Source organism: Phocoena sinus, chromosome 5 (genome assembly GCF_008692025.1).
Source record: "Phocoena sinus isolate mPhoSin1 chromosome 5, mPhoSin1.pri, whole genome shotgun sequence".
NCBI lineage: Eukaryota > Metazoa > Chordata > Mammalia > Artiodactyla > Phocoenidae > Phocoena > Phocoena sinus.
In genome coordinates this window covers 112,900,754-113,044,932 of record NC_045767.1, presented here as the reverse complement: position 1 = coordinate 113,044,932, position 144,179 = coordinate 112,900,754, and the positions used below count along the sequence as shown (strand labels likewise).

General features: G+C 40.1%; 1 protein-coding gene and 1 non-coding gene across 5 annotated transcripts; one reads left to right on the top strand and one right to left on the bottom strand.

Annotated features, from left to right (window-relative positions):
* The first annotated feature begins 69,961 nt into the window (after positions 1-69,961).
* On the top strand, positions 69,962-132,969 carry EDNRA (endothelin receptor type A). Of its 4 annotated transcripts, none has more exons than XM_032633349.1 (8): positions 69,962-70,072; positions 76,234-76,723; positions 104,731-104,858; positions 118,377-118,575; positions 122,798-122,950; positions 127,270-127,403; positions 128,063-128,171; positions 130,441-132,969. In XM_032633349.1, exons 2-8 carry the CDS (start codon positions 76,304-76,306, stop codon positions 130,579-130,581), a joined length of 1,284 nt encoding a protein of 427 aa, XP_032489240.1. In that variant the 5' UTR covers positions 69,962-70,072; positions 76,234-76,303; the 3' UTR covers positions 130,582-132,969. The 4 variants fall into 4 exon arrangements, with proteins under 4 accessions (XP_032489240.1, XP_032489239.1, XP_032489238.1 ...); XM_032633348.1 differs by lacking the exon at positions 69,962-70,072 and adding an exon at positions 71,880-72,137; XM_032633347.1 differs by lacking the exon at positions 69,962-70,072 and adding an exon at positions 71,880-72,141 and having other exon boundaries at positions 76,238-76,723.
* On the bottom strand, positions 81,897-82,003 carry LOC116754866. Its single transcript, XR_004350195.1, has one exon. It is a non-coding gene; the product is annotated as a U6 spliceosomal RNA (small nuclear RNA).
* Positions 132,970-144,179: the final 11,210 nt, after the last annotated feature.

Sequence of the window (144,179 nt, the reverse complement as noted above, 5' to 3'; positions counted from 1 at the left end):
ATTTTATTTCACCTTCTTCCTTTCTCTCTTTCTTTTTTTTCCTCCCTTTTATTCTGAGCTGTGTGGATGACAGTCTCTTGGTGTTCCAGCCAGGCATCAGGGCTGGGCCTCTGAGTTGGGAGAGCCAATTTCAGGACACTGGTCCACAAGAGACCTCCCAGCTCCATGTAGTATCAAACAGAGAAAATCTCCCAGAGATCTCCATCTCAGTGCCAAGACCCAGCTCCACTCAATGACCAGCAAGCTAGTGCTGGACACCCTATGCCAAACAACTAGCAAGACAGGAACACAACCCCATCCATTAGCAGAGAGGCTGCCTAAGATCATAATAAAGCTACACACACCCCAAAACACATGACCAGACGTGGACCTGCCCACCAGAAAAACAAGATCCAGCCTCATCCACCAGAAAACAGGCACTAGTCCCCTCCACCAGGAAGCCTACACAATCCACTGAACCAACATTGGCCACTGGGTACAGACACCAAAAACAACGGGCACTACTAACCTGCAGCCTGCAAATAGGAGACCCCAAACACAGTAGGTTAAGCAAAGTGAGAAGACAGAGAGACACACAGCAGATGAAGGAGCAAGATAAAAAACCCACCAGACCTAACAAATGAAGAGGAAATAGGCAGTCTACCTGAAAAAGAATTCAGACTAATGATAGTAAAGATGATCCAAAATCTTGGAAACAGAATGGAGAAAATACAAGAAACATTTAACAAGGATGTAGAAGAACTAAAGAGCAAAAAAACATGATGAACAGCACAATAAATGAAATTTAAAATTCTCTAGAAGGAATCAATAGCAGAATAACTGAGGCAGAAGAACAGATAAATGATCTGGAAGATAAAATAGTAGAAATAACTACTGCAGAGCAGAATAAAGAAAAAAAGAGTGAAAATAACTGACAACAGTCTCAGAGACCTCTGGGACAATATTAAAAGCACCAACATTCGAATGATAGGGGTCCCGGAAGAAGAAGAGAAAAAGAAAGGGACTGAGAAAATATTTGAAGAGATTATAGTTGAAAACTTCCCTAATATGAGAAAAGAAATAGTTAATCAAGTCCAGGAAGCACAGAGAGTCCCATACAGGATAAATCCAAGGAGAAACATGACAAGACACATATTAATCAAGCTATCAAAAATTAAATACAAAAAAAATTTAAATCAGCAGGGGAAAAAAAACAAATAACATACAAGGGAATCCCCATAAGGTTAACAGCTGATCTTTCAGCAGAAACTCTGCAAGCCAGAAGGGAGTGGCAGAACATATTTAAACTGTCGAAATGGAAAAAGCTACAAGCAAGATTACTCTACCCAGCAAGGATCTCATTCAGATTCGACGGAGAAATTAAAACCTTTCCAGACAAGCAAAAGCTAAGAGAATTCAGCACCACCAAACAATAAATGCTAAAGGAAGTTCTCTAGGCAGGAAACACTAGAGAACGAAAAGACCTACAATAACAAACCCAAAACAATTAAGAAAATGGTAATAGGTACATACATATCGATAATTACCTTAAATGTAAATAGATTAAATGCTCCAACCAAAAGACACAGACTGGCTGAATGGATACAAAAGCAAGACCCATATATATGCTGTCTACAAGACACCCACTTCAGACCTAGGGACACATATAGACTGAAAGTGAGGGGATGGAAAAAGATATTCTATGCAAATGGAAATCAAAAGAAAGCTGGAGTAGCAATTCTCATATCAGACGAAATAGACTTTAAAATAAAGACTATTTCAAGAGACAAAGAAGGACACTACATAATGATCAAGGGACAAATCAAAGAAGGAGATAAAACAATTGTAAATATTTATGCACCCAACATAGGAGCACCTCAATACATAAGGCAAATACTAACAGGTATAAAAGGGAAAATCGACAGTAACACAATCATAGTAGGGGACTTTAACACCCCACTTTCACCAATGGACAGATCAAACAAAATGAAAATAAATAAGGACACACAAGCTTTAAATGATACATTAAACAAGATGGACTTAATTGATATTTATTGCACATTCTATCCAAAAACAACAGAATACACTTTCTTCTCAAGTGCTCATGGAACATTCTCCAGGATAGACCATATCTTGGGTCACAAATCAAGCCTTGGTAAATTTAAGAAAATTGAAATCGTATCAAGTATCCTTTCTGACCATGCTATGAGACTAGATACCAATTGCAGTAAAATCTGTAAAAAATACAAATACATGGAGGCCAAACAATATACTACTTAATAACCAAGAGATCACTGAGGAAATCAAAAAATACTTAGAAACAAATGACAATGAAAGCACGATGACCCAAAACCTATGGGATGCAGCAAAAGCATTTCTAAGAGGGAAGTTTATAGCAATACAATCCTACCTCAAGAAACAAGAAACATCTCAAATAAACAACCTAAACTTACACCTAAAGCAATAAGAGCAAGAACAAAAAAAACCCAAAGTTAGCAGAAGGAAAGAAATCATAAAGATCAGATCAGAAATAAATGAAAAAGAAATGAAGGAAACAATATCAAACATCAAGAAAACTAAAAGCTGGTTCTTTCACAAGATAAACAAAATTGATAAACCATTAGCCAGACTCATCAAGAAAAAAAGGGAAAAGACTCAAATCAATGGAATTAGAAATGAAAAAGGAGAGGTAACAACGGACACTGCAGAAATACAAAGGATCATGAGAGATTGCTACAAGCAACTATATGCCAATTAAATGGACAACCTGGAAGAAATGGACAAATTCTCAGAAAAGCACAATCTATTGAGACTGAACCAGGAAGAAATAGAAAATATAAACAGACCAATCACAAGCACTGAAATTGAAACTGATTAAAAATCTTCCAACAGGGCTTCCCTGGTGGCGCAGTGGTTGAGAGTCCACCTGCCAATGCACGGGACATGCGTTCATGCCCCGGTCCAGGAAGATCCCACACGCCATGGAGGGGCTGGGCCCGTGAGCCATGGCCGCTGAGCACGTGCGTCCGGAGCCTATGCTCCGCAATGGGAGAGGCCACAACAGTGAGAGGCCTACATACCGCAAAAAAAAAAAAAAAAAAAAAAAAAAAAAAGTCTTCCAACAAACAAAAGCCCAGGATGAGATGGCTTCACAGGCGAATTCTATCAAACATTTAGTGAAGAGCTAACACCTATCCTTCTCAAACTCTTCCAAAATATAGCAGAGGGAGGAACACTCCCAAACTCATTCTACGAGGCCACCATCACACTGATACCAAAACCAGACAAAGATGTCACAAAAAAAGAAACCTCAGGCCAATCTCACTGATGAACATAGATGCAAAAATCCACAACAAAATACTAGCAAACAGAATCCCACAGCACATTAAAAGGATCATACACCGTGATCAAGTGGGGTTATCCCAGGAATGCAAGGATTCTTCAATATACACCAATAAATCGATGGAATACACCAGATTAACAAACTGAAGAATAAAAACCATATGATCATCTCAATAGATGCAGAAAAAGCTTTCAACGAAGTTCAACACCCATTTATGATAAAAACCCTCCAGAAAGTAGGCATAGAGTGAACTTACCTCAACCTATTAAAGGCCATATATGACAAACCCACAGCCAACATCATCCGCAATGGTAAAACACTGAAACCATTTCCACTAAGTTCAGTAACAAGACAAGGTTGCCCACTCTCACCACTCTTATTCAACATAGTTTTGGAAGTTTTAGCCACAGCAATCAGAGAAGAAAAAAAAATAAAAGGAATCCTAATCGGAAAAGAAGAAGTAAAGCCCTCACTGTTTGCAGATGGCATGATACTATACATAGAGAATCCTAAAGATGCTACCAGAAAACTACTAATCAATAAATTTGGTAAAATAGCAGGATACAAAATTAATGCACAGAAATCTCTTGCATTCCTATACACTAATGATGAAAAATCTGAAAGTGAAATTAAGAAAACACTCCCATTTACCATTTCAACAAAAAGAATAATATACCTAGGAATAAACCTACCTAAGGAGACAAAAGACCTGTATGCAGAAAAGTATGAGACACTGATGAAAGAAATTAAAGATGATACAAAAAGACGGAGAGATATACCCTGTTCTTGGATTGGAGGAATCAGCATTGTAAAAATAACTACAGTAGCCAAAGCAATCTACAGATTCAGTGCAATGCCTATCAAACTACCACTGGCATTTTTCACAGAACTAGAAAAAAAATTTCACAATTTGTATGGAAACACAAAAGACCCTGAATAGCCAAAGCAATCTTGAGAAAAAAAAGATGGAGCTGAAGGAATCAGGCTCCCTGACTTCAGACTGTACTACAAAGCTACAGTAATCAAGACAGTACGGTACTGGCACAAAAACAGAAATATAGGTCAATGGAAAAGGATAGAAAGCCCAGAGTAAAACCCATGCACATATGGTCACCGTATCTTTGCTAAAGGAGGCAAGAATATACAATGGAGAAAAGACAGCCTCTTCAATAAGTGGTGCTGGGAATACTGGACAGCTATGTGTAAAAGAATGAAATTAGAACACTCCCTAACACCATACACAAAAATAAACTCAAAATGGATTAAAGACCTACATGTAAGGCCAGACACTATCAAACTCTTAGAGGAAAACATAGGCAGAACACTCTATGACATAAATTACAGCAAGATCCTTTTTGACCCACCTCCTCTAGAATTGCAAATAAAAACAAAAATAAACAAATGGGACCTAATGAAACTTCAAAGCTTTTGCACAGCAAAGGAAACCATAAACAAGATGAAAAGACAGCCCTCAGAATGGGAGAAAATATTTGCAAATGAAGCAACTGACAAGGGTTAATCTCCAAAATTTACAAGCAGCTCATGCAGCTCAATAACAAAAAAAACAAACAACCCAATCCAAAAATGGGCAGAAGACCTAAATAGACATTTCTCCAAAGAAGATATACAGATTGCCAACAAACACATGAAAGAAGGCTCAACTTCATTAATCATGAGAGAAATGCAAATCAAAACTACAATAAGATATCATCTCACACCAGCCAGAATGGCCATCATCAAAAATCTAGAAACAATAAATGCTGGAGAGGGTGTGGAGAAAAGGGAACCCTCTTGCACTCTTGGTGGGAATGTAAATTGATACAGCCCCTATGGAGAACAGTATGGAGGTTCCTTAAAAAACTACAAATAGAACTACCATATGACCCAGCAATCCCTCTACTGGGCATATACCCTGAGAAAACCATAATTCAAAAAGAGTCATGTACCAAAATGTTCATTGCAGCACTATTTACAATAGACAGGACATGGAAGTAACCTAAGTGTCCATCGACAGATGAATGGATAAAGAAGATGTGGCACATATATACAATGGAGTATTACTCAGCCATAAAAAGAAATGAAATTGAGGTATTTGTAGTGAGGTGGATGGACCTAGAGTCTGTCATACAGAGTGAAGTAAGTCAGAAAGAGAAAAACAAATACCGTATGCTAACACATATATATGGAATCTAAGAAAAAAAAATGTCACGAAGAACCTAGGGGTAAGACGGGAATAAAGACACAGACCTACTAGAGAATGGACTTGGGGATAAGGGGAGGGGGAAGGGTAAGCTGGGACAAAGTGATAGAGTGGCATGGACATATATACACAACCAAATGTAAAATAGATAGCTAGTGGGAAGCCGCCGCATAGCACAGGGAGATTAGCTCGGTGATTTGTGACCACCTAGAGGGGTAGGATAGGGATGGTAGGAGGGAGGGAGACGTAAGAGGGAGGAGATATGGGGATATATGTATATGTATAGCTGATTCACTTTGTTATAGAGCAGAAACTGACACACCATTGTAAAGCAATTATACTCTAGTAAAGATGTTAAAAATAATAATAATAATAAAATTAAATTAAAGTTAAAAAATAAAGGTTAAAGACTTCCAAGAAAAATAAGAAATGCTTAAATTCTGGGCTAGAATGAGGCCTAGGTGACTCAAGTGTGGTGGCAATGATGACGATATAGAGCAGTTACATAGTCACAGTAATAAGAATCATGATAACAAGAAATGCCAACTTTTATTGAATATTTACTATTGTTCCAGGCAGTGTATTACACACTTGTTGTGTGTTATCTCTTATAATCCTCTTCACAACCTTCTGAGGTCAATTTGATTATTGTCTGCCGTTTGAATGATAAAGGAACTAAGGCTTTATGAGGTTAAGTAATTTGACAACGATCCAAGGGCTAGGAAATGGAGGAAATGGACAAAACTGCCCTGACCCAGAGACTACCAGCTTAACCACTACACTGCACTGAACAGTGTGTAATTTGATAACTTTCAGGGTATGCTGTCACCGTAATATCTGTACCAACATGACCTCTATGAGATGCTTTTGAGAAGAGTGAAGTGCTCAGAAACCAGCTCTGGTCCCTTCCCACTCCCTCCTTCCTCCCTACATAAACAGCTTGCTCAGGTACCGAGTCATCACTCCTGAAGCAATCCTGACAGTCCCAGAGGCTTTGACTCACCAAGGAGGTTCATATCCAATGTGACTGCCTGCTCCCTGCTCCTCAGGGTAAGCTCTCCTCTAGCTTTTAGCTGAAAGAGCCAGGAATAAGGCCTCTTTTCTTGTCCTACCTCTGCTACTAACTACCTCCTTGGTCTTCATTAAGTCTCTGTTTCTGTGGTTTTACGTGTGTGTGTGTTTTCATGTTCACGTGGAGATATTTCAAGACAAAAAAATTTTATCCAGGCATGAAAATATTTCAGTATTACTAAACCAAATCGACTGAATAATGAAAAATCCTGGGAGTTTAGAGTCACTCCAGGGATCTAACAGTCATCTCACTGCTGAACTTCACCATCTATATTACAAATACTACACAGCCCCTTCTCTGGTGGAATCACTTTCAGAGCTGCGGGCAGGCTAGCAGTACAGCATGCTTCCTTTGGTAAATGTTCCCCTGGCTCTCCATGTGATTCTGTTGAATCCATCCATCAAAAAGCTCTATATCCCCTGTCATAGATGTTGGACATGTCACTCAGGCTGACCAATCTGAAAAATTTATCTTCCTCACATGGCAGCCCAACAAGTGTTCATCTAAGTCCTTTCTGAGGGATTAACACGAATGGCTCTTCTGCACTTTGATCCCGAGCTGTACGAATACTTGTGGCCACCAGGGATATGTTGCCATAGAGTCTAGGGATAAAACAGAGTAGTGATAAGCAATACTGAGAAACAAGAAGAGACAGACAACAGAGACAGTGACAGAAACAGTAACAGACAGAGAGCTGATGAGATGGTTTGGACTCCTGCATCCCACTGTGTCTGAAACCAGACCTACCATTTGAAGTTCCCACTTAAGTAAACCAAAATATTCCCTTGTATATTTGGTTTGTATGGGATTTTCTGTCACTTGCAATGTATAGCCCTAACCAATGCAGTGGACATTAAGATGTCATTGATACCAAAGTCTCCTTCTTAGTTCTTTACATCTGTTTTTAACTGTTGAGAAAATGGGAAAGTATAATAGAGTACCCTTTCTCTTAAAAAAATAGATACAATCATTATTTTTCAAGGACTAGCAGTGCTAAATGAAATTGGAGATACAGAAAAATTATACTAGTATGTTATATAAGTTAAAATAATAAGCTACTTATCTTTGATAAAGGAGGCAAGAATATACAGTGGAGAAAAGACAGCCTCTTCAATAAGTAGTGCTGGGAAAACTGGACAGGTACATGTAAAAGTATGAAATTAGAACACTCCCTAACACCAAAAATAAACTCAAAATGGATTAAAGACCTAAATGTAAGGCCAGACACTATCAAACTCTTATAGGAAAACATAGGCAGAACGCTCTATGACATAAATCACAGCAAGATCTTTTTTGACCCACCTCCTAGAGAAATAGAAATAAAAACAAAATAAACAAATGGGACCTAATGAAACTTCAAAGCTTTTGCACAGCAAAGGAAACCATAAACAAGATGAAAAGACAGCCCTCAGAATGGGAGAAAATATTTGCAAATGAAGCAACTGGCAAAGGATTAATCTCCAAAATTTACAAGCAGCTCATGCAGCTCAATAACAAAAAAACAAACAACCCAATCCAAAAATGGGCAGAAGACCTAAATAGACATTTCTCCAAAGAAGATATACAGATTGCCAACAAACACATGAAAGAAGGCTCAACATCATTAATCATTAGAGAAATGCAAATCAAAACTACAATGAGATATCACCTCACACCAGCCAGAATGGCCATCATCAAAAAATCTAGAAACAATAAATGCTGGAGAGGGTGTGGAGAAAAGGGAACCCTCTTGCACTCTTGGTGGGAATGTAAATTGATACAGCCACTGTGGAGAACAGTATGGAAGTTCCTTAAAAAACTACAAATAGAACTACCATATGACCCAGCAATCCCACTACTGGGCATATACCCTGAGAAAACCATAATTCAAAAAGAGTCATGTACCACAATGTTCACTGCAGCTCTATTTACAATAGCTGGGACATGGAGGCAATCTACGTGTCCATCGAAAGATGAATGGATAAAGAAGATGTGGCACATATATACAATGGAATATTACTCAGCCATAAAAAGAAACAAAACTGAGTTATTTGTAGTGAGGTGGATGGACCTAGAGTCTGTCATACAGAGTGAAGTAAGTCAGAAAGAGAAAAACAAATACCGTATGCTAACACATATATATGGAATCTAAGAAAAAAAAATGTCACGAAGAACCTAGGGGTAAGACGTGAATAAAGACACAGACCTACTAGAACACGGACTTGAGGATATGGGGAGGGAGAAGGGTAAGCTGTGACAAAGTGAGAGAGTGGCATGGACATATATACACTACCAAATGTAAAATAGATAGCTAGTGGGAAACAGCCGCATAGCACAGGGAGATTAGCTCGGTGATTTGTGACCACCTAGAGGGGTGGGATAGGGAAGGTGGGAGGGAGGGAGACACAAGAGGGAAGAGTTATGGGAACATATGTATATGTATAACTGATTCACTTTGTTATAAAGCAGAAACTAACACACCATTGTAAAGCAATTATACTCCAGTAAAGATGTTAAAAAAATAATAATAATAAGCTAAAGTCACTATTCAGAAATAGTGACTGATATTATGTATAAATTAAATGTGCATATTAAAACCACATTTAATCTCTAAAACCCTGTGTGTGTGTGTGTTTGTGTGTGTGTGTGTGTGTGTGTGTGTGTACCTATGAATGACTTCCAACACCTTTCCCCTAAACTCCAGACGCATTTGTCCATCTGCCAACTGGATGTCTCCCCTCTGATGTCACTAGGCATCCAATATCCAACAGAAAACTCTGGATTCCCCCTGCAAAACCTGGTCCTCTTTAGAGTTTTCCTTTTCAATAAAAAAGAATCTTTAATTCACCCAGTGGCTAAGGTGAAAATCTTCAAGTTATTCTTGATTCCTTTCCTTCTTTTTACCTCACATCTAGTCAACCAACAAATTCTGTTGGTTCTACTTCAAAATGTAGCCTGAATCCAACTACTTCTATCTCCACCACTATGACCCTGACCCAGCACACAAGACCCCTCCTGTGGGTTGCTGCCACAGTCTCTCAACTGGGATTCCTGCCTCCACTCCCAGCCCCTTCTAGTCTATTGTTCACACAAACGCCAGAGGTACAACTTTTAAAATATAAATCTGATCATGTCACATCTCTGCTTAGAATCCACGCCCCTGCCATGGCTTCCCATTACACTCAGAAGAAAAGCCAAAGTGTTTATCATGATCTGCATGATTCGGCCCCTTGCAACCTCTGATGTCATCTTTCATGACTGCTTCCTTCATTCTTTCTGCTCGAGATGCACTGGCCTCTTCGCTATCCCTACAATACAGCCAGCATGCACTCACCTCAGTGCCTTTGCACGTCCTATTTCTTCCGTCTAGAATACTCTACCCCTCAGCTCTCCCCATGGCTTGTTTACTCTCTTCATTCAAGTCTTTACTCAAATGTCACCTGATCCAAGAAGCCTTCCCTAGCTGGTCTATCTAAGATGGTCATCCCCTCAGTTTCTCTCTAGCACTTACCCTGCTTTATTTTTCTCTGTAGGTCTTATGCTATGACATTATGTTATTTTTTCATTTCCTACTTGTTCATCGACTGATTGCCTTCTCTAGAGTATAAGCTCCATGAAGTCAGGTACTTTGTTTTACTTACTTCAGTATATCTAGCATCTTGACCAATGCCAAACACAAAGCAAGTGCTAAATATTTGTTGATTAATGAAAGGAGAAACATTTGTAACTTATAAGACAGACAAAAAGTTAATATCACTAACATAGAGTGTCCCGATGAATAAGAATATTATTTCATTCCCACAGAAAAAAAAAAGGGCAGACCCAATGCCCAGATCTTGGTGTTTAAATATTATTTTCCCATAAAAGGAGCCAGAACTTCTTGGAGAAATGGCTGATTCCAAGACTGGAGCACATGAGCTTGTATCATCTTGTAGGACCAGAAAGTAAGAATGTTCAAAAAACAAAGGATGGGGGCACATAAGCCAAGCTGAAAGAGTTCCCAGTGGCAAAGCTAGAAGAATATGAGCAACAAAATTATTAACATGGTATTAAATTATAATCCAAAGTATAAAATAAGTGTACATGATTCCAGGCTGATATATATATATATAGTCATAAATGAATGAATGGAGGGAAAGAAACAAATCTTCCTTACAGAAAAGTTCCAAATAATATATATAGATACTCTCTCTGTTATAGGCTGAATTGTGTCTCCCCAAAATCCATATGTTGAAGGCATAACCTCCAATACCTTAGAATGTAACTGTATTTGGCAACAGGGCCTTTAAAGAGATAATTAAGACAAAACGAGGTCATATGGTGGGCCTTAATCCAATAGGACCAGTGTCCTTGTAAGAAGAGAAGATTACATGTGCTCACCCAAGGAAAACACAGCAAGAAGGCAAGAAGACACCAGACCTGCTGACACCTTGGACTGCTAGTCTCCAGAACTGTGAGGAATAAGTTGCTGTTGTTTAAACCACTCCGTTCCTAGCATTCTGTTATGGCAGCCCTAGCAAATGAATATACCTCCCTTCTCAGAGGTGGCACTTAAACCCTCATCCTCCACCTTGAGAGTGGGCTAAATTTAGTGACTTGCTTCCAAAGAATAGAGTATGGAAAGTGAAAAATAATAACTTCACCATGGAGAAACCTGGCAATCACCACCAGAACACAGTGATCAAGGTTAATATCTCAGTACTAATCAGTACTAAGTCATGGTGACAACATGTGCCCCCTGATAGGATGCGATGGGAAGAATCCTGAGAAAACATCAGACAAACCCAAAGTGAAAGATATTCCACAAAATATCTGACCAGTACTCTCAAAACTGTCAAGGTCATGAAAAACCAAGACTGAAAAACTGCGACACATCAGAGGCAACAAAAGAAACACGAAGATTAAATACAACGTGATACCCTGGACTGGATCCTAGGACAGAAAAAGGACATACGTGGAAAAACTAGTGAAATCTAAATAAAGCCCTCACTTTAGTTGACAGTAATGTACTAATGTTGGTTTCCTGGCTGTGACACATGGACCAAGGTGTGGCAAAATGTTACGTGGGATATGCAGGAACTTTCTGTACTATCTTCGCAACTTTTCTGTAAATCTAAAATTGTTCCAAAATAAACACTTATTTTCCTTTAAATGGACAAGGAAAATGAATAGGCAAATCACTAAAAATAAAGCATATGGTCAAAAATATATGGAAATAATGAATTAAAAATATACAAATAATCAAAGAAGTGTAAATGATAACAATGAGTTTTCACCCATCAGAGTGACAATGATTTTCAAAAGTGATAACACCCAAAGTTCCTTAAAAGTGAGTGGATTATGAGTGACTTTTATTTCCCTCTATATAGTTTTCTGCATTTTCTGCAATGAAAATTTATAATTCTGATTATGGGAAACATATGACTCTTTTTAAACAAAAACTTCAACACTGAAAATATATAATTTGCCAATAGAATCCAATGTCTTTATCAAATACATACTTCAATTCATTTCCTAAGGAAACAAGCAAGTACTCAATATAATAACTAATACTTATTGAACACTTACAATGTTCCAGACACTGAAAAATAGTACATATGCATTCGATCATGTGATGATAATTCTGTGAGGTAGATACTATTATGATCATCTACATTTTAAGGATGAGAAACCTAATTTGTAATCCTTCTAGCAACCAAACTAAGGTATTAATTACAGCAATGACCTGCTCCAAGAGCCATGTCTCCCTGTGTCCATGCCCTGGCATCGTCCCTCCCACAGTGACTCTGGGTTTGGCCATGTCACTGCTTTTGGAGAATGAGATATAAAGCACACATCACAAATAGAGGATTTCCCTCTCTCTGCTTTTGAAATCTTGCCACGCTGTTAAGAAACCCTCACCCGCTGAAGATTTCAAGGTCAGCCAACAGCCAGTACCAACCACCAGACGTGGTGGCGAGGGGAGGCCAGTTGAGACCATCCAGCCACTGCTGAGCTCTCACATGATTTTAGCCACATGAGTGACCCCGGGTGAGAGAAGCAGAAGACCCCCCAAGCTGAGCCCAGCCCCAGTGCTGACCCACAGACTCATGAGCAAATGAAATGGTTGTTTCAAACCACCAAGTTTGGGGCTAATTTGTTCTGCAGAAATAGATAATAACCTTATGAGAGTTTTGTTACATCTAATTTATACATGAGGATTCTTAGGCTTAGTTAAGTAGTTTGTCTAGTAAGTGGCAGAGCCAGGATGCACAGGGATATAGCAATTTTAAGAGCCAGCATTCTTCCACTTTGTGCTGCTTCACTCACCATTCATCATTGTAAAGTTTAAAAACGAGAAATTATAAACAACCGAAAAGTACTTTAAACAATCCAGGGGATTGTTGCGGTAAATTATCATACAGACACAAAAGATGATACAATCAAATACCACCAATGATAGAATAGAATGCAATTATCCTCCTAGCCATCATCTATTGTTGAGATGAGAAGTTAAATAAAAGTTCACTTGGGTGTTACTATGTGTCAGGCATTGTTCTGGGTGTTTTTTACATGCTCTATTTCATTTGCTGTTGATGACAACTGTGTGAATAGACTGTAAATTATTTTCATTGATTATTATTCTCAGTTATTCCCAGTCCCCATTTCCTTACAAATAAGGAAACGAATGCAGAGTAATTAAACAACTTGTTCAAGGTCACATAGCTTATAAGTGGCAAAACTGAGATGCCAACCCAGGGAGTTGAACTTCCAAGGCCAGGTTCCTAACCACACCATGCTGTTGGTTTCTCCCACAATATATTTTTCTGTGAGAAAGATCAGATTACAAAAATGGTACCTGCTTCCATTTTGGTGACAGAAAAGAAAGCGGGGATGGCTGCGGCATGGGTTTATGTCGGCGCAGAAAAGAATATGAAGGGCCTTCTAGGCGTCAGTGTCAATTGCAGTTAGTCCTGAGTGAGTGGATTATAAGTGACTTATTTTCTCCTATATTGTTTTCTGCATTTTCTGATTTTCTGCAGTAAACATTTGTAACTCTGATTATGGGAAACAGACAACTGTATTTAAACAAAAACTTCAACACTGCAATATTTAAAAATAAATTCCCACGTGGCCATGTAAAGAAGTACAAATTGTTTTGTAACTATGCCTGGTGACAGATGTTAACCAGACTTATTTTGGTGAACACTTTGCAACATATACAAATATTGAATCATTGGGCTCTACACCTGAAACTAATATAAAGTTATATACCAATTGTACTCCAGTTAAAGAAAAGAAAAAAGTACAAACTAAAACAATCAACTAAAATCATTCATCAGTTAAAACAATTCATCTCTTTCACCCAATGGGCATCTTTTAAATGTTAATTCTCAGTGCTTGCTAGGGTCCTGGGATGCTATTTTCAGCTACTGCCACTGCCACTGGGAACATTATTGACACAGCCTTCCAGGAATTAAATTTAGCAATATGTATCAAGAAAGAATTCATATCATGTGAAACAGTCGCAAATGAAGTACTATTTATAGTGCAACAAACTGAAAAACACCAAGTCCAACAATAAGAAGATGGTTCAAAAGGTAAGGCAACATCCATCTAATAGGAAAGAATACAACCATTAAAAAATCCTGTTTTCAGGGCTTCTCTGGTGGCTCAGTGGTTGAGAGTCCACCTGACGATGCAGGGGATGCGGGTTTGTTGCCTGGTCCGGGAGCAGCTGGGCCCGTGAGCCATGGCCACTGAGCCTGCGCGTCTGGAGCTTGTGCTCCGCAACGGGAGATGCCACAACAGTGAAAGGCCCGCGTACCGCAAAGAAAAAAAATCCTGTTTTCAGAAAATATTTAATAACATTCATTATCCCATATTACTTTATTTCTCATATTAAAGAGTAGAATATTGGTAAATACCAATATAATTCATATGGAAGTGAATATGTGTGTGTATATGTGTTAACACCTGCCCCCCCCCGCGCCAAAGACCTTTGAAATTAAATACACAAAAATTTAAACCATTATCTCTGAGTAGCGGCATTTTAGATAACTTCAATTTTCTGCTGCATAGTTGTCGAATGCCTAGGATAAGTATGTTGAAATCAATTGATACTAAGAGGCACAGAGGTTACTCACATTCAAGGTCAGGCTGTCGGGGCCAGTTCTTGGTCCGGGCAGCCACTGCACATTTGAATCATGGCACATTGAAGGCCGCCACAGGTGCAAGTGCTGGGAGAAGTTTTGTGGGTATGAGTAGAACCACACTACAGTTAAAGAACCTATATCACTGAAATTCTCAAGGAAAGGAACTCACAAGGAAACCTACAGGTACTTCAGGGGAGTCAGATATATACTGGACCCCCAGTCAGAGCACAGGAGAGTATTTTTAAGCTCCTTCCATGTGTTAAGTCGTTTTGGAATTGGACCTATTAAAGAATATCACCCACAGCACCTGCCACTGATACATGTTTATATGAAACATCTGAAGGCAGAAACTAGCACACCATTGTAAAGCAATTATACTCCAATAAAGATGTTAAAAAAAAAAAATCTGGGGCCAGATCACCCCAAATCATAACATTTCACCTTGAATGTGGCTACAGTAATCAGAATCTTACATTGTGGGTGCTTCTAACCTGCCAGGCCACCTCCTAGGAGGAGAATAGGAGACCTCATCCTTTCTGAGAGACAGCTACCTCTGAGTCAGTGTTGTTATCTCGTCTGTAAAAATACATGAACAACCCAGGATTCAAAATGTCAGACTGCAAACCTCGGGCTAAATTTTAACCTAGGCTTTCAGTCTTCTCCCCATCTGCTCCCTATTAAGATTATGGAAGGAAAGCATTGTACTAATTTTTTTTTTTTCTTTTTTGCGGTATGCAGGTCTCTCACTGTTGTGGCCTCTCCTGTTGCGGAGCACAGGCTCCGGACGTGCAGGCTCAGCGGCCATGGCTCACGGGCCCAGCCGCTCCGTGGCATGTGGGATCTTCCCGGACTGGGGCACGAACCCGTGTCCCCTGCCTCGGCAGGTGGACTGTCAACCACTGCTCCACCAGGGAAGCCCTGTACTAATATTTGCATACAGAGTGTGCTTAACCTAATGGAGTGGATGAAGCCATGGGCCTGATGGCAATTCCTAATTTTGACCCAGATTTACTAAATCTTGACTTGTAATCCAAACTATCATTTGTTAATTTTTAGCCCCACTTTGTTACCAAAAAATAGCTTACAAAGATGCATAAAGTGTAGCAAAATAATATGAATTAGAAATAGGTGAGAAAGAAAAGTGAACACAGGTAGGGACACAAAAAGGTACCAAGATTGAGGCCAAGACAAAATCACAGCACAACATCCTTCTTTGCGCTTGGGCATTCGTTCTTTTATAAAGTTACAGTGGCGTTTTAGAGTTGTGCCAGTAAAACTCGAAGTAAGCATGATTTACTACCTAGTATCTCATTATGTCCAAAAAGACAGGACAGCTTTGGTATAAGTTGCTTTACATGACACCCATCATGGTCAGAAAAGTTTAGTAGTTCAGAATAGTTTTTGGAACCTAACTAATACATTAACATGGCTTGTGGACCAAAAGACCTTGCGGGACTCGTAACAGCAGTTATCTGACTTTTCTATCACACTGGTTGTGGTTACCAGTGCCTACAGGGGATAAAGATTTAATTTAAAATCAAGTAAATGTTAAATTCACCACCTCCAGCCTCAATTATATGCTACAATTTTCACTCCCCAAAATAATGATAGAACAGTACAAACATAGAGCATTCAACATGTATTGTATGTAATGCTATTAATAAGATATAATTGATTTGATAGTAAACAGAAATCCAATGCAGAGGTTGATTTGTACTTTGGAGAGTTCTTTTATCAATGAACTGTTGATACATTGCATAAGATATCACATAGCACAAGTAGGTACTGATTCAGAAGCAATGATTTTTCACTTCAGGAAAGTCCTAAGATTCAAACATGCTACCCACCCCCTACCCCAAGATAGCAAGAAAAAAAGATGTTTGTGAGCAGATGTAGCATCTTGAAAAATCAAAAACATGTGTAGAGAGATTCTAATACTTCCCCTTAAAAGGTCATGCCAGAACCAGGGTTGGACGTGCCTGAACTCCAAAATCGAGTTTGGGAGGCACGTAGAGAGGGTCCTCAGAAGAAGTCACACAAATGATTTGGGTAAAATCTTCACCACGTTCCCCCCACCTCCATCTGTGAACTAAGACTATGTGGTTGGTTTAAATCAGTAATTCTCAAACTTTAATGAGCTCATAAACTGAGGGTCTTGTTAAAATGCAGGTTCTGATTCAGAAGGTCTAGGGTGGGGCTTAAGATTCTGCACTTAACAGAAACCGATAGATGGTGCTGACACTGCTGGTCCGAGGACCTCAATGACAGGAGTAAGGCTATTTATTATATTTTTGTCAATAATTTGATATGTAGAAGGAGACTTGGTTTTAGTTGGTATGATGGTTAATTTTATGTGTCAACTTGACTGGACAAAGGGATGTCCAGAAAGCTAGAAAAACATTACTTTGGGGTGTGTCTGTGGGAATTTTTCCAGAAGTGATTATCATTTGAAGCAGTAGGACCGAGTGAAGATCACCCCTCACCCCTGGCAGGTGGGCATCATCCGATCTGTTGAGGGCTTGGACAGGACAAAAAGGTGGAGGAAGGACAAATTTGCTCTCTCTGCTTATGCTGGGACATCCATATTCTCCTGCCCTTGGACATCAGCCTCTCAATTCCCAGGTTTTTGGACTCAGATTACAGCACTGGCTTTCCTGGTTCTCCAGCTTGCAGACAGCAGATTATGAGACTTCTCAGCCTCCATAACCACATGAGCCAATTCCTATAATAATCTCCTCTTACCTGTATCTATCTCTATCTCTATATCTCCTACTGGTTCTGTTTCTCTGGAGAACCCTAACTAATACACTTGAGTAAAAACAAACTGAGTCTTGTATGTATAACTGACTCACCCTGCTGTACAGCAGAAACTAACACAACATTGTAAATCAACTATACTCCACTTTTAAAAAATTAATAAAAAAAAGACTGGATCTCACAACTTTCCAAGATGTTCTTCCCCAGTTATAATCCTCAAATTTGGCTCAAATAAAATTTTCTAATTCTTTCTTTAAAAAAAAATACTGGAGGGCTTCCCTGGTGGCGCAGTGGTTGAGAGTCCGCCTGCCGATGCAGGGGACTCAGGTTCGTGCCCTGGTCTGGGAAGATCCCACATGCAGCGGAGCGGCTAAGCCCGTGAGCCATGGCCGCTGGGCCTGCGCGTCCGGAGCCTGTGCTCCGCAACGGGAGAGGCCACAACAGTGAGAGGCCCGCGTACCACAAAAAAAAAAAAAAAAATACTGGAAATTGATGTATGAAGACTCAGTTGGATTTGTGCTCTGTAATATGGTAACTTCTAGCCTTGTGTGGCTACTTCATTTTAAATTTAAATGACTTTAAATGACATAAAATTTAAATTTTATTTCCTCAGCCACATTAGCCACATTTTAAGTACTCAACAGCCACATATGGCTAGTGGCTACCATATCAGAGAGCATGGAAGTATATTTCCATTACCATAGAAAGTTCTATCGAACAGTGAGATGGTTCAGTTACCAAACAAAAATTTAAAGAATAAACTATAAAGTTTACTCCACTTTAAAACAAATCAAAAAGTGAAATCTTGAACTATCTAAAATTCCAGCCACCTTTGCTCAGAAAAAAAAGAAAAAAAGGAAGGATAGGTCAGGACAACATGATACCCATTAATAAAAGCAGCTTACATTCTTTCTTCCCAGCAAAGAGCAGTACAGCTCAACCTCAAATGGAACGTGACATTCGTGGGCTAAAAGGGAAAGACGGGTAACAGAGAGCAGCTGAAGCTTAACAGAATAGGCCCCATACTCTGCATGCTTCATTCCAAAGCCATTCTCATTACCCTTAACTTTTATCAGTCTATCTCATGACCTGATGAGGAAACTAATACCAGTGAGAAAAAAAGTCTAGGTATGTGGAGCACCACATTACGTTCAGCTCTCTCTGAAATACTCAACTCTTGACTATTTAATACAAGTAACAACCACCAAAAAAAAAAAAAAAAGACTGTATTAGTCAGGGTTCTCCAGAGAAACAGAACAAATAGGAGATAGATAGATATATAGCGAGCTAGAACTATATATATGAAATTTAAATTTTATATTCTAATATGTATTAAATAATAATTGATTTATTAGTAGAGAGAGGGGATTTCTTTTGAGGAGTTGGTACATGTGATGGTGTGGACTTGCATGTCTGAATCCACAAGGTAGGCCAGCAGGCTAGAACCCCAGGGAGAGTTGATATTGTAGTTTTGAGTCTGCAGGCAGTCTGAAGGCAAAATTCCTTCCTCTGTGGCAAGCCTCAGGCTCTACTCTTAAGACCTTCAACTGATTTGATGAGGCCCACCCACATTATGGCGAAATCTACTTGACTCAAAGGCTATTGATTTAAATGTCCTATGTAAAAAATACCTTCACAGAAATATCTAGATTCATGTTTGACCAAACAACCGGGCACCATAGCCTAGCCAAGTTGACACAGAAAATTAACCAGTACAAGGGCACAGAGGTTATATAAAATCTTTAGCTCAGGGTGCCTAGCATTTGAGGCTTCCCTACCTGCTCCCTTTCTTGCATCTTTTCTCCAACTCAACAGCAACACCAGTGGAAATTGTAATGATAGGGATGCTGTAATCAAGGCAGACTCAGCTCTGGGGGCCACCTGTCACCTGTCCAGTTCAGTTTGTGGACAATCGCAAAGTCGCCATGAGCTTTCAGGTGGGGACACCTGATGTCAGCACTGAGACTGCTCTAGGACAAGGGGAGAATGGAAAGTGTTGGCCTTTCTCTCTTCCCCAAACTCTCCCTCGCCAAAGCGCACCCAAGACACTGAAAATTGAAATTGCATTTTGCTGATTATATGATCACTTGGGAAATCTGGAAAATAAATGTTTGTCAACTGCTCTGAGCATCTCAAAGAACAAGCACTGATGAAAGGATAAAAGGGTTTTCATTAAAAGAGCCTTTCCAGCCTGCTAAACTTGAATTTGTCCCTGGCTTTGGTATATGGAAGAGAAGGGAATTTGCTCATCTTCTAGAAAAAAAATAATTCTTTCAGACCATGGAATTCATGGTCTATGAAAGATATAAGTTTATACTCCCACTACAAAGTTCCTTCTGCCTTTATTCCTAATTTTTTATTCAGAACTGATGAATATATAGACTGCAGTGGTATTATCTGAGAAGAGGAAATTAAGTTATAAATCTATAGAAATCCTTCCTCCTCACAATATTAAATATTGAGGGAGCAGGTTTCTGGACTGATTTCCTTTACCACTTATTTCAAAGTCTAACCATAAACTTTGTGAATCACAGGTTCTAATATCCAACTTGCAATCCAAGTGCAATTTTTTTGCCATGCTTTGGCATAATCCTTGGGGCGTTTTTTTTTTCTAAGCATTTTGGTCAGAGACAGAGCCTCACTTGGAATATTACAAGCCATATTCCTTGCATCTGCTTATTCCACAAGACACCACTAAAATCTATGATTACCAGTTACCCTCAGTTGCTAATGAGAAAAGATTAGCAAAAGCACAATTATCTTAAATCATAAAAGCATCGGTTTGTTTCCACTCCATGCAGACTTTGAAAGATTCCATGGACCAAATGCCACCATAATTGGGTTTCATAGGAAGTATAAGAATTGTATATGATTAAAGGGACTTAGTTTCCAATAGTCAATGTAAATTCACTGAAATGAAACTAGTAGTAAATTCATTCATATGGGGTGGAAAAAAAATAGAATATGCCCATGCTACAACTTGGCCCTCTATCCACCTTTCTATATTCTAGACTTATCTCCTGCTACCTTCACCTACCCTCTAAAATTCATCCTTCCCTTTGAATTAATCCAACCCATTCCCATTTTTAGACCCATCAAAAGTCCTGTCTGCTACGTACTTACCACTCAAATCCCATATCTTCCATAAGCCTTCTAGATCATTTCCCTATCATGTCTCTAATCACTGAGAATTTAATCTCTCCTCCTTTGTACTCTCAGAATGCACTCTCTTTACCCAAATTAGAGCCTTTATCACATTTCAGATTGGGGTTCCTTGTATCTTTCTCATTATTTGTGAGCTCTGACTCAAAAAATTTACTGTGTGTCATTTTTTTCCAACACCTAATGCCCCACGCCCAAATAAATGTTTAAGATGTCATGGGATGGAAAAGGCAATAGCTCCAAAGAAGGACAGTTTCACAAGCCCAGGTTAAGTTGCTAAAACAACTTTTCTGAAGGCTCAGGGATTCCGTAGCATAGCACAAAGTCATTAGCCCATGGGACCCTAAAGACCAGGGAGAAAATGTCCTTAGAAAAATGACATAGAGAAGTAGAAAAGGACAGGGGGTCCAGTGAAGGGGATAATTTAGCAAGAACCAAGGTGTACTCACTCTCCCAGAATTGCCTCAAATTCCTCATTCTTGCAAGAAGAATCTCCTAACTCTGCCACTGAATCTTCCCCAGCCAAGTGCAGCGGTCAACTATGGCTCCCCACCTCCCCCATCACAGACTCTAATAAAAGAATAAATTGAGTTTAAAGCTCTTCTGCACACACTTCCACATTCCATTCTTATGTACCTTGTGAGGATAGTTTTTACTCATTTTATAGATGAAGAAAGAGAATCTCAGAGATTCAGTAATTTTCCTGAGGTTCCATAAGTAGTTTATGGCAGAGCAGGGACTGTAAGTCAGGCCTCCTTTAATCCCTGTTTTAGAATTGGAGGTGCTGTCTACACTCCCACTTTTGTAGAAGTAAGATTTCCAAGCCTTGACTACCACTGAACGTTTGGGGGTTTCAGAGAGGAGAGGAGCAAGCAGCTCCAGCTGTGGAAGCAGGAAAGGCTCAGGCAAGGCAAGAAGGGGGGAGGAGGGAAGAGGGTGAGCCCCGAGATTTGGGTTTATTCTATCAGGGAAGTTCAGATAGTCTGTTGGATCTTTTCCTCTAGAAGCAGAAACTTTGTTCTTTTAAGTTAAGATAAACCCTTTAAAGAGAATCAGTCGGGCTTCCCTGGTGGCGCAGTGGTTGAGAGTCCGCCTGCCGATGCAAGGGACGGAGGTTTGTGCCCCGGTCCGGGAAGATCCCATATGCCGCGGAGCGGCTGGGTCCGTGAGCCATGGCCGCTGAGCCTGCGCGTCCGGAGCCGGAGCCTGTGCTCCGCAATGGGAGAGGCCACAGCAGTGAGAGGCCCGCGTACTGCAAAAAAAAAAAAAAGAGAATCAGTCATCAAAATTATCCAAGTCAAGTTAAAGTAAAGGACTCTGTTCCAGCTGGTGGGCTGGAATGAGAGAGCTCCTGGGACCCGTCCAGGAGTTATTGCTCCAGAGAGGGAGGAAAAGGGACTGTCCACTTCTCAAGAAGAAAGAAAAGGTCAGGGTCCCTTGATCTCTCAAAATATACAATCTTGAGACATTCGATCTTGAGAGAGAGTGCAAGTATCCCCTTGACTAAAGTCCACGACAGTCAGCCACAGGCAGCAGACACTTCTCGTGGACAAGAGCTGCTGACAAGGATGCCAAATTCAATGTTGTGTCATTTCATGGGAATTAGCCCAATACCATGGTTATCTGCTAGTGATAGGCTGGATAGGAAAGGTGTTTCACAATGCAAGGCAAGGTTATTTATCAAAACTTTTTGACTTTGGCATTTGGTATGAAGCCAACATTAACATATACATTAAGCCAACATGGAACAAATGTAAATGATACAGCTGATAACAAGAGAGAAAAAAAGCTAACCAAGATGATGGAAAGAGGTGAAAACTGAGACAGAAAAAAAGCAAGGTTCTATAAATATGAACATCTGCTCATCAAAAAAAGATTTTACTCTTTAACATAGATTGTAAGAGTACTATTTCATAAATTTATTTAAATATAATTCCATTTTGCTTCAGTAGGTTTAAAGTATGCAAAAAGTTTGGCTTTTTAAATAGAAATATTGAAATATAGTATAATCTACTGAGATGGTAGGACTGGGAACACTTTTTAAGTTTAGATAATTCTAATATTGTTTGGAATATGTATGTGTGAATATGTATAAGTGTGTGTGTAATATATATCATTACACCTATATTATATGCATTTTGTATATTATGTGTAATAAAATATAAAAGTATATATATATATACTTTTCTTTAAGAATACTGGCAAAGACTCAGAGATTGTAAGCAGGTTGTGAACTTTGGGTTCACTAGGCTATACAGAAAAATAATTTAGCTAAAGAAACAAATTTGGGGAAGAATAAATGACTACGCTGATAGGGGAATTTTCTCCTGGCTGGTCCAAAAAGATAGCTAAAGGGAAAGATTGAAAGAGGGAACTTGCCCTCACCCACTCGCATACCCACCACCCCCAGATGTCAGCCACTAGGAAGTGAAGCAGAAAAGAGCGTCACCCTTCAACTCAGAAGAGGGGTCTTTGAAAAGCTGGAGGCCATGGCTAATTCAAAGAGCTAAACAGAAAAACCCCTTCCTCCGTTCCTGATCAAGAAGAAGAAACTTAAGACTTGGTTACAGGGTTGCTGTATAGTGTGTGCACATGTGTGTTATACTGCAAAGTTAAATCAAGTTCTAAATGACTGTCAGACAAGTAGAACCTAGAAGCACAGTTTTGACTCTGAAAGAAAAATCCAAGTGGACTGTACTTTACCTGAAGAAGTAAATCCATTATTATTTATGTATTATTACTTCTTGCCTAGTCAAAAGAGGGTGTGGGGATTTGATATAGCTTTTTGTTAAAGTCGGGCATAAACACTGTTGGAATAGAAATTAAAACCAGAAAAGGAGAAAGAAACAAATGTCCTAACCACAAAGGATAATACAGTTACTGTGACTGAACTCCACGCCTGGCCCCAAGCCTCCTGGCAGTCAAGACCAAAAGGAAAACACAGTGATTTATACAATGGCAATGAAAGAAAGCATACAAAGCCTTCAAGGGAGAAAACCTTTGTTTCTGGTAATAAATTTTCCAAAAGGCATTCATCACTAGATTAAACAATAATTGATAACAGTTGAGGTCTCGTGGAAGGAGCCTGCATTTGTATTTCTGAGAGAGTGTTGTTTTTTTTATCTTGGCATAAATGTATAATTCATCTCTTACTTATGAGAGGTTAATATGTCTGTGACTGATGCTACAATTGAATTATTGTAGAAAAATGTATAAGAACGTGGACAATATGTTAAAGTCTTTCCTTCTCTTAGTTTTTTATAAGCAACTTTACCATTTTAATCAAAGCCAGATGCCAGTCCATGGTGACACCTGGTAGAACTGGTTTTCATCTTCAAATCTACTAAGGGATACAAGGAACCATCTCTACCTTCATAAATAAGTGAGCATTCTCCAGAGAATAATAGTTCCAATGGGATTTTAAAATAGCTTAGATATTTTACTATAGTCCAAAGCTTTTTGGAGTACAGGGGGTTTGTTTCCATTTTAATGTCAGAAGTAGAGGAATGGTTTTATTCTTCTTCCTTGGAATGATGGAGAAAAGTGTCTCCATCAAAGCCTAACACTGGCACATGGAAAAGCATTATAGAAAAGATTAAGAAGTGAAAAATAAAGGCTTATAGCAAGAGACAAAACAAGGGAGTGCAGATATCAAGGGAAAGGATGTCAGCTATGAGGGACACAAGAAACATATGCAGGTAGATTTTCAAGGAAAAGGTAAATTTTAGAAATGAAAGTTGCTGAAAATCCTGCTTTAAAAGCAGAACTCAAGAACCAATAGGAAGAAAAACTTACAAAGACTACAGATATTCTGGAGATCCAAGGGGTTACTTAGAGTTTAGGGGCATAATTCTAGAATATATAATAGATCAAGTGTATGTTGTGTAAGAACAGGAATAATTACATCCACATGAGGATTTAAAGCCTGTGACTATTGCTAACGCAGCTTAAGTGGAAACAAAAGGGATAGACAGGATAGGTGATTAGGTGTAGAAATAAGGAAAGAAGAGAGAAAGACAACGTGCAGAGCAGCAGCATAGAAAAGCACATAGAAAGAGCCTGGATTTGGAGTTGGACGCACTTGGATGTGAATCCCCTTTTACCACTCACTGTTCTGTGATAGGGGACAAGTTACAAAACTTCTCCAAGCTTCACGTTCCTCATTCATAAAATAAGGATAACAACAGAGTTATGAGGAGAGGTAAGTGGCATAATACGAACAAATACCTAACACAGTGCCTTCCACAAAGACTACTGAGGCAGGGACTTCACTGGTGGTCCAGTGGTTAAGACTCCATGCTCCCAATGCAGGGGGCCTGGGTTCGATCCCTGGTCAGGCAACTAGATCCCGCATGCCGCGACTAAGACCTAGTGCAGCCAAATAAATAATTTTTAAAAAAAAAAAAAAGACTACTGAGGCATTTACAGGGACTGGGGGTCAAGGAGGACAGAGAAAGAGTTAGAGAAGGAAAAAAGGAAGGAAGGGTGGGGGGAGAGAGGAGGGATGGAGAAGAAAGAGAGGGAGGAAGGAAGAAAAAGGGAAAGGAAGGAAGGGAGGAAGGAAAAGAGGGAGGGAAGGAAAGGAAAAGAAAGAAACAAAGAAAGGGAGAGAAAGAAACAAAAAGACATGGGGACAGGAGGAAGGAAGCAAAGAAAGAAAGGAATCTCTACTTAGGGAGCTCGAAAAGAAATATAGATAGCCAAATAAAACAGCAAAGAAAGCCCCTGCTGTTATATACCATTGGACGTAGTATAATGGAGTAGCCATGCCCCTCAGAAATTATTTAATTCAACTCCAATTTTATAGATAGTTAAACTGAGGCCCAAAGTGGTTCTAACCCAAGATCACACTGCGTGTTTGCAATAGACCTCTTCTCTGGAAAAAAAAAAATCTATTATAGTCATTTTAGAAAAGAAAATTCATGTCAGGCAAGGCTGGGTGATTACTTATAACGATAAACAGGGGGTAAGCACAACCCTGACTGACCTAAATTTCCAAAATGTATTACCTGAATTTTTTACTTGCTTTTGGCCTAGTCACTTGAAGACTTTCTCCTAAATTTAATGAATAGTGTTTCAGATTCTATTTAAATATAAACCTAAAGAATCTCTTGAACATTTTATTCATTATAAGACTGTCAAGACTGAGCACGTTACTCTTTGGAGTAAATAAGTATTACCTCTTTGTTACTGTAACCACTGTCTCTGAAGACAATTTAGCCCAGACATGACAATTAATACCAGAATCATTAGTTCCTGGCAACCAGTGCTTCTTGATACATTTTCCCTTATTCTAGTCAAATCCTAGCAGCTATAATAATGTAGATCCTTTTCAATGCCTTATACCCTTGGTTGTTATTTTTAAATTGCAGCCAGGAAGTGTATTTCTCAAATGAAAGAAAACACAAACCTTTTTTTGTGAAAAAAAAATTATATGTTCCAGCCAATGAGGCCTATTGTTGAATACTTGCAGGGAATATAAGAATACGTTTCAGTTCTTTCTTTCATTGCTTCAAAGTTCAAACTAAAAAGTCACTAAAAGTCACTAAAAAATACCTGGAACGGGGTTTTGGCTTATGTTTATTTTTGACATCAGCATATGCCCCAAGATCTACTTAGGAAAATGGCAGAGGTACTTGGTTCTACTTTTTAACCAGATTTCTTGACTTTTCACTTGGTGACCATTATCAATCTCCTTTCAGTCCTCAAACACTAGCTATAAGATGTTTTTAGACCCTTTTAAATCTTTACAGAGTAGTGTCAGGAAGATTCTCCCATTTTCTTGAAGGAGTTTAGCATCTAAAAGAGGAGATAATACTTAAATAACTTAAAAGATAATTACCAACACAAGAAAAGACATCATTCTGCCAATGAGTAATTAGTCAATAAATGCTGAGTTAAGAGGGGTGATGTAAAATGCTCAAAGACTTGTTTTTCATCGTGTCATCATCGTCATCATCAAACTCGCCATCACCACCATATATATATCTAACATGTGAAAAGTGTTTATCATGTGCACTGGCTAGTTTAAGTACTTTATATGTATTAACTCATTTAATATTTACAACAACTTGTGAGACAGGTGATATTATCCTTATTTACAGCTGAGGAAATTGAAGCTCAGAAAAGTTAAGTGACTTGTCCAAGATCACACAATTAGTAAGTACTATACCAAAGCTGAGATCTGAATCCACACATTCTGGCTTCAAAGTATAAAACCAAAGAAAGTTAGGTTTCATCTGGGTCTTGAAGGACTGATAAGATTTCACTAAATGGAGGGGAGACTGGTGGGGAAAGGGATGAGCAAAAGCAAAGTGAGAAAAGTCACAGTTTGCCAGAAGTGGAGAAATATAAGAATGGAAAGATTAGCTATTGGTAACAACAACAAAACCTCTGAGACTTTTAAGCAAGAAACAGAAAAATCAAAATGACATTTTAGAAAGATGACTGACTATTATGTTCAAGATGGCTTCAAACAGCTGAAGGACTAGTTAGCAGACCTTCATTATAAGTCAGGTTTGCAGGTATAAAGACTTGGACAAGCAGTAATGAAAAGGAAGAAATGAATGAGAAACATTACAAAAAGAAGTGTCAGATCTCACTGAATGAACCTGAGGGGTCAGAAAAAAAATGAAGAACAAAAGATGACTCTGAACTCAACCTAGACAAATAGAAATATGGTGTCATATTGACAAATTGTAGAGTTGATTTTACAAAGACAATGATGAATTAAATTGACCATTTCCCTGAAGTCACTGGTTCTCCTACACAAATGGTTTCTTCGTTGTATTACTTCTGTCTCTGACACTCCATGTTTCTATTTCCCAAGGCTTAGTCTTTGACCCTCTTTTCTTCTTTCCCATCCTTTACCCTACAGACAGCTCATCCATTCTCATAGCTTCAATGTTAATTTGTATGTTCATAATTCCTTAATTCCACATCTATATCCAGACTCAGTCTGTCTCCTGGCTTCAACATCTCCTCTAATGGGCTAAGGCTTCCACTTGGAGACACTTGAGACATCACATATTAATATGTTCTCCGATAAGTAAAGTAATGGCACAGCAGGCAACAAAGCCAAAAATGCAAGCTTTTACTGCCAAACCATATGGTCAGTGAATCTTGATCCTTGCTACACATTAGAATGAACTATGAAGCATTTAGTATTCATACATGTCCAGTCCATACCCCAGAATCTCTAGGAGAGAACCTGAACATATATCTTTGGAAAGGTCTTTCTATTGTGAAATGAGGGTTGGAAATTACTAACCCATGATGAGATTGATCAGCAGAGCTACAGCTCAAGGTCTGAAAAAAGGGAACGGAACAATCAGAAGTTGGAGTCAGGCTGTAGAACAGAGCTCAGTTTCTTGGGTGAAACAGTCCCAGCAAACATGTGGAGTTGTTAGTATAGCAAAGATCAAAAATGAGTTGTCAGCTGAACATCAGGGGTAGTGGACAACAAAGTAATGAGAAATAGAGGCGGCATTATGGTCTGTACCAACAGTTCTGTGAGTGTGGTCCCAAGACCAGCAGCTTCAGCCTCACCTGGAAACTTAAAAATGCAAAGTTCTCAACCACACATGACCTACTGAACCCAAAACTCTGCATTGGGGCCCAGCAATATGTGTTTTAACAAGTCATCCAAGTGGTGCAGATGTACACTAAAGTTTAAGAACCACTGGTCAAGAATCTCATAGAATAGACAGAAAGAAAGGACCTAAGTAGAGAAGATGTCTGGAGGCCTTAAATGTTTCCAGGATCTCATGGAAATCTTAATTAACCATGCCTATACTACAAAGGAAGCTTCATCTAGTACAAAAGAATTGATATTACAGAGATAGTATTCTTTGACAGCAATGCAACGAAGTTAAAAGTTAATTTTAAAAGCCTGTAAAAAATACAATGAGAAACTAAAAACCATACTTCTAAATAATTAATTGAAGAAACACAAAGTATACTGGAAATTACAGAATACTTAGAACTGAATGTTGACAAAAATACTACATATAAAACTAGCACAATGCCAATAAAGTGATACTTAAAGTGGCAATTATAATCTTAAATATGTATGTTAGAAAAGATTGTCTTACACGAAGAGGACAGTCTTGGACTTTCCATAAGGCATCTGTTATTCAGTTCCATTTCTGTGGCATGCCATTCCCCTTCAACCACCACAAACAAACTTTCAACAGTATTTGTACTTTGGAGCATTTTGTTTCCATAACTTCAGGTCACAGGAAGGTTGGATAGGAGAGAGGGACTTTTTGTTAATGAACCCCTCTCTTTTGCCAAAGGCTTGATCCTGATCCATTAGAATGCTTAATTTTCTTCTACAATAAATATACCCCAAGGTTATTTTCCCTGGTGAATTAGCTGGGTACAAATGAATCCTGAGTTTTCATGGCCTGACTTCAATTTTTTTTCCTTTAACAATTTTCTGCCTGGCAGAATTCTCAAATTGAAGACTGACTCACACAGGCTGCCAGACTGGGCATTCTGATTAACAGAATGAGTCTCTTCAGGTGACACTAGTTATTGGGAGAAACTAACCAAGAAAAGGTGAGTCCTAAATATCTATTCTAGAGAAAAGGCTTAGCCAGCCAAAATAAATTAAGTACACTTAGACAAGGCACATTCTAAACATTTCTAACCCACTATCCAGATGTTTCTATGAAAACATCTCCAAATTGGTTCCTTTTGGGAAACATAATTTTGAAACACTGATGAAACCTCTATTAGAAATGAAACCTCTATTTTTCATCAGATCTAATGAATTGTTCTACTTTATTAAACAAAGAACTTATTATTCTGCATTTGTTTTCCCAGACAAAAGGTCTCATTTTCATAATAAAAAATAATAAATGTTTGAATTCATGTTGTCCTCACCTCGAAGGAAGTCAAGAATTTTATGATTTTAAAAACATCTTTGAAGATAGTCATTGGTAAGGTATAAGAACACTTAATAACTGACTCACATTTATTTAACTTGGTTTCTTAAAGGAGCTTCACCTTCATTTTCTCAAAACCTTCGAGATAAGGATGAGCAGATACAATCATTACCATTTTGCAGATGGGGAAACTGAGGTTCAGAAATTTAAGGGATTTGCTCGAGGTTCCAAAATTCAGAAAGCTAGAGGCAAAACCCAATTACATGACTTCAAACACCAACTCCACAGCCTTTCATGACATCACTTATGTCCCCTTTGTGTATCTGAGCAGAAGACAGTGAATCCAACTGTACAGTCCCTGTTTCCAGTGGGTTATATATCAATCCTTTCTCAGCTGATTTAGTAACTGAATTCCATACTGGCCTTACTGAATGGACTACTGCAAAGACCATAGCATTTATAACTTTTTAAAAAAATGTTTAAACCACAAAACTTGTAATGCTCAAATAAGTTCATGGTTCAAACATAATAAGGAGTCTAAAGATTTAGAAGTGATTTAAAGAAATATTTCTAGTCAATACTCCATACCATAATGTTAAACCATATAAAAAACTCTATCTAATATTAACTTCCCAACAGTTAGAGAAAAAAAGTGTATGTTTGTTAGGATGGAGACTGAATAAGAGTCTAATAAAGTAATAAGCAATTATACAGAGCTCACAAAGCTTTCAGTTCAAGGTGACAGAAGAAACACATATGTTTACTTTTCATTCCTTCCCAAAACCCATTTGAAAATATAAAAAGATTTTTTTTAAAGAACAAATCCCTAACAGCACTGGAAACAAGAAAAACTATAATCAGTAGACCAGAAACTTTGAGGAAATAAAAAGCAGATGAGATCAGACTGATGGAAATCCAAACCAGAGAAAACTGAAACACAAAATAGGTGTGGGAAAGGCAACCATGAAAGAGACATTCATCTCTAAGGCCTCGTCACAGAGAAATTGTAAGTTCTGAATCCACAAATGTGAGGGGCAGAGTGGATGATAAGGAGATTATCAAGGTAAGCAATTAAAGAAATACCTATAAAATACCTGAGCCAGCTCTGTCCATGAATCTCCCTGTCTATGGAAATCTTCTGGCTGGATATTTGCTTCCAGAAGATCTAACTGAGCAGGGCTATTAGCATAGGGCAAGAAACAGAAGCACAGCCAAGGCTGAGGTAACTCCAGACACCCACAATCAACACACACACACACACACACACACACACACACACACACACACCCAGGAAAGGGGGCAACTTCTGCACCCAAACATTTCTTGCACTGGCAAGCCTGGGGTCTCAGCTTGCACAGCTGCTCCCAGCTAACTTAGTCTAAAATAAAGCATGTCTGCTTACACAGAAATTTTAAAATTCTATATGAAACACTATGCTCCTAGAAAACATAAATATACAGAGTTCCAGAAGAAGTTGTAAACCCAAATTAGATAATAACTTTAGGACAAATTAAATAAATATGTTTGCCTCCAAAAGGGTCCTGGGTCCAGACCATTTTATGGGTGAATTTGTCTCAATAAAACCAATAAACTCCATTTAATTTAAATTGTTTCTATACATTTTTTTAAAAGCCTCCTAACTCATTCTGTAAGGCTAGCACAAACACATATACAAATACTAAATGCTACTAGCTGAGTTCTATGGGCCATACCTGTTCTTGCCAATGATTATGTTTAGATAGCATTTTTTAATGCTGAATAGACGTTATGAGACCCAACATCCGTTCTCCTATTACCGCAGTCTCCACTTCTCTTTGTGAGCCTCATCTACTCAATTTTTTTATACAAATTTGGCTCCTCTAGGCATCTGAGATTACAGCTCTTACCATAAACCATAAGCCAATTTCACTTGTGAATGTAAATTTTTAAATTCTTACTAAAATATTAGTGAATCGATTCTAGTATAGAGTAAAAGAACAAAGCATCATAATTAAATATGGCTTATATAAGGACTGGTTTATCATTAGAAAATTAATTCACAGAATTCAGTATGTTAACATATTAAAGAACCATTTGATAGATGGACACACACACACACGCATACTTTATATCCACTCCTGATTTTTTTGTAACTCTTAGTAAGCTAAGAATAGAAGGAAACTATTTGGAAACTATTAATTTGATAAAGAGAATGTATTTGAAACATAAAGCAAATGATGTTCTTGAGGGTAAAAGATAAGAATTAAGAAAAAGACAAATCTTCACTATTATTCAAACTTATTTTGAAGTTCCTAGATAATGCAATAAGACAAGAAACGAAATGTAGCAGAAATATTAGAAAGAAAATAGACAATGCTTTGAATAGTTATAGTTCAAGATAATCAATTAAAAATTATTGGAACTGGGGACTTCCCTGGTGGCGCAGTGGTTGAGAGTCCGCCTGCCAATGCAGGGCACACGGGTTCATGCCCCGGTCTGGGAAGATCTCACATGCCGCAGAGCGGCTGGGCCCACGTGCCACGGCCGCTGAGCCTGCGCGTCCGGAGCATGTGCTCCGCAACAGGAGAGGCCACAACAGTGAGAGGTCCGCGTACCGCAAAAAAAAAAAAAAAAAAAAAGAAAAAAATTATTGGAAGTAATGAGAGAGTTTCTTGAAGGATCAAAATATAAGATAGATATACCAAAATAATTACATCACCATAAATCAATACCATTAAATGAAATAAAAAATCATATTCTTGCATTTATTCTTATTTTTAAGAATAACCAAACCAAAAGGTTTAAGAAAATTATTAAATATTTCTGAAAAACTTTTTGAAAATCTGAAGCAATATCAAAATACATTATTCTTTTACACATAGGAATATTCTATTGGTAAATGTATCCATTTTGGCCAAATCGATAGCTACAAATTCAGTATGATTCTGACAAAAATCCAAACTATTTTCAATGACACTTGAAAAATCGATTTTAAAGTTTATTTGTAAACTATGACCAGAAAAAGAGCTTCACATTGAAAAAGAATAATTATGAGAGACTTTTCCCTAGCAACTATTAAAACAAACTATAAAACCGTGTTAATTAAAACACCAGAAAAAGAACTTAACATTGGAAAAGAATAATTATGAGAGACTTTTCCCTAGCAACTATTAAAACAAACTATAAAACTGTGTTAATTAAAACACCAGAAAAAGAACTTAACATTGAAAAAGAATAATTATGAGAGAATTTTCCCTAGCAACTATTAAAACAAACTATAAAACTGTATTAATTAAAACAGAGAATTCTTAACTACTAGACCGCCAGGGAAGTCCTCAAGATACTATCTTATTCCAGTTGTAGTACTGCTGTGATAATGTTCTATTTTTTATTTCTGATCTTATAGCCTGGTAACAGTATTTACAGATATCAATAAAGTGTGAGGAGTCTCGATATCTGATAGCTGTCAATGAAGTGTTAGGAGGTCCAGTGTCTCTCAAGGATGGATGCCTCCACCATCTGGTATCAAGCAACCACACTTATAACTTTGAATAAATTGAGGATGTTGAAGAGAGTAAAGGTGAAAGTCACTGGGTGTTATTTTTATGAACAATTCAGTGAGAAAAAAATATGAAAGCATTTTGTCAGGTTTTTTATTGAGAACCTACTATACGGTTTTTAGAATAGCTCTAAGATAGGTGGGAGTCTTTAGTAAGGTAAGCAATCTCAAAAGTTAACATTTTCTTTTGGGGGGAAATAGGATGTCCTTACAATGATTCATTTTATGATGCAGTTTCCAGAGAAACTCTGGTAAGAAAATAAGATTTGCCTATACTTGCCCTACTTTTCTTATAGGAATGCTATGAGGCTTTAAAAATGTCGGCTATAAATGCAATTTGAAAAAGTTAAGTGAATTCAATGCAAACTATTACCCCCCTCAAAAACAAAAAAAAATTCCAATCCCTACCCTGGAAATATTCCATCCTAAGGTAGGCAGCATGATTGCTACGCATGGTCATACTTTTAGTTTTTAAAATGTGTGTGTGGGAGGACCTTCAAGATGGCGGAGGAGTAAGACGTGGAGATCACCTTCCTCTCCACAAATACATCAAAAATACATCTACATGTGGAACAACTGCTACAAAACACCTACGGAACGCTGGCAGAAGACCTCAGACTTCCCAAAAGGCAAGAAACTCCCCACGTACCTGGGTAGGGTAAAAGAAAAAACAGAGACAAAAGAATAGGGATGGGACCTGCACCTCTTGGAGGGAACTGTGAAGGAGGAAAGGTTTCCACACACTAGGAAGCCCCATCACTGATGGAGGCGGGGGCATGGGATGGGGGGGAAGCTTTGGAGCCATGGAGGAGAGCGCAGCAATAGGGGTACAGAGGGCAAAGTGGAGAGACTCCAGTACAGAGGATCGGTGCTGACCAGTACTCACCAGCCTGAGACGCTTGTCTGCTCACCCACCGGGATAGGTGGGTCTGGGAAATGAGGCTTGGGCTTCAGAGGTCACATCCCAGGGAGAGGACTGGGGTTGGCTGCATGAACACAGCCTGAAGGGGCTAGTGAGCCACAGCTAGCCGGGAGGGAATCTGGGAAAAAGTCTGGAACTGCCTAGGTGTTGAGACCATTGTTTTGGGGTGAGCGAGGAGAGGGGATTCAAAGCACCGCCTGAATGAGCTCCAGAGACGGGCGCAAGCCGTGGCTATCAATGCAGACACCACAGACGGGCATGAGACACTAAGACTGCTGCTTCAGCCACCAAGAATCCTGTGTGCAAGCACAGGTCACTATCCACAACTCCCCTCCTGGGAGCCTGTGCAGATCTCCACTGCCAGGGTCCCATGACCCAGGGACACCTTCCCTGTGAGAACACACAGCACACCTCAGGCTATTGCAACATCACGTTGGCCTCTGCCGCCGCAAGCTTGCCCTACAATCCATACCCCTCCCTACCCCCAGCCTGAGTGAGCCAGAGCCCCCTAATCAGCTGTTACTTTAACTCCCTCCTGTCTGGGTGAAGAAGAGATACCAGAGGGCGACCTACACGCAGAGGCAGGGCCAAATCCAAAGCTGAACCCCAGGAGCTGTGTGAACAAAGAAGAGAAAGGGAAATTTGTCCCAGCAGCCTCAGGAGCAGTGGATTAAATCTCCACAATCAACTTGATGTACCCTGCATCTGTGGAATACCTAAATAGACAACGTATCATCCCAAAATTGAGGCTGTGGACTTTGGGAGCAACTGTAGACTTAGGGTTTGCTGTATGCAACTGACTACTTTCTGATTTATATGTTTATCTTAGTTTAGATTTAGCGCTTGTTATCATTGGTGGATTTATTTATTGCTTTTGTTGCTCTCTTTTTTTAATTACTTTTTTTATTTTAATAATATATTGTTTTATTTTTTTATTTTAATAAATTTATTTATTTTATTTTTCTTTCTTTCTTTCTTTTTTTCCTTTTCTTCTGAGCTGTGTGGTTGACAGGGTCTTGGTGCTCTGACCAGGTGTCAGGACTGAGCCTCTGAGGTGGGAGAGCCGAGTTCAGGGCATCGGACAGCCAGAGACCTCCCAGCCCCATGTAATATCAATTGGTGAGAGCTCTCCCAGAGATCTCCATCTCAAAGCTAAGACCCAGCTCCAAACAACGACCAGAAATTTCCAGTGCTAGACACCCCGTGCCAAAAAATAAGCAAGACAGGAACATGGGGCTTCCCTGGTGACGCAGTGGTTAAGAATCCACCTGCCAATGCAGGGGACACGGGTTCGAGCCATGGTCTGGGAAGATCCCAAATGCCATGGAGCAACTAAGCCCGTGTACCACAACTACTGACCTGTGCTCTAGAGCCCTCAATCCACAACTGCTGAGCACACGTACCACACCTACTGAAGCCTGTGCCTAGAGCCCATGCTCCACAACAAGAGAAGCCACTGCAGAGAGAAGCCGGCGCTCCACAACGAAGAGTAGCCCTTGCTGGCTGCAACTAGACAAAGCCAATGCACAGCAACAAAGACCCAATGCAGCCCCAAATTAATTAATTTTAAAAAAAGAACAGGAATACGGCCCCACCCATTAGCAGAGAGTCTGCCTAAAATCATAATAAGCTCACAGACACCCCAAAACACACCACCAGACGCAGTCCTGCCCACCAGAAAGACAAGATCCAACCTCATCCATCAGAACACAGGCACCAGTCCCTTCCACCAGGAATCCTACACAACCCACTGAACCAACCTCACCCACTAGGAGTAGACTCCAAAAACAATGGGAACTATGAACCTACAGCCTGCAGAAAGGAGACCACAAACACAGTAAGTTAAGCAAAATGAGAAGACAGAGAAATACACAGCAGATGAAGAAGCAAGGTAAAAAATCCACCAGACCAAACAAATGAGGAGAAAAAAGGCAGTCTACCAGAAAAAGAATTCAGAATAATGATAGTAAAGATGATCCAAAATCTTGGAAATACAGTGGAGAAAACAAAAGAAATGTTTAACAAGGAACTAGAAGAACTAAAGAGCAAACAAACAATGATGAACAACACAAAAAATGAAATTTAAAAGTTCTCTAGAAGTAATCACTAGCAGAAAAACTGAGGCAGAAGAACGGGTAAGTGACCTGGAAGATAAAATAGTGGAAATAACTACTGCAGAGCAGAATAAACGGAAAAGAATGAAAAGAGTTGAGGACAGTATCAGAGACCTCTGGGACAGCATTAAATGCACCAACATTTGAATTATAGGGGTTCCAGAAGAAGAACAGAAAAACAAAGGGACTGAGAAAATATTTGAAGAGAGTATAGTTGAAAACTTCCCTAATGGGGGAAAGGACATAGTCAATCAAGTCCAGAAAGCACAGAGAGTCCAATACGGAATAAATCCAAGGAGAAACATGCCAAGACACATATTAATCAAAGTATCAAAAATTAAACACAAAAAAACATATTAAAAGCAGAAAGGGAAAAGCAACAACTAACATACAAGGGAATCCCCAAAAGTTTAACAGCTGATCTTTCACCAGAAACTCTGCAAGCCAGAAGGGAATGGCAGAACATATTTAAATTGATGAAAGGGAAAAACCTACAACCAAGATTATTCTACTCAGCAAGGATTTCATTCAGATTCAACAAAGAAATTAAAACCTTTACAGACAAGCAAAAGCTAAGAGAATTCAGCACCACCAAACGAGCTTTACAACAAATGCTAAAGGAACTTCTCTAGGCAGGAAAAACTGGAGAAGGAAAAGACCTACAATAACAAACACAAAACAATTAAGAAAATGGTCATAGGAACATACATATCGCTAATTACCTTAAATGTAAATGGATTAAATGCTCCAACCAAAAGACACAGACTGGCTGAATGGAAACAAAAACAAGCCCCGTATATATGCTGTCCAGAAGAGACCCACTTCAGACCTAGGGACACATACAGACTGAAAGTGAGGGGATGGAAAAATATATTCTATGCATATGGAAAGCAAAAGAAAGCTGGAGTAGCAATTCTCATATCAGACAAAATAGACTTTAAAATAAAGATTATTACAGGAGACAAAGAAGGACACTATATAACGAGCAAGGGATCAATCCAAGAAGAAGATATAACAACTAAATATTTATGCACCCAACATAGGAGCACCTCAAAACATAAAGCAAATGCTAACAGCCATAAAAGGGGAAATAGACAGTAACAAAATAATAGTAGGGGACTTTAACACCCCACTTTCACCAGTGGACACATCAACCAAAATGAAAATAAATACGGAAACACAAGCTTTAAATGATACATTAAACAAGATGGACTTAATTGACATTTATAGGACATTCCATCCAAAAACAGCAAAATACACTTTCTTCTCAAGTGCTCATGGAACATTCTCCAGGACAGATCATATCCTGGGTCACAAATCAAGCCTTGGTAAATTTAAGAAAATTGAAATCATATCAAGTATCTTTTCTGAGCACAATGCTATGAGACTAGATATCAACTACAGGAAAAAAATATGTAAAAAATACAAACACATGGAGGCTAAACAATACACTACTTAATAACCAAGAGATCACTGAAGAAATCAAAGAGGAAATAAAAAAATACCTAGAAACAAATGAAAGTGAAAACACAATGACCAAAAACCTATGGGATGCAGCAAAAGCAGTTCTAACAGGGAAGTTTATAGCAATACAATCCTACCTCAAGAAACAAGAAACAGGGGGGGGACCTTGAAGATGGCGGAAGAGTAAGACGCGGAGATCGCCTTCCTCCCCACGGATACACCAGAAATACATCCACACGTGGAACAACTCCTACAGAACTCCTACTGAAGGCTGGCAGAAGACCTCAGACCTCCCAAAAGGCAAGAAACTCCCCACGTAACTGGGTAGGGCAAAAGAAAAAACAGAGACAAAAGAATAAGGACGGCACCTGCACCAGTGGGAGGGAGCTGTGAAGGAGGAAAAGTTTCCACACACTAGGAAGCCCCTCCGCGGGCGGAGACTGCGGGAGGCAGAGGGGGTTGTTTCGGGACCGCGGAGTAGTGCACAGCGACGGGTGCGGAGGGCAAAGCGGGGAGATTCCTGCACAGACGATCGGTGCCGACCAGCACTCACCAACCCGAGAGGCTTGCTGCTCACCCACCGGGGCGGGCGGGGCTGCGAGCTGAGGCTCGGGTTTTGGTTTTGGACGGAGCTCAGGGAGAGGACTGGGGTTGGCGGCTTGAACATAGCCTGAAGGGGTTAGTGCACCACGACTAGCCGGGAGGGAGTTCGGGGAAAAGCCTGCACCGGCCGAAGAGGCAAGAGACTTTTTCTTCCCTCTTTGTCTCCTGGTGCGCGAGGAGAGGGGTTTAAGAGCGCTGCTTAAAGGAACTCCAGAGACGGGCGCGAGCCGCGGCTGAGGGCGCGAGCCCCCGAGACGGGCGCGAGCCGCGGCTGAAAGCGCAAACCCCAGAGACGGGCGCGAGCCGCGGCTGAGGGCGCGAGCCCCCGAGACGGGCGCAAGCCGCGGCTGAAAGCGCAAACCCCAGAGACGGGCGCGAGCCGCGGCTAAAACCGCGGACCCCAGAGACGGGCGGGAGACGCTAAGGCTGCTGCTGCCGCCACCAAGGGGCCTGTGTGCGAGCACAGGTCACTCTCCACACCCCTCTTCCGCGGAGCCTGTGCAGCCCGCCACTGCCAGGTTCCCGGGATCCAGGGACAACTTCCCCGGGAGTACGCACGGCGGGTCTCAGGCTGGTGCAACGTCACGCCGGCCTCTGCCGCAACGTCACGCTGCCTCTGCAGCTGCAGGCCCGCCCCGCACGTAGTGCCCCTCCTACCCCCATCCCCCAACCCCCGGCCTGAGTGAGCCGGAGGCCCCGAATCAGCGGCTCCTTTAACCCCGTCCTGGCTGAGCGAAAAAAACAGACGCCCTCCAGCGACCTACACGCAGAGGCAGGGCCAAATCCAAAGCTGAGCTCCTGTGAGCTGTGAAAACAAAGAAGAGAAAGGGAAATCTCTCCCAGCAGCCACAGAAGCAGCGGATTAAAGCTCCACAATCAACTTGATATACCCTGCATCTGTGGAATACCTGAATAGACAAGGAATGATCCCAAATTGAAGAGGTGGAATTTAGGAGCGAAATCTATGATTTTTTTCCCTTTTCCTCTTTTTGTGAAGGTGTACGTGTATGCTCCTGTGTGACATCTAGTCTGTATACTCTAGCTTCCACCATTTGTCCTAGGGCTCTATCCGTCCATGACTTTTTTTTAAAAATTCTTTTTCTTAATAATTAAGTTTAATTGTAATAACTTTATTATACTTTACCTTCGTTCTTTCTTTCTTTCCTTCCTTCCCTCCCTCCTTTAGACAACGAATCACCCCAAATTGAGGAGGTGGTCTCAGGGAGCAGGATTTATGATTTTTCCCCCTTTACCTCTTTTTGTGAAGGTGTATGTGTATGCTTCTGTGTAAGATTTTCTCTGTATAGCTTTGCTTCCAACATTTGTCCTAAGGTTCTATCCGTCCCTTTTTTTTTTTTCTAAATATTTTTTAATTCAATAACTATATTATACTTTATTTTATTTTTACTGTATCATCTTTCTTTCTGTCTTTTTTTCCTTCTTTCCCTCCTTCCTTCCTTCCTCCCTCCCTCCCTCCCTCCCTTTCTTTCCTTCTTTGCTTCTTTCTTCCTTCCTTCCTTTCCTCCTTTCCTTCTTTCTTTCCTCATACTTCTACTAATTCTCTCTACTTTTTCTCCCTTTTATTCTGAGCCGTGTGGATGAAAGGCTCTTGGTGCTCCAGCCAGGAGTCAGGGCTCTGCCTCTGAGGTAGGAGAGCCAACTTCAGGTCACTGGTCAACAAGAGACCTCCCAGCTCCACATAATATTAAACAGCGGAAATCTCCCAGAGACCTCCATCTTAACACCAGCACCCAGCTTCACTCAACGACCAGCAAGCCACAGTGCTGGACAACCTATGCCAAACAACTAGCAAAACAGGAACACAACCCCACCCATTAGCAGAGAGGCTGCCTAAAATCATAATAAGGCCACAGACACCCCAAAACACACCACCAGACGTGAACCTGCCCACTAGAGAGACAAGATCCAGCCTCATCCAGCACAACACAGGCACTAGTCCCCTCCACCAGGAAGCCTACACAACCCACTGAAACAACCTTAGCCACTGGAGACAGACATCAAAAACAACGGGAACTACGAAAGTGCAGCCTGCAAAAAGGAGACCCCAAACACAATAAGATAAGCAAAATGAGAAGACAGAAAAACACACAGCAGATGAAGGAGCAAGATAAAAACCCACCAGACCTAACAAATGAAGAGGAAATAGGCAATCTACCTGAAAAAGAATTCAGAATAATGATAGTAAGGATGATCCGAATTCTTGGAAGTAGAATGGACAAAATGCAAGAAACAGTTAACAAGGACCTACAAGAACTAAAGATGAAACAAGCAACGATGAACAATGCAATAAATGAAATTAAAATCACTCTAGATAGGATCAATAGCAGAATAACTGAGGCAGAAGAACGGATAAGTGACCTGGAAGATAAAGTAGTGGAAATAACTACTGCAGAGCAGAATAAAGAAAAAAGAATGAAAAGAACTGAGGACAGTCTCAGAGACCTCTGGGACAACATGAAACGCACCAACATTCGAATTATAGGGGTTCCAGAAGAAGAAGAAAGAAAGAAAGGGACTGAGAAAATATTTGAAGAGATTATAGTTGAAAACTTCCCTAATATGGGAAAGGAAATAGTTAATCAAGTCCAGGAAGCACAGAGGGTCCCATACAGGATAAATACAAGGAGAAACACGCCAAGACACATATTAATCAAACTGTCAAAAATTAAATACAAAGAAAGCATATTAAAAGCAGCAAGGGAAAAACAACAAATAACACACAAGGGAATCCCCATAAGGTTAACAGCGGACCTCTCAGCAGAAACCCTACAAGCCAGAAGGGAGTGGCAGGACATACTGAAAGTGATGAAGGAGAATAGCCTGAAACCAAGACTACTCTACCCAGCAAGGATCTCATTCACATTTGATGGAGAAATTAAAACCTTTACAGACAAGCAAAAGCTGAGAGAGTTCAGCACCACCAAACCAGCTTTACAACAAATGCTAAAGGAACTTCTCTAGACACGAAACACAAGAGAAGGAAATGACCTATAGTAGCGAACCCAAAACAATATATAAAATGGAAATAGGAACATACATCTCGATAATTACCTTAAATGTAAATGGACTAAATGCTCCCACCAAAAGACACAGATTGGCTGAATGGATACAAAAACAAGACCCTTATATATGCTGTCTACAAGAGACCCACTTCAGAACTAGAGACACATACAGACTGAAAGTAAGGGGATGGAAAAAGATATTCCATGCAAATGGAAACCAAAAGAAAGCTGGAGTAGCAATTCTCATATCAGACAAAATAGACTTTAAAATAAGGACTATTAAAAGGGACAAAGAAGGACACTACATAATGATCAAGGGATCGATCCAAGAAGAAGATATAACAATTGTAAATATTTATGCACCCAACATAGGAGCACCTCAATACATAAGGCAAATACTAACAACCATAAAAGGGGAGATCAACAGTAACACATTCATAGTAGGGGACTTTAACACCCCACTTTCACCCATGGACAGATCATCCAAAATGAAAATAAATAAGGAAACACAAGCTTTAAATGATACATTAAACAAGATGGACTTAATTGATATTTATAGGACACTCCATCCAAAAACAACAGAATACACATTTTTCTCAAGTGCTCATGGAACATTCTCCAGGATAGATCATATCTTGGGTCACAAATCAAGCCTTGGTAAATTTAAGAAAACTGAAATTGTATCAAGTATCTTTTCCGACCACAACGCCATGAGACTAGATATCAATTACAGGAAAAGATCTGTAAAAAATACAAACACATGGAGGCTAAACAATACACTACTTAATAATGAAGTGATCACTGAAGAAATCAAAGAGGAAATAAAAAAATACCTAGAAACAAATGACAATGGAGACACAACGACCCAAAACCTATGGGATGCAGCAAAAGCAGTTCTAAGGGGGAAGTTTATAGCAATACAAGCCCACCTTAAGAAGCAGGAAACATCTCGAATAAACAACCTAACCTTGCACCTCAAGCAATTAGAGAAAGAAGAACAAAAAAACCCCAAAGCTAGCAGAAGGAAAGAAATCATAAAAATCAGATCAGAAATAAATGAAAAAGAAATGAAGGAAACAATAGCAAAGATCAATAAAACTAAAAGCTGGTTCTTTGAGAAGATAAACAAAATAGATAAACCACTAGCCAGACTCATCAAGAAAAAAAGGGAGAAGACTCAAATCAATAGAATTAGAAATGAAAAAGGAGAAGTAACAACTGACACTGCAGAAATAAAAAAAATCATGAGAGATTACTACAAGCAACTCTATGCCAATAAAATGGACAATCTGGAAGAAATGGACAAATTTTTAGAAATGCACAACCTGCCAAGACTGAATCAGGAAGAAATAGAAAATATTAACAGACCAATCACAAGCACTGAAATTGAAACTGTGATTAAAAACCTTCCAACAAACAAAAGCCCAGGACCAGATGGCTTCACAGGTGAATTCTATCAAACGTTTAGAGAAGAGCTAACACCTATCCTTCTCAAACTCTTCCAAAATATAGCAGAGGGAGGAACACTCCCAAATTCCTTCTACGAAGCCACCATCACCTTGATACCAAAACCAGACAAGGATGTCACAAAGAAAGAAAACTACAGGCCAATATCACTGATGAACATAGATGCAAAAATCCTCAACAAAATACTAGCAAACAGAATCCAACAGCACATTAAAAGGGTCATACACCTATGATCAAGTGGGGTTTATTCCAGGAATGCAAGGATTCTTCAATATACGCAAATCTATCAATGTGATAAACTATATTAACAAATTGAAGGAGAAAAAACCATATGATCATCTCAATAGATTGCAGAGAAAGCTTTCGACAAAATTCAACACCCATTTGATATAAAAACCCTCCAGAAAGTAGGCATAGAGGGAACTTTCCTAAACATAATAAAAGCCATATATGACAAGCCCACAGCAAACATCATCCTCAATGGTGAAAAAACTGAAAGCATTTCCACTAAAAATCAGGAACAAGACAAGGTTGCCCACTCTCACCACTCTTATTCACATAGTTTTGGAAGTTTTAGCCACAGCAATCAGAGAAGAAAAGGAAATAAAGGAATCCAAATTGGAAAAGAAGAAGTAAAGCTGTCACTGTTTGCAGATGACATGATACTATACATAGAGAATCCTAAAGATGCTACCAGAAAACTACTAGAGCTAATCAATGAATTTGGTAAAGTAGCAGGATACAAAATTAATGCACAGAAATCTCTGGCATTCCTATATACTAATGATGAAAAATCTGAAAGTGAAATCAAGAAAACACTCCCATTTACCATTGCAACAAAAAGAATAAAATATCTAGGAATAAACCTACCTAAGGATACGAAAGACCTGTATGCAGAAAATTATAAGACACTGATGAAAGAAATTAAGAGATGATACAATAGATGGAGAGATATACCATGTTCTTGGATGGAAGAATCAACATTGTGAAAATGACTCTACTACCCAAAGCAATCTACAGATTCAAATGCAATCCCTATCAAACTACCACTGGCATTTTTCACCAGAACTAGAACAAAAAATTTTTGCAATTTGTATGAAACACAAAAGACCCCGAATAGCCAAAGCAATCTTTAGAACGAAAGAAAGGAGCTGGAGGAATAAGGCTCCCTGACTTCAGACTATATTACAAAGCAACAGTAATCAAGACAGTATGGTACTGGCACAAAAACAGAAAGATAGATCAGTGGAACAGGATAGAAAGCCCAGAGATAAACCCACGCACATATGGACACCTTATCTTTGATAAAGGAGCAGGAATGTACAGTGGAGAAAGGACAGCCTCTTCAATAAATGGTGGCTGGGAAAACTGGAACAGGTACATGTAAAAGTATGAGATTAGATCACTCCCTAACACCATACCACAAAAATAAGCTCAAATGGATTAAAGACTAAATGTAAGGCCAGAAAACTATCAAACTCTTAGAGAGAAAACATAGGAAGAAACACTCTATGACATAAATCACAGCAAGATCCTTTCTGACCCACCTCCTAGAGTCATGGAAATAAAAAACAAAAAATAAACAAATGGGGACCTAATGAAACTTCAAAGCTTTTGCACAGCAAAGGAAACCATAACCAAGACCAAAAGACAACCTCAGAATGGGAGAAAACATTTGCAAATGAAGCAACTGACAAAGGATTAATCTCCAAAATTTACAAGCAGCTCATGCAGCTCAATAACAAAAATACAAACAACCCCATCCAAAAATGGGCAGAAGACCTAAATAGACATTTCTCCAAAGAAGATATACAGAATGCCAACAAACACATGAAAGAATGCTCAACATCATTAATCATTAGAGAAATGCAAATCAAAACTACAATGAGATATCATCTCACACCAGTCAGAATGGCCATCATCAAAAATCAAGAAACAATAAATGCTGGAGAGGGTGTGGAGAAAAAGGGGACACTCTTGCACTGCTGGTGGGAATGTGAATTGGTTCAGCCACTGTGGAGAACAGTATGGAGGTTCCTTAAAAAACTACAAATAGAATTACCATATGACCCAGCAATCCCACTACTTGGCATATACCCTGAGAAAACCAAAATTCAAAGAGAGTCATGTACCAAAAATGTTCATTGCAGCTCTATTTACAATAGCCAGGACATGGAAACAACCTAAGCGCCCATCATCGGATGAATGGATAAAGAAGATGTGGCACATATACACAATGGAATATTACTCAGCCTTAAAAAGAAATGAAATTGAGCTATTTGTAATGAGATGGATAGACCTAGAATCTGTCATACAGAGTGAAGTAAGTCAGAAAGAAAAAGACAAATACCGTATGCTAACACATATATATGGAATTTAAGGGAAAAAATGTCATGAAGAAACCTAGGGGTAAGATAGGAATAAAGACGCAGACCTACTGGAGAACGGACTTAAGGATATGGGGAGGGGGAAGGGTGAGTTTTGACAGGGCGAGAGAGAGTCATGGACATATACACACTAACAAACGTAGTAAGGTAGATAGCTGGGGGGAAGCAGCCGCAAGGCACAGGGATATTAGCTCGGTGCTTTGTGACAGCCTGGAAGGGTGGGAAGGGGAGAGTGGGAGGGAGGGAGACGCAAGAGGGAAGACATATGGGAACATATAGTATATGTATAGCTGATTCACTTTGTTGTGAATCAGAAACTAACCACACCATTGTAAAGCAATTATACCCCAATAAAGATGTTTAAAAAAAAAAAAAAAAAAAAAAAAAAAGAAACAAGAAACATCTCAAACAAATAAACCTAAACTTACACCTAAAGCAATAGAGAAACAACAAAAAAAACCCAAAGTTTAGCAGAAGGAAGAAATCATAAAGATCAGATCAGAAATAAATGAGAAAGAAATGAAGGAAACAATATCAAACATCAAGAAAACTAAAAGCTGGTTCTTTCACAAGACAAACAAAATTGATAAACCATTAGCCAGACTCATCAAGAAAAAAAGGGAAAAGAGTCAAATCAACAGAATTAGAAATGAAAAAGGAGAAGTAACAACAGACACTGTAGAAATACAAAGGATTGTGAGAGATTACTACAAGCAGCTATCTGCCAATTAAATGGACAACCTGGAAGAAATGGACAAATTTTATGAAAAGCACAACCTTCTGAGACTGAACCAGGAAGAAATAGAAAATATAAACAGACCAATCACAAGCACTGAAATTGAGACTGTGATTGAAAATCTTCCAACAGGGCTTCCCTGGTGGCACAGTGGTTGAGAGTCTGCCTGCCGATGCAGGGGACACGGGTTCGTGCCCCAGTCTGGGAAGATCCCACATGCCGTGAAGCAGCTAGGCCCGTGAGCCATGGCCACTGAGCCTGCGCGTCCAGAGCCTGTGCTCCATAACGGGAGAGGCTACAACAGTGAGAGGCCTGCATACCGCAAAAAAAAAAAGTCTTCCAACAAACAAAAGCCCAATAAAGATGGCTTCACAGGTGAATTCTATCAAACATTTAGAGAAGAGCTAACATCTATCCTTCTCAAAATCTTCCAAAATATAGCAGAGGGAAGAACACTCCCAAACTCATTCTACAAGGCCACTATCACCCTGATATCAAAACCAGACAAAGGTGTCACAAAAAACAAAACTACAGGCCAATCTCACTGATGAACATAGATGCAAAAATCCTCAACAAAAAGCTAGCAAACAGAATCGAGCAGCACATTAAAAGGATCATACACCATGATCAAGTGGGGTTTATCCCAGGAATGCAAGGATTCTTCAATATATACAAATCAATCAGTGTGATACACCATATTAACAAATTGAAGGTTAAAAAGCATATGATCTTCTCAATAGATGCAGAGAAAGCTTTCGACAACATTCAACCCCAATTTATGATAAAAACTCTCCAGAAAGTAGGCATAGAGGGAACTTACCTCAACACAATAAAGGCCATATATGACAAACCCACAGCCAACATCATTCTTAATGGTGAAAATCTGAAACCACTTCCACTAAGGTCAGGAACAAGACAAGCTTGCCCACTCTCACTACTACTGTTCAACATAGTTTTGAAAGTTTTAGCCACAGCAATCAGAGAAGAAAAAGAAATAAAAGGAATCCAAATCGGACAAGAAGTAAAACTGTCACTGTTTGCAGATGGCATGGTACTATACATAGAGAATCCTAAAGATGCTACCAGAAAACTACTAGAGCTAATCAATGAATTTGGTAAAGTAGCAGAATACTAAATTAATGCACAGAAATCTCTAGCATTCCTATACACTAATGATGAAAATCTGAAAGGGAAATTAAGGAAACACTCCCATTTACCACTGCAACAAAAAGAATAAATACCTAGGAATAAAACCTACCTAAGGAGACAAAAGACCTGTATGCAGAAAACTATAAGACATTGATGAAAGAAACTAAAGATGATACAAAGAGAGGGAGAGATATACCATGTTCTTGGATTGGAAAGATCAACATTGTGAAAATGAATATACTACCCAAAGCAATCTACCGATTCAATGCAATCCCTATCAAACTACCACTGGCATTTTTCACAGAACTAGAACAAAAAATTTCACAATATGTATGGAAACACAGAAGACCCCGAATAGCCAAAGCAATCTTGAGAATGAAAAACGGAGCTGGAGGAATCAGGCTCTCTGACTTCAGACTATACTACAGAGCTGCAGTAATCAAGACAGTATGGTACTGGCATAAAAACGAAATATAGATCAATGGAATAGGATAGAAAGCCCAGAGATAAACCCAGGCACATATGGTCACCTTTGATAAAGGAGGTGAGAATATACAACAGAGAAAAGACAGCCTCCTCAATAAGTGGTGCTCGGAAAACTGAACAGCTACATGTAAAAGAATGAAATTAGAACACTTCCTAACACCATACACAAAAATAAACTCAAAATAGTTTAAAGACCTACATGTAAGGCCAGACACTATCAAACTCTTAGAGGAAAACATAGGCAGAACACTCTATGACATAAATCACAGCCAGATCCTTTTTGATCCACCTCCTAGAGAAATGGAAATAAAAACAAAAAAGAAACAATTGGGACCTAATGAAGCTTTTGCACAGCAAAGGAAACCATAAACAAGACAAAAAGACAACCTTCAGAATGGGAGAAAGTATTTGCAAATGAAGCAACTGACAAAAGATCTCCAAAATATACAAGCAGCTCAGTATCAAAAAAACAAACTACCCAATCCAAAAATGGGCAGAAGACCTAAATAGACATTTCTCCAAAGAAGATATACAGATTGCCAACAAACACATGAAAGGATGCTCAACTCACTAATCATTAGAGAAATGCAAATCAAAACTACAATGAGGTATCACCTCACACCAGCCAGAATGGCTATCATCAAAAAATCTACAAACAATAAATGCTGAAGAGGTGTGGAGTAAAGGGAACCCTCTTGCACTGTTGGTAGGAATGTAAATTGATACAGCCACTATGGAGAACAGTATGGAGGTTCCTTAAAAAACTACAAATAGAACTACCATATGACCCAGCAATCCCACTACTGGGCATATACCCTGAGAAAACCATAATTCAAAAAGAGTCATGTACCACAATGTTCATTGCAGCTCTATTTACAATAGCCAGGACATGGAAGCAACCTAAGTGTCCATCGACAGATGAATGGGTAAAGAAGATGTGGCACCTATATACAATTGAATATTACTCAGCCATAAAAAGAAACGAAATTGAGTTATCTGTAGTGAGGTGGATGGACATAGTATCTGTCATATAGAGTGAAGTAATCAGAAAGAGAAAAACAAATACTGTATGCTAACACATATATATGGAATCTTAAAAAAAAAAAAAGGTTCTGAAGAACCTAGGAGCAGGACAGGAATAAAGACGGAGACATGGAGAATGCACTTGAGGACACGTGGAGGGGGAAGGGTAAGCTGGGACAAAGTGAGAGTGGCATTGACATATATACACTACCAAATGTAAAATTAAAAGCTAGTGGGAAGCAGCCGCATAGCACAGGGAGATTAGCTTGGTGCTTTGTGACCACTTAGAGGAGTGGGATAGGGAGGGTGGGAGGGAGATGCAAGAGGCAGGGGATATGGGGATATATGTATACATATAGCTGATTCACTTTGTTACACAGCAGAAACAAACACAACATTGTAAAGCAGTTATACTCCAATAAAGATGTTAAAATAAATAAAATGAAGTGAAATGAAATAAAATTTGAGGGACCAGGGACTGTATCTGTTATATTATTTTCCATTTTAAAGCCTAAATAAGAAAAACCAAAAAAAGGGGGGGGGGGCAATAAATAAGCATTTAAGTAATCTAGAAGACAGGGAAAATGGATACATTCCAACCCCTGTAGTATAAGTATAAGTGGACTCAGCTGGCCAAATGTGGAAAGAGCTCACAAGTGAGGTGAGTCAGTGGTTGCAATGGAAGAATGAGTGTGTTTCTGAAACGGGCCTGGGAGGGTACTCTGGTCAGAGTGGGTGGTAAGTGCCAAGGCTAGACAGCAGGAGAGGGCAGAAATGGAGAGCCTTGCTTGAGAGTTGTCAAATATATTCGTCTGACAAAATTCAGAGAACATGTAGGCTCAAAAGTAGGGCCCAGGGTTTATCATATTAAGTGAAGTAAGTCAGACAGAGAAAGACAAATATCATATGATATCACTTATATGTGGGATATTAAAAAATGAACTTATTTACAAAACAGACTCACAGACATAGAAAACAAACTTATGGTGACCAAAGGGGAAAGAGGAAGTAAGGGAGGGAAGAGATACATTAGGAGTTTGGGATTAACATATACACACTGCTATATGTAAAACAGATAAGCAACAAGGACCTACTGTATGGCACAAGGAACTCTACTCAGTGTTTTGTAATAACCTATAAGGGGAAAGAATCTGAAAAAGAATATAGATATAGATATAGATATATAACTGAATCAATTTGCTGTACACCTGAAAATAACACAACACTGTAAATCAACTGTACTTCAATTTTTAAGAAATGGTTTAAAGTAAATAATAAATGTTAAAAAAGAAAAAAAATTAGGGTCTGACCTGTAACAAATGATAAATACAGACTAGTAGGATTTCAGCTCGCAATGCTGTGGAGAGATAAGACAAGAGATAAGGTGTTTTAGTTTCGCATAGTTCAAGGTAGAAAACGGTGAAAATACTCACAGGGTCCTGGGATGGGAGTGTTGATGGAAGTTAACTATATGTGGGTCTAAGGATATACAGCTGGCTCTGAATAAAGACAGGAAGAGTGGATGGGGTGGAGTCATTTATATGACTCTTCAGTTAGTTCCTACCAGGTATCAAAAAAAATTTTTTTTAATGTTCTGGGGAAATATTACCACAGCCCAGAAATGAAAAACAAAAGAGTATCTCCAAGGAATAAAGTAGGCAAGGGCTCAATATAAAAGAGCTTAAAATGCTGTTTAAAAAAGCAATGTCTAAAATGCAATATCCTCAAGGCATAATTTTTTTTAAATCTCACATGGACAGAAATCACAAAACTATAGCCTGAATAAACTTTCCCTGTGGTGACTACCAGCAACATAGTATGACTAAAATGGTGACTAATGACATCACCACATCCTTGAGACTCACCTAACACCAGCATTTCCAAATGCTACTTAACCACAGAACACTTGGCCAACGATAAAATGTTGATGAAACACCAGCCTACAAGATGCTCTGCACACTTGACTAAAAGGGGACAGCGAAAAATAAGTGCATCAGGAAAATATCAAAATTGAATTCATATATTTGAGAAGAAATAAACATTTAATGAAATTGCAAATAAATTCTTCCAATAATAGGAAAAGGTTCTTATAGTTGAGATAATCAAATATTTAGAAGTGAAGGTTATGATGTCCATGATTTACTTTAAAATACTTCCACAGAAGTATATACATTTGTGAAGCACATAAAGCTAACTGTGGACATTTTTCTTTAAATCACTCAAACCCAAAGGGCAGTACACGAGGCAGCAAAGTGGGAGCAAGGCCTGGAATGCAGGGGTTCCATGGCTGCAAAATCATGCTGCCATTCCAAGACACAGAGTGCAAGCATTAGACGTATTTACGGGCTGAATTTTGTCCCCTCTAAAACTCATATGTTGAACTCCTAACTCTCAACAACTGTTTTGGAGATAGGGCCTTTAAAGAGGTAATTAAGGCAAAATGAGATCATATGGTGGGCCCTAATCCAACAGGACCAGTGTCCTTGTAGGAAGATAAGACTAAGACATACACATAGTCACAGAAGGAAAGACCATGTGAAGACACAGCAAGAAGGCTGCCATCTGCAAGCCAAAGAGAGATGCCTCAGAGGAAATCAAACCTACCAAGACCTTGATCTCAGACTTGCAGCTTCCTGAACTGTGAGAAATAAATTTCTGTTGCTGAAGCCACCCAGTCTGTGGTATTTTGTTACTGCAGCCCTAGCAAACAAATACAGATGTCCGCCCCAAAATATTCAAATCAGAAAGCTGTCGACAAATGTCCTTGAGATGCTGTCTAATCCATCCACCCTCCTTTAGGCAAAGCCACCTCTAAGTCTTCCAGTTGAGGGATAACAAGAGTGCCTGGGAAGGAGACCTCGTCCATGAGAGATGACTGAGCTGTTGGCAATGGCACATGGAGAGAATACTGAAATCTGAATTCTAAATGCTTTACAGCACAAAACCCATCACCCAGTTTTGGGCATGTAAGTAGTAGTCCTAAAGCCTTGATTGACAAATTAAGATGAAAAAAATTGGAAAGCTTGGTGACAGAATACACTCTGCATTAAAGATACTTAAATGTCATCAATAAATATACATGAAAAGCCAGAAGTCTCAATTATTGGTTTTTTTCTTGTAGTATTTTTTATGGTTTCATTCTTTACATTTAAACTATTGATTCATCCAGTATTTATTTAACAAATGAAATAGGTGTAAAGCCTGTCCCCAGTGTTTACTCATTCCTCAGATAACCTTTTTCCCACTGATGAATGATTTGTAACAGATAATTTATTGATACCACTGAGACTTCTGGAGTCAGACTGCCTGGCTTCAACACTTACCAGTAATGGCTCTGGGTAATGCTGTAAAACCAAGAGACTTACAGCGACTTAAATAAGATAACCTGAGAAATGGCTCCAGTAGCTGACACATAAGCACTCAGCAAACGTGAGCTACTATGATTATACTAAACACTTACACGTACACAGCAATTCCTGGATTCTATATTCTGTTCACTGGTAAATCTCCCACATCTATTTGATCCAGCCGTTAACACTCCATAACCCAACTCACTGTCCCATCTAATGGCTCCTTTTTCCTCATTTTGAAACCAAGCAGGACCCCATGGGGCTCCTGGGCAGCAAAAAAGTCTTTCTGCGTCCCCCACTTCTTTCTTTCTTTCTTTCTTTCTTTTTCCTACTCTGTGCAGCTTGCGGGATCTTAGTTCCCTGACCAGGGATTGAACCCAGGCCCCCCCAGTGAAAGCACTGAGTCCTAACCACTGGACCACCAGGGAATCCCCCCCCCCCAATTTCTTGATTACAGGAAATAGGCTTCATTCAGCCTCCATGACCTTCCCTGCATGCCACTGTGCAGGTTCAAACAGTTGCTAATCAGGGAAGGGAGGAGATGCGGAGACAAGGGAGGAACAGTCAAGAAACAATAGCGCAGCCTTGGGGCAGGTCCTGGTTCCCCCTCAAGGGATACACATAATATCTTTGAGCTGTTTTGCAGATACTGAAACCCCTACCAGGTAAGAGAAGTAACAGGTATACTGCCCACAGGCACGTAGCCCCCAGACCAGCTGGAACCAGAAGGTTGATGATGCTGACTCCCACTTACCTCCCCACCAACCAATCAGAAAAATGTCCATGAGCTGATCATACCTTCCTTTTTGAACCATTACTATAAAACTCCTCACTACCCCCTCCAGGTAGGGACACACAGTTTTGAGGGCACTAGCCTGGTGTGGCCCCCTTTGCCTGGCAAAGCAATAAAGCTATCCTTTTCTACTTCACCCAAAACTCTGTCTCAGAGATTTATTTCCGTGTCGGGGTATAGAGGCCAGATTCGGCATCAATTTCAACAAAAAAGGTCCTATCTCAGGTGCCTTTCTAATCGTAACTAGAGACTGAAACCGTTAACCTTGGTGGGGCGTGGTGGCTGGGAACAAGCCCCAGCTGCACGGTACACTGAGAATCAAAATCCAACCAAGGCACCAAACACATGTCGGGGAAGGCAGGGTGTGCAGTTCTCCCACCTCTTTTTCTGAGGGTTGAAACCTTCTTTAAGCCCTTGGCATATAAGTGAGGTTCTCAAAGACTAGACCTATCTTACAGCTCTGGTTTACAGCCTACAGACAGATGGTTCACCCTGTTACCCACCTGGGCCCTGAACTTGAGGTCACACTTTGGAGATTTGGAGCGGGCAGTTCGGGGAAGGATTCACGCCTGAGCTCTGGTCCTGACCTGGCGTGTTCCTCTGGGCTGATGGTGGGTGGCAGACTTCAGAAACCATGAAATCTGCAGTCTGGCACGAGGGCAGGCAGGGGAGGTGGCAGAACCTCCATTGGAGCCCTCACAGAAGAAGGCGGGAGGAGCCGGCAATGGAAAGGAGATGCGAGAAACGGAGGGAAACCCGAGGAGACGGTGCGTGGGGAGGGGGCGAGGGAGTGCCGCTTCCCTGCTCAACCACGCACGCGCGTCCCTCTGGCTCCCTGAAGCCCATGCAGGTCCGGACCTTGCGTCCTCTTTCTATCAGGGCATCCCTGTGGCTCTCCCAGGGCCCTTTCTCATCACCGCTGGGGCCCCAGCCTTCCCACCTTCGTTGGCTTCTTCTCCCACCTCTGCCTGCTGGCCTTCTCCCTCTCTCATTTATTGTTTCTTTCTTTTTTTTTTAATTTTTAATTTTATATTGGAGTATAATTGATTTACCATGTTGTGTTAGTGTCAGGTGTATAGCAAAGTCATTCAGTTGTACATATACATATATCTCTTCTTTTTCAAATCCTTTTCCCATTTAGGTTGTCACAGGAAGTTGAGCAGAGTTCCCTGTGCTATTCAGGAGGTCCTTGTTGATTATCTATTTCATATGTAGTAGTGTGTACATGTTCAGCCCAAACTCCTAATTTATGCCTCCCCCGCACCTTTCCCTTTTGGTAACCATAAATTTGTTTTCTTAGTCCATGGCTCTGTTTCTGTTTTGTAAATAAGCTCATTTGTATCATTTTTTTAGATTCCACATATAAGTGATATCATATGATATGTCTTTGTCTGATTTACTTCACTGAGTATGATAATCTCTAGGTCCATCCATGTTACTGCAAATGGCATTATTTCATTCTTTTTTTATGGCTGATTAATATTCCACCGTACAGATGTACCACATCTTCTTTATCCATTCATCTGTTGATGGACACGTAGGTTGTTTTAACTTAGCATTCAGATAAAGCCATGGAAAACATATTCACCTTTAAAAAATGTGAATTAGAAATTAGCATCAATAAAAGGCTTTACCTGACATGCAAGCTTCCTTGTCATTGTTCACCTCCATATAAAAATAGAAAAATTATTTCCCAAGAAAATAATTTTCCTTTTCCAAAAGTTACCAAGAAGTCTTGCAATAAAGGCTAATGTAGCACATGCTAATTTCAGATGGTGTTGATTTTTCTTCCACCTATTATGAAAGTAAACTTAGCAAAAAGATTTATACTCACTACTTAGCAATGTTTCTGCATGTCTTTTTGCACTGTTTCTAATTACTAAGGTATTTTGAATGTGTGTAAAGCAGAAAAGTTTGCCTAAAGGCTCAGCTTGACAGCCTTAGAACAATATCCCCCTTATTGCCAATCTCCATGACCCATTCCCACTCTTCATTCCCTTTGACCTCTCTTGACCATTCATTCATTCCTAAAACTCTCCTCTTTCTTTGTGTCACAGACACTGCCCTTCTTCTCTGGTTCTTTCTCGGGTGATTCTCCCTGATTGACAAGCTTCTAACTGAATGCTTTGTTAGCTCATTTCTTTGCCCTTTTCTTTTTCACATTCTGTCTCCAAATGAAATGCATCCAACTCTTGGCTTCAGTTACTGATCTCTACATGCTTTAATTTCAAGCCTGAAGCCCTCATATGCCCTTAGATTCAAGCTATTTAAAAACTGAATTCTTCTTCTTCCCACATAAACCCCTCTTGCCCTCCAAACCTGGCTTCCCTTTTTAGGCACCCTAATGGATTCACTGTCCATCTTTCTCACCTGGTCACTTTGCTTACATATTGTCTAGGGCTCCTTTTGTGTGATCACATCAGAGTTCACTGGTTGTGATAGAGGCTGTAGGGTCCACAGAACCAAAAATACTTACTAGATATCCCTTTACAGAAAATGTTTCCCAGCCCCTTATCTAGCAAATAGGTCTATCCTAACACTTACTGTGTTGTTTTTAAGCTGTTGATTATCTTTTCCCCATTAGACCCGAGGCTTCTTTAGGATAGGGTCATGTCTTATTTGTTGTTGCTTTTTCAAATCTCTGTTCCTAGCACAGAACCTGATACACAGTTTTTACTAAATAAATATTGATGAACCGTTCTGAGCTCACTCCAGGAAATTTTAGAGTCATTTTTTAGTCTCTTCTAACTTCATCCCATAGATCCAATCTGTTCCTCACACCCCCGCCAACCCTGCAAGAAAAAAAATTCTGGGTTGCATTAGATTGTTTGCACAAATGATTGCAATAATTGTCTCTCTCTCTTTTCATGCCCTTGGCTAGTCTCCACCAATACTGACTCTGGGCTTGACCATGTTACTTGCTTTGGTCAACAGGATAATAGCAAACATGATGCCAGTACTTGAAAAGTACATGAGCATTGGGGCTTGCCCTTTCTTGCTGCACTTGAAACACTGATACCACCAGGCGAATGAGCCAGGATAACATGCTGGATGATGAAAGACACATGACACTGATAACTAACCCCTTACTCCAGCCAAGAGCCAAATATGTTAGCAAGGCCATAGAAGCTGGGTGACTGCAGATACGTGAGGGCACTCTACGGCATGAATGAGCCTGGCTAAGACCAGTAAAAAACCCACCCAGATGAGCCTAGCCCAAATTGCTGACCTACAAAATCATGACCTAGTAAAAAATTGTTGTTTTAAGCCAACGTGTTGTTTTGGGGTGATTTGTTATACAGCATAAGCTAGCTGCTACATCAGTCTTCTTCATTTTAAACGTCTCTAGGATTTGTGCCTTAAACATTATCCCCAAACCACCAAAGCAGTGTTCATCACCACTTTATTCTCTACCACATGCTTCATACTAAAATAATACACCAACCTAACCTGTCTTTTTGCCACTGGTTACTATTCAGATATGTGAAACACTTCTGCCAAATTAATCTTCCAAAAGCTTTTCTTTCATATATCCTGATCAATGATAAATAAAGACATCTTATTTCCTAAATATAAAGTCCATTTTATATCCTAAATATCCATTTTGATCCTAAAATCATTATAAGATAATCATAGAATCATAAAGCATTAAAAAAAAAGCCTATAGTTAATATGATCTCACAACTTCCTCTTACATATGAGTAAACTGTCTATCCTATGCCTATCTCCCCATTGTATTTTGGAAATACATAACTTGTCTGGTTTCACACATTCACAGCAGGAGAGGAATTTTGTCTCAGGGCAAATCATACCTTAAGTCTCACCCATATCTGATTTAGATAACGTTTAAGTGAAACTTTGGACCTTAGACTTTAGAATTGATGCTGGAATGAGTTAAGACTTTGGGGGCTGTTGGAATGGAAGGAATGTATTTTGCATGTGAGAAGAACATGAATTTTGGGGTGGAATGATATGGGCTGAATGTCTGTGTCCCCCCACCCCCATATTCATATGTTATAGCCTTAACCTCCTATGTAATGGTATTTGCAGATGGTGCTTTGGGAGGTAATTCAGATTAGATGAGGTCATGAGGGTGGGGCCCTGAGGATGGAATTAGTGCCCTCATAAGAAGAGACACCAGCGTTTCCCTGGTGGCACAGTGGTAGGGAATCCACCTGCCAATGCAGAGGACATGGGTTCAAGCCCTTGTCCAGGAAGATCCCACATGGTGCAGAGTGGCTGAGCCCGTGTGCCACAACTACTGAAGCCCATGTGCCTAGAGCCCATGCTCTGCAACAAGAGAAGCCACTGCAATGAGATGTCCGTGCATCACAACAAAGAGTAGCCCCCACTCTCTGCAACTAGAGAAAGCCCTCACACAGCAACAAAGACCCAACGCTGCCAAAAATAAATAAATAAATTTATTTTTTTAAAAAAAAGAAGAGATACCAGAGTACTCTATCTATCTATCTCACTTTTCTTCCCTCTGCCATGTGAGGGCACAGCAAGAAGGCAGTAATATGTAAGCCAGGAAGAGGGCTCTCACCACATCTTGAGCATAATGGTCCCCTGATTTCAGACTTCCAGGTCTCCAGAACTGTGACAAAATAAATTTCTGTTGTTTTAGCCACCCAGTTTGTGGGTATTTTATGGTGGCAGCCCAGCTGACAACATCAACATCCACAAGACAAGAATCACTTACATCTCTACCAATCAAAATTAATTTTAATTTCTATGGACAAGAATCACTTGCATTTCTGTCAGTTTTCTACAATTAACAGAGTCATAAAATAGCTCAAAAATGAGGAAAGGGGGGGGACCTTGAAGATGGCGGAAGAGTAAGACGCGGAGATCGCCTTCCTCCCCACGGATACACCAGAAATACATCCACACGTGGAACAACTCCTACAGAACTCCTACTGAAGGCTGGCAGAAGACCTCAGACCTCCCAAAAGGCAAGAAACTCCCCACGTAACTGGGTAGGGCAAAAGAAAAAACAGAGACAAAAGAATAAGGACGGCACCTGCACCAGTGGGAGGGAGCTGTGAAGGAGGAAAAGTTTCCACACACTAGGAAGCCCCTCCGCGGGCGGAGACTGCGGGAGGCGGAGGGGGGAGTTTCGGGACCGCGGAGTAGTGCACAGCGACGGGTGCGGAGGGCAAAGCGGGGAGATTCCTGCACAGACGATCGGTGCCGACCAGCACTCACCAACCCGAGAGGCTTGCTGCTCACCCACCGGGGCGGGCGGGGCTGCGAGCTGAGGCTCGGGTTTTGGTTTTGGACGGAGCTCAGGGAGAGGACTGGGGTTGGCGGCTTGAACATAGCCTGAAGGGGTTAGTGCACCACGACTAGCCGGGAGGGAGTTCGGGGAAAAGCCTGCACCGGCCGAAGAGGCAAGAGACTTTTTCTTCCCTCTGTTTCCTGGTGCGCGAGAAGAGGGGTTTAAGAGCGCTGCTTAAAGGAACTCCAGAGACGGGCGCGAGCCGCGGCTAAAAGCGCGAACCCCAGAGACGGGCGCGAGCCGCGGCTAAAAGCGCGAACCCCAGAGACGGGCGCGAGCCGCGGCTGAGGGCGCGAGCCCCCGAGACGGGCGCGAGCCGCGGCTGAAAGCGCAAACCCCAGAGACGGGCGCGAGCCGCGGCTAAAACCGCGGACCCCAGAGACGGGCGGGAGACGCTAAGGCTGCTGCTGCCGCCACCAAGGGGCCTGTGTGCGAGCACAGGTCACTCTCCACACCCCTCTTCCGCGGAGCCTGTGCAGCCCGCCACTGCCAGGTTCCCGGGATCCAGGGACAACTTCCCCGGGACAGCGCACGGCTGGCCTCAGGCTGGTGCAACGTCACGCCGGCCTCTGCCGCAACGTCACGCTGCCTCTGCCGCCGCAGGCCGGCCCCGCAAGCAGTGCCCCTCCTTCCCCCATCCCCCAACCCCCGGCCTGAGTGAGCCGGAGGCCCCGAATCAGCGGCTCCTTTAACCCCGTCCTGTCTGAGCGAAAAAACAGACGCCCTCCAGCGACCTACATGCAGAGGCAGGGCCAAATCCAAAGCTGAGCTCCTGTGAGCTGTGAAAACAAAGAAGAGAAAGGGAAATCTCTCCCAGCAGCCACAGAAGCAGCGGATTAAAGCTCCACAATCAACTTGATATACCCTGCATCTGTGGAATACCTGAATAGGCAAGGAATGATCCCTAATTGAAGAGGTGGAATTTAGGAGCGAAATCTATGATTTTTTTCCCTTTTCCTCTTTTTGTGAAGGTGTACGTGTATGCTCCTGTGTGACATCTAGTCTGTATACTCTAGCTTCCACCATTTGTCCTAGGGCTCTATCCGTCCATGACTTTTTTTTAAAAATTCTTTTTCTTAATAATTAAGTTTAATTGTAATAACTTTATTATACTTTACCTTCGTTCTTTCTTTCTTTCCTTCCTTCCCTCCCTCCTTTAGACAACGAATCACCCCAAATTGAGGAGGTGGTCTCAGGGAGCAGGATTTATGATTTTTCCCCCTTTACCTCTTTTTGTGAAGGTGTATGTGTATGCTTCTGTGTAAGATTTTCTCTGTATAGCTTTGCTTCCAACATTTGTCCTAAGGTTCTATCCGTCCCTTTTTTTTTTTTCTAAATATTTTTTAATTCAATAACTATATTATACTTTATTTTATTTTTACTGTATCATCTTTCTTTCTGTCTTTTTTTCCTTCTTTCCCTCCTTCCTTCCTTCCTCCCTCCCTCCCTCCCTCCCTCCTTTCTTTCCTTCTTTGCTTCTTTCTTCCTTCCTTCCTTTCCTCCTTTCCTTCTTTCTTTCCTCATACTTCTACTAATTCTCTCTACTTTTTCTCCCTTTTATTCTGAGCCGTGTGGATGAAAGGCTCTTGGTGCTCCAGCCAGGAGTCAGGGCTCTGCCTCTGAGGTAGGAGAGCCAACTTCAGGTCACTGGTCAACAAGAGACCTCCCAGCTCCACATAATATTAAACAGCGGAAATCTCCCAGAGACCTCCATCTTAACACCAGCACCCAGCTTCACTCAACGACCAGCAAGCCACAGTGCTGGACAACCTATGCCAAACAACTAGCAAAACAGGAACACAACCCCACCCATTAGCAGAGAGGCTGCCTAAAATCATAATAAGGCCACAGACACCCCAAAACACACCACCAGACGTGAACCTGCCCACTAGAGAGACAAGATCCAGCCTCATCCAGCACAACACAGACACTAGTCCCCTCCACCAGGAAGCCTACACAACCCACTGAAACAACCTTAGCCACTGGAGACAGACATCAAAAACAACGGGAGCTACGAACCTGCAGCCTGCAAAAAGGAGACCCCAAACACAGTAAGATAAGCAAAATGAGAAGACAGAAAAACACACAGCAGATGAAGGAGCAAGATAAAAACCCACCAGACCTAACAAATGAAGAGGAAATAGGCAATCTACCTGAAAAAGAATTCAGAATAATGATAGTAAGGATGATCCGAAATCTTGGAAGTAGAATGGACAAAATGCAAGAAACAGTTAACAAGGACCTACAAGAACTAAAGATGAAACAAGCAACGATGAACAATGCAATAAATGAAATTAAAATCACTCTAGATAGGATCAATAGCAGAATAACTGAGGCAGAAGAACGGATAAGTGACCTGGAAGATAAAGTAGTGGAAATAACTACTGCAGAGCAGAATAAAGAAAAAAGAATGAAAAGAACTGAGGACAGTCTCAGAGACCTCTGGGACAACATGAAACGCACCAACATTCGAATTATAGGGGTTCCAGAAGAAGAAGAAAGAAAGAAAGGGACTGAGAAAATATTTGAAGAGATTATAGTTGAAAACTTCCCTAATATGGGAAAGGAAATAGTTAATCAAGTCCAGGAAGCACAGAGGGTCCCATACAGGATAAATACAAGGAGAAACACGCCAAGACACATATTAATCAAACTGTCAAAAATTAAATACAAAGAAAGCATATTAAAAGCAGCAAGGGAAAAACAACAAATAACACACAAGGGAATCCCCATAAGGTTAACAGCGGATCTCTCAGCAGAAACCCTACAAGCCAGAAGGGAGTGGCAGGACATACTGAAAGTGATGAAGGAGAATAGCCTGAAACCAAGACTACTCTACCCAGCAAGGATCTCATTCACATTTGATGGAGAAATTAAAACCTTTACAGACAAGCAAAAGCTGAGAGAGTTCAGCACCACCAAACCAGCTTTACAACAAATGCTAAAGGAACTTCTCTAGACACGAAACACAAGAGAAGGAAATGACCTATAGTAGTGAACCCAAAACAATATATAAAATGGAAATAGGAACATACATCTCGATAATTACCTTAAATGTAAATGGACTAAATGCTCCCACCAAAAGACACAGATTGGCTGAATGGATACAAAAACAAGACCCTTATATATGCTGTCTACAAGAGACCCACTTCAGAACTAGAGACACATACAGACTGAAAGTAAGGGGATGGAAAAAGATATTCCATGCAAATGGAAACCAAAAGAAAGCTGGAGTAGCAATTCTCATATCAGACAAAATAGACTTTAAAATAAGGACTATTAAAAGGGACAAAGAAGGACACTACATAATGATCAAGGGATCGATCCAAGAAGAAGATATAACAATTGTAAATATTTATGCACCCAACATAGGAGCACCTCAATACATAAGGCAAATACTAACAACCATAAAAGGGGAGATCAACAGTAACACATTCATAGTAGGGGACTTTAACACCCCACTTTCACCCATGGACAGATCATCCAAAATGAAAATAAATAAGGAAACACAAGCTTTAAATGATACATTAAACAAGATGGACTTAATTGATATTTATAGGACACTCCATCCAAAAACAACAGAATACACATTTTTCTCAAGTGCTCATGGAACATTCTCCAGGATAGATCATATCTTGGGTCACAAATCAAGCCTTGGTAAATTTAAGAAAACTGAAATTGTATCAAGTATCTTTTCCGACCACAACGCCATGAGACTAGATATCAATTACAGGAAAAGATCTGTAAGAAATACAAACACATGGAGGCTAAACAATACACTACTTAATAATGAAGTGATCACTGAAGAAATCAAAGAGGAAATAAAAAAATACCTAGAAACAAATGACAATGGAGACACAACGACCCAAAACGTATGGGATGCAGCAAAAGCAGTTCTAAGGGGGAAGTTTATAGCAATACAAGCCCACCTTAAGAAGCAGGAAACATCTCGAATAAACAACCTAACCTTGCACCTCAAGCAATTAGAGAAAGAAGAACAAAAAAACCCCAAAGCTAGCAGAAGGAAAGAAATCATAAAAATCAGATCAGAAATAAATGAAAAAGAAATGAAGGAAACAATAGCAAAGATCAATAAAACTAAAAGCTGGTTCTTTGAGAAGATAAACAAAATAGATAAACCACTAGCCAGACTCATCAAGAAAAAAAGGGAGAAGACTCAAATCAATAGAATTAGAAATGAAAAAGGAGAAGTAACAACTGACACTGCAGAAATAAAAAAAATCATGAGAGATTACTACAAGCAACTCTATGCCAATAAAATGGACAATCTGGAAGAAATGGACAAATTCTTAGAAATGCACAACCTGCCAAGACTGAATCAGGAAGAAATAGAAAATATGAACAGACCAATCACAAGCACTGAAATTGAAACTGTGATTAAAAACCTTCCAACAAACAAAAGCCCAGGACCAGATGGCTTCACAGGTGAATTCTATCAAACGTTTAGAGAAGAGCTAACACCTATCCTTCTCAAACTCTTCCAAAATATAGCAGAGGGAGGAACACTCCCAAATTCCTTCTACGAAGCCACCATCACCTTGATACCAAAACCAGACAAGGATGTCACAAAGAAAGAAAACTACAGGCCAATATCACTGATGAACATAGATGCAAAAATCCTCAACAAAGTACTAGCAAACAGAATCCAACAGCACATTAAAAGGATCATACACCATGATCAAGTGGGGTTTATTCCAGGAATGCAAGGATTCTTCAATATATGCAAATCTATCAATGTGATAAACTATATTAACAAATTGAAGGAGAAAAACCATATGATCATCTCAATAGATGCAGAGAAAGCTTTCGACAAAATTCAACACCCATTTATGATAAAAACCCTCCAGAAAGTAGGCATAGAGGGAACTTTCCTAAACATAATAAAAGCCATATATGACAAGCCCACAGCAAACATCATCCTCAATGGTGAAAAACTGAAAGCATTTCCAATAAAATCAGGAACAAGACAAGGTTGCCCACTCTCACCACTCTTATTCAACATAGTTTTGGAAGTTTTAGCCACAGCAATCAGAGAAGAAAAGGAAATAAAAGGAATCCAAATCGGAAAAGAAGAAGTAAAGCTGTCACTGTTTGCAGATGACATGATACTATACATAGAGAATCCTAAAGATGCTACCAGAAAACTACTAGAGCTAATCAATGAATTTGGTAAAGTAGCAGGATACAAAATTAATGCACAGAAATCTCTGGCATTCCTATATACTAATGATGAAAAATCTGAAAGTGAAATCAAGAAAACACTCCCATTTACCATTGCAACAAAAAGAATAAAATATCTAGGAATAAACCTACCTAAGGATACGAAAGACCTGTATGCAGAAAATTATAAGACACTGATGAAAGAAATTAAAGATGATACAAATAGATGGAGAGATATACCATGTTCTTGGATGGGAAGAATCAACATTGTGAAAATGACTCTACTACCCAAAGCAATCTACAGATTCAATGCAATCCCTATCAAACTACCACTGGCATTTTTCACAGAACTAGAACAAAAAATTTCACAATTTGTATGGAAACACAAAAGACCCCGAATAGCCAAAGCAATCTTTAGAACGAAAAAAGGAGCTGGAGGAATAAGGCTCCCTGACTTCAGACTATATTACAAAGCAACAGTAATCAAGACAGTATGGTACTGGCACAAAAACAGAAAGATAGATCAGTGGAACAGGATAGAAAGCCCAGAGATAAACCCACGCACATATGGACACCTTATCTTTGATAAAGGAGGCAGGAATGTACAGTGGAGAAAGGACAGCCTCTTCAATAAATGGTGCTGGGAAAACTGGACAGGTACATGTAAAAGTATGAGATTAGATCACTCCCTAACACCATACACAAAAATAAGCTCAAAATGGATTAAAGACCTAAATGTAAGGCCAGAAACTATCAAACTCTTAGAAGAAAACATAGGAAGAACACTCTATGACATAAATCACAGCAAGATCCTTTCTGACCCACCTCCTAGAGTCATGGAAATAAAAACAAAAATAAACAAATGGGACCTAATGAAACTTCAAAGCTTTTGCACAGCAAAGGAAACCATAACCAAGACCAAAAGACAACCCTCAGAATGGGAGAAAACATTTGCAAATGAAGCAACTGACAAAGGATTAATCTCCAAAATTTACAAGCAGCTCATGCAGCTCAATAACAAAAATACAAACAACCCCATCCAAAAATGGGCAGAAGACCTAAATAGACATTTCTCCAAAGAAGATATACAGAATGCCAACAAACACATGAAAGAATGCTCAACATCATTAATCATTAGAGAAATGCAAATCAAAACTACAATGAGATATCATCTCACACCAGTCAGAATGGCCATCATCAAAAAATCAAGAAACAATAAATGCTGGAGAGGGTGTGGAGAAAAGGGGACACTCTTGCACTGCTGGTGGGAATGTGAATTGGTTCAGCCACTGTGGAGAACAGTATGGAGGTTCCTTAAAAAACTACAAATAGAATTACCATATGACCCAGCAATCCCACTACTTGGCATATACCCTGAGAAAACCAAAATTCAAAGAGAGTCATGTACCAAAATGTTCATTGCAGCTCTATTTACAATAGCCAGGACATGGAAACAACCTAAGCGCCCATCATCGGATGAATGGATAAAGAAGATGTGGCACATATACACAATGGAATATTACTCAGCCTTAAAAAGAAATGAAATTGAGCTATTTGTAATGAGATGGATAGACCTAGAGTCTGTCATACAGAGTGAAGTAAGTCAGAAAGAAAAAGACAAATACCGTATGCTAACACATATATATGGAATTTAAGGGAAAAAAATGTCATGAAGAACCTAGGGGTAAGATAGGAATAAAGACGCAGACCTACTGGAGAACGGACTTAAGGATATGGGGAGGGGGAAGGGTGAGTTTTGACAGGGCGAGAGAGAGTCATGGACATATACACACTAACAAACGTAGTAAGGTAGATAGCTGGGGGGAAGCAGCCGCAAGGCACAGGGATATTAGCTCGGTGCTTTGTGACAGCCTGGAAGGGTGGGATGGGGAGAGTGGGAGGGAGGGAGACGCAAGAGGGAAGACATATGGGAACATATGTATATGTATAGCTGATTCACTTTGTTGTAAAGCAGAAACTAACACACCATTGTAAAGCAATTATACCCCAATAAAGATGTTTAAAAAAAAAAAAAAAAAAAATGAGGAAAGGCATAGACAACACAGAAGAGCGCACTAGACAGGACACCTACCAATCTTTTCTGCCAATGTCAGGGTCTTTCATGTTACCCTGACATATCTAAACAAAAATTATAAGTTAATGGCCTTTTCCTCTTCTGATCTGAAGTTACTACACATGAGACCTGCTGTCACCTTGTATGGCCAGGCCATTCAAGATGGCTGTTCTCTTGCTCTCTGTACATCCCCTGCTCGACCCATCCCTGTTTCATTTACACTCTACTCACATAACTGAACTTCCCTCTTAATCATAGAGCCTAATCAGTAAATACCTACATACTTGCGCCCAGCCTGAGCTAGTGACTGTTCTAGTCTTTAGATCAGAATGGCTCCCCTACAATAGTTTACCAAGGTAATTCCCTGGTGGTCCAGTGGTTAAGACTCTGCCTTCCAATGCAGGAGATGCAGGTTCAATCCCTAGTTGGGGAACTAAGATCCCACATGCCACAGGGCAACTAAGCCTGTGTGCCACAACTACTGAGCCTGCATTCTAGAGCCCTCACCACAACTAGAGAGAAGCCCTCACCATGCAATAAGGAGCCCTCGCGCTGCAAGGAAGGATCCCCAATCCTGCAATGAAGATTCCATGTGCCTCAACTAAGACCCGACACAGCCAAATAAATAAATAAAATTTTTAAAATGTTAACAAGTTTATCAAAAGGAAGACCTCTGCCCATGAAGGTACTTAGCCTGAGGGTCTAAGAGGGCCATGTCCCTCTGCTGATTTACCTGGTAACCGAAGAGTCAATTCCCCCTATAAGTAGTAGTCTCCCTATTCCTCCCAGGAGTGAAGATTGTTGCCATGTCCTGCCTGCTGTCTGCTGTCCACGGTGGGGTATCACTCCAGGACCCTTTTGCTCAGACATGTAAGATTCCCATCATTAAACTATTGATGTCTCTGTCACTGACTCCAGGCTCTGTCTTCGATCTCAAGGCTGGGCAAGTACGGGGCTTGCAGGCCTGGGGGGAGCAGCCCAATGCACCTCTTTTCACTGTCTCCTTCATTCAAGATCAGGCTTTCCGTTTGTTTGTCTTCTTTGATTGCAAGTGCAACCCACAGTTCCCAAGCCCACATCAGCCTAAGGAACATTCAAGAGTCAGAGTCATAATGACCTCATGATAGTACCCATTTTGGCCTGTCCTCACTCACAAACTCTGGAATTCTCAGGTCCCTTCCTTTTTTTTTTTTTGCCTCACCACGCAGTGCAGGATCTCAGTTCCCCAGCCAGGGATCGAACCCGCACCCCCTACAGTGGTAGCACAGAGTCTTAACCACTGGACTGCCAGGGAAGTCCCAGGCCCCTTCCATCTTGTTAAGGATCCCTGCTGCAGCATCGACATTAAACTCTGCTGTGGATGGTTGGTCTCCTCTGGGCCAATGCAAGGCATCAGATCCCCTTCCATCTTTTACCTTGTAGTTCCTTGGATGCCACTGGTCTCCTTGGCCTTAGGCCTACTGCTATGACACCTTCCTGAAGTCAGCCAGGTTGTCACGTGATGCTGCTTATTCTGCTCTACCAGTCACCTCACAGACAAACAAGGAAGGAAGAAATGAAAGTGAAAAGATCTATCATTTACTGAGCTCCTGTTATGTGCCAAGACTTCAGGTACTTTATTATTCTTCTCCTTTTCTTTTTTTAACTCCTGTCATTTTTGTCTCTGCTTTGGTAGTTAAAAGTAAATTATATCTCCCCTAAAAGAATCTCAAAAAGATAAGACCATTCTTCTATATGCCCCAAATAATGACATTTAATTAAATTAGTACTTTCTTAATAACATCTAATACCTAGTCCAAATCGAAATTTTCCCAGTTCTCAAAAAAAAATGTCCTTTATAATTGGTTTCTCCAAGCCAGGATCCAATCCAGGATGGTGTAACTGGTTGTTGTGCTCCTTTAAGCCTCTTATAATCTAGAAAAATATCCCTTTTTTATTGATTAATTCACTGAAGAGTAAAATGTCATACTTTCTGGATTTATCTATTTGCTTCTTCATGGTATTTGTTTAACTTGTGTGTTTATCTCCTATCTTTCCTGGAAACAAGAATAGCTAAAGTCTTGATTCAAGTTAAACATTTCGGGCCAGATGGAATATGTAATCAGAGGACACCTAATATCTGCTCATCCAGTCATTAGTGATGCTAAGATTGACTGATTTTTCAGCCCTCCTATGAGGCCGCCAGCAGTCTACAAAACACTGGGCTACATAATTATGCCTTCGGTATATTTTGATGAGATACCCTGCAGTCTTGACCACCAGGTGCAACACTGTTGCAGTGAGAAAACTTCTAGAATCTTCAGCAACCCCTCTACAACCTAGCATTTTGGAATACTTCCTTTTGGAAACAAACTGCCTATGGTGAATTTTAATTAAAAATGGACCTTCAAATCACAAGGCTTGCTTTTTCTCCTCCAGGTCAGTGATGTTCTCTGCCAATAGTGAGTCTCAGCCATGATACTGCCCAGTGCTGCAGTGACAGGTTCAGGATTTGGTGTACACTTCCCCAATCTCTCCCTCTTTCTTCTCACAACCGGCTGTCCAGTCTTTCTTTATCTCTGTGGTTCTTCCCTGAACCCATCATGTTTTATTGCCCCCAGGGAGCCTTAGAGTGAACACAACATTCCTAGCAAATACTGTGGAATTCAGATCCTTTATTGCAGTTCAGATATGAGCTAAGGAACTAGCGATTGTGAAATGGATCTGCACATTTGAATCAAGACACTTAAATTCATAAGAACATTTACCCCCAAGGACACATGAAAAGCTGGCTTTTAAGTGGTATCTTGAGTACTTCTTAATCTTCTGCAATTATTGTTCAGGAAATCAATAATGATATTGTGATGCTGAGAAAAACCATTGTAAATACCATTACAGTAACGCTCCACTTCATGAGCCGCATGAACTAGAAGTCAAGTGTGATTGAGAAAGTCTCCCTGAAACCCAGAAGACCTGCAGATTGCTTCCAACCCACCTTTCAGGGAAAAGAAATAACCTTTGGAAGCTGAGTTGAGAAACTTAGTCAAATATGTGAATTATATGTTCATTAAAAGTACAAAGCAGGGAACACAAGAGTGAGGCAAGTATTTAAAGTCTTGGCTATAGGGGGAGGGGTTACTGGAGGTAGTTACTTTGACTGACCGCTGGTTTAAATCCGCTGGAGTCATTTTCCCGAAAGTAAAGTGGAGAAGATGAGAAAATAAATCTTCAACAACTAAAGTTCATGTTGTTCTCACCTAGAATGAGGCAACCCCAATGTCTTACAAAGGCAGATCTGTACTGGTGATACACATAAACATATTTGTTTATATCTGAAGCTCTTTCTCAGAAGAGACAGAAAACTTTTTATGAACTTATAGGGCCAATCTAAAGGTAATATTACGGGGAGACAGATTTCAACTTAATGTCAGGAAGAATATCTTTTATTGTGGTGAAATATACTTAAAATAAACTTATCATTTTAACCATTTTTCAGTGTATGGTTGTGACAGTAAGTGCATTCGCATTGCTGTGGAACCATCCTTACCATCTACCTCCAGAACTTTTTCATCACCCCCAACTGAAATTCTGAAACCCATTAAACAATAAACCCTCATTCCTCCCTCCCTCAAGTCCCTGGTAACCATCATTCTACTTTCTGTCTCTAAGATATTGACTATTATTCTAACTACCTCATATAAGTGGATTCATACAATAGCTCTCCTTTTGGATCTGACTTACTTTCCTTAGCATAATGTCTTCAAGTTTCATCTATGTTGTAGCATGTATCAGAATTTTTTTCCTTTATAAGGCTGAATAATATTTCAGGTGACATATATATACCACATTTTATTTGTCCATTCATCCATAGGTGGACATTTGGGTTGTTTCCATCTTTTGGCTATTGTAAATAACGCTGCTATGAATATAAGTATATGAATATCTGTTCAAGTCCCTGCATTCAGTTATTTTGGGTATATACTCAAAAATGGAATTGCTGGATCACACAGTAATTTTCTGTTTAATTTTTTGAGGAACTTCCAAACAGTTTTCCACAGCTGCCGCACTATTTTACATTCCCATCGGCGACACACGTGGGTTCCAATTTCTCCACATCCTTACCAACACTTGTTTTCTGCTTTTAGATCATAGCCATCCTAATGAGTATGAAGAAAAGACTTTGAACAATTAGACCTGCACCACAGCGGGATGAGCTGTCCCAGGAGGTAGAGGCTGATAGATGTGCTCTACCAAAGACTGGATAGACTGCCATGTTCAGTTGTGCAGGTTGGACTGTCCAAGTGTGTCTGGTCATAGGGTGAATGGGGGCTAAAAACCAGCACACGTTTCACATGCCAAGTTTTGAACGCTGGTGTAGGACTTCTTCTTCCCTGAAAATATTGTCAGCTTGCCAAGCCCTGTGCCTAAAGGGGCACCTTTTTTTTAATGCAAACAAAGGCACTTATAAAAGCTATTAATTATTCTGGCCGACTCTTCAATGTGAGGAAGCTGTAGATAGAACAGATTAACGCACGGAGTAATACCCAGCCCATTGGACTAGGTGACTATTAAGGTCCCTTTCAACAGTGGTATTCTGTGGATCTCTTTGATAGCATTACAAAATGCCCCTCAAATCCTCTGACACGCCTTGCATTGACAGGTGAGGTCTGTATTCCCTCACCTTGAATCTAGGATCTGTGACTGCTTCACTAATAGAATTCGCAGAAGTGACACTGTATCAGTTTCTAGGCCCAGACTTTAAGAAACTGGCAGCTACCATTTCCTGTCTCTTGGGACACTCCTTCTTGGAACCCAGCCACCATGCTGTGAGGAAATATAAACCACTTTGTAGGAAGACACACAGAGAGAAAACCCAACACTCATTACCAAGAAAGCAAACTCTTGGAAGTGGAGCCTCCAGGCCCAGCAAAGATGACGAGCTGTTCCAGCCAAGTCCCGCCCAAATTGCAGATTGATGACTAAGGTATGTTGTTTTAAACCACTACCATTTTAGGGTGATTTTCTTTAGCTGCAGCTGATAATCAGAACAGTCTGTAATATAATGTGACTCCAAACTCACATTTGCACCATGTGCCTCATACCAGCAATGCACTGAAGGACTCCCGGGCAAGGCCTTCTCTAAGGAGCCCTCGATTATATTTTTCCATAGAATGTTTTATTTTTATTCTTTTCTTGATATTGAACATTTACTCAGGTTATTAAATATTGTCTCATATTGTGATTTTAACAAGGTATAGTTAATTTACAATATTATATAAGTTAGAGGTGTACAACACAGTGAGTCACAATTTTTCAAGATTATACTCCATTTAAAGTTATTATAAAATACTGGCTATATTCTCTGCTATATAATACCGCTATATAATATATAAATACTGCTATATAATATATCCTTGTAGCTTATTTATTTTATACATAGTAGTTTATACTTAATCCCCTACCTCTATCTTGTCCCTCCCCTCTTCCCTCTCCCCACTGGCAAGCACTAGTTTGTTCTCTATTTCCGTGTGTTTCCTTTTTGTTATATTTAGTAGTTTTTTTTATTTTTTAGATTCTACATATAAGTGATTACCTACAGTATTTGTCTTTCTCTGTCTGACTTATTTCACTAAGCATAATACCCTCCAAGTCCATCCATGTTGCAAATGGCAAATTTTTGTTCTTTTTTATGGCTGAGTAGTATTCCATAATATATATATATACACCACATCTTCTTTATCCATTCATCTATTGATGGACACTTGGGTTGCTTCCATATCTTGGTGACTGTAAGTAACACTGCTATGAACACTGGGGTGCATGTATCTTTTCAAATTAGTGTTTTCAGTTTTCTTCAGATATATACCCAGGAGTGGGATTGCTGGATCATACGGTAGTTCTATTTTTTCATTTTCTGAGGAACCTCCAAACTGTTTTCCACAGTGGCTGCACCAATTTACATTCCCACCGACAGTGTACAAGGGTTTCCTTTTCAAGGGGCCTTGATGTTTTCTCACCTGTCACAGGCAATGGCCTTTGTCCCTCATCTCCTCTCCCACAACCCCATTTAGGATAAACTCTCTATGGTATAGACATGTTGAAACCCACCTTCTGCAGCATCTGCATCCTCCCTGCTTGGATTTCTTGAGGAATCATGGATTTCTCGGAGCCACATCCTGGACCCTTCCACAGTCTCTCCAGGGGCTCCTGCTTTGCCCTGGGCCAGTACTAGGTAGCCCTGGGGTGCTGGCTTCAAGGGACAAGATAGAAACAAAACGTCCTTGATCCAGTAAACTGCTGTCCACGCTGGCTCTTTTACTTGCTATAAGCTTAAGGGGGAACGTACAAGACAAGCAAAGGGGCAGGGAACGCAGAGCAGAAACCACGCTCGGATCCTGACTCTGCAGTCGCTCCCTCCAGATCAAATCTGCCTGCACTTAATGGGAAAGGAAAGTGTTCTCTGCAAGGCCTTCCTCAGTTCTGAGTCTTGTCTGTTAAACTACCCTCCTCCTCGATCACCGTCCCCTCACCACCACTTTCATTTCAGGAAGGAAATAGTTAAAAAGACTCCTACCCTTCAGGCCCTGGGAGGGGGCGGCAGCCTAGTGCTTTATAGTGGCTGCATCCCTGGAGGGCTGGAAGGTTTGGACATTCTTGCCGCCCTAGAGTGGAGTAGAAGGTCTGGGAGCTTTGGGAGAAGGGGAGGACAGACGGGAGGCGTGTTCCTCCGGAGTTTGCCTTTTCTTGCGAGCCCTCGTGCGCGCGCACAGTCATCCCTTTGGTCAGGCGATTGCGGACGGGAGGTGGAGACGCTCCATCCCACCGGGTGGCCGGAGGCGGGCGGCTCGGGGAGGACCTCCCCAGAGAAGCCGTGCCCAGGAAGTTTTGCGAAGCGGAGGCAGCGGTGCAGCCGGGGCCGCTGCAGCACCGCAGCCCGGAACACTCGCCACCCACCCTCGCCGTCTCGGCTTTCTCTCGCCCAGGCGCCGCGCGCGGACCGGGCAGCCGTCCGCGGACCGGGCAGCCGTCCGCGCCCGCCGAGCTCCACGGTCGGTGCAACTCTTTTTCTTTAGGGGTCCCGAGCTGGGTAGGGGAGACGCCGGCGGGCCCTTCGGTCGGGAGGAGAGGCGAGCCTGGAGCGTTGTAGCCCGGCGCCTGCACCTCCTGCACCAGGGCTGGCATCACCTGCCAGAGGGCGCGAGAAGGCGCGGGCGCTTTTCCTGGTCGGGGTGCGCTCCGGGCACGTTGGGGGTTTGGGAAACTGATCCAAAGCGCCTCAGCCTTCCCAGGCGGGCGTCGGATTTTTAGTCAAAAGAAAACCAGCAGTTCTCCCCGGGTCTCCCTTTCCCCGAGGCTTGCGAGAACTTTGTGGAACCTCACGCCCTTGTTGTTGACTCAAGAGCCTACTTGTGAAGTTTGCCCCGCAGCCTGCTTCTCCCGCACGCCCGGGGCATGCCAAGGGTAGCCAAGGACACTGGGTGTGAGGAACAGATGTGTCTGGAAAACCCCCAGGGCAACGAGTTTGGAAACCTGCCCGTGGAGGTCTGGGCGTTTTGTTCTGTGCCCTCCTTTCACGGACACTTGTTGCCCTTCACGCCGAGAACAAGGGCTGTTTCCCGATAATCAGCCGCCGTTTACAACATCCTAATGGCGTTCCGGGATAGACCAGACGGCGGAGCGGGGTGGGCTGGGAGGCATATTAAAGTCAGACGTTGTCAGTCAGGAGAGTTACTAATTTCTTACCCACCGAGCAAGACCCACCAAAAAAACTTATTTCGCAGTTCCTCGTTTATTTGGTTTATTCCTCCTCTTGTAGATATTTATGACTCCTCCCATTCCCTCTGTTTTGTGTTAAGTAATTGAGAAACACCTTGGCAGTCGTTTCTTGTAAATTACCTGCTCTAAACTCTTGCCTTGTGGGTAAGGTCGGAATTTCCAAATTGCTAATTACGAGTGAACTTTGATCCTGGGAGTCTGAGATGTTAAACTGTTAAAGCACAAAGGATTCAGTCCTCTTGCTTAATAATAGCTTTTTTTAAAAATAAATTTATTTATTTATTTATTTTTGGCTGTATTGGGTCTTTGTTGCTGAGCACAGGCGGGTGGGGGGCTAGTCTTCACTGTGGTGCAGGCTTCTCGTTGCGGTGGCTTCTCTGGTTGCAGAGCACGGGCTCTAGGCCTGCAGGCTTCAGTAGTTGCAGCACGCGGGCTCAATAGTTGTGGCTCGTGGGCTCTAGAGCACAGGCTCAGTAGTTGCGGTGCACGGGCTTAGTTGCTCTGCAGCATGTGGGATCCCGGACCAGGGCTCAAACCTGTGTCCCCAGCATTGGCAGGCGGATTCTCAACCACTGCGCCACCAGGGAAGCCCTTAATGGTAGCTTTTGAACTCCAGCAAATCCTTAGACCCCAAATATGAAGAATGCTGAATCTATAAACCATGTCCTTCAGGTCTGAACCTGAGGTGCTTCACTAGAGCTATGACTGATTATGACTGATGATCTGAAGTACAGCGTGACTTAGAGAAATAAGCTTGGAGGAACATGCCTTTGAAAGGGTTTTTTCCTTTGGTTTTGTATTTTTCACCCACTGATGGCATGGCAGCCACGTGCCTTTGCCAGGTATCCCTTAGTTCTGTGTAGAGAGCTGAAAGAGATGTCTTCAGAAATGATTTCTGTGGTGGCGTCATTCTTGGAGGAGAAAGAAAGTGGTTTTCATGGTATCTGGCGCACACTTTGATAAGAACCCACAGCTTTGATAAGACTTCTCAGCTCCTGAGGTAATCAGCTCACCAAGCAAACCAATGTGCTGGCGTTCAAACACGAGTGGTACTTTTGTGAGTGGTGTCAACCCACCATAGATAGCCAGGTCAGTTCACGAAATAGCCTCCTAGCAGACTCTGATGGGCAAAGAGCCATTCCATTTCTGGAAAAGGCCTTCTCTCTTTTACTTTTAAGAAAACTCTTTCTGAAGGTTCATTCCTATTGGGCAACTGGGAGGCTTTAGTCATTAAACAGCACAAAACACTGAAGGATTTCCTTTTTGCCATCTCTGATCTGAAGGGGAGGATGACAATATGCTTTGTTCTTAGAGTTCTGGTCTCCACGGTGGAATGGAAATAGTGGCGTTTCGTAGGTCTATCAACATTTGGTCAAATGTTACTCCAAACTGTAAGAAGTAGGGAAAAAAACCCCAAAAAACTGCAAACTACTTATAATTAAGTCTAGGCAGAACTGTATGCCCAGTATGCCCCCAGCTTAGAAAAATTGATATTTTAAGACTTGACTGAGTCAAGTCTTATGAGCAAAGTAGAGTGAGGTGTTTTACCTGTCCTGCCATTTCTTGGCCACAAAAATGTGACAACTTCTTCGGGGCTCAGTTTCCTCATGATATTGTCCCTGCTTACCTAGAGTTGTAAAGCTCAAGTCTGACAACAAATACTGTATATAATAGATTAATACTATATGTAAACTGTTATTATTAATTCAGGTTCCTGGGGGGAAATCTCTGGGGAAGGCAGAAGTATGCAGTATTTGCACCTTATATTTATTTTAGACCTTCTGTACAACTTGAATAAATCTTATTTCATCCATATATCGACTAAGCCCTAAACTTTGTTGATAACCAAGATAACTGTCAAAATTCCTAAAAGTTCCTAAAACCATGAATAGACTCAAAAGGACACAATTCTTAAAATTTAAATTGTGACCTGGGTGTATTCATCATATACACACACCACATCATCATAAATGAGCTTATGGCCTTCATTTTAAAGATTCACAAAAATTCACAGAAAATATACAAAATATTAAAACGGGAAGAGCCGTTTTTATTTACCTTTAATTGTTGTGTTACCACCAACCTCCCTCATTTTCCCAGCATCTTTTCTTCAAGTAGAAACCTAGACTTCCTGAACAAGAAGGACCACTGCTCTCTGCAAGTGACTAAAACAAAACAAAACAAAACAATGAAAAGGTCTTTTGAAAATATCTAACCAACCTCCAAAGTCTATTGCTTCTTCAAAACGCTGGAAACATTGTTAAAACACTTTAGATGCTAAGAAGTCATGAGAATGAGAGACAGTACGGTCTAGTGGTTAAGAGCTCAGGCTCAAAGTCAGACTAACCTGCCTTTGAATCACAGCAGCACCACACCAGCCTTGACAAGCTACTTGACCTCGTGTTTCCCTGTGTTTATAATGGAACCATGTACCTGCTTCAGAGGGTCATTGTATGGAATAGAGGGCATCACGCATGTGAAGTGCTCAGTACAGTGACTGGTCATAATCAATGTAGCTATAAAGGATGTTTAAAGGATGTATAAAGGATGTTTGGAAAACCAAATAGTACGCCTGGCCTGAGAAAGTCTGTTACTCCTAGTTTCATTCATTGGCATATATCCTGATAGTAATTTCTGAGGAATGGAAAAGCAGAAAAACTCCTGTCAGAAGATGTTGATTGTACACAGTAATCATCCAGGTTTTCAATAAAATAAATATTTGGTCTTTATCAACGATCTCACTTTTAAATGACTAAGATTGTTAAATGTATTGATGGTGTTAATCAGAGTTCTGTTTTTAAATGAACATTTCATAACACTTCAAATGGCTACCTGAGCTGCATGTTATTTTCATGTTCATTACTTGCCATTGGCAAAACAGCACACATGTTGGAATACTGAATTGTTAATTACAGAATTTGGTGATTTTATGCCTTAATACTACATAACTTTCACTCAGCATATAATGTCTCTTCTCTTCCGTTAATAACTAAAATATTGTTATCTCAACTCGTGAAGATTTTTTGTAATTCAGTCTATCAGCCTAGGTGTAATATAACTTCTTCTCTGCTACTCAAAGGAAAAACTGCCATGTCCTCATATTATAATCTAGATGTAAGTATAGCTATGGACAAAAGCGAGAGAGACAGAGACAGAGATAGAGGCAGGATACAGAGATATAACTTGCCCTAGTAGAGCTTTGATCTTTGCTTCTTTTGTTCTTCCACAGGGTAACCTGACACAGATATATCTTATCTAATTACCAGATACATCCTGCTTTTTAATTGAAGCAGTAATTATCATTGATTACAGTCTTCTTGGCAGCTGGATTTTGTAACCAAAATTATTTTTTCTCTTTTCTCTTTTCAGGTAGAAAAAAAAAAAAAAAAAGGGTGTCAAAGCAAAAGAATAAGAGACCTTTCCTCAAATTTGCATCAAGATGGAAACCTTTTGCCTCAGGGTGTTGTTTGGGTTGGCGCTGGTTGGATGTGTCATCAGTGATAATCCTGAGAGCTACAGCACAAATCTAAGCACCCATGTGGACGATTTCACCACTTTTCGTGGGACAGAACTCAGCTTCATGGTTACCACACATAGACCCACGAATTTGGCCCTCCCCAACAATGGCTCAATGCACAACTATTGCCCACAGCAGACTAAGATTACTTCAGCTTTCAAATACATTAACACTGTGATATCGTGTACTATTTTCATCGTGGGAATGGTGGGGAATGCAACCCTGCTCAGGATCATTTACCAGAACAAGTGCATGAGGAATGGCCCCAACGCACTGATAGCCAGCCTTGCCCTCGGAGACCTTATCTATGTGGTCATTGATCTCCCTATCAATGTATTTAAGGTAGGAAGTAACCACAAATGCATTTGCAGGTTGGAACATATGCTCTGATTCCACAGTTGAGAGAGGTGCTGCAGACTTTTCTGTCCTTTGGAATTTCAGTCTGTGTTTTTACTGAGACCCATTTCTACTCTCTTAAAACTGGGTGACATTTGAAATTTTTATTGTTTGTTAAATGTGACACTGACTTCCTAACTTAATTGTTAACAAAATAGTATTTCAGGGATGACTCTTCAAAGTCATGGTCTTGCATGAATGGGATTCTCATGCCAGCCGTGAGCTTGCTGGGTAGATGGGCAATCTGGGGAAGATCACTGGATTTTTCTGACATTCCATTTCCAGGGTAAGACCTGCTGAGCCCAAAAAGTACTTAAAATAAATGTATCTTCAGTTTCGGTTACCTTTTCAATGTGATGCTATTCGGAAGCCCGATATCCATAGTGTGGCTTGAAATGAGAAGGGCTTATTTTATTTTGACTGTCTGGATGATTGAAGGCAAAGGTCATGCTGGCTTCCGCAGTTAGGGCAACTTAGGGATAACGGGTGCATGAGATGGCAGGCCAGTGGTGACCTCATTGAGCAGCATTACTAAAAGCATCAGTTTACTGTTGCCTCCCGCATTGCTTCAGCTTACATTCATGGAGCACCTACTGTGTGCCTGCTGCAGAGCTAGGCAACAAGGATCCAAAGACAGTCAAAGTTAGAGCCTGAGTGGGAGAGGAAGAGAACTCACCCACTGTTGGTGTGATCACCTTGCTCTAGGGACTAGTTAGTACCAAAACAACTAAAGCCAAAAGGAATTCATTATTCCATATTTGGTCTAGTGGTTGTGTGGGGGAAATTGCTGCAAGAATTCAAGTGAGCTAAAATTCAAATGAAATTTCATCATCTGTGTCAGATGTTTTAGAAATGTCTTTATTCCTAGCACAGGGAAAACACTTTCCTCAGCCTTTAGTTTTTTGTCTTCTATGTATTATCTGTAGAAACAAAACTATTCTGAGCAAGAATATTCTGAAATATGACTTGAAATGGAAAGTTTGTCAGTTGAAGACATGATTAGTTTTAAGTGAAATAGTAGCATCTTGGTTTCAAGTAGATACACTCCAACTGTGGTGAAATGATACTAGCCTACCAGAAAAAGCAGTGGTCTAACCATAAAGATGAAAACAATGATGAAAATTTTGAACATTACAAGGAAAAATCATCTCAAAATTACTCCAATACACTGTTTGCAAAATTGGGGAAATTAGACAAAATTGGGGAAATTAAGGGACTTCCCTGGTGGTCCAGTGGTTAAGATTCCACCTTCCAATGGAGGCCAGTGGTGGCCTCGGGGGGCATGAGTTCAGTCCCTGGCCGGTGAACTAAGATCCCACATGCCGCGCAGTATGGCCAAAAATTTTTTAAAAAGAAAAAATTTTTAAATCACATACCATCTCTTTCCACAGAAGAGCATGAATACATGTGTTTTCTGTTTGAACTCAAAGCAGGATTTCAGAACCAAATTAGGAGGCAAAATTGAAAATATGTAAATAATTTTAAATATTTAGCATATGCTACAGAACTTTTTTTCTTTTAAAAAGTTTTTGATTTTCTCTTAGTGAAATATTACACATACTCAACACGACTTCCTCAGGACATCTCTCTTTAATAAGAGATTTGAAAATGTTGACATGACTCATTCACAATCACGGTGCGGGGTATTAAACATTTTTTGTTCACACTTACACAACTAGTTAACCAACCCGTTATGGCTCAGGAAAATAACGTAACCATCTCTGATTAATAATTCCCATTTGACCATGTGCAAAAGCAGCTTTTGACATAAGCATATCTGCTGAGAAGGAGCCTTGCGTATCTCTTTGAGGTGCTACATGCTATTCACGAGACTAAACTTCATTTCTATTCCGTAGCAACATTTTAAGTCAGATCATCTGAAATATCTCCAAATTTGGTGAAAATTCCAATAAAACTTTGTTTTACATTCATACAACAATGGAAAAAAACTGACACTTCCTTATTTGACCTTATGATTTTTCCATCTTGGGAATCCAATACTTTATATACCTTATTGTAGTTCTCAACAATGTGGACAGTTTGATGTGTTTTTTCATAGCAGGAGTACATTTGTATAATTCCTGTTTTTCTAAAACTCATGTAGTGAGTCCTTTAACCAACATTAATTTTAGAAAGTAAACCTTTGGGGTTAAAGAAATAAATACTCTTTAGTCATTTCAATCTTCTTCCAGAGGAAAAGAGAAAAGCATTGGAGCGAACAGAAAAGCCTCACAATATTTGAGTGTTATTTCTACTTCCTCCTGGCAGTCCATTCCTTTAGGTTAGGAAACCATAAGATGTTACTGTTTCTCTGACTTCTGCCCGGGAGAGTCAAGAGAAATCCTTCTGAGCAATGTGTGCTCTAGGTCCTCATGCCTTTTCTCCACAGCTGCCTCCTGCTCTAAGAGTCTGATGCTTTGGAGTCTCATATATCAGACCTGTGGATTCCTCTGACCATGTCAAGCTACCTCTGCATTGCAGGGCAAAGTAGTAGCCATCCAGTCTCACTTTACCATTATGTTTAGGTACTGATGAAAAATGCATAGACTTGAAGAACATTCTATTAAAGGGATGCATGAAGCTTCTTTATCTCCCATATTATTAGAATTAGGTTGAAAGAAGAATGGTTTAAAAGATCTGCTATGTTCGTCAAAGAAAGATAAGTTTTCAAATCGCACAGGTCGTTGTGTTTAACAATTCTATCAATTGCTTTTAGACTCAGTTTTAAGGTGTCTCCAGAGGGAGAACATCGCACTGAGCTAGGTTAGAGTCAGAGTGAGTGAAAGTAGTATGAAGATTGAATCTTGGGGCAAGTGAGACTTGCTGATTAGACTCTAGTAATATTACAAGAAAAAGGAGAGCACATGATAAAGTGTTCTTTCTATTCACATTTTATTATCTTTCTCTCACTTTGAAACTGTTTCATATATTGATATGCTGTAGAACACAACTGAAAATCAATGCAGCAAGTATATCAGACGGCTAGGCTGTTTCTGTTCTGTCATTATCCCGTGCAGCTAGTGCTGAGTAGCTTTGGATCGTCTGTGGGCATGGAAGAGGGGTTCACTACACATCTGAATTTCCAAGTTTCCTAGTTGATCTCTATAGCTTCAGGACTTCTTCTGCCAGGCTGTACTGGACTTTGCTTGTACTTATCGAGTGCTGCTCTGCTCAGAAACCCCCAAGAGCTCCTGCTTCTTACTGGTTCCTAACACGCATGTGCAGCTCTTGTCCGAATGTCATCACTACCCCTAAGTAACATTCTCTGCCCTAAATGTCATTCTCAGAGAGGCTGGATATAGTCGCCAAATTGCTGCTGCTGAAGCATGTACAGATCCTAAATTAAAAAATGAATTAGGTCTGAAAAAAAAAAAAAAATGAATTAGGTCTGGAGTTATATACATTTCACAGAGAAGAAATAACCCAGAAAGTGGAGAGAAATTCCTCTAGCCCTTGTCGACACTCGTGCACACACACACACACATACATACACTACCTGGTGATAAAAATCGGACAGTCTGAGACAATAAAATGTAAAACAGAAGGAACCAAAAGATGCAAATAAATGCCAATTACCTTCTTGGTTTTCAAATGGCAATGTTAAAGAAACGGTATTATTTATCAAAGGATTACTCTAATTTGGAATTGTGCAAAAAACATGTCATTAATTTCGTGAGCAGACTGACAAAACCAGGAGGGAGGAAGGAAAAGGAGTTAGTAGACCCTTTCAAATGTTCACCCTTGTAACCTAAACTGATGATGGATTCAATTTGTCAAGAAATTACACTATCTGATATCCTGAATTTTCAAGGAATGCAAAAACTTAGGCAAGTAGATTAATCTGTATATAAAATATTTACATTCATTACAATGGCAAAATAATTAAAGCATTGTATCTGTGTTTAGAATCCAAAAATGCCCCCCAATGACTAAATGCCAATATAGATTAGAAGTATAGAATTTAATAATCATATTCTTTAATGATTTATTTATGCCCTAGAGTGTCATCTATAGGGAGATGGGTTTTAATTTTGAATAGAGTGGAAACCCTAAAAGTGATGTTTGTGCATGGGTGGGCCAAAGTTTGGTGTCATGTGCTTTCAAGATAACTGTCACCCAGGTGTGCACACGGATATGCCCATAAACCACTGCACCTTAGCCTCTTAAGTAGAAACAGAAGTGTGGAGAAATATATGTAGGAGAGAAGTAGAATGGAGAGGATGAGAATGATGGTCATGGGAAGAGAGAGGCAGTTGAGCCCAACGACTTGACATAGAAATGTTGGCACACCAGTGACGTCATAGATAATACTGTAGATGAATAATGTCTCCACTTAGTGTGTGGGGTAAAGCAGATCTCTGAGAACAAACGAAGTAGCCAGTGATACATCCAGTAATCAGCTGTTGACTACTTTAGTCCACTCTAAGCAACCACCTCTTCCTGAGGACAACGATGAAAAATAAACAAAATTTCTGTATGAAATTATCAGGAATATTTTGCAATGAAAAGCCAAGATTCCCAATATGTTGCTGTGGCAGAGGATCTGAGCAATGTGGAAACGAGAGACATTCACACAAAGCCAGTTCATCTCCATATTCACACAGCCTTTGACATCTTGTGCAACTGGGATCCATCCTGTTGGGGCAGCCATACAAAAGCTGTTTCTTGACACATCAAGAAACACATATATATGTTGTGATAAACACATATCACAACATTTAGGTTGTATGCCTCAAACATAGTAGCTGTTCAATTAATGCTTTTTGATATGATTAAAATTAACTTCTTTTTTTTAATTGAAGTAGAGTTGATTTACAATGTTGTGTTAGTTTCTGGTGTACAGCAAAGTGATTCATATATATATATATATATATATATATATATATATATATATATATATTCTTTTTCATATTCTTTTCCATTATAGGCTATTACAGGATATTGAATATAGTTCCCTGTGCTATACAGTAGAACCTTGTTTATCTCATTCTATATATAATAGTTTGCATCTGCTAACCCCAAACTCCCGGTGCATCCCTCCCCCACTCACCCTCCCCATTGGCAACCACAAGTCTGTTCTCTATGTCTGTGAGTCTGTTTCTGTTTCATAGATAAGTAAAAAATATGGGAACACTTCACAAATTTGCATGTCATCCTTGCCCAGGAGCCATGCTAATCTTCTCTGTATCATTCCAATTTTAGTATATGTGCTCCTGAAGGGAGCACTAAAATATACTTGTAACCAGATTTTTCTGAGACCTTCAAATTAAAATATTGATGATGGTGATGATGTTGATTTATCAGAGGGATTCTTTGTTTACAGACAAGGCATAGGGTATTATCTGTGGTCTGCACATACTACTCCCCCAAGCTGATCCAATTACACACCGTTGGATATGTGATAGATGTTTGCCTTTTATTCATCATCAAGCAAATAAAAACAGGCCTTTCTCAGGTATTCCAGTAATAGCACTATAATCGTAAAATTAGGTATAGAAACTGTATTCCCTGAATTTTAAGAGAGAAAATGTGTCCCTTCACCAAGCTCTCTGTCCCTTGAAGGTGCATTGCACTCCAGCTCATCGTGTCTTGTTAGATAGCTCTGACCCTGCCTCATCTCCAGGCACCTCTCTCTTCATGTTTTTCATCTACCCCTCTTCACTCCAGCTAACCAAGAGTACCAAGATGCTCCTTCTACCTTGAATATCTTCCCTCATGCCTTCTCTGGCTTATTCCACTTTATTCTTCAGATCTCAGCTGAAGCATCTCTTTGTCTGGCAAGTATCCCTAACATAGACTAGGTCAGTGCCTTTCTCATGTGCTCCCATGACACCCTCTAGTAACCCCCTAAGGGCATCTAACACACGCTCTGTTGTCCCTGCCAATTCGCTTGCCTGTCTGCCCCACTAGACTGCAAGTCCCCTGAGGCACACTGCCATGATTCTCATTTATCATTGTATCTCCACATCCAGCACTGTGTCCAGCTTTCAAAATATTTAATGCATGAGCAAAATTTTGCTCAAATACTCTATTTGCCTCTGTAAGAATGTTTTTCTCCCATGCAATTCCGGATCTAAAGGCAGACTTGCTTTTTGAATTCACTGAATCTCTACTTTTTTCCTGCAAACCAGGGATGTCTCAGGGTCCACAAATCTGTGAAAAATCTGTCAGCCTAGAGTTGTTTTCCCCTTGTCCCTTTGTCTTTAGAAGTCAAGAGTTCTTGTTCTGTGGTTCCGGAATCATATTGTTTAATTTCCTCTCTCTCCGGTACATATAACCAATTGAAGAGTCACTTTTCAAGATTTCTGTGCAATATGCATTTTTTGAGCATAGTTGTAATTGTGGTTTTGATTGAAATATTAAACCTACAAGTGATTTGGAATATCAAAATGAACATTCATATCACAGAAGATTTTAGTTACTAATTTAGAGAACAGGAAACATGTTGATCTTCTAGCATGGCTGAAACACAAGCACATTGCAAAAGTTCATTATGCTAACCAGTTGACTTAAGGATATATGTACATATAAAATAACAGAGTGATACATTTATTACCCAACTTGCTGTTTGTTATAAGGAAGTTGCTGTCTGGAAAGGCTTCAGAACCCTCTCCAACTCTACCTCCCCTTCTGACTTTTCATTTCCTGTGTCTGGGAACCTCATTGCTTTCTCTCATGGTCCTGTTAAGTAATTATTCTCATGTGAGGTTACTGGGCTAACCCTCAGCACTTGGTTCACAGCACAGTTATTCCCGTTTCAGGGATGGGGGATGGAAACCATCCGTAACTGCAAGATCGTTCCCATGGCTGAGGAGGGAGAGATGGATTCAGTCCCCTTCTCATTAGGAAGGTGTTGGGCTGTGTAAAGCATCGTGGTTGAAGATATTCCTCCATCAGACACTTCAGATCACAGAAGAGGTTGCTGTATAATGATGGTGCATAGATGTTTTACTTTTGAGAAAAGAATTTTCACATATACACTCTGTGTGTGTGTGTGTGTGTGTGTGTGTGTGTGTGTGTGTGTGTGTGTAATGTTGCAGTAATTCCAGCACTCTGCAGTAAAAGCAGATGTCCTGGCTATTTTATTCTGAAATATTTCTAGAGTGTCTTTATCTTTTGAGTTGCTAGCATGTGAGTGTTCTTTTTTTTATTATCACACAAAGTTTATACAGTTCGTGTAAAGCGTGTGTGAACTAAAATGAAAGAGGTATGAAGTTTACTGTCTCTGAAGTTGATTTGAAGACTACAGTGGTTAGATAAGGAATGTTCTAAGAAATTCTGTCAAAATAAATTTGATATACAGCCAGAAATTCTACAACTGCTTTCTGGAGCTACCGTATTCTCTTGAGAGCTAGAGTAACTGCTTTCTATAGCTACAGTTTTATTTTTAACTAGGTCTAGTTTTTCTTGGAAAAACTTTCCTTCATTATAAAGTTAATAGTTGAAATTAAACTCAATAATAGAACTGAACATATTCTTCCATGTTAATATTTGATAGCCTTGTTTTTAAATTTGAACATCAAAGATTTTACAAAACCACATGTTCTAAAATATTTATTTAAATTTGGAAGGTTTGAAATCCCCAGTGTTCCTGAACTCAAGAAGAAAAATCAAGTGTGCCCTCAGATTTAATACCATTTTTGTGGATGTGCAAATTTAGAGGTTACTTTGTATAATTTAAACTTCTCTAAAAGTTTCATCCACATTTTTTGCCATCACGACTTACTTGGAGACCAGGATAGATAACAGAATCTACTCAAATCATGCTTCTAATAACACTTATCTTAAACACAGGAGTCCTATTATTGGTCTGGCCAAAAAGTTCATTTTGGTTTCTCATAACATCTCACGGAAAAACCCAACTGAACTTTTTGGCCAACCCAATATCTTTTAGATCAAATTTTATACTAGAAAGTAATGCGGATGGGCAACTGATTGGCCATTTGGTTACTCAGTTACATCAGGTCTCTCTTCTCTGAATGTTCTTCATTTATTCATTCATAAATATTTATTGAGCTCCTACTATATACCAGTTACTGGGGAAATAGCAGTGAAGAAAAACAATCATCCTTGTCTTCGTGGAGTTTGCATTCTAGTAGAAGAACAAGACAACACGCAAGTTAACAAGTAAATATATAGTATGTGAGATAACTGCTAAGGAGAAAAGTAAAATAGGGAAGAGAAATAAAAGAAGAGGAAGAGGGTATTCATCTTAGTGTGAGTGGCTGAAGAAGAGCTCAATACAAGGTGACATTGAATAAAAACTAGAACTTAAAAGGAGCAAACCATGCCACTATCCAAAGTGAGAGCATCCAGCCAGAGGAAATGGCAAGTGCAAAGGCCCAGAGGCAGGATTGTGCCTGGAGGGTTAAAGGAGCAGCAAGGAAACCATGGTGGTTGAGTGGAAGGAGGAGAATAGTAACATGAGATCACAGGGATACTGGCATAGGGCAGGTGATAGGGAGAAGCAGATAACGTGGGGCCTAACAATAGGTGACCATATAATTTATTGTCCAAACCAAGATGCTTTGAGAGTGAAAGTAGACACTATCAATAATTGCATCTGGACAATAGGCATAAACCAAGACTCCTGGGAAAAATAGGAAGCATGGTCACCCTATGTATACACCTTTATAAAGCCTTTATTTTAGCCTTTTTCTCTGAGTGAGATAGGAAGCTTTTAGAAGGTTATGAGCAGGACTTCCCTGGTGGCGCAGTGGTTAAGAATCCACCTGCCAATGCAGGGGACACAGGTTCGAGCCCTGGTCTGGGAAGATCCCACATGCCGCGGAGCAGCTAAGCCTGTATGCCACAACGACTGAGCCTGTGCTCTAGAGCCCGCAAGCCACAACTACTGAGCGTGTGTGCCACAACTACTGAGCCCACGTGCCTAGAGCCCGTGCTCCGCAATGAGAAGCCACCACAATGAGAAGCCCATGCACTGCAATGAAGAGTAGCACCCGCTCGCCACAACTAGAGAAAGCCCACACGCACCAATGAAGACCCAAAGCAGCCGAAAAGAAATTAATTTTTTTAAAAAAGGAAGGTTATGGGGAGATGAGTGACATGATCTGGTTTACATTTTAACAAAAACATGCTGGCTACTGTGCTGAGAAGCATTTCCTGAATCGATGAAGGAAAAATATGCAGTCTTAAAGTATGTTATGTATACCAATTTATAACATGACCTAAAGCCTAATTACTGTTTACTCTGTACCAAGCTAACTCATTTGATCCTCACAGTAAACTTATCCTATATGACTGTTGCCTGAAAATGAATAAAGTGAGGCATAGTGTTTAAGGAATATCCTCAAGGCTACACAGTTAGCGAGTTGCAGAGCCAGGATTTGGATCCAGTCTGATCCCAGAGGCCATGCTGTTAGCTAAGCTGCCACATTGCTTCTCTTCCATATGCCTCATAAGGCAAACTTGATAGTCATCCAGATGTCCTCCCTAGTACAGAAATATATTTTCAAAGACTGTGTTCAAAAATAGTCATCCCCTTTTCTCTCCTGCATTAAACCCAATACTTCTTCAGTTGCTTATTTAAGACAGAAGTGACACACTATAAAGGAAGATGTGTATGAAACAGAGGTTGCTCTCCAGAATAGCATTTACGTTGTAAGTCTTGCAGATTGCATGGGAACATCTGTCAAACAGATTTTTGTATTCCATGCTCATTGTCATGTTGGTGAGATCAACTGACGGAAGGGAGCCAGAAAATAAAAATTTTTTTAAATGAAAAGAAATGTTAAGTTCTTTGATGGACTGATTGCCTAGACATATACATCTGCTTATCTTCCCAGAGGAACACTTTTTGCCAAACTGGTGTCTCATCCAGTTATCATTGGAAAGGCTAGGCTATTTGTGGCATGAGACAGAAAAGTGAGTGTCTATGGCTATCCCAAGGTTTCAGTTGGTGTACAAACACCTGGTTTTATTGATAAAACTAAATGTTGCATTTCTAGATCTTCCTCCTTAGGAGTTGACCAGATGCATAGGAATTAAAATGGTAATGTGAAAGCGTAATGGATGACATTTGGGAATATGTCTCAAATGATATTTAAAAAGAAGCAAGAAATAAAATACCTAGGAATAAACTTAACCAAGGAGGTGAAAGACCTATACTCTGAAAACTATAAAACACTGATGAAGGAAACTTAAGATGATACAAAGAAAGGGAAAGATACTGCATGCTCTTGGACTGGATAATATTGTTAAAATGGCCATACTACCCAAAGCAATCTACAGATTTAATGTAATCCCTATCTAAATACTCATGACATTTCTCACAGAAGTAGGACAAGTAATTCTAAAATTCATATGGAACCACAAAAGGCCCTGAATTTCCAAAAAAAATCTTGAGAAAAAAGAGCAAAGCTGGAGGTATCACCCTCCCTGACTGCAGACTATACTACTGTACAAAGCTACAGTAATCAAAACAGTATGGTACTGGCACAAAAACAGACATACAGATCAATGGAACAGGATAGAGAGCCCAGAAATAAACCCACACACATATTCAGTCAATTAATCTTTGACAAAGGAGGAGGCAAGAGTATAAAGTGGGAAAAAGACACTCTCTTCAGTAAGTGGTGCTGAGAAAACTGGGCAGCTATTAATACATGTAAAACAATGAAATTAGGACATTTCCTCACACCGTATACAAAAATAAACTCAAAATGGATTAAAGACCTAAATGTAAGACCTGAAACCATAAAATTCCTAGAAAAGAACATAGAATATGCTTTGACATAAATCATAGCAATATGTTTATGGATTTATCTCCTAAGGCAAAAGAAATAAAAGCAAAAATAAATAAATGAGATCAATTAAACTTAAAAGCTTTTGTGTAGCAAAGGAAACTATCAGCAAAATGAAAAGACAACCTATGAAATGGGACAAAATAGTTGCAAATGATATGACTAACAAGGGGTTAATATTCAAAATATATAAACAGTTTGTACAACTCAATATCAAAAAAATAAAAAACCCAGTCAAAAAATGGGCCAAAGACCTGAATAGACATTTTTCTGAAGACAGCATACATATGTTAACAGGCACATGAAAAGATATTCAGCTTTGCTAATTATTAGAGAAATGCAACTCAGAACAATAATGAGATCACCTCACACCTGTCAGAATGGCCATCATCAAAAAGTCTACACATAACAAATACTGGCAAGGATGTGGAGGAAAGGGAACACTTGTGCACTGTTGGTGGGAATGTAAATTGGTGCAGCCACTATGGAAAACAGTATAGAGGTTCCTCAAAAAACTAAAAATAGAACTACCATATGATCCATCCCTGGGTTTATATCTGGAAAAAATGAAAATACTAATTTGAAAAGATACATGCAACCCCAATGTTCATAGCAGCACTATTTACAATAGCCAAGGTATGGAAGCAGATAAATGGATAAAAAAGATGTTGTAGGGCTTCCCTGGTGACGCAGTGGTTGGGACTCCACCTGCCAATGCGGGGGCCACGGGTTCAGGCCCTGGTCCAGGAGGATCCCACATGCTGCAGAGCAGCTGGGCCCATGTGCCACAGCTGCCGAGCCTGCGCTCTAGAGCCCGCAAGCCTGGAGCCTGTGCTCCGCAACGAGAGAGGCCACTGCAGTGGGGGTCCCACGCGCCACAACCAAGGGTGGCCCTCGCCGCGGCTGGGGAGGGCCCGTGCGCGGCAGTGGAGACCCAATGCAGCCAAAAATAAATAAATAAATATAAATTTAAAAAAAAAAGATGCTGTATATATATACAATGGATTATTACTCAGCAATAAACAAAGAATGAAATTCTGCCATTTGTGTCAACATGGATGGACCTAGAGAATATTATGCTTTGTGAAGTAAGTCAGACAGAGAAAGGCAAATACTGTATGATATCACTTATTTGTGGAATCTAAAATATAAAACAAATGAATGTATATAACAAAACAGAAACAGGCTCACAGATATAGAAAACAAACTAGTGGTCACCAGTGGTTTGGGGGGAGATAGGGGCATTGGATTAAGAGATACAAACTATGTATAAAATAGATAAGCAACAAGGATATATTGTATAGCACAGCCATTATTTTGTAATAACTTTTAATGGAGTATAATCTATAAAAATACTGAATCACTATGCTGTACAACTTAAACCAATGTAATATTGTAAATTAACTATACTTCAATAAAATAAAATGAGCTAGAAATCCTCAATTAAAAAAAAATTTACAATGAAGTTTAATGAAATGGTTTCATTAAATCTGAAGCTATTTGAATAAGGAACTTTATTAACATCCCTAATTTTTTTTTTTTTTTGGCCATGCCACACGGCATGTGGGATCTTAGTTCCCCAACCAGGGGTCGAACCCGTGCCCCCTGCATTGGAAGTGTGGAGTCTTAACCACTGGACCACCAGGGAAGTCCCTAATATCCCTAATTTTAAAAGCAAACTATATTGAACATGTTCAAAATCATTCTTTTCAAAATATAAAAGGTAATGGGCACACATCTCTTTGCCAAATATTGAATAGCATACTATGCCCCATCCCACATGAGTTTTATGTCAGATAAAGCAATTCTGTAGAATGTCTGTGTATTTTTAAAAATCTGGCCACTGTGAACTTTTAGCTTAGTTTCACAAAACAAAAATGTTTAGAATACTCCAGCGTTTCTCTTTCAAAATGATGTCATGTATGTCACAAATGCTGTGTTTCTCTGCCTATTTCCTTTGTTTCCACAAATTTGATGTTCTTATAGAAGGTAAATTTATGAAAATTTAGGGTAGTGTTACATCATTTAAGAGCCATAATACTTTGTAAACATTTTCGACATTTTATTGAGGTGTAATATACATGCAAAAAAAAATGTACGTTAAGTGTCAGCTCTATGAATTTTCACCAAATGAACACATCTGTGTATCCAGGATCAGGAATCAGAACATTACCTGCACCCAGAAGTCCCTCGGTCACTAATTATCCAAACTCCCAAGGCAGCAACTTTCCTGACTTCTAACAGCATGAATTTGTTTGCCTACTTTTGTGTTTTATGTAAATGGAACCATATGACGTATGATCTTTTCTGTCTGGCTTCCTTTGATCGGCACTATGTTTGTGAGAGTAACCCATGCCGTTGAGTTTAGTTGTAGCTTATGCATTCTCATTATTGTATAGCACTTCACTGTCTGAATATGCCACAATGTGTTTATTCATTCTACTTAGGTAGGCATTTAAATAGTTTCCAATTTTGAGCTCATATGAAGAGTGCATCTATGGACCTTCTCACATGCATCTTTTTGTGTGCATATAGATTGCTGAAAAAATAAATATATACAGATATATAAAACTTAACATGTATATATAAATATATATAACACTTAAATATCAACATATATACCTATATACTAAATAAATGCTTTTAATATAAATCTTGATCATGAATACTTAAATATCAACATATATATTTATATACTAAATATATGCTTTTAACATAAATCTTTATCGTAATCCTTTTATATTTTGATCAGTAATTTTGGAGAACCACCAGGGCATGGTACAGTACTAGGAACTAGGCAGAATTTCCTAGACGGAATTCTTTTCTAAAAGTTCTAAAGGCTTGCGTGGCATATGTCTGAACTTTGTTCATTATAATTCTTCTTGGCCTTTCAAGCAAATCTATTATCTGCCTTCATATTGGATAATCCCCAAATCAACTCACACATTTACTAAGTGTCTATAGAAAACACAAAGAAATCTAGGACAGCTGTGCCTCTGAGTGGCTTGCATTCTGTGTGAGGATACATATATTCCATCAAGTTAGCCTGAATGCCAGGTGAATGTTATAGTCCAGTGTCCTGTTGAAATTTTTGAGACCATTGAACAAATTTTACTGAAAAAAATAACATTTTGAATGTAAAACACCTATTAACATTTTCTTTAAAAACAGAAAAACTGTCATCTCTCCTTCTCCTAAAGTAATATATACAGCTAAACCAAAATTAATCAAATTAATCTCAAGAGACACAGAAATAAAATTATGTTTCAGCATTTTCCATTACTGCTGCAGTAAATGGCCATTTATTTTAAAACTTTAAAACACCCCATGAAACACAGATTAAAAAGCACTGATTTCAGACAGTAAATGTTCTGAGAGTTTAAGTTGGATTGATGAAATTTTCCAGACAATCTCTCTGAGGTTATTTTTGTTAAATGACATATTTTGGGATGCCAGTTGCTAGGTAAAACTTGGAGGTTTAGTTGTAATCTGGTTACCACATTATTCGAAGACAAAATGGTAAGGGAGGGTTGTTATAGAAATTTACCAAATTGTAGCATATGAAGACAGATCTAAAAGAAAATCCTTCCTAACACCAACACCAAAATTTGCATTTCAACATCACATAAAAGAAATTTTATGTATCAAAACCACTGAGTAGATTTTAAATGGAATTCAATGGCGGTCTTACAAGGCCCTGAATACATACTGCCAAGAAGTTATTCAGAACTTTGTGAAATGGGCTGGGCTTTGCAGTCTTATGATTGTGCCATTAAACTTAGAGGATTTGTTGAAATTTTTCCTGCTTTTTGTTCTGAGGAAATAGTTACCTTCACAGTAATATTTTTATTGGTTTCATGGAGTGACCTTAAAATGCCTCCAGCTCCTGGGTTACCGTAAAGGAGGGAAAGTAAATGCAGGGGGAAGTTTGCACATTAAGGTAATATTCCAGGGCCTAATTTGCAAGCACTGAGTACTCACCACTTCGGCTTGATCCTGTCTGATTCTCTGACCCAGGGGTGGGCAAACTACAGCCATGAGCCAAATCTGGCCCAAAGCCTATTTTTATAAATGAAGTTCTATTGGAACACAGCCATACCCATTGCTTACAAAAATGGTTTCGACAGATACCAGATAGTCTGCAAAGCCCCAAATATTTACTATCTGGCCATTTACAGAAAAAGTTTATCCACCCCTGCGGCATCTCACCCGCTGCCCTGGCCCTGCTTTTACTTTTTTTTTTTTTTTTAAAGTTTATTATTTATTTATTTTTGGCTGCCTTGGGTCTTTGTTGCTGTGCTCGGCCTTTCTCTAGTTGCGGCGAGCGGGGGCTACTCTTCGTTGCGCTGCGCGGGCTTCTCATTATGGTGGCTTCAGATTGGGAGAAAATATTTGCAATCAACATGTCTAACCAAAGGAGTAGTTTCTAGAACATATTAAAAACTCTCAAAATTCAACAGCAAAACACCAAACAATCCAGGCAGAAAATGGGCAAAAAAACATGAACAGAAAATTTTCTGAAGAGGATATAAAGCTGGTCGATAAACACATGAAAAGATGTTCATCATTATTAGCCACTAGCGAAATGCAGAACTGAAACCTCGGTGAGATATCACTACACACCTATCAGAATGGATAAAATTTAAAAATAGTGACAACACTTAATACTGGCAAGGATGAGAAGAAACTGGATTATTCATACATCACTGGTGAGACTGAGAAATTGTAGAAGCACTCTAGAAAAGACCTTGCAAGTTTATTATAAAACTAAACATGCAATTACCATAAGACCCAACAATTGCAATCTTGGGCATTTATGCCAAAGAAATGAAAATTATGTTCATGCAAAAACCTGTTCAGGCATGTTCATAGTAGCTTTATTTGTAATAGCCTGAACCTGGAAGCAACCCAGATGTTCTTCAGTGGGTGAGTGTTTAAATGAACTATGGTACATCCATTCCATAGAGTACTACTCAGTGATAAAAAGGAACAAGCTATTGATACACACAACAACTTGGATGAATCTCAAGGGAATCATGGTGAGTGGAAAAAAATAAAGCCTATCTCAACAGATTACATACTATAATTCCATTTATATAACATCCTTGAACTGACAGTTATTGAGATGGAGGACAGATTAATGGTTACCAGGGGCTAGGGAGTTCAAGGGAGAGGGGAAAGGAGTGTGGTTATAAGAGGTCATTATAAGGGGTCCTTGTGGTGATGGACCTATTCCATGTCTTGCCTGGAGGTCGATACACAAACCTACACATGTGATAAAATTGCATAAATACAAACAAATCAATGAGTAACACAGGAGAAATCTGAATAATATCACTGGATCATATCAATGTCAAAAAAATGGTTGTACCAGTTTACATTCCCACCAGCATTATATGAGGCTTCCAATTTCTCCACATCCTCACCAGCTTATTATTGTCAGTCTTTTTTATTATAGCTATTCTAACGATGTGTAGTGGTAGCTCATTGTGGCTTTAATGTACTTTTCCCTTAATGATGAATGATACTGAGCATTTTTCATTTTCATGTACTTAGCTATTTGTATTTCTACTTTGATGAAATGTCTATTTAAATCTTTTACTCTTTTTAATTATGTTATTTCTCTTTATATTTTTAATTGTAGGAGTTCTTTACATATTCTGGACAGAAATCCTTCATCAGATATATGATTTGCAAATATTTTTCCCCACTCTGTAGCTTTTCTTTTCATTTTCTAAATGGTGTCTTTTGAAGAGCAAAATTTTAAAATTTTGATGAAATCCAACTTATCAAATTTTTTTCTTTTATGGACATGTTTCTGTGTCATATCTATGAAATCTTTGCCTAAGCCAAAATCACAAAAAAATCTCTTATGTTTTTTTAACAGTTTTATAATTTTAGCCATTACATTTAGATCTATGATCACAATTAATTTTTGTGTAGTATATGAGGTAAGCTTCTAAGTTCACTTTTTTGCATACACATATCCAATTGTCCCAACACCATTTATTGAAAAGACTATCGTCTCCTCAAAGAACTGCCTTGGCACCTTTGTTAAAACTTAATTGATGATAAATGTAAGGGTTTATTTCTCTTTTCTTTTCCAGTCCGATGACTTATGTGTCTATTGCTATGTCAATACCATCCTGCCTTGATTACTGTAGTTTATAGTAAGTTTTTAAACAGGTATTATAAGTCCCACTTTGTTGGATTTTTTTTTTCAAAAAATTTTTGTCGGGCTTCCCTGGTGGCGCAGTGGTTGGGAGTCCGCCTGCCGATGCGGGGGACGCGGGTTCGTGCCCCAGTCCGGGAGGATCCCACATGCCGCGGAGCGGCTGGGTCCGTGAGCCATGGCCGCTGAGCCTGCGCGTCCGGGGCCAGTGCTTCGCAACCGGAGAGGCCACAACAGTGAGAGGCCCGCATACCGCAAAAAAAAAAAAAAAAAAAAAAAAAAAAAAAAAAATTTTTGTCTATTCTGGGTCCTTTACATTTCTATATAAATTTTAAGATCAACTTGCTAATTTCCTTGAATTTACCTAGGAATTGTATTGACTCTTTGGATGAATTTAGAGAAAATTGCCATCTTAACAATGCTCATCCTTCCGATGCAAAAACATTTATTTAGGTCTTTGATTTCTCCAGTATTTGGTAGCTTTCAGCAAACATGTCTTATACTTCTTTAAATTTATTCCTAAGTATTTTATTCTTTTTTGATGCTATTTTGAATGGAATTGTCTCAATTTCATTTTTGTATTTTTCATTTCTAGTATATACAAATGCAACCAATGTTTGTATATTGCTGTGGTAGCCTATGACCTTGCTGAAGTCCTCACCATTACACTTGCAGCATCAACTTGTTTCCACAGCTAGTGTGTGATGGCGAAGAACGCAATGACTCTCAGAACAGTTTGCACCAATAGTGCAAATGTCAACCAGTAGAAAAGGCAGTCATCTCAGCGTTATCTTGATCTTGCAGGTCCTATGAAAGATTCTCCTGAACCGTGAAAAGGGATCTCCAGGGGTCCTCAGGCAACACTTAGAGAACCACTGATCTAGATGGTCTCTAAGCACCTGTCCAAAGTCTAAAATGCTATAATTTTTCATATTTAAGATAAATGTTGTTTACCAAACTTGTCTTAATAACATTTGCTTAAGTCACTGATTTTCATGGCAGTCAATATTCCCTAGACAATTGCTGCATGTAAAACAATGTACCAAGTGTTCTGAGAGAGATGAAAAGGAAATAGAACATTGGCCCTAATCTCAAGGAAATGGTACAAGTCTCTCTCAGTACTCAAGTGTCTAGGAAAGGAAGCCCAGCTAATTAGTAGGCTAATTACATTAGACCCCAAATTTGTATGTTTTCTGTTCTAGGTAGCACTAAAAATAAACAAAATACTTATAATGGAGATACAGTATGTGTCGAATATCAAGACTGAGAAGTAAAACTAAGTTAAAATCTATTATTCTTGACTTATACAATTTAATGTTATCTCATTTCCAAATGACTGGAAATAAGACAAAGTAGGATCAAACTCATTTTCAAATCTTTTAATTCTTAATGTTACACTATGATTTATAACAGACCCTTGACTGGAAGCTTAAAATAGCCACTTACCTAATGTTTTTTCCTGCATTTTACTTATAGTCCGGATTTACAGTATGGTGCTTATAGCTCACTGGGCAAATTTTCTGTATATTTTAGCTTCTCCCTGGAGAGGAATAAAATACTGTTCATACATTCGAGGTAAATAAATAGTCTCAGGACTTCACCTATGGGATTCCACAGGTACTGACATCCTTCATCCTATTGGGTAGAAAAAAGAAAGGCAAAAAGGACTAAAATATTCATAGTTGGGAAGAATAAAAGAGAAATTGGGAAGACAAAATTATTCATATAAAATGAAGGGAGGGATTGAGGTTAAGCGAGTTTAGGGATAAATGGAGTTGATAATAGTTTCAGAGAAACCAGCTGTAGACTGGAGTTCTGATATGAAAAAAAAAAATCATGCAATTTAAAAGCTGGCAGAGAATTTAGAGATAAGAAATGTTGGGCCAGAACGAGATTATATGGCAGAGGAGGAAGGCAAAGCCCAGAGATTTCTGACAGGGCTAGAGCTGGAAGCCAGAATTTCTAACTTCCCTGCAGTATATTACATCCTTCCCTCTTCTGAAACTTTAGTGGGTGAATTGTTTACATGCATGTCATTCTTATGTGAAGCATCATTACATGACTGGTGACTCAGCCATCTTGAGCATGTCTTCCTAATTCACTTTATACCTCAGCTATTGCAAATTGTCTTATTTCCTAATGAATTTGTTATTAAATATTCAAAATCACCTCAACCTTATTACTGTAACACACCAGCTTCAGCATCAATAGTGTTCTTTTTTCCCCAAAAGACACATATGGTATCATTTTCTTCATGTCGCATACCGTATCTTAGTTGGGTCATCGTTTCCATCAACACAGGATAATTGTGACCACATGACATACTTTACAATGAAGAACTAACCTCAGTTCTTAAGATTTCACACATTACATCATTAAATAGGCAGCATGCTTTCAAATATGCCGTTGGCTTTTGCTTTTTTCTACTTATTACCACCTTCCTGATAAGTTCTTTGGGGCTACTACCTAAATCTACATGTGGAAATCATTACCAGTCTGTTTTTTGTTTTGTTTTGTTCTGCTTTGTTTTCGCCTGCATGCTTCTTTTAAATAAGCACTAGCATGTACTACCATAGAGAGTGCTGATTAAAATAAACAGGAACATTTTTTCAATAGGTTTTGGGTCTTATTGTGTGTCCAGGTCAGAGCACTTATTTTCTATAATTAACTATCTTTTCTCCATCCAGGAAAAGCCGGGTTCATTCCTTCCAGTGTAACTCTTCTCTCCATTATGAATTAAATCCTAAAATACTGACACATACATTTGGCACTAACCTATACAATTTTGATACTGAGTGCTTCTAACTTTTCTTTTTGAAAAACATTTAATTCTTCTCCATCCAATGATCCTTTGGTTTTAGGCATACCAAAAAAGTAGAAGTCATAAATCCCTTGATTCTAGATTGGCATCCTTACAGCAGCTTTATCAGAGACATTTCTTTTCATTCCCAGCCTTCAGGTGACTGAGATTCTTGGGGATAATAAGCCCATATCTTGGGTGAACCATCTTTCCTCTAATGAAATAACCTTCCTGGGTTTGGAACTTGGTTTTAGAAAGTATTTTTTCGGGACTTCCCTGGCGGTGCAGAGGTTAGGAATCTGCCTGCCAATGCAGGGAACACGGATTCAAGCCCTGGTCCGGGAAGATCCCACATGCCGCGGAGCAACTAAGCCCGTGCGCCACAACTACTGAGCCTACATGCCACAACTACCGAGCCTGTGCTCTACAGCCAGCGAGCCACAGCTACTGAGCCCGCTCGCCTAGAGCCCGTGCTCCGCAACAAGAGAAGCCACTGCAATGAGAAGCTTGCGCACCACAACAAAGAGTAGCCCTCGCTCGCCACAACTAAAGAAAGCCCGTGCGCAGCAACAAAGACCCAACGCAGCCAAAAGTAAATAATAAATAAATTTTTAAAAAATTAAAAGTATTTTTTCCTCTTTTTTTTTTCTCTCCCTCACCTGGTTGTTATTAACATCTATGTATTTCAGATTCTAAAAAGTTAAGACCTCAGCCAACACCGAAACACTGAATATTCAATGGTGAAATAGATGAATAGTGGGTAGTAGCAACAACCTCAAGTTTTCTAATCTAAGTGCAGAGTAGCTGGAGCAGTTCCTCAAAACCCATCTCTTACAGGAACTAACATTTACAGCCTGCGATGGGTCAAGCCCTGTTCTAAGGGCTTTGCCTGGATTAATTCATTTCACACTCCCGTCAACCATATGGCATAGTTTTCATCTCCAGTTTTCACTGAGGCACAGTTCACTTGCGTAAGTCATGTAGGGTGCAAGGCAGCCGGGTTCCGGAGCCTTCTTTGGCTGAGCTCCCACAGAATGTTGCTTGCAGCTTCTTTAGGGACCGTCACATCTGTTCATCTTCTGGGTAGTCATTTCCTTGTGAATGGGGCCCTTTGTACCTGTGGGGTCTGCCACCCCCCTGTACCTGGTAACCTGGATGACCGTCCTTCACAATCTCACTGGAAAAAACACACAGAAAGTAGAGACTGATAACCACAGGCCGTGCAAATAGCTCACACTTCCAGATACTTACTTCTGCTAACTGCTTTCTATGGATTGTCTCTTCTGTCACGCACAGTAACCCTGTGAGGTAGCTGCCATCACCACTTCCATTTTCTAGAGGAGGAAACTGAGAAGCAGCGAGGTTAACCAACATGCCAAGGTCACATGGTGTGAAACATAGCAGAGCTGGGATTCAGTCCAACCCAGGAAGTCGAGCTTCAGGGCCCACGCTCTTTACTACACCAAGCCACTTGCTTTCATTAAAAGGAGTGCTTCTCCATCCCCCCAGGTCACGGAGGGCACCCAGAGTCGAGAACATCTGTGGAGTGTCTGCTCTGCTCTAAGGATGTCGTGCTTTCCAAATTCTTGGGCTGGTCGGGAGGCAGGAGGAACCTGTCAAAGGAAAAAGTGTATGGCTAGGGTGGAAGCCACGGGTTTTGTTTTATTTATTTGATTTGATTTCTGTGAAAACTCTGCCTCAATCCGGAAGCAATTAAAGCATAAGGGAAAGGCAAAATTCATTCTCAGTCACGCAAAGTGATTTATTTTATTGTAACCAATTTGAGATTTGCAACAGCCAGAAAACATGTTCTCATGGAAGGCCTGTCCTGGGCATCACAGGCTTTATTACCATCCCAGTCTGTACTGTTGGGAGATGTAGAACATCTTTACTGGTGATTCGACTATGTACCAACTTCTACATCCCAGCCCCTGCCCCAGAAAGAAAGAAAACCTCAGAACCCCACTTTCTGAAGACTGGTACCTGGTCCGTCATGTCCAGCTTCAAGTGACTCAAAAATAATCCATGTTGAGGGGGAAGAGAACATTTTATTTACTTTGAGGGTTCCAGCTATTACAGACTATATTCATAAATCCCTCATTCCTTCCTGAGATGGGTGGGGTGGGATGAAGGGAAGGAGAAGAAGCCCTCATCCTCACCGGATGGGCTGGAAAGAAAATTAGCACAAAGAAAAATGCACCGCTGGTTTTACTTATCGCATTATTAAGATGCCATGACAATAACAAAGATAATATCCAAGTAATGGCATTAGCATCTGGAATGGATAAAAAGAGGGGGTAAATTCATTTATATTATCCTTTTCTTCATGGTCATGAATAATTGGTACATTTCAGCTTATAATTCCAAACTATAGCAGTTCAAAATAACTAACGTCTGTGCAGTGTACATTCAGCTTGTGGATTCTCTCATAAGCATTGTCCCATTTGAGCCTCCCAGCTGGTCATCATACCATTGTGGCAGGTATGAGAGCCACCCCATTTAACAAATACAGGAATGAGACATAACAATGGGTAAGTGGCTTACCCAAGGTCACTGTTGCTAACAGATAAATCTTGTATTTGAACCTAAGTCTTATGAAATGACAATCTAAGTTGAAAGAGCAGCCTTATTTCATAACGCCAAGCTGGTGAGGCCTGGGACATGAGAATCATGCACACCAGTTAGGGCTCAACCTGCTATTGAGCTGTACCTTTCTACACTGATGGCTTTAGGCACCATTGGCATGAGAGGCATGCAAACTACGTGGCCCCAAGCCATTATGATTTTTTATTTATGTCTCTATTATATTCTATTTTCTGCTCATCCTGCACTATCTGGCTGTCACTATCATTTTTTTACTGATCATGGCATCTCTAGAGCAGAGGTTCTCAAAGCAGGGGTTGGTGGACTAGCAGCATCAGCATCACCTGGGAACTCATTAGAAGTGCAAAGCCACGGGCTTCCCTGGTGGCGCAGTGGTTAAGACTCCGCCTGCCAATGCAAGGGACACGGGTTCAAGCCCTGGTCCGGGAAGATCCCACATGCCGCGGAGCCACTAAGCCCGTGTGCCACAACTACTGAGCCTGCCCTCTAGAACCCACGAGACACAACTACTGAGCCCAAGAGCCACAACTACTGAAGCCCGCGTGCCTAGAGCCAGTGCTCCGCAACAAGAGAAGACACCGCGATGAGAAGCCCGCGCACTGCAACGAAGAGTAGCCGCCGCGTGTAGCAGTGAAGACCCAACGCAGTCAAAATAAAAAAAAAAAAAACAAGTGCAAAGTCTCAGGCCCCACCTCAGACCTACTGAATCAGGAACTCGGGGCGGGGCGGGGCGGGGCGGGGCGGGGCGGGGCGGGGCGGGGCGGGGGCGGGGGCGGGGGCGGGCGCAGCTGTGTGGTTTAATAGGCCCTCCAGATGATGCTGAACCTGCTGAAGCTTGAAAACAAGTGTGTTAAAGCAGTGATTCTCAACCTTGGCTGTACATTGGAATCACCTGGAAGCTTTAAAAGTTCCGGGCTTGTGTCCCAACTCCAGAGATCCTGATTTAATTGGCCTAGGACAGGATTTTTGTTGTTGTTGTTTTGGGGTTTTTTTGCGGTACGCGAGCCTCTCACTGTTGGGGCCTCTCCCGTTGCGGAGCACAGGCTCCGGACGCGCAGGCTCAGCGGCATGGTTCACGGGCCCAGCCGCTCCGTGGCATGTGGGATCTTCCCGGACCGGGGCACGAACCCGTGTCCCCTGCATCGGCAGGCGGACTCTCAACCACTGCACCACCAGGGAAGCCCTAGGACAGGGTTTTTAACCTCAGCGCTACTGACATTTTGGGCTAGATAACTGTTCATTAGAGGGCCTGGCCTGTGCATTGCAACATATTTAACAGCATCCCTGGCCTCTACCTACCAGATGTTAGTAGCCTCCCAACAATTTGTAATAACGAAAAATGTCTCCAGACATTGCCAAATGTTCCCTGGGAGACAAAGCACCCCACAATGAAGAGCAGTCATCTAGGGGCATGGCCTGGGCATTGGTATTTTTAAAAGCTCCCTCAATCATTCTAATGTACAGCCAAGGCTGAGAACCATTACTCAGGAGGGTTCGTATTAATGAGTAGCTTTGGATGTGCAATGCACAAATAACAGAACCATTTAAAAAGAACAATAAAAATGGGTGTAAAGTAAAAACAAATCAACCTGCGGGGAAGACTCAGACCGTTCACCCGTAAGTCAAGGACGTGAACTTCAGGGCATAAATTTCACAGCAACCATTTGGCGCCTTACATTTTTGCTTACTTTCTGGTTGTCAGGTATGTTCCAGAAAGCTGACATAAGCAGGTACGTTGTACATACCATCAATAAAAGAGCACAACTAAGTAGAAATTGCTTTGTACCAAATATAGTAGTGGCCAGACGTCCTGCTTTTGGATCTAGTCATTCTAAAAACAGGGTGCCTATTGGTGGATCATGTGGTACAAGTCCTTAGGTAAATCTGTTCCGACAGGTTAAAAAATGCAGCCTATCAATTTTATGTTGATTTTTCCACAATCCGAATCAGCCACACAAATACAGAATTTCTCCATTAATTTGTGCCATTTAGTAGTGCTTTCGTTTTCAGGTGGAGATCAGGACTTTAATTATGTTTCAGCTGCAGAAAAGTCCCCTCAGAAAAGTCCTAAAGCAAAATCCATGCTCAGCAGATGAGCCTCTGCTGCCTAGGTTGCCCTGGGCTGTTCCTCTGTGGTCCACTTGAGAGCCCGATTGGACCATAGGACGGGCGTCATCTTCAGGTGCCTGCTCTGTGGCTCTTATCAAGCTGGACGGTCTCAGCACAAAGGGAGAGCTCTCCAAGCAAAGTGTTTGGCAGCCCCTCTTTACCGTGGACTTATCAACAGAACTGTGTTCTCCCACCTCCTCCAACAACTAGTTGAACGGTGCATTGTTTGTTTCAACATAAAGAGTGGAAATACTACTTTCAGATACTTTTAAATGACTTTTAAATAGAAAGTAAATTATAAGATGAATGTGTTTTCTGTGGAAAATTGGTGCTATCAAATTTCAAAATGTGAAAATATTTCCCTGAATTAGTGAGTTGAAATCATTAATGTGTTCAACACCTACTACATACGAGGTACTGTTATAAATATGAGGCAGTTATAAGTATGAGGGTTACATAAAAGCACAGATCCTCTTATGGCAAAAATAAGCTATGACTGCTCCAAGGTGCCAGATTTATGCCTGAACCAATCCGACTTGTTAGTTTGTCAGAATGGTTTGGTTTTTCTTTCATTGAATTGATATTAGCTTGTTAACAATAATGAAATCAACTAGTTCTTTTACCATGGTCTCTTTATGCTAAGTAGTTCTTTATCTTTTCCTATCCTAGTCTAAGTGGTTTTCCTCAACGTGCTTTTAAAAAAATCAAAACATTTTAATTAGGCAATAGAACTGCTTCCCAGAAGTCTGCTCTAGGAAACAAAATCATAAAAGACTGCTGGAAGGTATTATTTCCATAATGTTCTGACTTTAAAAAAAAAAACAGGATTTATGTACATAGGGAGTTTTCCGGAAGAAAACACAATTTATAATTAACAGTGGTTGCCTTTGGGCAGGGAATTAAGAGGTCTTGAATAGAAGGGAGACTTAACTTTTCATTATACAAGTTTTTATACAGCTTAACTTTTACCAGTTTAAATATTGTATTTTCCATTTTAAACGCTAGGAAATAACAGAAAGGATACATTTCCCGTAGTCCTTCATAAGCTCCAAAATGCCTCTTCTAAATAAGAGAAAAATAGGTGAGCTATACTCTATGTCTCTTTGATGTCTTCCTTTTGTATATGTTTTCTTGCTAAGACAGAGTGGGCTGAAAGGAGTCTTTGAATCTAAGATTACTCCAATATTGGTTCCATTAAAGAGGTTAACAAGCAGGTCCTACTTGAGATTGGGTAGTTAAGCAGGACCTCTTTGAGGAAGCCAGCTTTAACCAGAAAGAGAAGTTGCCTGCTGGTAGGACCCTAATTTCCTGCTGGCAGCATGCGAACAGTTACTATCCATACATCCCTTGAGAATGAAGTGGATATACGTCAGGGATGTCTACACTGTGATTGTACCTAAAATTTTTTTCTAATGATTTCTTTCATTCGCCTTTGTCAGTAATTCCCAAGAAGAATCAATGCTGGCAAAGAAAAAAAAAAAAAAAGAACAACAAAAATAACCAAACACCTATTTGTGTCAAAGAAAGACAATTCTGTGATCTATTTGGTGCTCACCAAACTCCGTGATATCTTTCTCTTGGGTGCTTCCTTTATACCTAATCCTAATTAGAAGTTTAAGCAAGCATGAAAAAAAAAATTTTCAATTGAGATTGGAAGGGCCTGAAACAATACATGCTCTGTTCTTAGCACTTGTTACTTAGACCTGCACAGGATTTCAGAGTCTCCCTTGTTAAGCCAGAAACATCCTTTTCTTTTCCCTCATTGTTGGATGTGTGAATTGGGAAATCCATCCACGTAGATCTCAGGATCCTGTGTCTCTGGGAATGAACCAACCATAACAATTCAACTGTTCCAAAACTTATCCTATAACAATCCTTACACATTTTAATTACATCTCTCTAGTCTTTAGTGGAGAATTACAGTTCTGGGACAAAATACTAAACTCCCACTGTGTAAAAAGTAATTTTCAGGTTTTCTTTTTAGGGGGTGATTCATCTCAGAAATAGTGTTTTATGTGTTTACTTGCATCTCAGAAATAATGTTTTATGTGTTTACTTGCATCTCAGAAATAATGTTTTATGTGTTTACTTGCATCAGGCATTCATAAGTAGCAATCAGCAATGGTATAATTATTTTTTAGCTTCGTGAGAACTGTCAGAGTTAGAGTGAGAGGAAGAAGAGACCAGCAGTAGGGCTGGATTGAAGGAAAAGGTCTTTTAGAAAACTACTCAGAAGAAGGGAAATATGTTTGAAAACCAAAAAGAGAGAACATCAGAAATTAAATCAAACAGGATCTTAGCCATAAAAAATAGAATTATAGATAGCCCTATGTTACTAAACTCACAAAATGCATAAGTTCTGATTTTGTATTTCTCGGGTAATAGTTTCCTATCCTCTTTCCATGGACGCATATGAATGACCACGCCAACCATGAAATTAAACCTTACTCTTTTAGAAATGGTAGAACGAAATTGGAAGGTCAACTTAGAGTTACTATGGCGATAAGTACTCTGCAAAAAAAAAGAAGTTTGTCAAGTTAGTACAGTATTATCTCCTATTGAGTGGAGTACGTTTAAATTCTGAGTCACTAAGCAAACATAAGAAAGGACATCAATACCATTTTTACTCTTGAAAAGGCATCATAGATATTCAGCAGAGGCTTCCTCCTTTTAGGTAGCTGAGCTATTATTTAAGGCCATGCTTCTAGTACGATACCTAATTAGATATCTCTAATTAGATATCAGCAATTCACAGAGGATTTATGTTCCTGCTACTCATCACAGCCACTAGAGGGTCATCACCCTCTCCCTGGAGCAAAAATTTCAAATTGTCAACATGGAAGAATAGATGTCCCTGCGAATGCTACAAACAGGTCACAGTAACCACATTTTCTTGTATGATAGAGGAAAATCTGAGCCTAAATAAAGATAGGCCACTGGTGTCACACTTGCTGAAGCAGGGCAGCAAGTTAAGCATGGAGGAAAAGGTGAGTTTCAAGTGGCTTTAGCTGTTAACCAGCTGGCAAGGCCAGTACATTCTAAACCACTTCACTTTCCCAGTATTCTCCAGAACATCTTATTCAGAGCTTTGACCGCTTGTCAGGAGATAATATAATCTCCCAATGCCACTAGCTGAAAATGATTCATTTCACTCATGATTTAGTAAGACTTGATCAGAGATGACTGCCTGCTTCTCAGTTAAGCCGTCATCCAAACCCCCAAATCTTGCTCCTCTTTGAAAATCAGGCGGCACGACTACTTCCTATAAGATCAAAGTTTTATCTCTTGTTATATTTATTACTCTCCACATTGTTCAGGATTAAAAAATTGCTGAGGCTTTAAAATATGAAAAAAAAATGATGATCATACTCTATTGCTACCACACTAACTGAAAAGCATAGTGAATGATACAATTTAGAAGTTTTGAAGCCTAATTAGAAATATAAGTGTCCGTGTATCCCATGCTGGCTCTGCCATTTCTTACCATGCTCTTTCCTGTTTTCAGCTGCTGGCTGGGCACTGGCCTTTTAATCACAATGACTTTGGCGTATTTCTCTGCAAGTTGTTGCCCTTTTTGCAGAAGTCCTCAGTGGGGATCACCGTCTTCAATCTCTGCGCTCTCAGCGTTGACAGGTAACGTGGTTCTTTCCCTTTACTCTGTTGTTGGGTTGAGAAAAGCAGTTTTGTCAGAAAGAAGAGAACTCGAGGAGCCTTGAGAATTGGTGTTCAAGACAGTTGTTCATTAGTTCCCAGCAATGAAAATACTAGCGATCTCGCTCTACTGTTTAGAATTGCTTTCCACAGTTGTTGATTACCAGCCATCTTTGGTTCAGGCAACTTGTACCAAGAGCATTTCACCAACTATATCCATTTGACATCCTTATGGCAACGAAGGAAAAAGGAACATGTTAGATGGAATGAATGCTGGAAAAGGAAATTCTAGGACATCCACATTCTGTATTTTCAATGGTAGATTTCTCATTAGAAAAAAGAAGATACTGTTCAATTGTGTTTCTAATGCTTGATTAGTTGAACTGAGTGGTGAGTACTCAGAATTATGTTCTAATCTATGCTTTTCTGAATACCTGAAATGCTTCCTAATTTTTAAAAAGAGGACAACAGAAGCACCCCTTGATCCAACTCTGAAAAAAACCATCAAGTATCTCAGAGTCTTTCCAGAATTCTTCTCAAATATGGATGTCAAGGCGTCAAGAAAGAAGTCCTTCTGAATTCCATGAACTTCTAGAAGGTATTTTCTATACCTTCTAATTTTCATAGCAGGAATTATAAAAAATGAAGTTAGGAACTCTATAACACGTTTTGTGGTGCTTTTTTATATTGAAAATAATCCTTTGCAAATGCTGTTTAATGTCTTATTTAGGTGGTTTACCTACAAACAAGAGGTTTTCATTTTTCCTTTCACACTCTGACAATCACTTTATCAGAGCACCTAAGTCCCATCATAATAGAAATAAGAGCCCCACTTCCTTAAAGAACATTTTAGTGTTTACAGATATTCATTATTTATCATTAACAATTAATTTTCAGGACCAAAAGTGTTATTGTTAAAACATAAAAATACTCATTCCATTGGTAGTAGAAAATTATAATGGTATCCTTGTTATAAATTTATGGCTATAATAATTGTGAAACGCTAAACAAAATGTTTAGTAGTGTTATTAAAAATAAATTTATTGCTGAAATTAAAACAAAAAAATTCCATTAGTAGTTTAAATTGCAGTAATGCTATTGACAAAAATGCTACCACTGCAGTGGTAAACACAAAGATCAGAAATAATTTCATCACCTATTAGTAGGATTCACAGTGATTCCCAGGAAAACCCGAGGTCTACATAGGTTTCTTCTGCATCATATCAGATGTTAAGGGCTGCTGCATAAAAATATTTACATACAATAGATGGCCACTGTATCACTTTCACTTGACAAATAATAGATTATGCTACTTGTGACCATGTCCTAAAAAATTGAGCAAGCATTTATAATCTGGACTTTATTCACTAATGAATTCTCATTCTGTTGTTCCCACTCCTAGCACCCCAATAATATCGTTTCGTCTTGTAACTAAAGTATTGTATTATCTAAAAATTAAAGTCATTAAATTATATCTATTACATTACTAATACATGAAAAATTTTTCCTACCTGTATTTATCAAGTTGTATATTTAGAGATGTAGCTAGGTATTTTCATTATAATATCCAGTTAAAATTTTAAATTATAATATAACTCTAAAACCCATATGGGGAAAAGAAATAAGAAAATGATCATGACAATTTTTAAAAGAATTACGTTTCCTATACACATATTCTTCCTATATGATATTCTCAAATGTTATAAAGCTACAGTTTTAAAGCAATGTGGTACACACACATAAACACATTGACAAATCAATGGGAAAAACAGAAGCAGGTGTCAGAGTGTACAAGAACATATTATAGGCTGAAATCACTTTAATGGGGAAAGGAAAGATTTATCAATAAACAGTGCTATGTACCATGTGGGGGAAAAAACATGTTAAAGTCTTATTTTGTACTATATATCAGTAATAATATTTATAATTATTACCATTTATTGAGTATTAGTATGTACCAGGCCCTGTTAAAAATACTTTCCAGAAATTATTTTATTTAATCCTTATAACAACACCTGTGATGGTGCTATAATTATCCCCATTTTACAGATGAGGAAGCCGAGGTCGAAAGGGCTTAATCAAGGCCAATTGGCTACTAAGTTTTGGAGCCATAATCAAAAGTAGTATGTGTTCTTAACCACTATGCACAAGCATGCAAAAACTCAAACCATAGAGCAATAGAAGAAAATAAACCAATATCTTTTTGATCTCTAGAAAAGGAAGACTTTTTGAACCTAAAAGTGGATGGTAGAAAATCTGAATAAAACTATAAATGCATTTCAGGACATAACATTTTAAAACATGAATGTCAAACATTCATAAAATTAAAAAACAAAGAAATAAAGCAATAATCCAGGGAAAATATTTGCAGCAAAACTACATGTTAATATTCTTGGTATTTAAAGAAGCCATACAAATAGTAATTAAAATCTTACTACTTCCATATAAAAAGGGCATGAGTATAAAAATCATCAAAGAAGAAATTAAAATGACTAACATATGAATCATGTTCATATTACCAAAGAAATTCTCATTAAAAAGCATGTTTCTCAAAATCTGGTGGTAGTAGGGAATTGAACAGCCCTTCCAGAAACTAAAGTCCTACAAATGTTTTTGCCTTCTGACCCCGTAATTACAATTTTCACGATCAATTCTATGGAAATGATCCAAAATTTGAACAAAGAAGTCAGGTACAAAGATGTTCCTTACAACAGCAGTCCCCAACCTTTTTGGCACCAGGGACCAGTTTTGTGGAAGGCAATTTTTCCACAGACCGGGGGTGGGGTGGGGGGGGATGGTTTCGGGATGATTCAAGTGCCTTACATTTATTGTGCCCTTTATTTCTATTATTATTACATTGTAATACATAATGAAATAATTATACAACTCACCCTAATGCAGAATCAGTGGGAGCCCTGAGCTTGTTTTCACTTGCCACTCACTGATAGGGTTTTGATATGAGTCTGCAAGCAGTTGATTTATTATGGTCTCTGTGCAGTCAAACCTCTCTGCTGATGATACTCTGTATCTGCAGCCGCTCCCCAGCGCTAGCATCACCCCCTCAGCTCCACCTCAGATCATCAGGTATTAGATCCTCATAAGGAGTGTGCAACCTACATCCCTCACATGCACAGTTCACAGCAGGGTTTGCACTCCTATGAGAATCTAATGCCACCGCTGACCTGACAGGTGGCGGAGCTCAGGCAGTAATACGAGCTATGGGGAGCGGCTGTAAATACAGACGAAGCTTTTCTCGCTCACCCGCCACTCACCTCCTGCTGTGCAGCCCTCTTCCTAACTGGCCACGGGCTGGTACCCATCTGTGGCCCAGGGGTTGTGAACCCATGCTTTACAAGATCATTTAAAGAAAAAGTTGAAAGCAGCCTTGTATTAGGGAAATGGATAGGGATGTTAAATGCAATTTATATGTATAAGTATATGAATATAAAATTCCTTGAAAGGAATATGATAAATATTAGTAGTAGTTATGTCAAGGGATAGAGTAACAGATGTAACATTCTTCTGCAAGCAGAAAAAGACTTATGAAAGTTTATTTTATTTTCTGTGACCCATTTTCCTTATTTACTTCATGCTATTCCCTACATTTTATTTTTCTCATCTGCCCAGCTCATTCCTATGACCTTTATTTTAAATTAACACTAATTTCTTATGACTGGGTAGCTCTAAAACACAAGCATATGTAGGCCTGTGTGTGTGTGTGGAGAAATACAGGTACATGCCCAGCTCAGAGTTACTTCCATGCCTACTCTTGCCTTTACAAAAGCACCATCAAATTTGGGAAAACAGCATTTTATTTAAAAAATTAAACTTTGTCCCAAAGTTTAGGTAAAAATAGGATGATAACGAGTTTTAGGAAAGGGCCACTCAGTGTTCTAAGAAAACTGCACCTCCGAGGAAACATCTAACCAAACCCAGACAAGAACAGCCCATGACAAACAAGAATGAAAAACAGGAGAAGGAAGACAAGGAAGATGCTTGGCTCCTATAAATAGTAAAACCTTTTTTAAGGCAGCTGGGTATAATCCTCTGAGAAGAGAGGCATTGATGAAAAGAGAGGCCAAGGAGAGGAAAGAATTTGCTTGGTTTGATAAGAAATATAGGCAACTTTTCATCCCTGCAATATATTTTCTTGTTACAAAAATTAGAGTGTATGCTCTGAATAGTGTTATGTGCCATGGTATAGCGGTCCCTTTTGTAGTTCGTATGAATCTATTTAATAAATTTTTTTCTTGATTGAAAAATACTTTAGGGCACTTATTCCTCAGCGATATACTGTATCATGAATTATCCCTAGATTGAGAAGCATAATTCATAATATAGTTCAACAGAGAGACTTGTCAAGAAGGGTATGAGGTACAGACATGAAGAATCAGGCCTGGCTGCTGTTCTTTAGGAGTTTCCATGGTTGTGAAGACAATGACCTGGGAACCAGGGAGAAAGAAGTGCACAGGGAAGTGTTCAGGCAGTTGGATTCCCCAGCCACCTAAATCATCAACACCCTCCATTCCTTCTCTAGCTCACCTTGTTCTGCTGCCTCTTTCTCCCTTGGGGGAACCTCAGAGGATTGTCTTCCTGAGCTTCAATCTCCCCAGTATAAACCCTACGTGTAGGCAGGGAGAAGGGAGTGGTGGGAGATGATGGGATGGGGAAATGGAGGGATTAGGTCATAGATTCCTGTTTCTGGTGTAGGAATACCTCACCCACACCATGTCCTCCCCTACCTCATGCATGGAGAAAAATTAACTCAGTGTTCAATCACAAGCTGTCAGTTATGTAGCACATGAAATGTTCTTGGTTTGAAAAAAGAAAGAAAAAAGAATGTCAAGCATTTATTTCATTAAGACTTAACCTCAGTTTTAGATCAACGAGAAGAACCGTTTTAAAATTCCACTTTCGCAAAAGTCTGCCTGAATCCAGGAGGTTTTTTCTGGGTAATCAACTCACCGTCCTTTGTTTCCTGGGTCCTTTCTTTATTATTTTTACATTTCATTTGGTACTGACTCTCAACTTTGGGACCGGTATGTAGGGAATCTATTTTGACATTTCTATTTCAAAAGCTTTCACACTAGAGAATGAATCATTCACACTTGATTTCTGAAGATAAGATACAATTTGCTTTGAATCTTGATTCGGTTGCATTATATTCTTCTAAAAATAAGAAAATGCCTTTATTTAAAAAAACAAAAACAAAGCAAGGAGTAAAAAGAGGGAAATTGGAACCTGTTATGAAACAATTTGCAATTTGGGAATCCCTGCTTTCATTCTATGAGCTGAATCAAATTACGGCCCAGGAAGAGTTCCCGTGATTTTTTTGGTTTTGTTTTTTTAAATATGATGATTATGTCTCATTTCAGAGTTGTTGTTTTTGAGGGAAAATAATGAACGTAACTATTCATCCAAGTTTTATACAATTTCTCCATTACTTCATTGATTGCTCAGTGAATACTAATATTTTAGGATCAAAGAAAAAGTCTAGCTTCCTTACTCCAGGCTTTTAATCTGAATAAGGTAAACAAGACAGAGAAAGCGCATCCCTTGTACCAGAATGGATGACTTCCCATTGTTCATTTCAACTATGGACTTGTCTTATTAAAGCTTTTCACTAATTCTTCCTCAAATCTATTATTTATTTTTATTTCACATCATTAGTTACTTAAGAATAAGATAAAACAGGAATTTCAGAAAAAGACTGGGGAAATTTAGAAACAAATTTTGACCTCTATCCAAGCTTTAGCAGTGAAATAGTTTTGTCTAATGCTACAGCAGTATACTTCTAAAATGAATGAATTTTTCCCAACAAAACAAGAATAACCAGCCATTACCAATAGTGCAAATAGGTATTCTTACCTGCCATAAGTGACAAGCTTTACAGGTTACTCTGAGTTTGTTTCAGGGGGAAAAAAAGAAGCGGCAGGGATTGGGAAGAGGAATTCAGTGCTATTCCTTGTAAGGTTAACAGTCATGTTTAAAGCAGAAAATGATGGGGGTCAGACCAGTAAAAAAGGTCTGGGTACAGCTGCAGATTGTACCTAAAAGTTGCCCAGGGAAAGAGGCTGTAAAACAGATATAACTCTTTTAACAACTACTCCAGATGATGTGTAATTAGATACCTGGGAAAGTGGTAAGGATCCATTACTAACGCACTTTGATTTGCCTCAAACTCAAAGCCAGGTCTTCATCCCTTATTTCAAGTAATTGCTTAGTGGTCTCTATGATATTCTCAAAGGTTTATCCTAACTCAAGAAAGCATGGAAGTGATTTTCTAAAAAACTTCATTTTTACTTAGACTCGGGTTTGGTTTCTCCTTATTCTCCTGGTGCTATGATTTTCCTTTCACGCTGGGTGTAGGGCAACTTGGGATCTCATTTGGGGGTCTGTTCCCTGTCGTACATAGTTATTCGTTCTTTTATCTTATTTCTATTGTCAAGATCAGGTGACGGGTTAATCTTGCTACCTCATTTTTCTTTGATAACAAACTACCCCCAAACTTAGTGGTTTAGAACAACCACCATTTACTTATTATCTGACCATGTTGTGGGTCAGGGATTTGGGCGGTTCTTCCGCTCCTTGTTACTTCGACTGCGGTCTCATGGTGGATTTCAGCTGGCCACTGAGCTTGCTTCATGGGTCCAAGACTCACATGACTGGCCCCTTGGCAAGAACAGCTGGACATCTGAGCTCAGCGGAGCCCATCTCCCTCTCCATGAAGTCCAGGGCTGTCCAACACCCCTCCAGCGGGCTCAGGGCTCCAGGGTGGAACCTGCTGCTCCATTCAGAGGCCAGGCATGAAAGCATCGTTCCAGCTGTGCCCAGCTGGTCAAAGGAGCCACAGGCCAGCCCAGATGAAGGACCCAACTGAAGAAATGTCCAAATATCTGCAGCTATCTTTCTTTTTTATTATTATTAATTTTTCTTTTTTTGTTGTTGAAGTATAGTTGATTTATAATGTTGTGTTAGTTTCTGGTGTAGAGCAAGGTGATTCAGTTATACATATATAAATATATATTCTTTTTCAGATTCTTTTCCATTATAGGTATTACAAGATAATTGAATATAGTTCCCTGTGCTATACAGTAGGACCTTGCTGTTTATCTATTTTTATATCTACTAGTTTGTATCTGCTAATTCCAAACTCCTAAATTATCCCCTCCCCCCCTTTCCCCTTTGGTAACCATAAATATGTTTTCTATGTCTGTGAGTCTGTCTCTGTTTTGTAAATAAATTCATTTGTATCTTTTTTTTAGATTCCACATATAAATGATATCATATGATATTTGTCTTTCTCTGGCTTACTTCACTTAGTAATCTCTAGGTCCATCCATGTTGCTGCAAATGGCATTATTTCATTCTCTGCAGCTATCTTTTATTTTTTTTAACATCTTTATTGAAGTATAATTGCTTTACAATGGTGTGTTAGAGTCTGCTGCATAACAAGGTGAATCAGCTATACATAGACACATATCCCCAAATCTCCTCCCTCTAGCGTCTCCCGCCCACCCTCCCTAACCCACACCCCTAGGTGGACACAAAGCACCGAGCTGATCTCCCTGTGCTATGCAGCTGCTTCCCACTAGCTATCTATTTTACATTTGGTAGTGTATATATATCCATGCCACTCTCTCACTTTGTCCCAGTTTACCCTTCCCCCTCCCTGTGTCCTCAAGTCCATTCTCTACATCTACGTCTTTATTCCTGTCCTGCCCCTAGGTTCTTCAGAACCTTTTCCTTTTTTTTAGATTCCATATATATGTGCTAGCATACGGTATTTGTTTTTCTCTTTCTGACTTACTTCACTCTGTATGACAGTCTCTAAGTCCATTCACCTCACTACAAATAACTCAATTTCATTTCTTTTTATGGTTGAGTAATATTCCACTGTATATATGTGCCACATCTTCTTTATCCATTCATCTGTCACTGGACACTTAGGTTGCTTCCATGTCCTGGCTATTGTAAATAGAGCTGCAATGAACACTGTGGTACATGCCTCTTTTTGAATTATGGTTTTCTCAGGGTATATGCCCAGTAGTGGGATTGCTGGGTCATATGGTAGTTCTATTTTTACTTTGTTAAGGAACCTCCATACTGTTTTCCATAGTGGCTGTATCAATTTACATTCCTACCAACAGTGCAAGAGGGTTCCCTTTTCTCCACACCCTCTCCAGCATTTACTGTTTATAGATTTTTGATGATGGCCATTCTGACCAGTGTGAGATGATATCTCATTGTAGTTTTGATTTGCATTTCTCTAATGATGAATGATGTTTAGCATCCTTTCATGTGTCTGTTGGCAATCTGTATATCTTCTTTGGAGAAATGTCTATTTAGGTCTTCTGCCCACTTTTGGATTGGGTTGTTTGTTTTTTTGATACTGAGCTGCATGAGCCGTTTGTGTATTTGGGAGATTAACCCTCTGTCAGTTGCTTCATCTGCAGATAGTTTCTCCCATTCTGAGGGTTGTCTTTTCGTCTTGTTTATGGTTTCCTTCCTGCAGCTATCTTTTAATCCACTTCACCTGGCTTCTCTTTAAAGTTCTTCCTGCTGGCATTTTGCTCCCAAACCACTGTATGGCAATTGGTCTGCCTAACACATAGGAGACACAAATCATAAACAAACATTACAAAGGGTCACGTTTTCTCAATTAAAGATGTGCAGGGCTTCCCTGGTGGCGCAGTGGTTGAGAGTCCGCCTGCCGATGCAGCGGACACGGGTTCGTGCCCCGGTCTGGGAAGATCCCACATGCCGCGGAGCAGCTGGGCCCGTGAGCCATGGCCGCTGAGCCTGCCCGTCCGGAGCCTGTGCTCTGCAACAGGAGAGGCCGCAACAGTGAGAGGCCCACGTACCGCAAAATAAAATAAAATAAAAAGATATGCAGACATAAGGATATAAGTGCCACTTTACCTTATGGAAGTGGTAAAACTGAAGAAAAATAAATTTTAATGAAGGCAAGCATTGACAGGCACTTAGGAGAAACATTTTTTAAAGGTACTTAAGCTACTTTTTCATTCCCTTGATTTAGTAATCTCACTCAAGATAATTAACCCAGGAAAATAATTCAAAAAGAAAAAAAATCTGTACATGCAAACATATTTATAGGCATGTTATTCACAACCTTGAAACACTAGAAATGATGTGATCATAGGAGGAAGATTTAGGTAAATTGTATCAATATCTTGTTATACTGGGTAGCTTTGAAATTAATAAATGCCATGCCTATGTAGAAACATGAAAAGCAAATAAAACCAAAAACAAAATTGTAACTGAGAAGATTATAATTATATTCAAACTACACTTATGAGAATAGAAATGGGCAAAGAATAAGAAGAAATGAAAATAGATTTTGCTGAAGTGATCTTTTGAATTGAAGTTTTCTTTTACACTGTTTTAAAGTACATTCAATAATATTTATTTTCAGTTTAATGAGTTTCCCAGATCGTACCTTAAAGATTGAAAGACATGCATTTAATGCCTCTAGCCTTGAAAACATGTAAAAATCTATTTATAGACACATACAGTAACAAACATCTTTACATAAACAAAACATGTAATTTATTCTTGTATTTTGGCATGTCACATGACAGAGTTCACGGTGGTGTCATGGGAAAAGACTCCCCTGGGACTTGGCAGACCAGAGCCCTGGCCCAGGCGCCCCACATTCACTGGAGACCAGGCAGAGGACTTGGTGACACACCCCTCCTCAGGTTCCCAACGAGAACACAAAGGGAGAAATTTCAGCCCAGATGTCCTGCTTGGTTTTAAATTATTGTGTTCTAGGATTCTGAAAGTATTAGCTCTTTATCTGTTGCCTGATTCAGGGCTGGCTTGAAAAATAAGAAACTCTTTGGAATGTATATTGGCTTTGGCCAATAAAGACAAATGCATGGTAAGGAAACGAACAAAGAAAGATTCTTAATTCAACAGATATTTATTCAGCACCTATCGTTGTAGGTCTTGTGACCAACATGCAAGATGTCTGCCCTATGGAGCTTATATTCAAAAGGGAGAGGTGGACATAGACCATAAACAAAATAAATAAGTAACATATTTGATTGGTCCCATAATCGTAAGTGCTATGGAGAAAAATAATCAGGCTGAGTGGGACAGGGTACTTCTGGAGGGGAATCTGGCAGTTTTAAATAGGGTATTCAGGGAAGGCCTCTGTGAAAAGACACCATTGCGTAAAGATCTGAAGGAAGTGAGGAGGCGGCTCTGAGGACACCTGTAGGCATTCCCACTGGGGTGGGAACCCACTGGGGGATCTGAGCAGAGGGGTGACATGATTGGCTTACATTTTAACAGGCTCACCCCGGTTGCTGCGTTCAGGGCAAACTGCAGGAGGGCGAAGTGGACACAGGGAGACCAGTTAGGAAGCTATTACAATAATCCAGGCAGGTGGTAACTGGCAAGATGGTGAGAAGTGGTTGCATCTGGATACGTTTTGAAGGAAGAGTTTGCAAGGTTTGCTAAAGAATTGGATGTGTGGTGGAAGAGAAAAAGAGGAGGGAAGGCTAACATCGAAGTTCTGGGCCTGAGATGGTAACAACTAGAGAGAAGGCAAGGAAGGGGGCAAGGAAGAAGACCAGGAGTCTGGTTTGGGTGAGTTTCAGTGCCTATTAGATATCCGAGTGGAAACCTCAAGTAGGCAGGTGGATATACAAGTCTAGAGTTAGAGGTGAGGCTCTAGGCTAGAGTTATAAATTTGAGAATTAATTATCAGCATATAGAGTTTAAATGATACTAAAGCCATGAGACTAGATGAGATCACAAAGAGAGAGGGTGTAGATAGAAAAGAAAAGAGGTGCGAGGACCAAGGAGAAATCCAACACTAAGAATTTGAGGCATGGGCATGATCCAGCCAAGGAGATGAGATGGAGTGGCCAATCCCATCAGCGGGAGGAAAACTAGCAGAATGTGGTCAAAGCCAAGTGAAGAAAGCATTTTAAAGAGGAGGGATTATTTCCGGAATAGTTTTTGTTGGCAGGCTGTTCATAATCACACCTAGTAAGGAGAACACATTTTGTATGATCTGTTGTGTCATTATCACCCAAATAGAAATCATTTGGGGAACATCCAGTATTTCTTATTTTCCACACCTTTCTGCACCTCCAGCATCACAACCGCTCTTATGGTTGTTTTCTCATCTCATGGAGATGTTATTAAGATCAGTGTGATTACAAATGGGAAATATTCTAATTCTCAGTCATGTGGGTTAATGAAGGAGCAGACTGATTATGAATCATTTGCTCAACTAGGCACTAAAAATTACTTCTATTTATTTTTAAATGTTGAATTCACACTGGATTATAGATAGGTCATATTCTGGGAACTCATGGGCACATTATAAAATGAAGCTGGTCTGTGAATATATTTATCATTAGAACGTGTAGATCACATTTTCTTACTAAACCACCTTCTATCTCCAATCCTGCCTAAGAAATCTGGCTTTCTCTCTTAAGAGATAAAGTGTTTTATTTACATCACCTTTCCTGATAAGAGGAGGGGAGAAGAAACAGATATAACTCATTGACAGCCTTGGGATATAGACATTCTGTCTCTGTTCCTTTTAGCTTTTACTGGACATCAGGCTGCCAGTCTAATAAGGCAGCAAAGAAAAGTAAACAGAAATAGAAAGCAGAATATATAGCAGTCTTCATCCCACTGGCAATAACCATAAATTTTCAAATGCAGTGTTGGCTACATCGTAAAAGGATTTTCATGGTCTGTTTGCATAGCTGTATTTTATTCCATTCTGAACTAATCTGGACTTTTTCAGAGATTCTTAGTGTACACCAATCTTATTTATCCTAAAAATCTTTTGCAAAACATTTCTCCAGCAAAGTGTGCTGTATATATGCCACGTGGCATCATCGTGCATACCAAAACTATAGTTTCTAATCTACAGTGAAGAACAGGTAGCATAATTCCTAGGAGCTGTGTTTTCACAGGTGTACGTTTTAGTTGTACTGAGAACACTAACTATAAATGATAGGGGCTCATTTTGGTGGCTATGGGTAGCTTGTATCTTGCCTTGGCGCTGCTAACTAATCTTTCCCATTAAGCTGCCTGGCCTGCAAACCCATGTGCACCTGTCTCAACGCCTTGGTCTGTTTTACAGCCTTTTTCTGGCACTATCTAATGAAAGCTATTAAAAGAAAATGTTTCCTTTCCATTACAACAGCAGCAAAAATTTCAAGAATGAAGTCACAAAAATATTGTACCACAGGTCCCTTCTTAACAGTAAGTCTGAAAGCAGCACCAGACCATCATCTCGTGTCAAAGAGCATAGTTTCTGAAACCAAAGTTTCTTTACACTTAACATGTAAATGTGATTATTATCATAAAATATTAAGGTAAAATATAAGGCAAACACAATTTCTTAATGCCAGTTAGTGCTTTTTTTTTTTAATGTATTTATTTATTTATTTTTGGCTGCATTGGGTCTTCGTTGCTACACGCGAGCTTTCTCTAGTTGCGGTGAGCGGGGGCTACTCTTCTTTGCGGTGCGCAGGCTTCTCATTGTGGTGGCTTCTCCTGTTGCAGAGCATGGGCTCTAGGTGCATGGACTTCAGTAATATTGTGGCACACGGGCTTCAGTAGTTGTGACTCGCAGGCTCTAGAGCGCGGGCTCAGTAGTTGTGGCGCACGGGCTCAGTTGCTCCGCGGCATGTGGGATCCTCCCGGACCAGGGCTCGAACCGGTATCCCCTGGATTGGCAGGCATATTCTTAACCACTGCGCCACCAGGGAAGTCCCCCAGTTAGTGCTTTGATTGGCATGATTGTTCAGTTATATTTATATCTTATGCTTCTGTATGAACCATTCTTTCCTATTAAACTGTAAACCCTAAAGTTTAGGAACCAAGCTATCTTTAGCTCAGTTTTATATAGTCTAGCACAGGGTCATATGGGAGAGATATAGTTATTCTTTGACATTTTCAAATATAATTATTAGAAATATTTATTTACTAAAACAGCCACCTGGTACAAGCCCACTGTGATCATATTTTGAGGGTAGAGGAAGGGAGAAAACAATGGAATATCTATGGTCACTATTCACTTAAGGATATCTAGATCTACTTCATAGATAATATTTCAAGTTTTTTTAATATAGAAACAGAAATAAGACATTACCATAAAAAGTACCAGCAGCTTTCACTACCCCTTCCATCATCCAATTTTCCCCCCAGCTTAATAAACATAGCACACTCATCTCTGCTGCCACATCCTAAATTCTCAGGAGATTTCGATGGGTCCCAAGTGAAGATCTCAGACTCAGGCCTGCCAGCCAGTTGAACTCCAAATAGGTAGAACTTTTAATAGCCCCACTTGTTTTTCACACCAGAACTCACAGAAAATTCCTGAAAAGCTAATGGTTGGTCACTGGCCAAAGGAAGGATCTTTCCAGCATTTATAATTTTCATTTAATTGAAATAAACTTAAAATTTCCTAACCACTTGGTGCCATCACCCCCTTTTTTTTAGGTACAGAGCAGTTGCCTCCTGGAGTCGTGTTCAGGGAATTGGGATTCCCTTGGTCACAGCCATTGAGATTGTCTCCATCTGGATCCTTTCTTTTATCCTGGCCATCCCCGAAGCAATCGGCTTCGTCATGGTGCCCTTTGAATACAAGGGTGAACAGCACAAAACCTGTATGCTCAATGCCACGTCAAAATTCATGGAGGTATGAAAAGTTTAAAGGAAATTAACTGGGGAGGGGAGAAGGTCTTCATTTACCATCACCAAGATTTGTTGCTATCTCTACGCTGCCGAGTGTGGTTTACTTTGTTAGTTCAGTCAAATATTCTTTAATTGCATGAAAAGCAGATGTTAAACCAGGGCTTAGCTTCTTGAATAAAACAACTATTTTGTTTTCACTCTTGTATTATAGCACAACTGTAGACACAACTATTGCTCTGCACCAAACAACTCAGAATTCTGAAACCGATTTACTAAGAAAGAGAGATTGATGTGTATGTATGTAGTGCTATTTGTTTTGATAATAAGGAGTACAGCACAATTTCCATCTGACAGACACGCTGATGCTTATTTGATGTTACTTGGGGAAATGCACATTGCTCACACAGTTTTTAAAGACAGACTTACTAATTCAAAGTAGGAAGTCATTCTCATGTGTGCTTATGTTAGTACAGATTCTGTCTAATATATAAATAATTTTCTAAAATTTTTATTTTATTTGGATTCTTTTCTCTTTTTAAAAAAATATTTATTTTTGGCTGCATTGGGTCTTCATTGCTGCACACGGGCTTTCTCTAGGTGCAGAGAGCAGGGGCTACTCTTCGTTGTGGTGCGCAGGCTTCTCGTTGCAGTGGCTTCTCTTGCTGCGGAGCATGGGCTCTAGGCGCGCGGGCTTCAGTAGTTGTGGCACGCGGGCTCAGCAGTTGTGGCACGCGGGCTCAGCAGTTGTGGCTCACAGGCTTAGTTGCTCCGCGGCATGTGGGATCTTCCTGCACCAGGGCTTGAACCCGTGTCCCCTGCACTGGCAGGCGGATTCTTAACCACTGTGCCACCAGGGAAGCCCCAAGTAATATAAATTTGCAGAACATTTTTAAAAAGCATTTTAGTGTAACAAATCCAATCGTTGCTTAATACACCTGACCGCATTAATGTTTCTGAAAAGCTTAATTACGTAACTGAGAGTATTAGGAACACATTTAAAATGCACATTTCCTCTGCAAAACTAGTCACATGTAGAACGAGGAGGAAAACCAAGAATAACTATTTCTCTTAAATCAGCATAATTTAGTACTTTGATGTAAGTTTCATGCAGTTCAGATTCCACATTTAATCATTTACAGACCTCTTAAGGTATGTTTTCCTTCCATGGAAAATTCACACAATTAGTGGTTTTACAGTTGACCAGTTATCCTGCTTGGAAATTCTTGTTTCAAAATTAAAAGTGCTCGTGAACACAGCCAAACCAGCAACCTTAAAATTAAAGTCTTCTGCTGATCCACTGACTTTTTTATGAAGTCAACCTCCACAGTGAAAAGCAAAGTAGTAGAAGGCTATCAGAATTTGGGCGGTGTGAATAAGCAATCTAGAAAACCCTGACTAAAGCATTAGAGAGAAGAGGCTCAACATAAGAAGGAACTCACTGGGAATTTCCTGGCGGTCCAGTGATTAGCACTCACGGAAGTCATGGGTTCAATCCCTGGTCAAGGAACTAAGATCCCGCAAGCCGCGCAGTGTGGCCAAAAAAAAAAAAAGAGGAACTTACTGACCATTCCAGCTGGACAAAATGAAATGGGTTTCTTCACAAGGATGCATATCCTTTCTAGAGGTGAAGCTAAGAGTAGCTGCCCTTCAGGCTGGCGGGAGCGTTGTGGCTGGCGGGCGCCCGGAGGGTTGCAGTATAGGGTATGAGTTTGAACTGATGATTTTGAAGATTTCATTCCAAGTCTAAAGTTTTAGGATTCTCTTTCCCCTCCTGTTCTTTTTCTCTAATGTGATTCCCCCTCTTTTTCCACTCTTTCCTCCTCAACTTTGCTCTAACCTAGACTGGAGGGAGGTCCCTCCACACCCTTGCTGGTGACATCAGTTCAAAAGAAATGTGTGACCCCATTCTCAACAGGCCTCTACTATGGAAGGGGCAGGGAACTCCATCCAGTCCCCTCCAGGTAGGGTCAGCTTCCAGACCCTCCGCAGCTGCTTCTAGGCAGTCACACCCAGCCAGCAATGCACCCAGAAGAAGGGGGTACGAAGGAAGGGGGTCCTCCAAGGAGTGTTTGTGTTGCACTTAAATGAAGAGAGAGTCCTTCTGATTTTTTGTTTGTTTTTTTAAGTTCAGTACTAAAATCTTTCTACAGTGTGATGTGAATAGGAATATATTTGTATAAACAGATTTGAATAAACCAACTCCTTTGGGAGTCTGCACTTAACCTGAGGCTAGAATTCAGAGGTTTGTAAACTTGAATGGAAAGGAAATTACATGTTTATTTTCACTAACTTCTAACTGAAATTTTCCTTCTAATATGAAAGTAGGCAACAAACCACAGTAGTATTTAGCAGTACCATGATTTTTTCACTAATAGAAATAACAGACATTTCATACCACATAACAGTTGTATAATCTCGAAATATCATTTACATTCATCATTGCTTCTACATTCTGATAGAACCACCATTAGATCTGTGATTTAATTTGTTAATAAACACATATATTACTACATCAGAACTTTCTTTTTCATATTTTGATATCTGTGTTTGGATATAATTGGTTTCCATTGTAATCTTACATATTTTATTTCATGCACATAAAAGTATTATTCTCAGAAAGAATTATAGTCTACACCAGAAGGCGATCTATGGCATAAAAATATTTAAGAACCCCTGCCCAGAACTTCTTTTCCTCAGGAACCATTTACAGAATATTTTAATAGACATGTTATAAATGCAGCCCACTGGGCCTCTTTCTATATTCAGAAACTCTCCAGTTTTTCACAGAGCAGTGTGATTATTTTTTACTGTGGGAACTGAGATATTACAGGAGGCTGTGTTATCCTTAGTAAATAAACAATCTGGAGAAACAGCATAAGAAAAGGAACAGCATTTCTTCCCAAGCTGGTGATTAATTTAGTGGGACGAAGAATTTAGATGTAATTTTCTAATTTCCATTCTTATTGGGTATTATATTTTCTCTTTCAAGAACTCATAAAACTGAGTAATCCTGGTATTTACAAATCCTGTCCTCAGGGAGATAATGCTCAGTATGCCTTCAGATAAACTACACGGCCTCAATAGTTTCCAGGTGGTAAGTATTAAAAGAGAGCGAGAAAGGGCACAGTTATTGATGGCTCAAACTGGCTGGCTGCGAGGTCACATAGCAGACATACCAGACAAAGGGTTAATGCCCAGTAACCAGAACTCCACAGATAAGCCATTCATAACCCTCACTGTTTCCAAACTAGATAGGCACATTAAGTACACTCTAACCACAATAGTCAGAAGTGAACCAGGCACTAGCAAAATGTTGAGAATCACCAACAAAGATAAGAGTCTGTATGTCTCAAAATCATGTTTTATGAGCTTTGGAAGGGAGCTCTTTTTATTGATTAGGGCTCTTGCCCTGTATAATTAAAACCAACTTCAGTTTATTCAAAATATCTTTGTTGGGATAATTTTTAAAATTTATTTTATTGAAGTATAGTCGATTTACAATGTTGTGTTAATTTCTGCTGTACAGCAAAGTGATTCAGTTATCCATATATATACATTCCTTTTCATATTCTTTTCCATTATGTTTGATCACAGGATATTGAATATTGTTCTCTGTGCTATACAGTAGGACCTTATTGCTTATCCATTCTATATATAATAGTTTGCATCTGCTAATCCCAAACTCCTAATCCATCCCTCCCTCCCCTCCCTTGATAACCACAAGTCTGTTCTCTATGTCTGTGACTCTGTTTCTGTTTCATAGATAAGTTCATTTGTATCATATTTTAGATTCCACATGTGAGATCATATGATATTTGTCTTTCTCTTTCGGACTTACTTTACTTAGTATGATAATCTCTAGGTCCATCCTTGTTGCTGCAAATGGCATTATTTCATCCTCTTTATGGCTGAGCAATATTCCATTGTATATTCATCTGTCAATGGACATTTAGGTTGCTTCTATGTCTTGGCTATGGTGAATACCGCTGTTTGTCAGGACAATTTTTAATGCAATTTCTTTGCGTGCTATTATAAAGCCAAGATAATGTCTGGAGTTTCCAATTTTGTTGTTTTGACTACCACCTCCAAGCCCATTACCACAACCAGAGAGCATGAATATACAAACATATCTGCAAGCGTGAAAATGTTGAAGCCACCAGAGGTGCTGTACGGCTAATTTTCATTATAATGCTCCTCTTCCTCTCTCCCTTCTCTTCTCTTTGCAGTTCTACCAAGATGTTAAGGACTGGTGGCTGTTTGGGTTCTACTTCTGCATGCCCCTGGTGTGCACTGCAATCTTCTACACGCTCATGACTTGTGAGATGTTAAACAGAAGGAACGGCAGCCTGAGAATTGCCCTCAGTGAACACCTGAAACAGGTAAATCTAATAAGATCGTGAAGATGTGGCCAACACTGTTTTGTCCTTGACAACAAAAGGCCTATGAATACTGTATTTCGCAGATTTAGCCTGATTTCCTAAAAATAAAAATACTGTCAGGGCTTCCCTGGTGGCGCAGTGGTTGGGAGTCCACCTGCCGACGCAGGGGACACGGGCGCGTGCCCCGGTCCGGGAGGATCCCACGTGCCGTGGAGCGGCTGAGCCCGTGAGCCAAGGCCGCTGGGCCTGCGTGTCTGGGAGAGGCCGCAACAGTGAGAGGCCCGCGTACACCAAAAAAAAAAAAAAAAAAAAAAAAATACTGTCTTGTTTGTCTGTATGGTGGCCCTGCGGGCAGGGCCCAAACAGAGAGAAACTATTCATTTATTTTGCCTAGAGTGTATCAAACATGCGTGTTTGTGATTAGCAGTACGTTGAACTGGGGTTGGAACTGTGCCAGGACAAAAAAAGAAGTATATGACTTTCTCCACGGGCAGGCTTTGCAGTCTTGTTGTGGAAATAAAACACAAACATGAAATAATTGGAAAATAGAATCACAAGTTGTGGTAAAAAGTAGCCTTTGCTATAGAAAGCCAAGGAGGATATGAGTAAAGTCATGGAGAAATTGTATGAGGGGGATTGAACTGTTCATGGAGGATAAATGGGTTCCATGGGGAAGAAGAAGAGGACAGGGGGCATTTCAGGTGGGTGGACAGGGGTCTAGTAGAACACAGCATGGGCACCATGCATTTGGGGAACTGGAAAAAAAAAGATGGACCTCATTAGAGCAACATCTAAGGTAAGACTCATGATAGGAAACGGGATTGGGTACATAAGAAGCCACATTTTGGAGGGCTCAAAGTTCTAGAAGAAATCTGAACATGTCATTAGGACGCTACTGGTCCTTCCCAGGCAGGAAACAGAACAGATAAAACTGTGATGCTTATATTTGCTGGCTCTGTGACACTGGGAAAATTTCTTGATCTCTCTGAACTTCTAGTTCTTCAGAAAATGTATATAATAATACCTGCACTTTTCTGTACAAATACCAATTTAATTTTGAGTCTTAAAAATTTTAAATGAAATGTATATAATAATACATCAAAGGGATGACCTAATACATGTGCGGTGTCTAATAGAACCCAACTCATAGTTTAGTCAGAAAATGTTGATATATATTAATTCAAAGAGTAAAACTAGGACTATGGGTAAGTTTTCAGTTTCAACAGACAAGTATATAAGGATGATGAACCACACCAAAAGTTAATGTGAGTTGTTGATGGAGCCTGGAAATCTGCCCTGTATGATGACCATACAACAAGCATCATTCTTCATTGGCAACACTTTTCAGCTAGAGGACTGATTTATTTTGAGCGTCAGCTCCCTATCTGTAAATTGGACATAATAATATATGAATCAGTGTTATTATGAGAATCAAAGGAATTAATGTGCATACACATACTTTATAAAATCTAACATGTTATACAAATGGTAGCTATTATCTTTTATTATAATTTAACAGGAAAATTATCTTGAGAAACTTTAGTATGACATCATCCAGGCATGAATGTTTCAAGTACTCCAGATGTGAAACATATTAAGCAATTATTATGGCTCATTCTTGCAATGAAGATAACTAATTAGAATAGATTTGTGAAAAACAGTGCTTTAAAATGTTGATTTTGCACAAGCACCACAATTGAGCCTATTTAAGCTACGAGTGGCAACTGCTCTAAAAATAATTGAATGGGGATTGGGAGCGGTAATAAGATGCTGCTGCTTCACATTTTCATAGCATTTTTTAAAGTTTTTAAAGAGCATTTCCATGTCCTTTTGGTATTTGATTCCTCCAAACACCCTGTGAGATAAACTGGACAGGCATTACCCTTATTATACAGGTGTTTAAGAGATTGACCCAACCAAATGGAGATCAGAACCCAAGACTTGGTCCCCATGCAATAGATATTCCCTCGTGTCTCACTCAAAGCTAGAGCAGGTTCTAACTGCAGGAGAGCAAGCCTGGCTGGAAGGCCTTCAAGTGGGATGGCAGGGAAGCTAGCTCAGAGTGAAAGACCCTGCCACCCTGTCCAATAATCAATATGGCTTTTGGTCTTGCTTCTTGTGTGGTTTTCTCAAATTTCTCTTCATTATACCAACAATACCTTTTATCGGTTGGGGATTGTGTTTGGATGCTGGTAGCAGAAAACCCAAAATAACAGGGAGGAGACCAAGTAGGGGTTTATTTTTCTCCCATGGCAAGAAGTTCAGATGTCATTGGCTCAGTGGTCAAGGAACTCAGAAGCCAGGGTTCTGCTGGTGTACTGACCTTTCCATTTTTATTGGAAGACAGCCGCTATAGCTCTACCATTATATCTTCTATCCAGGCACAAGAAAGGGAAGAACACTGATCACATTAGTGTGTGTGCGCCAAAGGAGTATACCCCACGTTTTTTTTGGCCACGGCCCGCGGCATGTGGGATCTTAGTTCCCCCACCAGGGAATGAACCCGTGTCCCATGCACTGGAAGAGCAGAGTCTTAACCACTGGACCACGAGGGAAGTCCTATCCCCCACTTTTAAGTAACTTTTCCAGAAACTCCACACAACGATTTCTACTTAATGTAATTGGTAAGAACTACGCAGGTGAGGAGGCCAGGCTCCCGTGCTGCCATGACAAAATCAAGGAAAACAGAAGAATGGATATTGATTAACCAAACATCAGACTGTCATGGCAACGTATTAATATTACCTTTTAAAAAGTTATCCTCTTTGAGGATGTGCACAGGGGATGTAACCTCTCCCCAATACCCTCCTTTTCTATTTTTCTGGGCACACTGTCTTTCTGTGTATACAAAATTGGCCCTTTAAAATGATCCCCCATTCCTGTAGATTAATAAATAAAGGAATCCTTTATTTCTCTCAATCATCGTTCAGTTTATACATTCTCTGAAGTCATAGCCCAGCTAACTAGCCAGCTAACTCTGAAAGATTAAAGAACTCCCAGTTCTTGGGACTAGAGCCACAATTTGTGACAACTGCCCTGAAATCTTTTTAAATGGCTCTATTAATCATGTGGGTTTATTGTAGGCTTCCCATACTTAACACTATATGCTTCAGGTTGAACCAGCATTACCCTTCCAAACCCTGTTTTCAATCAGTTTTATTTTGACATTAAGTGATTCCAGTTACAGACAAGTTGCATTTTACATTCCCAGTGGGGCTTCCAAACGCATGCCCTGTAATACTCAAGTACAATGCACACAAATGACTGGTTGCAGATAATTCTTAACCTATGGTTTTGCTGATCCTATGCAGACCGCAAAGCATGTAAACCTGCCATTGGAGTCAAGCCAGGGTCAACATGTCCCAGTTTTTCTAATCGTCATTGCTGATAATCCTTTATCCTCATCCCTCTATTTGTAAACAATATATCCTTGGAAACTACATGCCCATGTCATTAATGAAAGAATTTTAAAAGCAAAAAAATCCCAATGCCAGGTTTCTCCAAGATCAAGAAATGGAGAAAACACATTGTTCTTCCCTTTTCTTTTCTGTTTCCTACTCCTGTTTTGTTTTCCAAATATCTTTTTAGACTTGTCCTTTTTTTCCCCCCATGCTGCAAGGCTTGCGGGATCTTAGTTCCCCAACCAGGGATTGAACCCAGCCCTCGGCAGTGAAAGTACACAATCCTAACCACTGGACCACCAGGGAATTCCCTAGATTTGTCCATTTTTTATCATGCTAGGGTCAGTCACCTTGACTGCCATGCTGTCATTAATGCTGGTGAATTAACTGCTATCGAGACTTTTAACTAACCCTCACCCCACATATTCAACATACACACACACACAGACCCAGCCATGGTATTGACTCAACCCCAGCCAGTCTCCACCTCTGCCCACCATCGAACCTCTGTCTTGGCCCTGTTGACCAGCCTGAGACCAACATCCTTCCTGGCAGCTGCCCCAAAAGAATCACTAGCAGCTCCTTGCTTAGAAATTAGACTCCAAATGTTTTCTTTTTCTTTTCTTTTTGTTTTTTTTTTCTGGCCACACTGTGCTGTGTGAAGGATCTTAGTTCCCCGACCAGGGATGGAACCTGTGCCCCCTGCAGTGGAAGCACAGAGTCCTACATACTGGATCTCCAGGGAATTCCCTGGACTCCAAATCTTGAAGAGGTGGAGGCATGGTGAGGGGCAGGCTGCTCTGGCATTTCTTCGAGTTACTCTTCCCCAATTTACTACTTCCTTTTGTGTAGCTCTTTCCTCTAGTAGAGAAACACTAAACTTATTGTCTTTTTTTTTTTTCTCTCACTTTCCTTTAGCGTCGAGAAGTGGCAAAAACAGTTTTCTGTTTGGTCGTAATTTTCGCTCTGTGCTGGTTCCCTCTTCATTTAAGCCGTATTTTGAAGAAAACCGTGTATGATGAAATGGACACGAACCGATGTGAATTACTTAGGTATGATCCTCTGTACTCAGGAGGAAACTGGAGTTTCTCTGATTTCATATTTATAAGACTTTTACAAAACCACCTACTCTACATTTTCAATAGCCCTGAAAATTAAAACTGCAAAGTTGATTGTTTTTCTTTAGCTGACATAGCCCACAACTGATCTCAAAAATTTGCGCAAGCCATATCAGTAATTTTGCTGCTCCCCTCCTGGGGCTGTGCATAATAGTTTGGGTTAACCAAGTGCTGGGTATATGTGTAAATGTTCTGCAGAACTGAAATTACCATTTAATCAAGGACTTAAGGGCTTCCCTGGTGGCGCAGTGGTTGGGAGTCCGCCTGCCGATGCAGGGGACGTGGGTTCGTGCCCTGGTCCAGGAGGATCCCACATGCCGCGGAGCGGCTGGGCCCGTGGCCCATGGCTGCTGGGCCTGCGCGTCCGGGGCCTGTGCTCCGCGGCGGGAGAGGCCACAGCGGTGGGAGGCCCGCATACCGAAGAAAAAAAAAAACAAAAACAAAAGAAACAAGGACTTAAAAAAAAAAAATTCTGACTGCCACCTACAAGAAATGGCTTCTGGGCAAGAAAAATGCTTATTCTAGAGATAAATGCTAGTTAGCAGATTTGAAAACATGTTCTAATCTATCTCCTCTATTTTCTTTTGCTCTAGCTTCTTGCTGCTCATGGATTACATCGGTATTAACTTGGCAACCATGAATTCATGTATAAACCCAATAGCTCTATATTTTGTGAGCAAGAAATTTAAAAATTGTTTCCAGGTAAGACGTTTTGCAAGCATTTTTTAACAACAACCAAATGAGTATATTAAGTAACCAACAGGCATGGTTCATTCCAGTTGTAAATATCACTTTCACTAGCTGTACTTTTCAGTAGAGAAGTGAAAAATCACATTTTGTTACCCAGAAAGAGGGTCAAGTTGTCAGCATAACAGAAAAGCAATATCTATTCAGACAACAACATATTCAGAGGTTAAAGCAAAAAGAGCTAACTTAATAACATGCCAATTTAGTGTCCTGCTTTAAAAAGAAATACTCCAACTTGAGCTCTAGGCCAACAGAATAGATAAAACTTATTCATGATCTCAACAAAACATAAACTCATTGTTAAGAAATCTCTTGCTAAACGCTATTTAATAGTACACTTAATAATAGCCTTTTCAAGGAAAGTAAATGTTTATGGATCTGGAAATCTGAACTAATGTAATTTAATTCGAAATCAATTTCCTTCCGTTCTTCAAAGTTCCCCATAGCTAAGCCAACCCATGTCCTCCCAAAGCTCCAAGCACTTCTTATTGAGGTGTCATTTTTCCAGTTCCTAGAATGATTTTAGCATAAAGTTAATCCTAACTGGATTCTGTTATCTTTGGCCAGGATGTTTAACTTCAGTTTATGGTACGTATTAGAAAGAGTAGCATAGAGTTCAAGGGTGCAGGATCTGGAAGCCAACAATCTTGATTTAGATCACAGCTCTGCACTAGCTAACTGTCTTATCAGTTCCAAGTGGTACCCCTCCTGCTTCCTCAGTTTGCTCATCTGTAAAATCAGATGCTCACTGTATCTATCTCATAAGGTGGAATGCAGTGGGTTAATATATGTTAAGTGCTTGAGACAACAGAGTGCTCAGTACGAGCTTCTTATTATTAGGGATAGAAGAGAGGAAAAACACAAGCGACTGCCCTTGTGGAACTTATAATCTAAAAGGAAACAGACAAATATTTTTTAAAAAATCATAGAAATCGATGAAACCTGGTGTGGAAGTTCTTGTTGCCATACTTTTGAAGTCTAGTGGGTCATGTTTACAAGTCATGAAATGCCCTAAGAAAGATTCTGCCCTAAGAAAGATTGACTAAAATGCAGGTCATAACAGATACATGATGTAATCTGGAGTTAATATCAGTTTCTAATTAGTTTACACATTAACTAGAGGGGAAGGGAAAAAATCAAGGTGCAAACCCTCAGACATTAAACACAGTTTTGACTGATCTTCATAAAAAGGCAGCATACCCAGGCGGAAGAGCCCAATAGAGAGAGTCCTGGGTTCTAAGTTCAGTTCTGCCTCTTATTATCCTCTCTAAGCCTCCCTCTTCTCATTCATAAAATGAGGAAAATAGCACCTACCCCCAAAAGCTGTTAAGAGCATCAGGTGAGGTGGCCAATGCAGAGAGCCAAGTAGGTGGTACACACTGAAGAAATGCCAGGCCGGAGACTTCCCTGGTGGTCCAGTGGCTAAGGCTCCACACTCCCAATGCAGGGGGCCTGGGTTCAACCCCTGTTTGGGGAACTAGTTCCCACATGCCGCAACTGAAAGATCCTGTGTGCCGCAACTAAGACCCAGCACAACCAAATAAACAGATTTTTTTTTTTAAATAATAATGATTTTTAAAAACACTTTAAAAAATGAAATGCCAGGACCCTCCCAGCCCTTTCCACTCATGCCCACCCCAAATCATTGAACACTCTCCCTCCACCAACACTGCCTTCCCTTCCTCTTTGACTTGGTGAATAAATTAAAACAAGAAACAAGGGATCTGTTGCTTTGCACTAGAATAAACTGTTTAACTTCTCCCTAGAGGTTACAAACTCCCTACCCTACATTACTAGTAAGGCTCACACTCTGTCCTCAAATGCCTACAGACATTCACCCCTTGTTGGTAGGCCTCCACGTTCTACAGGGAACAGGTTGGTGGCCTCATCTTTTTTTTTTTTTTTTTTTTTTAATTATTTTTGGCTGCGTTGGGTCTTCATTGCTGAGCGTGGGCTTTCTCTAGTTGCAGTGAGCGGGAGCTGCTCTTCGTTGCGGTGCGCGGGCTTCTCATTGCAGTGACCTCTCTTGTTGCAGAGCACGGGCTCTAGGTGCATAGGCTCAGTAGTTGTGGCGCACAGGCTTAGCTGCTCCACGGAATGTGGGACCTTCCCAGACCAGGGCTCGAACCCATGTGCCCTGCATTGGCAGGCATATTCTTAACCACTGTGCCACCAGGGAAGCCCTGGTAGCCTCGTCTTAATTCGAGTCTATTCCTTCTCCCAGTCTTGCCTCTGCTGCTGCTGTTACCAGTCCAAGAGTCTGATGACCTCAGTCCCCATGAATGGAACAAGCATCCAATGGAAGAACCATGAACAAAACAACCATAACACAGAGAGGAGCAGCCACAAGGACAGTATAAACTAAACATCTTAAGGAACATTCATCAATATACTTCAAATACTATTGGAGAAAAAAAAAAATCAACACAACAACTGCATCTCCAGAAATCTCTTCTTCCATCCTTCTCCCATGACTCAGTACCACCCCCTGGAAAAATGTTTTCCAAAACATTGAAGGGTTGACTGGTTTATACCCACAAATTCAACGAATCTTACTTTGATTTATCTAATTTACATATTCTGCATATATATATATATTCAGCCCTAAAAAATGGTGGGAGTTGGTGGGGGAAAGGAGATTGTTCAGTTAAACCAGAAGGATATACACTATCTTTGCATGAAAATAGAGTTTTCGAGTACGTGGCTAGCTTTCATGGCGGTTCTGTAGAACGTTCCGTAAGAACTGGTCACCATGAAAAGCTTAGAAATTATAACAAGGTTTTCTATTTTTTTAAAGTAATTTTGTTTTTTAGGCCAAACATGGTATGGGTTTAAGTCTCCTTTATTTGAAATGTCATTCAGTGCCAGTATTTTTTAACTGCATAGTTGCCTATACAAATGATGATTTGAGCTTATTTACATATATTTTGCCCCCCAAAAAGAAGAAGACATAAAATGGACTTCAGGTGAGCAATTAGGTTAATGTTTCTCATGTCACTGGCTTATTTTTAAAACATAAATTCTCAAGCTGCAAGAGCTTACAAGAACTTAAAGCACAGACCAATATCCACATACAGCAGTTTAATAGCTGCTATTCAAACAACTTTTAAGAATCTATATTTTCTTTTTTAATGGTGTTACATTACAGGAGACCTTGTGCATATTTTTATGTTAAATTTAAAAATAATGCTTGAATGAAATAGTTCTATTTTTCATGAGCCCAGTTTTTTTAATGGAAGCATGTTATGTAAAATCAATATATACTAAAATTTAAATGTATGTGTCATTTAACTATGCCCAAGACTTTCAGTGCAATGCACAGAAGTCCAAAGCACAGCCAGGAGAAAGGGACTGAGTATTTTTAGAAGATTAGGAAATTTTCATTGAGGTTTATTTTTGGTTTTAGTAACATGTATACGTGTGTATATGTATGCAAATGTACATACATATATACATATATATGCATACAAATCACCTCATAGTCTCTTGATTGCTTTTAAAATGTTAACTGGCAGTAAGACTTTTTTGGTCATTCCCTTTTTCACATAGGAATATAGGAAACATAATTTCAAAGAGGCCAGCTGAGTTTATCATGTCAGTGAAATATAATTGCCACCATGAACTTAAGGTTCTCTGGATTTCCAGTATGCACCTAAACACCTCCCTCACCCCAACTCCTCACATAGTCACCATTTCAAGAGGCCCACAGTGATTTCTGCTGGGCGTTTTCCACGATGTTTACAGACTGTGAGTACAGCAGAAAATCTTTTACTGTGTGTATATAAACATATATATATATATATATATAAAAACAACCATACAGTTCTTTTAGCCAATTTTTCTGTGATTGTCTCTATGGAATGCACTCGTGGGTGTGGTATTTGCACGTGGTGGGACGGTTGTATGGACTTCATGTAATCTAATTCTAATGCCCAGCAGTTGTGCCAAAGCACACACTCTAAGTGGAATCTAGGTAGATGTTCCTCTCGACAACCAGCCTCAGTCAGTTTTAATCTGTCTGTGTTCATAAATCTTGTGACAGTGTTACTATTACAAATGGAACGTGGCAGGCAGCATGAAAAAGGATGAGCCATGGGTAGACAATGGGGTTTTGGTTCGTTGGCTGGTTGGTTAGGAAAAAGCAGTATTTGGGGTTATATTTTTTTCCTGTGCTGGAGCAAAAGTCATTAACATTTGAAGTATTATATTGTCCCAGTTCCCAACTCAGCGTGGTGATGAGACTGACAAGTGGGCAGATGTTTCTATCAGACTTCGCCAGAAAGATTGCTGATAATAAATTAGCTCAGCCGATTCTTTGGGCTGTATTTTAGCACAGTCATGTATAAAATGATATCAGATTCCAGCCATCCAATTGCAGGGCTCCTTTATGTGTTAGCAGTCAAATTCCATTAGCCCACTGGTGTGTCACATGCAGTGATATATCCCTATAATGTAAGCCATATGTTCACACCATTTTGTTTAGACAGATGTCTTTTTTTAAAGATGCTTTGTCTCTTGCATATTAAAAATGCATTTTACAAGTTCAAAAAGTCATAGATTTCTGAATAACCACACAGGCTTCCATGTGCATTTTGTTTATGGACCAGTAAGTGACCGTGGTTGACTAGTAGGAATGTTTCCAATTTCTACCTTTATCACATCTTTTCAAGTATATCTGTAGAAATGAGCCAGAAGCCAAGGCCCTGCACTGGCAGTGGCCCATAAATGTAAAATAAAAGTTTACAGAAGCCTTGCAGGTGTCTCTTCATTTGTATATAGTTCTATGTAGGAAACGTTTGTTACACAATACCTATCGCAAACCTCTGCCTAGTAATAGCCAGGTGAGCAGTTTTACTTTCAAACAGGTGCTTCCTAATTGTACTCTACTCTCAACCAATTTTGCTGTATTGAACACTTAACTCTCCCATTCATTCCTTCCTTCATCTTTCCTGCAAATTTTACTGAGCATCTGCTATGCACCAGGAGTTCTCCTAGGTATTGGGGATATAGCAGGGAACAAAACAGGCAAAATGCCTGCTCTCGTGGAGCTTGTGTTCTAGAAGAAGGAGTTGGACAATAAACAATTAGGATCAATAAACAATGTGTCAGGTGGATACCTGGAGGAAAGACTCATCTACATACAACTGCTTATTTGACATTTCCAACTGGAGGACTAATAGACTTACTATATCTGAAACTAAGGTCCTGATATCCTTCTAACCTGTGCTGCTGTAATATTCCTCTGCTCATGTATTAGTCAAGGTTCTCCAGAGAAACAGAACCAATAGGATAGATAGATGAATAGATAGATAGATAGATACATACATACATACGTAGAAGATTCTCTGTGAGAATTGGCTCACATGATTATGGAGGCTGAGATATGTATGCCATGATGTGCCATCTACAAGCTAGAGAACCAGGAAAGCCAGGAATATAATTCAGTCCAAATGCTAAAGCCTGAAGAACAAGGGAGCTGCTGGTATAACTCCCAGTCTGAGGTCAAAAGCCTGAGAACCGTGAACAGCTCGCTGGTGTTAAGTCCCAGGGTCCAAAGGCCGGAGGACCAGAAGCACCAGTGTCCACAGGCAGGAGAAGATGGATGTCCCAGCCCAAGAAGAGGCAGAGGAAATTCATCCTTCCTCCTCCTTTTGTTCTTTCCAGGCCGTCTACTGATGGGTGATGCCTGCCCATGCTGGTGAGAGCAGATCTGCTTTACTCAGTCTCCTGATTCAAATGCTAATCTCTTCCAGAAACACCCTCACAGACACGCCCAGAAAGAATATATTCCTAGCTACAGGGTGTCTGTCCCTTAGCCCAGCCAAGTTACACAGAAAATGAACCATCACAGCCCATCTTTTGAGGTGTCAGGGCAAAAGTCCTGTCCCACTTCTTTCTCTCACAGCTTATACCCAACTTCTCAATAAATTGTGACAGGTGCATCCTCAGACTACCTCCAGAATCTGACCCTCCCTCTCCCTCCCTCTTTTTCTCCCCCCTGCCGCCGCCACACATACACACCTCCCACCTCCCCTTTCTGAGCCACCAACATCTCTTGCCAGGATAACTGCAATCAGATCCTACATGCCTACTTGTTTCCAGCCTTGGAAACACCATACTCTAACTGGAGCCTCTCTCTCAACCCCCATAAGTGGTCTAAAGGTGTTCACATTTCCAAGCTAGGCTGATCAGCAACCCCTAGGGAGTTTTCTACTAACAACTATAGTAGGAAAGAGCCCTTTCTCACTGTTGCAAGCCTGGGAGGGTGGGCATTGTGCAGAAAGTCAGTCTAGAGTGTAACAGAGATGAAAAAGCACATTTAAGTCCCTGGGTCTAGTTTGCCCTGCTGCTTTTCCGTGGCTTGAGTAAGCCAACGAACACATTTACCTTTGTGCCCATGCTAGTTAAATTTGGTTTTCTGTTGCTTACAATCACATGGTCTAAGAACATCTCATCTAAGTTATTTTTATTTATCTCTTCTTATTGCTGTTGTTTAAATTAATAGACTGTTTTTTAGAGTAGTTTTAGGTTTACAAAAAAAATTGATTGAAAAGTCCAGAGAGTTCCCATATGCCCTCTTTTCCCTGCTTCCTCATACACAGTCCCCCGTATTCTCTACCCCTTGTATTAGTGTGGTGTATTTGATGAACCGATATTGATACGGTATTATTAACTAAAGTCCGTAGTTTACATTAGGGTTCACTCCTTGTGTTGTACATTCAATGGGTTTTGACAAATGGAGAGTGACAGTTAATCTACCATTATAGTATCATTCAGAATAGTTTCACTGCCCTAAAAATCCCCTGTGCTCCACCTTCCCTTCCCTCCTCCCCTCCCTCTTGATTTATCTTTTCACTCAACACAGATGTAGCAACAGCATATTACCCTGTGCTAGTTGCTGGGAATGTAAAACCTGATGTATAAATAAATACATGCACTGAAGTGCTTAGTGGTGAATCTGTAGCCAACAGCATCGGGGACAATAATAGCACAAAGGCAAAAGCAGTCAAAATTCTTTAAACTTCAGCGAGGGACATCAACGAGCACAGTGTGAGGGCTCTTGCTTCTACAGTTCTTATTTTAGCCAATGTAATCATGTCACTGCTGAGACAATGGCATTACAAAAAGCAATATAGCATTGTCTCTACATTAGGAGCTTTTTAAAAGTCTGTAAATACACGTTATTCACCATCCAAAAATAAACCCACCCAGAAAATTTTAAACTATTACAGTAGCGAAACAAATTGGAGATTAAGTCCGAGAAACAGCCAAGACACATGTGAATCTTTCACTCGTCTATTACCTCTATTGTTATTTTTAGTAGTATTGTTAGTCCATGAGAGTATATTAAACACTGTATATGTGTAGCGTGAAGAAAATGCAGTCAGTCTTCCAAAACCTTTCTAGGTTTTGGCCTGAAATTCTGATTCCTTTGTCTATAACATAACCTAGCACAGTACTGTACTTATTGATTTTTCTCCATACTTTAAACAAGCAAAGTTCAATCAAGGTACAAGTCCACCACATGCAGTTGCTCTTTTCTGAAATTCCAACGGAGTCTTCACATTGAAAAATCCCAGTGTTTTTTAATAATCCTACATTAGAGAAGCTTCTGTCACACTCTTCTCTAAGTAGTAACAAAGAAAAACCAGCATCTATATTTGGTCCTCACTGATACTTCTACTTTCTTGTTTCTAAAACTGAAAGGAGACAGGCCACAGCTCTTAGAATCAGGGAATAATCAAGAACTGAAAATAACATTATAACTGCAAAGCCAGCTTTCCCCATGAAGCATGCTAACAGAGTTCACTTTTGATTTGATGAAGCCAGAAGTCCTAATATCTCATGGATTCCCAAGCTTTTAGCATCAATAATATTCAGTTGATTCCGTGTTTCTTCCTGGGAGGTAATAAATTAGGAACAGCAATGCCACCCTAGATAGAATCAGAAGAGTCATGAATCTTCCTAAGGGAATGTAGAGAACTCCACAGATTTTTCCTTTTTGGTCCTAATCCACACAGTCTCCTTACCTAATTTATGTACATGGAACTGATCATCTTTTATTTGAATTTGATTCCATGACAGTGGATGCAACTGTGTGCTTGGTGTTGTGTGACAGATTTGTCCCAGATGGGAGAGAGTACTGGACGCTGCCCAGACTATGTAGTATCACGTGATCAGCCAAACCACAGGCCCCAGGCACCTACAAGGCACAGCTTGTCTCCCTCCATTGACACAAGTTTTTACAGAATAAGCCATTTCTCCATGACATATACCTCTCTATTTCTCTCAGAGTATGACAATTGGGATTCACTACAATTAAACTCTTGTCTTTTAAAGGATCCTGAAATGAGAAAATCTACTAAATGCGATCAAGTAAGGGGAACATATGTGCCTTTTTAGGCTTTTCAGGGCAAACATTTGCGCACAATGAAAATTTGATCTCCCAGGTCCAGTCTTTTCTCTATTTTAGGCAGCCCAACGGGGTTAGGCCTGGATCACTCACTCTCAATCAAACCCCTCTTGGGAGGGATGGAATTCTGCTGACCAGCTTAGGCCAAGAAGGGACAACTCCTGGAGCTGAAGTTGCGACAGGGTGGGGGGGGTAACTTCCCCAAGGAAAACCCATGTGGCCTTAGTAAGGGGAAAGGAGGGACTTCTCTGGTGGTGCGGTGGTTAAGAATCTGCCTGCCAATGGAGGGGACACGGGTTTGAGCCCTGGTCTGGGAAGATCCCACATGCCGTGGAGCAACTAAGCCCGTGTGCCACAACTACTGAGCCTGTGCTCTAGAGTCCGCGAGCCACAACTACTGAAGCCCATGTGCCACAACTACTGAAGTCCCCGCGCCTAGAGCCCGTACCGCACTGCAAGAGAAGCCACCGCAATGAGAAGCCCGCACACCGCAATGAAGAGCAGCCCCCGCTCGCCACAACTAGAGAAAGCCCGCGCACAGCAACAAAGACCCAACACAGCCAAAAATTAATTAATTAATTAATTAATTTTGAAAAAGTGGGAAAGGAGAACAGCTGCACCACTTCTTTTCTCCATCTTTAAGGATATTGTTCATATATCCTGCTCCTTATTTTCTGCTGCTTTTTCACATTTTTAGCTCAGTTAATCCCTTGATTTTTATTCTTTTCTCTAAAAATAATTTTTGCTGTTCAAATTATAAAAAATAATATATAAAATGGATGTAGGATATATTAAAAGTCCTTGCAGAACAAAACAATAATTAATGAATGATCCATATATGCAAGGGGAGAAATCCCTCTACATGGGGCATTTTATATATATATAATGTCTTACCCTTCAATATCTTACATTTAATTTATCCAGTTCTTTGCTACCACAACCAAGCTACACTGACTGTACATCTGTTTACAAGTCTCCATGGAGACGTGTGTGATTTCTTTAGGAAAATTAAAGAGAAGCAGGATTGCAGCTGAATCATACATCCTGCCAGATTGTCTCCACAATGGCCCCACTAGTCGTGGGTTGATCCATTATTAAAGATTTCAGGGCTCTGGGTGCCTTGATATTGCTCCTCTTTACACGGTCGCCATCACACTGGAGGGGGACATACCTCTAGGACTCTGTAGCAGACACTGTTGGAGACCTGACCAGATTCTCTTGGATCCTTTATACCAGCTCTGTTCACCCATCCCCACCTTCAGTGTTTCTGCTACTATTTGCTCCTGTAACTTTCAGTGGCCTGCCTTTGGACACTGGAGCCCTCTAGCCTGTAAGGAGAAGAAGAGGAGCCTGGGAATTTTACATCCACCTCGATCACCACCATGACCTGTGGCCAAGGACTTACCAGCGTGCGAGTGCAAAAGCCCAGCTCTTGTGTCTCCGGTGGGGTAAACAGCAAGCACGCCCGGAGAGCAGCCTCCCCTGAAACCTCACCCTAAGAAAGGTGAGGGAGCTTATTCCCTTTCCCCAGCCTGCCTCTTCTACTCCCTCACTGGTTTCTTCTGGGGGCTGTGCCTTAACAAACCACTGACACCCAAATCCCTGGCTCAAGGTCTCCTTCTGGAAGAACCTGACCAAAGACGGCACACATTTCTATCTCACTGCTGAACTTAAATGACAAATTGCAGACATTGAACATGTCAGGTTCTTCAGCAAACTAAATGGCATCTGGGATTTGAAACCACTCCTTCAGGTTTTCTCTGTCTGGGGCACCTGAGTGTGTATGGGAGCTCTCTGCTAACTGGCAATCCAGACTTCCTCAGCCTCAGCGCCATTTTCTGTGAAGGCCCAATTGACCACTTTAGGAACTCCATTTCAGGCTCTTTGGAGCATGGCTGTTAAGTTTTTCTGTGTATCCAAACACTCCTCATATCGGAATTCCACTGCTATTGCCCTTAGAAGAACGTGCCTCTCCCGAGTGGCCACCAAAGGAAGGTTTAGGTCATTTATGAAGCTGGAAATCAATGAGACGGGAGACAAGATTAGTCAGCTGTGGGTTGGGAAATGCAGGTCACAAGCACAGGCCACTCTTTCAAAGGGTTTTCCCGTGAGAGTACTAAGAGCTAAGATGACAGCGTGAGGAAGGCAGGGCCGAAGGAAAGGTTTTTATCTCTTCAAGGGAAAGACAACCTCAGCATTTTTAGGACAGTAGAATTAGGCCCGTGATCGGAAGAGATCACAGATGGATGAAAAAAAGAAGATAACTGATGGATCAAGGTCCCAGAGGAGATGCAAACAGCAGCCTTGGAAAGGAAGAAGGATTCTTCCTCACTGAATAATCAACAGCATCTGTTTCTTCAGGAATGTGATTTCCTATGAGTTTCTACTCATGAATGTCCTTTGTCCATATTAAGAACAAGAAAAGGCCTGCTTGTACTATAGGTAGAAGAGTGTCCCTTTTAAATCGTACCTTACAGGAACATCCTGGAAAGATACCCACCCAAGTGCACTGTCTGAATGAACTCTTCAGCTAGGTCAGCTCCTCGCTAGATGGACTCAGGGAAGACTGACCTACAGCTAGAGTCAGACCATCTCATCCACACTCCAGGCTGTCCATAGCTGCCAGTGGAAACCATAACTGTATGAATTTCCTGTAATGAACATGTGTTGCTCTGTAAACAGCATATACATAGAAAGAGAGAAAATTTATCTTTGGTTTTTGGTGATGATAGTGTTAAACTTTCCTCAATTTACCAATTGTATTAGTCAGGGTTCTTCAGAGAAACAGAACCAATACAACATACATGCAGAGCTACATATAAGAGATATATCACAGGAATTTGCTTGCATGATTATGGAGGCCGAGAAGTCCCACAATCTACCAACTTCAAGCTGGAGAACCAAGAAAGCCAGTCGTATAATTCAGTCCAAGTGCAAAGCCCCTAGAATCGAGGGGGATTGCATAAGTCCTGGCCTGAGTCTAAAAGCCCGAGTACCAGGGCCTCCAATGGTCAAGAACAGGAGAGATGGATCACTCAGCTCAAGCAGAGAGAACAAATTCACCCTTCCTCCATCTTTCTGTTCTATTCAAGCCCTCAGCAGATTGGGTGATGTCCTCCCTCATTGCTGAGAGCAACCTTCTTTACTCAGTCTACCAAATGTTAATCCCTTCCAGGGACACCCTCACAGACACACTCAGAAATAACATTTTACCAACTATCTGAGCATCCCTTAGTCCAATCAAGTAAAAATAAAATTAATCATCACAGTTATGCAATAAATATTTAAGATAAATTAAAATCATTGTATTACATGCTTTCTCAGAGAATCTATTAGGGAAAATAAATTTTCATTGAGCTGGATCATAATACTATCCATATACCTATGCCTTAAAGCCTTTATTTTACCAACATTTCCTAATCTCATAGCTGTTCCACATTAAAGAGTCTCTCTCAGTCTTCCAAATAGATCAGTCAGGATGGCTGGTGGAGATTAAACCCTGAAGTGGTCTAACACATTTTCCTCCCCTTCATCTGTGTATCCATGGAGAATCTATAAAATGCTAGACTTTTTGTAACTCCTCCCACTCCACTGAATGCTCCGTTTCCACAATTCATTAATTCGACCTGGAGTTCAGTACTTCTTCCACGTTGACCCTGTTTCTCAGATTCCGCATCACCTGCAGGTATTCAGCAATTGCTCTCTACTGTAAAATGCACAATACCTCAGGCTTAGTTGGTACAGCCACACGCTTTTGTCATCAGCCCAGCATCCCATGGTCTCTTACAGTCAAAAAGTTGAAGGGTCACGGGAACTTACTATTCTACTGAACAATGAATTAGTTCAGGCAAAATAATGGCGTAACTTCTGACCACACTTGGGATGAGTCATCATCCCACCAGGTTGTCCCAGTACTCCAGGGAACACTGTGTGGTAACACTCGAGTACTCTCATCTGAAATTGATGCTGCCTGACGTAGGATCTTACGAGCTCTTGCCTCTGTTGATTACACAGAATGCAACAAGAAAAAGGTTGTCATTCTGACTGCTTAAAGGTCACTTTCTCAGAGAGACTTTTCCTGACCGCACAATGTAAATTAGTCACCCCCTCACTCTATCGTTCAGTCTGTTTTAATTCTCTGCACAGCACATATCGCTGAATGATATTTTTCCTGCTCATTTAAGATTGTCTACTGTCTAGTCCCTTCCATTATATAAAGGATCTGGTCTATCTTGTTGATTGTAATATACCCAGTGCCTGGAATAATTCTGGATGGCACAGAGGAAGCCCCCGGTATGTATATGTTAAATGAATTAAATCAAGGCGAAACAATAAAAAATGGCTAGGAGACCACCTTAAGGCTACTTTTAATATAGGATGGTCAGAGAAGGTCTTTCTGGGGAGACGATTTTTGAGTTAAAACCTATATAATGACAATTTGATAAGAGTACAGGAATTCCCTGGCGGTCCAGTGGTTAGGACTTGGCACTCTCCCTGCCGTGGGCCTGGGTTCAATCCCTGGTTGGGGAACTAAGATTCCGCAAGCCGTACAGTGCGGCCAAAAAAAAGAAAAAGGTTTTGATTATTACACTGGCCTGTTCATTTTTACTTCGATATGAGACTGTTCTTGTTAACAAAGGGCTTTTTAACTGTTGAAGAGTGACCCAAAAAATTATGGACTTGACCCAAGATTTCAACAGAACAGGTATAGGACTGAACTTACAGAGTGGGTTTAAAAAGAGGTCATGAGAGAAATCATTTTCAATGCCTCCCAGAACATTTTCCTTTGTAGTATTCCAGATTTTTTTCTTTTCCTTTGTCCCTGAAGCTCCTTCCACCATTAAGGCTTAATCACCTGAAGGGAAGTGATGGCAGATACCATCTAGAACAAAAGTCCACGTGGAAGACATGATGAGGGAAGTATCCACCAGAGTGGGGAGAATACATGCTCTTCTGATGAGCAGTGGGAAAGTCTGGGGGCAACTATGTGCACACCCCACCTGGGTTCTTCAGGGTTTCAATGCTCCTACCCTACACTCCTAAGACTTAGCCAGTTGAGGGGTTTGTTGATTATGGAGACAGAAACCAGGCCAAGAGAGACAAGCTAGAAGCCTCAGGATGGTGAATCGTGCCCTATGTAGAAAAAAGGTCCAGTGCATTACAGCTCCTATTTGGAACACATAAACAGACCACCTCACAGAGTGTCTGCTGACCTAAATCAACATGGGTGTCTGCAGCAAAGGAGGAATAAGCATGAGTTATTAGAGAGAGAGGATTGTACTATCTTCAAGTCTCCCATACTTTCCTATGTAGTGCAGAAAGGATACAGAAGTTCCACTTGCTCCCAGAGAATGTCATGAAAGCTAGCCAAGAGTCAAGACGAGGGAGCTTGCCCTTGGGTCACTAGAGAGAGTTGCAATGACACTGAAGACCACAGGTGAGACAGAGTCTGCCAGAGAGCCAGGAGGACAAGGCTGGACATTTCAGCAGTGGATGCAGCGAAGACAGAGGTCACTCCCTGCAGAGGTGAGGCTGTGTCTCAAGGGGTGAGCGATAGGAAAACAGAGAGAATGGTAACACTTAGGCAAGGAGACCTTCCCCAAAGCTATGAGGGCATTGCTTCCACACCCACAGTGGCTGTGTGACTTACGGGCAGGACACTTGAGGCTGGCAATATGAAATTCCCCAATGACCAGGACCATTGATGGTGTGACCCTGAACTTCTCTGGCAGTGATCAGGGCTCTCCAAGCCCTGTGTTCACCTCCACACCCCCCATATACTTCTTCTCCCTTCCTTAGCCTCTCCCAGTTAAACCTATTTCCCTCTTCTCCTGTTGCCACTACAGAAGAGTTCTCTCTTCTCTTTTTCTAACACAGTATTAATGGCTAATAGGTAGAGTCATGATCATCCATTGAACCTAGGTCCCATAGCACCAGTTCTTTTTTTCAGGAGGCAGGAACAGTTTTTCCAGATCTCCCATTCCTGGAAGGGAAGAGAGAGCTTTGCTTCCCATGCTGGAGAAGGTCACGCAAACATTCCCATCCCCAGAAAGACAAATGGCTTCTACCAATGCCAAACAGAAAAGATAAACCTAAGACAGTTTGGTGAACAAGAGAGATTGACGCTAGTAAAACAAGACGGTTAACCAAGATAAAATGTGGGATCCAGAAAAACAGGCTCCAACACTGCAGAGAGACAAAGAGACGTCCCAGAATAAGATGAGAGAAGTCCCAGGATGACAGCTGAGCAGCAGCTTGGCCTAGAGCAACCAGTCCAGATGACAGCAGGAGGACAGAAAGGGGGTTTTGTCTCCAGAGGAAAAAGACAGAATTAGTAGATGATCTAATATTGTCCAAATTATGACCTTGCTCCATTGTAGTAATCAGAGAAAGGAAAAATATAGTTGTGTGTCTGTGTGTGTCTGTGTGTGTGTGTGTGTGTGTGTGTGTGTAAGATGGGGGCGGGGTGGGGGTGGGGAGATTGATTGAGGTAAGATCTCATTTACCCTGAAAAGAAGCCAAAAGATAATGTATAAATTTGACAAATCTAGGGAAATGCAGTGTAACCACATTGTTCAAAATATGGAGTTAAATACTAGTAAAAACAGTTAAAAAGTTGAAAGTGGTTGCCTCTGGGGGGCAGGTCTCAGGAGAGGTAAAGGATGGGGCAGGGAGCTTCTTTTCTTCATTATTAGCTATGGTGGATTAAAGATGGTCACAAATTCTTTGACACTCTTCCCATGGAGAGGTGGAGTCTATTTCACATCCCCATGAATGAATTTGGGCTGGCCTATAACTGATTAGAAGCTTCCACTGTGGCTCATGAACCCCTGAACCAACGTATAAGAAGACCAACCACTCCCTCGAGAGGCCACATACAGAGGCCCAGAGACGGCACTAAGAGAGAAATAACCAGTTAAGCCCAGCCTTCTACCCACCCCACCAAGACACCAGATACATGAATGAAGCTTGTCTTCAAACCGCCAGACCAGACCAGACCAGAGGACCACAATCAGTTAACGCCATGTGGAACAGAAAACTCACCCAGCCAAGCCCTGCTTGAATTTCTGATGGGCAAAATCATGAGACATAATAAAACTACAGTTGATTTAACTTATTACATATTGGAGTAGTTTGTTACACAGTGATAGATAACTAGAACCTAAGTCTTTTAGTACTAAAGAGTAGCGAGTCTTTAGTGCCAATTTTTTAAATGTACATGTATAATTTTCATTAAAATAGAAATTAATTTTAAATAGTTTGATCTGAATAAGGTCAGTGGATTGTATTGATGTCAATGTCATGATTTCAATACTGTGCTGTAGTTATACAAGATTGTACCATTGGGGAAGATGGAGGGAAGTGCATGTGGGGTCCCTCTCTATTATTTCTTACAACTGCATAAGACTCTACAGTAACCTAAAAATGAAAATTTTTAAAAAATAACTTGAAGAGTTGAATGTTTGTATCTTGTCACATTTATATATTTTTAACAAAAATTGTGCATTACTTTCCATATTATCTACATTTTTCCATTAAATACATTTTCT

Bases quoted from the DNA above. Each gene is read 5' to 3' on its own strand.
- EDNRA (XM_032633349.1), top strand. From the start codon at position 76,304: ATGGAAACCTTTTGCCTCAGGGTGTTGTTTGGGTTGGCGCTGGTTGGA. The intron at 76,724-104,730 runs GTAGGAAGTAAC...TCCTGTTTTCAG, and splicing joins TCCCTATCAATGTATTTAAG to CTGCTGGCTGGGCACTGGCC. The intron at 127,404-128,062 runs GTATGATCCTCT...CTTTTGCTCTAG, and splicing joins AACCGATGTGAATTACTTAG to CTTCTTGCTGCTCATGGATT.